This window comes from Tripterygium wilfordii, chromosome 17 (genome assembly GCF_013401445.1).
Source record: "Tripterygium wilfordii isolate XIE 37 chromosome 17, ASM1340144v1, whole genome shotgun sequence".
In the NCBI taxonomy this organism is placed as follows: domain Eukaryota; kingdom Viridiplantae; phylum Streptophyta; class Magnoliopsida; order Celastrales; family Celastraceae; genus Tripterygium; species Tripterygium wilfordii.
In genome coordinates, this window is record NC_052248.1 from 3,593,744 (window position 1) to 3,699,950 (window position 106,207).

At 36.8% G+C, this 106,207-nt stretch overlaps 12 protein-coding genes and 2 pseudogenes across 21 annotated transcripts; 7 read left to right on the forward strand and 7 right to left on the reverse strand.

Moving 5' to 3' along the window:
• Nucleotides 1-6,355: 6,355 nt before the first annotated feature.
• On the reverse strand, nucleotides 6,356-14,110 carry LOC119981984 (lysophospholipid acyltransferase LPEAT2-like). The gene is made up of 14 exons (XM_038825122.1): nucleotides 13,626-14,110; nucleotides 12,963-13,143; nucleotides 12,800-12,859; nucleotides 12,078-12,241; nucleotides 11,922-11,985; nucleotides 11,749-11,817; nucleotides 11,515-11,610; nucleotides 10,618-10,662; nucleotides 9,098-9,168; nucleotides 8,158-8,224; nucleotides 7,605-7,655; nucleotides 7,007-7,117; nucleotides 6,862-6,909; nucleotides 6,356-6,704 (listed from the first exon to the last, which is right to left on the reverse strand). Exons 1-14 carry the CDS (start codon nucleotides 14,108-14,110, stop codon nucleotides 6,534-6,536), a joined length of 1,683 nt encoding a protein of 560 aa, XP_038681050.1. The 3' UTR covers nucleotides 6,356-6,533.
• Nucleotides 14,111-17,266: 3,156 nt separating this feature from the next.
• On the forward strand, nucleotides 17,267-20,119 carry LOC119981979 (subtilisin-like protease SBT1.1). Of its 2 annotated transcripts, none has more exons than XM_038825118.1 (2): nucleotides 17,267-17,414; nucleotides 17,548-20,119. In XM_038825118.1, the coding sequence occupies exon 2, from the start codon at nucleotides 17,556-17,558 to the stop codon at nucleotides 19,845-19,847; it is 2,292 nt and encodes a 763-aa protein (XP_038681046.1). In that variant the 5' UTR covers nucleotides 17,267-17,414; nucleotides 17,548-17,555; the 3' UTR covers nucleotides 19,848-20,119. The 2 variants fall into 2 exon arrangements, with proteins under 2 accessions (XP_038681046.1, XP_038681045.1); XM_038825117.1 differs by having other exon boundaries at nucleotides 17,342-17,460.
• A 1,583-nt stretch (nucleotides 20,120-21,702) lies between these two features.
• Nucleotides 21,703-31,799, forward strand: LOC119982174 (phospholipase D beta 1-like). The gene is made up of 11 exons (XM_038825408.1): nucleotides 21,703-21,851; nucleotides 21,947-23,879; nucleotides 24,362-24,478; nucleotides 25,359-25,553; nucleotides 26,650-26,898; nucleotides 27,078-27,146; nucleotides 27,246-27,393; nucleotides 28,074-28,222; nucleotides 29,462-29,638; nucleotides 30,217-30,414; nucleotides 31,211-31,799. Exons 2-11 carry the CDS (start codon nucleotides 22,146-22,148, stop codon nucleotides 31,502-31,504), a joined length of 3,330 nt encoding a protein of 1,109 aa, XP_038681336.1. The 5' UTR covers nucleotides 21,703-21,851; nucleotides 21,947-22,145; the 3' UTR covers nucleotides 31,505-31,799.
• Nucleotides 31,800-34,234: 2,435 nt separating this feature from the next.
• Nucleotides 34,235-36,316, reverse strand: LOC119983167 (transcription factor TCP9-like). The gene has a single exon (XM_038826862.1). It carries the CDS (start codon nucleotides 36,056-36,058, stop codon nucleotides 34,991-34,993), a length of 1,068 nt encoding a protein of 355 aa, XP_038682790.1. The 5' UTR covers nucleotides 36,059-36,316; the 3' UTR covers nucleotides 34,235-34,990.
• Nucleotides 36,317-38,071: 1,755 nt separating this feature from the next.
• On the reverse strand, nucleotides 38,072-41,951 carry LOC119982612 (peroxisome biogenesis protein 16-like). 5 transcript variants are annotated; one of them, XM_038826086.1, is made up of 9 exons: nucleotides 41,404-41,736; nucleotides 40,593-40,650; nucleotides 39,875-40,091; nucleotides 39,460-39,764; nucleotides 39,106-39,374; nucleotides 38,874-38,941; nucleotides 38,727-38,788; nucleotides 38,501-38,603; nucleotides 38,072-38,168 (listed from the first exon to the last, which is right to left on the reverse strand). In XM_038826086.1, exons 1-8 carry the CDS (start codon nucleotides 41,470-41,472, stop codon nucleotides 38,542-38,544), a joined length of 1,110 nt encoding a protein of 369 aa, XP_038682014.1. In that variant the 5' UTR covers nucleotides 41,473-41,736; the 3' UTR covers nucleotides 38,072-38,168; nucleotides 38,501-38,541. The 5 variants fall into 5 exon arrangements, with proteins under 5 accessions (XP_038682014.1, XP_038682015.1, XP_038682013.1 ...); XM_038826087.1 differs by lacking the exon at nucleotides 38,072-38,168 and adding an exon at nucleotides 38,175-38,375; XM_038826085.1 differs by lacking the exon at nucleotides 38,072-38,168 and having other exon boundaries at nucleotides 38,390-38,603; nucleotides 41,404-41,735.
• LOC119982610 (pentatricopeptide repeat-containing protein At2g03880, mitochondrial-like) lies at nucleotides 41,853-45,965 on the forward strand. Its single transcript, XM_038826082.1, has 4 exons — nucleotides 41,853-41,962; nucleotides 42,486-42,700; nucleotides 42,884-45,495; nucleotides 45,826-45,965. The coding sequence occupies exon 3, from the start codon at nucleotides 42,960-42,962 to the stop codon at nucleotides 45,393-45,395; it is 2,436 nt and encodes an 811-aa protein (XP_038682010.1). The 5' UTR covers nucleotides 41,853-41,962; nucleotides 42,486-42,700; nucleotides 42,884-42,959; the 3' UTR covers nucleotides 45,396-45,495; nucleotides 45,826-45,965.
• Nucleotides 41,878-56,055, forward strand: LOC119982613 (ubiquitin-related modifier 1 homolog 2). Of its 3 annotated transcripts, none has more exons than XM_038826090.1 (5): nucleotides 41,878-41,962; nucleotides 54,641-54,697; nucleotides 55,082-55,157; nucleotides 55,249-55,331; nucleotides 55,565-55,935. In XM_038826090.1, exons 2-5 carry the CDS (start codon nucleotides 54,675-54,677, stop codon nucleotides 55,680-55,682), a joined length of 300 nt encoding a protein of 99 aa, XP_038682018.1. In that variant the 5' UTR covers nucleotides 41,878-41,962; nucleotides 54,641-54,674; the 3' UTR covers nucleotides 55,683-55,935. The 3 variants fall into 3 exon arrangements, with proteins under 3 accessions (XP_038682018.1, XP_038682019.1, XP_038682020.1); XM_038826091.1 differs by lacking the exon at nucleotides 41,878-41,962 and adding an exon at nucleotides 54,088-54,218 and having other exon boundaries at nucleotides 55,565-56,055; XM_038826092.1 differs by lacking the exon at nucleotides 41,878-41,962 and adding an exon at nucleotides 54,138-54,218 and having other exon boundaries at nucleotides 54,628-54,697; nucleotides 55,565-56,055.
• LOC119981824 lies at nucleotides 45,445-51,746 on the forward strand (annotated as a pseudogene).
• LOC119981825 lies at nucleotides 51,995-53,669 on the reverse strand (annotated as a pseudogene).
• Nucleotides 56,056-56,298: 243 nt separating the features above from the next.
• LOC119981786 (ATPase ARSA2) lies at nucleotides 56,299-62,670 on the reverse strand. The gene is made up of 7 exons (XM_038824919.1): nucleotides 62,246-62,670; nucleotides 61,126-61,253; nucleotides 60,277-60,427; nucleotides 58,861-58,971; nucleotides 57,422-57,560; nucleotides 57,212-57,327; nucleotides 56,299-56,794 (listed from the first exon to the last, which is right to left on the reverse strand). The coding sequence occupies exons 1-7, from the start codon at nucleotides 62,507-62,509 to the stop codon at nucleotides 56,618-56,620; spliced, it is 1,086 nt and encodes a 361-aa protein (XP_038680847.1). The 5' UTR covers nucleotides 62,510-62,670; the 3' UTR covers nucleotides 56,299-56,617.
• Nucleotides 62,671-65,822: 3,152 nt separating this feature from the next.
• On the reverse strand, nucleotides 65,823-66,416 carry LOC119981615. Its single transcript, XM_038824687.1, has one exon. The coding sequence runs from the start codon at nucleotides 66,308-66,310 to the stop codon at nucleotides 65,945-65,947; it is 366 nt and encodes a 121-aa protein (XP_038680615.1). The 5' UTR covers nucleotides 66,311-66,416; the 3' UTR covers nucleotides 65,823-65,944.
• A 6,604-nt stretch (nucleotides 66,417-73,020) lies between these two features.
• On the reverse strand, nucleotides 73,021-75,103 carry LOC119983151. Its single transcript, XM_038826835.1, has 3 exons — nucleotides 74,355-75,103; nucleotides 73,795-73,915; nucleotides 73,021-73,686 (listed from the first exon to the last, which is right to left on the reverse strand). Exons 1-3 carry the CDS (start codon nucleotides 75,003-75,005, stop codon nucleotides 73,109-73,111), a joined length of 1,350 nt encoding a protein of 449 aa, XP_038682763.1. The 5' UTR covers nucleotides 75,006-75,103; the 3' UTR covers nucleotides 73,021-73,108.
• Nucleotides 75,104-76,404: 1,301 nt separating this feature from the next.
• Nucleotides 76,405-82,734, forward strand: LOC119982501 (flap endonuclease GEN-like 1). The gene is made up of 8 exons (XM_038825925.1): nucleotides 76,405-76,753; nucleotides 77,380-77,556; nucleotides 77,711-77,881; nucleotides 79,735-79,916; nucleotides 80,018-80,258; nucleotides 80,453-80,588; nucleotides 80,840-81,312; nucleotides 82,175-82,734. Exons 1-8 carry the CDS (start codon nucleotides 76,559-76,561, stop codon nucleotides 82,424-82,426), a joined length of 1,827 nt encoding a protein of 608 aa, XP_038681853.1. The 5' UTR covers nucleotides 76,405-76,558; the 3' UTR covers nucleotides 82,427-82,734.
• Nucleotides 82,735-83,647: 913 nt separating this feature from the next.
• On the forward strand, nucleotides 83,648-96,848 carry LOC119982502 (two-component response regulator ARR14-like). 3 transcript variants are annotated; one of them, XM_038825927.1, is made up of 13 exons: nucleotides 83,648-84,986; nucleotides 86,199-86,342; nucleotides 86,459-86,610; nucleotides 87,118-87,230; nucleotides 87,344-88,487; nucleotides 89,304-89,834; nucleotides 89,957-90,017; nucleotides 91,424-91,601; nucleotides 93,644-93,838; nucleotides 94,580-94,732; nucleotides 94,856-95,233; nucleotides 95,349-95,425; nucleotides 95,638-96,847. In XM_038825927.1, the coding sequence occupies exons 9-13, from the start codon at nucleotides 93,697-93,699 to the stop codon at nucleotides 96,283-96,285; spliced, it is 1,398 nt and encodes a 465-aa protein (XP_038681855.1). In that variant the 5' UTR covers nucleotides 83,648-84,986; nucleotides 86,199-86,342; nucleotides 86,459-86,610; nucleotides 87,118-87,230; nucleotides 87,344-88,487; nucleotides 89,304-89,834; nucleotides 89,957-90,017; nucleotides 91,424-91,601; nucleotides 93,644-93,696; the 3' UTR covers nucleotides 96,286-96,847. The 3 variants fall into 3 exon arrangements, with proteins under 3 accessions (XP_038681855.1, XP_038681856.1, XP_038681854.1); XM_038825926.1 differs by lacking the exons at nucleotides 83,648-84,986; nucleotides 86,199-86,342; nucleotides 86,459-86,610 and having other exon boundaries at nucleotides 86,648-87,230; XM_038825928.1 differs by lacking the exons at nucleotides 83,648-84,986; nucleotides 86,199-86,342; nucleotides 86,459-86,610; nucleotides 91,424-91,601 and having other exon boundaries at nucleotides 86,647-87,230; nucleotides 95,638-96,848.
• Nucleotides 96,849-106,207: the final 9,359 nt, after the last annotated feature.

Here is a 106,207-nt window from a genome sequence, read left to right on the forward strand (position 1 = left end):
ATTATTTTATTTTATATTAATGTATAATATAAATATTAAGTGATTTTATATTAATATTATTAATTATCTAATATAATCCTAATTTAAATATGTCAAACATATCGCACCACAATTTTAAAAATGATGCGTCAAATAGCTTCACGTTTAAACTAACCTCACAGCATCACAGTTTTAGAACTCACAGCACCGCATACCAGTTCACAGCATGTCCAAACGGACACGCTGAATTGTCTCACGTAATCAAATTAGGTCAATTATTTTATTTTAGATTAATGTACAATGTAAACGTTAAGTGATTTTATATTAATATTATTAGTCATCTAATATAACCATAATTTAGATACGTCAAACGCACCTCACAGCACCGCACCATAATTTTAAAAGTGATGTGCCAAACAGCTTTTGCGTTCCAACTCATCTCACACCACCATAATTTTATAACTCATAACATAGCACAATCACAACAGTTAATAGCACTCTCAAACAGTACCTAGTCCCTACGGTCGAATATTTTTAAAATAACATAATATTGTATTAAATATTAATATATGTTGTATAAAATGTTGTGACTGTTTGGTATAATTCTTATTTGATATCATTTATGCCGTTCAAAATAGTTTGACAAATTACATACATTGGTTTTTTTTTTATCAAATTATTACATACATTGTTATTATGCAATTTATCATAATAAAATAGAAAAAATTCATTATCAAATAATTACACATTTCAAGGGATTTACGAACATGTTCAATTAAGAGATATGTTCAACACTAAAAAAAATTGTTACATATTTGAAAAGGTAAACAAAATATCTTCTGCTTACATTGAAAAATTCTCCGATAATTGAATCTCGAAAAATGTGGGTTATTGTTAGGAAATATTTGGAATATTCTTGAAAAATATGGGGTATTTTATATACTTGAAGGTCAAAATTATAAAATAATACAATCAAGTAGCATTTCAAAACACTCCAAAAATATTATTTTATGCTACTCTTTAAATGAGGCATTCGAAGTACATCAACCAAAAGGACGAAAGCTTACAAGAGCCTATATATGATGAAATGAAACAAAGATGGCATATTGGAATGTTTCACAGCAACAACCATGGGAGGATACAAGGGGGAGATAAGGTGGTTTGGAGAGACAAGATCGTTGTTCCTCAAGTGACATCTATATGAATAGTGAGTCTGGTACTCATCAAGTCATTCACGGGTAATAGATCTCCATCATTTTGTTGATGAGATAAAGTCTACTCATTCATTAACTTAGTTAGGTGGTTAAGCACGTCTCTATATAAAGTATTGTAGTCACGATTATTTGAATTACTCAAGATCATTAATACAAAGTTATCTTATTTCAATCAATCATGTTAGAATCATGTATTGTCTAGTTGATGTACTTGAAATGCTCAACCAAACAAAGCCTACATGATGTACATCAGCCAAGAGAAATAAAGCTTTAAAGAGATTGTTGTGTTGTGGTGCGAATTGACTCCAACATATGGTGCCTGTTTGGTGGGGGGCCAATGGCACTGCTCCACCAAACAAGAGATATAAGCCAACGATGTTGTTGGTGAAAAAATTTTCAATATGAAGCTTTTTTTGCATTAATCCAGCAAAATTTGTATTTTTTTTTTATTTTACATTTTTTCTTTCATTTTGGTTTATTAAATTGGTTCTACGAAAGACCCTTCTTGCGAACAAACTTGTTCGTAAGAGGTTGAGACATTGAGATTGTAGAGTAGTTTTTTAATCCTAAATATGTAAACAATATATTAATGTGTGATATTTAAATTGAACTATGACCATTTACATTTATTTATATTAAACAAAATTTTGAACTCATTTATTTGTTGATTTACCTTACACTACACAATTTATTCAACAGCTTATAAGCTAATAATTGATTTTAGTTCGTCAAACACCTCATAACTCATTACACAGCTTTTAAACTAGCGTTGAAAATCAATACAACTGCTCTATCAAACGGAGTCTATAGTTTGTTAGCAGGTTGGGTTTTGGATTAAGACTCGAACCAATTAATACTAGTAATGTTCAATCACATAAATTTGAATCAACACATTGTTGATAAATATGAGGCTATGGCCTATTCTCACTCTCCTAAACTTTTCCTGAAAAAATAAATTTTCATTAGTTGATGAAGAATTCATTTTATTTTATTTTTTTACAGTTTTGATGCAGCGAGGGCAACAACCAGACCCAGCAACAAGTTAGGCCCTAACTACCCACTAGGAAACCGGTTTAACTAGTGTTAGGATTGACCCACTTATATACTTCAACTCTGGGTCAGTCACCACCGATGTGGGATATTCTTCCTGCATCATTCCCTCCTGCCAACAGAGAGCACATCCTCGTGCTCCAACCCCCCCAAAAGAAAGTACACATAGGCAGGCCCCCACGGACTCCGATACCAAACTGATGCAGCGAGGGCAACAACCAGGCCCAGCAACAAGTTAGGCCCTAACTACCCATTAAAAAACCGGTTAACTAGTGTTAGGATTGACCCACTTATATACTGCAACTCTGGGTCAGTCACCATCGATGTGGGATATTCTTCTTGCATCAAGTTTCCAAGTTTTGAGGTTTTTCACATATGGGGAACCAGACACTTGTCAGTCAGTCAGTAGTAGTCTTTGGAGTTTTAGTTAATGCCAATTTTGTACATTTGCATAGGTTTCTTGGGAGAGGGTTTAAATTCACTGCTAAGAGCATCCACAATGGCTCTTCTAAATAGATTCTCTAAAATACAGTAAAATTAGTCATTTTACAGCTTTACAGAATCAGAATTCAACAGCTCTCCACAGCAGCTCCTCTAAACCATCCTCTATAACTTAAAGAGATTATACGTGCATTTGGAGTGCTATAATCTCGATCGCAATTGTACGTAAAGAGATTATACGTGCATTTGAAGTGCTATAATCTCGATCGCAATTGTACGTGGACCTGCTCGTTATTTTGAGACTGAAACACTTAAAGAGATTATGCTTGCATGTGTCATATTGCATAACATGATCGTTAAAGATGAGCGACATCTATACCTTCAACCAAATATGTTCTTTATATATGATCAAATTGATGAAAGTCCTCCACAAATAGAAGTGGCAGAAGACCATGAATATGAACTTAAGGATTTCATAAATCAATATTTTCAAATCAGAGATAGACAAGTTCATTCTCAGCTCCAAAGTGATCTTATCGAGCATTTATGAAATATTTATAGTGAATCGTAGATTGTACTCTTTGCATTGTATTTTAATTATCTTATTAGAAAAGTGTAACTTTTAATAATTTTAAGTTAATCTAATAAAAAGTTTTATTTGTTTTAAGGTTTATCCGGTTAAATAGGAAATATAAAAAAAATGTTGTTTATTAGACTAAAAACAAGTTTATTTATCGAACCAAGCTTGATAAACAAAGAAAAATTTGGATAACTATCAAAAAATAATTGGATAGAATATAATTGGGTGGGTCATAACTCTTATTATTTTATCTTAAAAAATTGTTTAGAGATCTACAGTGCTCCGCTACCTTTAGCGAAACACTATAGCATCATAGTATTAGAGCATCCACAATGACAAGCGTTTGGAGTGCTTGAATCATAACTTTATGGTGATATGTAGTGTTAGTTGCTCATAATAGGTAACATTTGACACTCAAAAACATGTAGAAAATTAACTCACACTTCATATTTGGTGTGTGTCTAAATAGACGAATAGTGATAAACACAACCAATCAAAGAATGTCACATGTTTTTCTTTCTCTTCTATTTTTCTCTTTTTTTTGTTCTCCTTTCTCTCTCCCCGATCAAACACTCTCTCCGGCTCAAGAGTCTCACCATTATGGGTGTATAATAATTTAGCACTTAATAATGACAAATATTAAGAGATTTGGAGTGATTGTTCAAGAGCCACCATTGTGGATGCTATTATAAAGGTCTGTGTCTTGTTAAAGAGAGGGAGTGTTGTGGGTTTTTTTTTTGAACTTTTTGATGAATGCTCCGTTAAAATGGGATAGAGTATGGCTTTAGCGTAACCGCTGGAGCTGCTCTAATAATGCATCTCAGTTCCGACTTTTCAAAAGGGCGTGTTTAGATTTCATCGACGGTCCATAAATGGAACTTTATGTGCCTGGGCCACAGTTTATATCATGGGCCCCAACGGACGCTCTTCTCCAATTGGTGGGACCTTGCTGACATCATCCCATGTGACCTTGCTGACGTCATCCCATGTGTGTCAATAAGGTATCTTCGGCATGAATCCATGAAATTAAATGAGAAGTATCTTGTGCCATTAAAAAAAAAAAAGTTCTTCACTCCCGAGAAAAAAAAATAAAATATATATATATATGGATTAATTTTCTATCAATTTTACGGAAAAAAGTGAACATCATATATTTATTGTGGGATCTATCATTTCTATGATTAAAAAATTAAATGAGAAGTCAGTTGTGTCATTAAAAAGAAGTTCTTCACTCCCGAGAAAAAAAGAAAGAAAGATTAGATCTCCCTTTAGAAGAAAAATAATATATATATATATGGAGTAGTTTTCTATCAATTTTACGCAAAAAAGTGAGCATCATATATTTATTTATTGTGCGATCCATCATTTCTATGATTAAAAAGTTATGTGTATATGAGAATATATATATATATATAAAAGAAGTTCTTTGTGCCATTAAGAAAAAAGAAGTTCTTCACTCCCGAGAAAAAAAAGAAAGACTAGATCTCCCTCTAGAAAAAGAATAAAAAATGTATATATGGAGTAATTTTCTATCAATTTTACGCAAATGAGCATCATATATTTGTTGTGAGACCCATAATTTCTATGATTGAAAAATTAATGCATAGAATTGATGTGCATAAATGAGTGTGTGTATACATATATATATAACGGGGCTCTAATGCACGCCCGTTGTTCTAAATATATATGGGCTTTGCATATTATCCGTTGGATCAATCCAACGGATGAGATGTAAACAACATTTCCTCCTTCGCGAAGTCTCTACGCGACGGCCGATTCCGACGAAAAATCTGTGATTTCAATCGTCTCTGCCTCATTTGATTCAGTCCCATTTACTTTGGTTCAATCTGTAAGTTCGATCGTCGAATAAAAGCTTCTGCCTCATTCGATTTGGTTCAATATGTAAGTTCTCTTATGTTCTTTCCTTTCGTTTTCTGTGCGTACACGAAAATCCTTTCGGCTTCTCTTCTGTTCTACGATCCTTCTTCCTTTCTGTGGGTACACGACAATCTCATACAAAGTTGATTTTGGCTGATGAAAGAGATATTTAGATTAGGGTTGTTTTGTTTCTCTGATTTGTCATAAACTCTTATTATCTCATTTCTTTTTCTGCAATAATTTTTGTGGGAATTTTTTGCAGATTTTTTAATGCATTTTTTGAAGGCAGATTGTTTGCAGATTTTTGGGGGTTATCATATTTTTGAAGGCAGATTTTTGCGGATTAATCTGGTCTGGGACTGCACCAGGAGTGAGGATGAAGTTCGGTTTTCGTGTCTTACAGGAGTGAAGATGGAGCTCCGAGAAGAGAAAGGAGGATCTATCGATTTTATGAATCTACTTTTCAATCATAGATATGACGGGTTCCACATAACATAAAATTTATAGTTCCCATTTTTGTCTTGTGTTATTACAATCTTTAGATTTGAAGTTCATAAAATTGATTCACACTTTTGGTTTATATAAGAAATTTTTTATATTTATATAAAAAATTCTCCTATGTTAATTAAAAAATGTGAACCAATTTTCAATAATAAATGCGACCGGTTTCACAAAAAATTTATGGTCTCCATTTTTGTTTTGTTTTAAAGTTTGAGACCCCAGTGTGTGTGAAACACATGTGTCTAACCATTAAATCACAATATCTGTTGTCCACTTTTATTTTGTTCTATTATAATTTTTGAATTTGAAGTTGACAGGTTCACATTTTTTGTTTACATTACACCTGTGAGAATTCATATGTGTATATATATATAAAATATCTTCAACAATCAAGTGATCAACACAGCCATTTCTATAATTAGGGAATGTGGGCCTCTAGGCCATCTGACAAAGGGTACTATATTCTGCATTAAATGCAAATGGGCCATAGAGATTTTGCTTATGGGCTTTTGGTTTTGGGCCAGCTAACAACGGCCATACTGTGGTCAACTGTCAAACAATGTTCTTTGTAAACTCCAATTTTTCATGGCAAGAAGGCTCCACTCCATTATGGCTATCAAACAGTGTTCTTTCTTGAAAGCATTCCCTTCACCAAATGATGTGAATGGCAGTAACAAGAAATACATGGATTCTCAAAATTATTGCCAAATTCTTTTTCAGATAATCAAATAAGTACCATATTAATAGCCAAAGCAATCTTGAAAAAGTATTACAAAGGCAAGGTTCAAAATACACTTCCCCCTTCAACCCCACTTGATCTCTCCACCCAATCCCCCACATAAAAGAACCCAATCATGAGAGGTACTCATGGTACACAAGTCTTTAACCTGTCACACAATCTCTTCCAGCAAGTCATCGCCGGTTCTCCATGAGTTTCCCGCCAGTAAAGAAGCCGAAAACAATGCTATCAGCAATGGATTCTTTCTTAGGCAAGTATTAAATTCATCTCTGCTGACACTCTCATCACCATCCACATCAAACAACTTGAAGAGCTCATGTATCTGCAAGTAACAAGGGTGACTTAGTTATATGACCGAGCTGAAATGAACTGGTGGAAGTCTGGCTCAAAAATCAGAACAAACATTTTCCTTGGTAACATATTTTGAGCTGGATCGTACGTCATATTCTGGTCAGTTAAAGAATGCAGAGATTTGTTACCTCATGCTCGTTCAAGTTTGGTATTGCTAGTTGCAGAGAATCTCCCAACTGATCCAAATGAAACCAGAACCAAGAAAGTCAAAAAAAATTACTGCTAACTATTTTAAACATGACAACAAAATTAAAAAGAGAAAAATGTGTCTACTTCTTTCGCTGAAATGCACTCATTTCTGCCAACATCACATTCAGCAAATGCTAGTTCACATGCTTGCCGAAATAATGGCTGCTTCCTAACATGACCTGATGCATATAAAAACTGCCAGCAACAAATATGACGACGTCACGCTCAGTATCATAAATATAGCACACTGAAAAATGAAATTCAACTGGAAATTCCAGTTAGATATGAGCCAACCGAGTATAGGTTGCTTAAATTTCAATCTTTGGGAAAGGTACACCAGGTCACAAGGAGCTATTCAGTAGTGAGTATCCACACAAATATTTGAATCATAAAATAATTTTCTAACAATATCTTTGCCTAGAATTATGAGTTTATGACTATAACTTCATATGTGAAATCTGAAAAGTGCAAAGCTATGACAGTAGCAGCTGTCCACATTTAGCCAATGCACTTTTTCTCTTTTTGTTGAATGACCAATGCACAATAAGAAAAACAGTGCATGCATAAATGAAATTTGAGCAGCCAAGCACACATACATATGGGTTGATGTAGGATATGATGATGAATGATCATCAAGAACACAATCATGGACGCAAATGCAGCAGAAAAAGGAGAAGCTCACCTGCTTGAATGTAATTGATCCATTCTTCTCCAGATTAATGAACCCAAATACCTGCAAACCATCGACACTCTCAGACAAGCAATACAGACATGTTGGATAGGCATGATAGACACAACTGTTAACTCATCTAGAGTTCTCTGTAATTTAAATTGGTCCACTGGAAGTAAGATTTACAGAATTTTCTTAAAAAACAAAGAACCAAAGGAATTGATGCAAGACTATTTTTAGCAAGTTCTATTTCCTTGTACAATCAAAAACAGAAAGCTATCATTCTCCCCATGCTCATATAAACTAATAAACCTAATGGTTTCTAGACTACCTTATATGTACAAAAACAGAAACATTTCATTCAGTGCTTGGCTTCCCACCACCCTTCTCCAATGTGAGGGGGTTGAATACCAGGTTTAATGCCGAAAAAGAGAACTTTTCTGACACTATTGAAACAAGTTTTGTAAGGTAACAATTTGCTGAAAGACGGGACAAATACTAGTAAGGTAAAACTGTTTCAGACACCCGAATAGTACAGAAAAAATGCAATTTTGCAGTAACTGACCTCTTTTGAAAGAGTACAATCCCTCAGTCTTAGAGCTTTCAAGAAATTGTGATATACAACACAACCACTGCAAATAGGACAAAGGAGAAATATAATTTAATTTAAAGTTTTTGGATGGGAAAAGCATCTTAGAAGCATCATCAACACACTACCAAAGTAATGAGTGCAATAAACAAGGCAGAAGTGGTGTAGGTGCTTATAGTTTGAAGAACCTAATACATGTACAGCTAATAAGACATAATTTTATCATGCCCTCAAAAAAGACAAAGAAACCCAATAGCTGAATAAGTCAGAGAATATGACTGGAAGGATTGCCCCATATAATAATGTCCTAGTGCAACAGACATTCTTCATTAAGGAGACTTCAATATTATTGAAAGCCATTTTCAACAACCAAGCTACATACTTTCAACTGATTTTTTTTCTAAAAAAATGCATCCCAACAAAATTTCTTATGACCAAATGAAAGTATCAATTAAAATGAAAATAAGTTGGGAAGAACGTATACAAACGCATTGGCAAGGCCACCCGAATACAAAAACTGTGCTTGTTGAAGAGAACACTACACTGGCAGAATTAAGTACAGTGGAAAAAGGGGATTATGTTCAATGGTGAAAAGAACAACATAATCAGATAAACAATTGAATAGGGGTGGAGGCAGTAACAGTTAACGCAACTGATAGAACCTAAAATAATATTTAGAAAGTGAAGCAACAAGCTGCCTCAATGGGCAGTTCCATCGGGAAGGCTTGTGCTCATTGCACAAAAGGAGTTACTTTTATTCAAGCAAACTATAAAAGAATAAACTAGCCATATTATCTTACAACCTGATACTAAGTCCATCCAATAATTAAATTACAACCTAAACAGTTATCAAGTGGAACACGTAAAGAACATAACTAACTATTAGTTCTACCACCAATAATAACCAAGAAAGTACCTGCTGTCTGGATTCATCGACAGGAACCTATGCAGAAACTCCAAAGCCTCCATGCTGCTTATATGGAATAACTGGGTAAAAAATATATATGAATTATTATTCAAGTAAAAAGAAGGGAAAATGGCCTCGAGAATCTTTGGTGTTAATTACTGAGAAAATACAGAAACATTGAATTATTTACACGTAAACTTTCTGCATGGTAGAAGTGAATCAGAATGAAAAAGAAAAAGTAAAAAGGTAATATAATATTGCTGTGAGCTCATGATGATTTGATTTGGGACTCAGAATCCCACATGGGATATTTAGTTGAAACCCTAAACATAGGGATTGGACATCCTACAAGGGGCGTTTAATTTGAAATGGAAGAGGCCAATGGAGAAACTCAATATTCGAATTTATGACCCAGTGCTGTGATAAGATTCTCCCAATAGCATAAGTTGTTGGGATGGCATACATTGAATCAATGAGTGGCAAAACCAAACAAACCAAAGGAGAAAGAATAAAAAAAATAAAGAAGATCAATCACTATAGCTTCATCAAATTGTATGAACTTGAGAGAGAGAGAGAGAGAGAGAGAGAGAGAAGCGACATCCATACTCCATAGTTCTTCAATGGAAATCGCATGCTTAAATGTGTGTGCGTGTGAGAAAGAAAGAGATTGAGAGACAGAGACTGATTAGACTATGATCTAAGTAAAATTGTAATCTGAAATGTCCTCAACAAAAGCTGTTTCTAAAAAACGATGCATGCATCTTCAATTATCAATGCCCCCAAGGAATGACAAGAAATAACCCCAGATGGCTCAAATTGCTAGAGGAATGTGAAAAACTAGCTTTGAACCTAAAAGTATAGAATGGGTTGAATTCGGACCAAAAATGGCTGGAGCAAGACTTGGACCTGGACCTTGAACTTAATGGATACCTAAACTCCTAAGTGAATCCAAATCCATTTATAATAGGGCATCGGATCCGATTAACCAACCCACAAAACCCCCACCCTTTGAGATGTTACTCTTTTGGCAACTAAAGAAAACTAAGTTAAACTATGATAATGTTAATAAGCTAAAATATAAAATGTAAACCATAATTTAACCCATGTGACCCGATTTTTAACGCATGTGACTGAAAGATCGACGATTGGTTAATTGCAAAGATTGACGACTAGTTAATTGCAAAGAATTGACGACTGAAAGATATCTCAAGAATCGACGACTGGTTTGCACAGGAGGAAAGAATCGCAGAAGAAATGGGTCATCTATGAAAAAATCGGGTCACATGGGTTAAATTGGGTATCATCGATCTGACCATTCGATATATCGAACGGTCAGAAGCGGGATCCCGCACGTTGCTGAAAAACATGAAAACATAAGGATAAAATTGAAACAACTTTTTTGGAGAAGAGGATGAAAAAAGAAATTAGATTCTACCAATGAAAAGTTGCAAGACAATCATATCTATTCAGAGTAAGATTTATAGTTCCCTAGATTACCGCAGAGTAATTTAAGACATGTAAAGACTCACTGATTCCACCCTTGCCATTTCAACCATGTAACTTGCGGGCTTATCCTGAAAAATAAACACGATAAAATAAGATAGAGAAAACAAGCGGCAACTTTATGAGTTGCAAGAAGTAATATATCCAAACCATTAAAAGAATAAGGACTAACCAAGTGCAAATTTTTTAGTTCATTTTTTCTTTTCAAAATTTTAGTTTTTTAGCGTAAAATTATTCAGACATGCTTAGACTTCCAAGTTCCAACGATTAAGGGATATATGTCCAGGTGTCATATACATCTCTGATAATGTTCCAATTTCATAAAAATGTATCATTCTTCTTACAAACTTTTGAATTTCTCATAAAACCTCCCCACATACTCCGATAAAAAGCATGGAAGAGGATACATGTTTATTTACATCCTCTCAGGGTAGATTCATGGAACATGCATGTAATCCATGCTTTACGTTAAAAAGAATGAAGAGAGCCCTTTTCTACCATATCTTTCATGAATACAAAGTATTAAAAATATATTTAAAAAGGGATTAAAATGAGATAATAAATTAGTAACCAATTCTTTTGCCACCAAACCAAAAAAAAGATAAAAGAAATACAATAACCATTTGCAAAAAGAGATCAATTAAAAAACAAGGAGACAAGGGCTTAAGCCACGTACTTCGAAATTTATGAGTGTCAGTGATGCAATGTAAATACGGTAAAAAAATTCAGTATTTCTGAATGAAATCAAGACAATATCACCGAGGAAAATCATTATCCATTGGTAAAATGTGTCTCATTTTGAAAGTTTTTCAGAAATTAATAATATAACAAATAATTGAAACAGAATCGAGAAGATTGTAAAGGGGCCAGAAAGATTTAAAAAAAAGAGATAAAGACACAAGATAGACCGCATATAGCAATACCTGGTTTGAAGAAGATGCTTCCATGCGAAGTAATACGTCCCCAAAGGAATAAGATGTCTGTACAACATTTAAAGCTGTTGCGATGGCATGACCAGTCTGGAGAAGTTCCCATCATCGCTTTCATTATCCGTAATAAATAGACATCACAAAAGAAAGACTTGTACAAGGAATCAAACAAACAGCAAACAAGTCCAATCAAGCAGTGAAAGTGATTAGTTACAACCACATACTTACCCGTTCAGAAAAACGAGAAACGTTTTCTTTTTGATTTTCAAGGGGCAAAACAACAGGAAGGTACTCTACCTGCTCAGTTAAGAGTAAGAAACATCATTTTTTAATTTAAATGAAAACACAGTCTAAAGAATAACGAGAGTAAAAGAAGTGTACTGAAAGTTAGGAGAGTTTACCTCCATGAAATTGTGAAACTGAGTGAACATTCTAAACATAAGCTTTGCCAAAGATATGTCTCCCCTGTGTATAATGGCGCACCACATCAAGCAAGCCTTATAAAATAACATGCAAGAGAGCCCAAAAAGACATTTTGACTAGAGAAAGTGGCATACCAAGATTGATCAAAGTGTACATGGGGGTAACGAACAATTACTGGTTGGACTGGGTAGCCAGGAATGAATGCACCAAGCTGGAATGATAAAAGGGCCTTTCCACTGGAAGTTGTTCCCTCAGGAAATAGGAGCACTCTAGGAAATCTATCGCAAGCAGCCTTTCTCTGTATTCAGATCCTTGAAAGCACATTTCTGTATCAAATAGCTAATAATTGATATAAATCATTTAAATTTTTGTTTCTTAAGTCCAAGAAACCTATAGATAATCCTTTAATATGTGATCCCAAAAATTGGCAAGCACTAAAGAATGGCATCAAAGTGGGTAATAATGAAATGACTTAGACTACATATCTTTACCTATAGGAAGAGTTCCACTGAATTCAACAATAAAAAAGAAAACCCAGTCAAGCTGTTTTTGCTGTTTCGTGCACTTCAGGGTTAAATTGGAAATTCAATATTTGATATCCAAACTCATCAAACAGAACATCAATCATGGCAATCACAGTTGTCTACAAAATTATAATGTTATCTTCAAGCTATTAACTTGAATGATTATTCATCATTATTTCTCACTTGTAATCCCAATTCTTTTTTAACAAGAAATTAGATTTAACAGAAGCCTCAAAATTGGTTTGTTTTCTTAAGATATATCTTGAGAAGAGAATGATAAAATATAAATGCATCAACAACTATAAATCCAAGCAATACAAGATGTTCCCTACCTTTATTTCATTAACAGCTTGCTTCCTTGATGGAGGATAGAATCTATTAACATAAATCACCTGAGAACATCAGAAAAAAGAGAGAAACCATAACTAAAATAGAACATAAGAAACTAGGACAAAATGAAACTAGATTTTGAAGGGTGAACACTGAACAGTTTACCTGCATTGCCCTGACTATAGTTCCAACAAACGGTAGGGCATCATGGGACTCGGATGCAACAATCGTGGGGAATAATTCATAAAAATAAAAGATAGGGTCAATATATGATACATGATTAGAAACAACTATTGGTGCAGTCTCCCGAGGAGCAGGTTTTCCTTTTCTTCTTATCCATTGGTAACTGCAGGTTAAATAAAAGAAACAGTTAGAAGCCAGACTAAACCAAATTTGACATACTGATAGAATAACACAGATGCGTCCCTAATCCATTATGTAACTTGGTTGGGTTTCACATTTTTCAACCCCACCCCTATAATAAAAAGGCATGAAGAAGACATCAAGAAAGGGAGAACAACTGCAACCTGACTCAGATTTTCATTCATCCTAAGCCCATAACGTCTTTGGGTAGACATGAACAAATCATGGAAACCCGTTTTGTGAGACGAATTATACTCCCACAAGAAAGACTAAAATAGAAGAACATTTATTAGTCAACCTCTTGCGGTTAAGCTGATGGAAAATATACTCTCTTTTCACTTATAGTTTTTTCAAAATACATAAGCCTGCCAATATTATCATTAATTGATTTCAATACCCTACGGGCCTATACACGCATGAAAGTAGAATGAGAATTAGAATGAATTAAAGCGACCATAAACATACCCGAAAGAGAAGAGAATGCAGCGAGCGGAAATCCGAGTGATCCACATGAGCCTGCACCGCCATCTTGGCATCGGATTCTCCTTATCCTTCCACCCTTGAAGCGCCAGCTTCGTCGCGATATACCCCACCGCTAAACACAACCCGAACAACACCAGCCTCACCGCAGCTATCGGTAAACAAACCACAATTTTAATCACCTCGTAAACACCATCAATCGCGTGCGTGTGATTGCGAAAGGGATCCACCGTCGTTGGTGGAGGGACTTCCAGCCTGCCCGATCCAAGGAACTCGAACGGATTACGAAGATTACTGGAACAACGAGTCTCATTGTAAAAGTGGTGATTTTGATTGCCATGGTGGATTCCGTTCGGAGACTGTTGCTGTCGGTGATGAGCGGAATTACTTTCGTGGACGGTGAGAATGACGTGAGGTGGATCAGACGGTTGGGAGGATATGAGAGGCGAGGTTAGATCAGGTTTCGCCATTTGCGGGATTTGAAGAACAAATGGAGGGGAAAGTGGTTGTAGGGGCTCTGCAGGAATACCGAAAATTTATTAGGCATTTATTTTCTTTTCTTTGAATTAATATTTAATAAAAAATAATATTAACGATCCCTCATCTTGTGGTGCACGTGCTATCGTGCACTGCAGAAACGCCTGTGCATTTTATTATTTTTTTGTAGAAAAATATTTAAATAAATAAATATTAATGCTGGTTGAAATGTTGAATAGTTGTAGCAAAAAAAAAAATATTGTGTTGTAAGATCCAATGTAGCAGAATATTTAATTTCACAAATTTTATAGTCATCAAGTTGATGATTTCCATAAAAAAACACAGAATGAAAATCACATAAGCATCAAGATCTTGAATGTGGCCATGTCAGAATGTCACAATGTAAGCATTTAATATTAAAAATATTTCTTTTAGAGAATAAAAGAAAAAATAATTAAATCTTTAAATTACAAAATAATATTTTAAAATATAATAACAAATAACATTTTAATTTTTGGCATGGGAGCCACGTCCAAAAAATGTCGATAAAATATTAGAGGTAAAAGGTGTGAGACTCGCATCAAAATAAATTAGGAAAAAAAGTTGCAATTTTTTAACATGGGAATCACGATAAAAAGTTACAAAACACTGCAACACTCTCAAAACAAGCTCCAAAATGGAATTTAATTTATGTTTTTTGGCGGTAACCCCCACTTAATTAAGTCGTTTAGTCGGACAGATTGAGAAAGCGGATTTTCTGAGAAAGTGGGTCCGTCCTAGAAAATGACCCACCAAACGGACAATAAACGCAAATGTGACCGATATATTGTCTACGCTTTGAGTGCATACACCACTGGAATATTCGAACATCATAAATAAGGTAAGTTCCAATACTAGTTTAAATTCAAATTTTGAGTCTATAAACAAGATATTTACTAAATATGTTCGTCTATTGCATGCCTTGATTATTTAATAGTAATTATGGCGTAGAAAAAAGAAGAAGAAGAAATGATAGATAATAAAGTTCTTAAAAAGTATTGCAGCAATGGAATCTAATAAAAGTCACCAACCCAAATGGAATTAATGAATTATGATTATGATTGTAATAAAATATATAGTACACATAAGAAAAACATGTATTAGAATTATGAAAATAAAATGAACCCAATATGTGAATGCATGGAGGAGGTTAGCTGTATAGTGATGGAGTGTAAAGTGTAGCTATTATTGTTGTATGCGTCTAATCATACTTAAAAAAGTTATCTTTGTTGTCACTAATTAAAATATTAATTAAACATCATTAGATATGGTTTCTTTAATTATCTGTCCCAAATAAAAAGTAAAATCCGGAATACAAATATACGTGATTGTAATACACCTTTTGATCACGGAAATAGTGGATAGGGGACTCCAATTCCGAGCTTTTGATTTATGTCATCTTATTCACACAAGCTGAACTAAACACATAGTACTGTCAGGTGATTTTTCACCACTGTAGTTCCCAAACCAAACAAATGTTGTAATAATCAACCGATTTGAAGCATACCAAGATGCATATCTGAAAGATGTTTCAACAGTCTTGTTAATTTGGTCATTAGATTTGCGTATTGGAGAGCCCAAGCGTTGACTGAAGATAAGATCATCAAGGATTGAGATTAGAAGATGGATGGATGGCCAAGATTAAGGAGTACATTTGATCTGATGGTCAAGATTGAAAGAGAAAGATTGTCTTAGAGTTTGTCTCCCTCAGTCTCACTTGGAAAATTTGGATAAGCTTTGTGAAAAATCAAGAGAGAATCCTTTGAAGTTCATCATCAAGCATTCAAGCTATTCTTTGTCTCTGTTAATTCAAGCTTCAAGCCATTATTTGCTGCTGAATTTTAAGCTTCACCCAAGCCTACTTCAAAGAGCTTTGCCATTTATTTGCTTAGTGCAAAGGTTGAAGTCTCACCATCTTTAGGATTCCATCGTTGGTAAAATCTCGAAACGCCTCTTGTTCTTCAAATCCTATCATATTTGTGAGGTTGCGTTGATTGTATTTAAGAGAGTTTCACACCAAATAGCCGTGAGTTAGCTTGTGAGAACCATATTATTAAATCTTTGTAAAAGTCCTTTGAGAAGGCATTTTGTACTAGGAAGTTTGAGCGAGTTCTTTAATACCCTTGTGTAAGGAGTTTTGTGGGGCTTTTAAAGCCACACCTTAATGGAGTTGGGAAAGTCCTAAGTTGGAGAACCTAGGTAGTGGATGTCACATAGGAGAAGGGCCTCCTAACGACTCTAAAGTCATCGTGTTGATTTTCTTGCTTGTTGGTGCGATTACTTGATGTTTTGATTATCCTAGTGTTTAAAGCTTTCAAACTTGATTTTGGTCCTAGAAGACCTTTTATTAAAACACATTTTCTGCCCTTGTGTTGATCACTTGCTTGAGATTGTTAATTGCATTAGTGGAGGTTTCTCTAAACCATTAGGACAAGTGTTTTGATTGCTCAATATTCTAGACCCCCAATCTGTCCGTGCATTTCAGCCATAGTTAGAGTTTGAATTTTGATATGAATTTTGGATATAGTGTTCATTACAGTGTTGTGATATTGCATATCAAATTTCGTTTCATTCCGACTCGATTTGCCAAGTCAAATTCTCTATATCAAATTGGTGCGCAAATTGGTGTTTTTGATATTATATTTGTGATTCTTAATTGTTTGGTGAATTGGCATTCACTACATATTGCACTTAGTGATTATTATTTGAAATTATCAAAGGGTATTTCAATTGGAATTTGGGGACACAATTCACCCCTATCGTGTTAAGTACGATCCCTCATGTTCAGCATACTAGTGCTTGTTCAATTAGGGAGAATGAATATGGAATGATATTGAAATGGGGACCAGATGAGATAATGACCTGCTTATAGAGTACATGGTTCTGTCCCACACGATTAAACTTCCACTGTTGTCATCCCAGCTTGCAATTTGGTCCTAACATGTGTTTCATTAATATTGAAACCCTTAAAGGTCAAGAAATGGACTGTTAATTCTTTGTCTTCTTTCTAACTAGGATAGTCTTAGCTGATTCATGATTTGTGACCAGATTGTGTAGCGCCCACAGAGATCATCTTGTAGGTTACACTGTCCATATTTTCCTACAAACTAGTCATGATCTGACTATTCAACTTCATTGAGGTGCATGAACTATACCAGTCAAGATAAACACAAAGTCTTTCTGTTGTAAATGGCCATCTGTCCAAGTACTTGTCAAGCCATCTTCTTTGCTTATATGGCTATATAGTTACGTCTCCAGGTTGGTGTGTTCTACATTTCCTTTACTTTGATTGAATTTGAAAGAGGTAAGGCAAGTAAAACTCTGAATTCTATTTCTATCCATATCTGAACATGTTTAATATTGTGTTCCTTGTCTTCTTCTTTTTTTACAGATACCGTGATGTTTAGAGCTTTAATCTGTCTGTTGCTAGCCATGGTGGCTGCAACATCATTTGGTCTAGTGGAGAAGCAAACATACATAGTTCACATGGACAAGACAAAGTTAATGGCATCAAATCCTTCTTTTGGCAATACAAAACAGAGGTATGAAGAGTTGATGGATTCCGTCTATAATTTATCAATTGAGGAAGAGGGAGAGGAAGAAACAACACCACCACATCTACTTTACACCTACGAGAATGCCTTTTCGGGTTTCGCAGCAAAGCTTTCGGCCAAGCAACTTGAATCCTTGAAAAGAATGGATGGTTTTCTATTTGCCACTGCTGACAAAATGCTAAGCCTCCACACCACCCGCACGCCTCAGTTCCTTGGCCTACAGTTAGGCAAAGGACTGTGGAGTACTCCCAGTTTGGCTTCGGATGCAATTGTTGGAGTCATCGATACTGGAATTTGGCCGGAACACGACAGTTTCAAAGACTTAGGCATGCCTCCGGTGCCCTCTAAATGGAAAGGCGTTTGTGAGAACGGGACAAGGTTTTCGCCATCAACTTGCAATAAGAAGTTGGTTGGTGCAAGGAGTTTCTTTCACGGGTATGAAGCAATAGTTGGAAGAATCAATGAAACAATTGAGTACAAATCTCCTCGGGATGCAATCGGGCATGGAACACACACGGGCTCAATAGCTGCAGGCAATGTGGTAGACAATGCTCGTTTATTTGGCTTCGCCAAAGGCACTGCAATTGGCATGGGCAACGCAGTAAGAATTGCTGCTTATAAAGTGTGCTGGCCAGGTTGTGTTAGTTCTGATGTACTAGCCGCAATCGATCAAGGTGTTGCAGATGGTGTTGATGTACTATCAATATCACTCACTTTGCAAGCTGGAAATGGACCTGTACCTTATTACATGGACGTTGTCGCGATAGCCTCGTTCGGGGCATTCCAAAAGGGGGTTTCTGTTGTATGCTCTGGAGGTAATTTTGGTCCATCTTTCTCCACAGTTGACAATACCGCGCCATGGATCTTTACAATCGCTGCTAGCTATCTAGACAGGAGCTTCCCGACGACTGTCAAGCTTGGAAATGGACTAACTTTAGAAGGGTCATCTGTTTATCCAGGAAAAGCAACGAAGCAATTGCCTTTAGTGTATGGAAAGACTGCTGGTGGCAGAGGAGCTGAGTATTGTATTCGCAGCTCACTCAATAGAAACCTTGTCAAAGGTAAAATTGTAGTCTGCCAAAGAGACAGTAACTATACAAGAACTGAGCAAGGAGAGCACGTTCAATTCGTGGGAGGAGCCGGAATGATACTGATTAATGAACTCTTTGCTGATGCACATGTTTTACCGGCAACTGCTGTAAGTCCGCAGACAGGTGAGGCCATAATTGAGCATGTAAAATCATCTAAAAATGCAACAGCTTCCATTGTCTTCCATGGGACAATATATGGCACCCGTGCACCAAAGATGGCAGCTTTTTCAGCAAGAGGGCCTAATAAGGTTGGACCTGATGTGATCAAGCCAGACATAACCGCGCCAGGGATGAACGTCTTGGCAGCATGGCCACCCGAAACAAGCCCATCCAATATCTATAGTGATCAGAGACGCGTTCTGTTCAATGTTGTTTCAGGCACCTCAATGTCATGTCCTCACATAAGCGGCCTAGTCGCGCTACTCAAGTCCGTCCATAAAGATTGGTCGCCCGCGGCAATTAAATCAGCCTTGATGACTACTGCTTACACTAATGACAACAGGAGGAAACCAATCGTCGATGCTGCGTCTAATGAACCTGCAACACCTTTCCACTTTGGCTCCGGCCATGTTAATCCCGAAGCTGCTAATGATCCCGGGCTTATCTATGATATTACCTACGACGATTATCTAAACTACCTATGTAGCCTGAATTACAACTCTTCTCAGGTTTTTGCAGTCTCAAGAAGCAACTTCACATGTCAAAAAAATTTAGCCCTCCAGCCTGGTGACCTGAATTACCCTTCTTTTGCTGTGAACTTCAGAGGCAAGGCAAACAATATCAGTGTGACATACACGAGGACTGTGACGAATGTTGGGATCCCAAATAGCAGTTATGTACTGCAATTGGAGGAACCCAATGGAGTAGCTGTTAGGGTACAGCCAAAGGTGTTGAAGTTTGAAAAGTTGGGTCAGAAACTAAGCTACGAAGTGGGTTTTGTTGGATATGAAAGAAAGACTACAATAGCTAATGCTTCCTTTGGATCTCTAGTCTGGGTGTCTGGAAAATATGCAGTTAGAAGCCCTATTGCCGTAAGCTGGTGGTGAATTCCAGTATTGTGGGACTTGATTAGAAGGAAAAAAATATCAGCTTGGTAATAAATATGGTTTAATAGGAGTGTGCTTGAGAGTGACAAATAAAGCCAAACATACTCTGGTTCTCATCTTTTGTTTACACTTACGTTAAGTAAATGAAATATCAAACTCTATATATATGTGGAAAGGGAGCCTAAAGCGCCAATGTCATTGGACGTTTTGCTTTAATACTCCTATATAGTAAGATTTACTTAACAGCTTAAATGAAATTATTGCTCACTCTATGGCTCACTCTCTGGCCCGTATGGCTAGGAATGGTAATAGAAGGACCATTTGGCAGAATGGGTGTCCGTTAGAAATTGAGTCCATTGATCTAGCAAGCGATCGCAATCAGGCTATGTAATCGTTTTCTCTTAATGCAATCTTTGTCTTCACAAAAAAAAAATAATGAAATTATTGATCCCTTTTTATGGAAAATTGACATATAAGAATTCAAAAAAAAAAAAAGAAAATTGAAATGTAGAGAAGATTAGTAGATTACGTGTCCAAATCACAAAAATAATTCTTCTAGAAACGGAACCTAATTAAAGACTTAATCCCAACATGAGACTGGACTAAACCATTATTATTGCGATGCCGTGTGTTGACAATTTTAGAAGTCATTAAGCTTACACAGTCCAATGAGAACATTCCACGTGTAGTAATTAAGTAAAGTCTACCCATTGATAGTGATCACCCCACTTCTCCAATTCGTAGAAGATACGAAAGGTAGTTGTGACCCCGAAATGCCGGTTTTTTTTTTTTTTTTTTAGAATAAAAAACACTTATATTAAGATAACCGAGCTCAAATTACATAATACAGATAGGAGGATTCTCCTCCAAAAATAGTGCAAGAAAATCCAGTATTAAGAACAAAGAGAATATCCAAAATAATAACGTGAACAAAGAAATATAACTCGTTTTCGAAATTAGATAGCGGTCTTGAAGCAGCAATCATGGCACTAGGGTGAGCCACATTGAAGGCTTCCCAAATAACGAGATTTGGAGAGAGGGGCCAAAACACCAGATCGGTGTAGGAAACCACCCTGACAATGGAGAAAAACAATATATCTTGAAAAAAAATAAAACCAACAAAACTAAAAGAAACACGTTGAAAATAGATAAGTAGAGGTAGGGGTGGAGGAGGAGGAGGAGGAGGAAGGCGGAGAAGAAGGGTCCTATCCTCCTTAAAGCGGTGTAATTGAGGGGAGGTTTGCGAAAGAATTTTAGAGAGAGAGGGAGATGAGAGAGGGAAATACTTCGACTCGACCTCGAAATGCCTGTTATGGTATGGTTGGGATGAGACTATCATAAAATTTATTTCAATTCCTTTCTAAATTATGGTTTAAAATGTGTTATTGAGATTACAATTTTTCGCTAAAATTCCATCTTATGACATGGTGAATTGGGTTAAAATCGACCACACGGGTATTATTTTCAATGTGAATCAAATTTAAGACCTTCCGAGTCTTTATAATTTGTCCTAAGTATATGCGATTGGCCTCCAGAGAGGCTATCACCATACAAATACATATCCCAAATAATATATATTAAACATTAAATTCTAACTCAAAAAATCCTAATATGCCATTTGTAATTTTTTTTATTTAACTTAATTTTAAGGAGAAATTGTAGCCGTTCCTAAAAGTAAAAGCATTGTTAAGCTGGTTGCCTGGTTATAGTCATTAAGCATATACTAGTCCAATGAGAACGTTCCACTTGTAGTAATTAAGTAACGGCTACCCGATATTAACCCCATATTCTCCAATTCTAAGAAAGATACGAAAGGTGGTTGTGACCGGGAAATGCCGGTTATAGGTTGAACACGTCATCAACACCAAGAAGGATTATTTCACCTGGTACGTTATCAGAGTCTTGCAGGGAAAACGAAAAACCTCCCTCGCTTTCTTCGTCTTCGTCCTCCACGTTGAAGCTTCCAAGAAAGTTCATCTTCTCGTGTCATCGAAACCCAATAAGGTAATCTCCCTGAATTTCAACAGAGAAGAATCAATCTCGTAACTTGTATCTTTTTATTTTTTTCCAGCTCCTCCAATAAACATTGTTTCTTGCAGTTGCTCTGTTTGTAAAAAAGTTCACAAGAATCGTTGGAAAAAATTTCCTTTGTTTATAGGGGGATTGGGTTTCTTCCGGATCATTTTATTTTTATGTCTCCATCGAAGCTGATGAAATTGATAGGTGGTTGACTGGTTGTATTTATGATCGATCTTTGTTTGAATTTCATCTCAAATTCTCCGTCTCTGTTGTTGATTAATGGATAATTATGATCCATATAGACAACCGAACCCTTACCCTTACCACTATCCTTACCCACCTCCTCCAAATCATGGATACCCACCCCCCAGTGCAGATCCATACCAAACCCACCCATATCTATATCAATATCATTCACCACCAGCTTACCCCTATTCACCACCCCCATACGCATCAGCACCACCACCACCAACAGCCTCTCATTCGGGCCCTTTAGACTACCAGCACCGTCCACCATCTCCATCAACAAGCTCCCATTCAGGCCCTTTAGAGTATCACCACCATCAATCACCACCTCATTCAGGGCCCATTCCCTATCAGTATCCATACCCACCTGCCACGGTACCTTCACCGACCCTTCAACACCATGACAGTTTCCATTACGGATCGCCCCATCACCCATATCAACAAGACTCTGGCATATACCCACCTCCTGACAGCAATTCGCAAGTGCCTGCTAGGGTTGATAGTCTATCTGGTCATTATCGCCACGAAAGTTGGAGTTATGTAGCATCTGGGTCACCCAATTCACAGTCTACTTTATATCCACCTATCGATGAGCTTTTGAGTAATGTGCATATATCTGGAGATAAACCCACCGTCCCTGCATCGCCCCCTACGCCTTCTGCAGCACAATTGCAGCATTCACCTCAAGTTAACCACAGTTCTAGTCTGAGTCTTGATGGTGGAAGGAATTTTTATGGGTATTCCAATGACTCATTTTCAAGTAATTGTGAAGGACCTTTCTTGGGTCGGCCTGCTTCATCCAATCACTCTGCATATGCCCATTCAGGCTCCTTTAGTGGATCACAACATAGCCAGAGTACGCAGATTGTGCCATTTCAGAATAATAAGGGGTCTCTGAAGGTCTTGCTGTTACATGGAAATTTAGATATTTGGGTTTATGATGCAAAAAATCTTCCAAACATGGATATGTTTCATAAGACTTTGGGAGACATGTTTAATAAATTGCCAGTGAATGTGAGCTCCAAAATTGAAGGGCACGTGATCAAGATTACCAGCGATCCATATGTTTCGATTTCAGTTGCAGGCGCTGTTGTTGGTAGGACTTTTGTGATTAGCAATGATGAAAATCCTATTTGGACACAGCACTTCCATGTTCCTGTTGCACATTATGCTCCTGAAGTGCATTTTGTTGTTAAAGACAGTGATGTTGTGGGATCGCAGTTGATAGGAGTAGTTGCAATCCCAGTTGAACAGATATATTCAGGGTCAAAAATTGAGGGAATTTACCCTATCCTGAACAATAGTGGAAAGCCCTGTAAGCCTGGAGCTGTCTTGAGGCTTTCAATTCAGTACATACCAATGGAGAATTTGAGCATTTACCATGAAGGAGTAGGGGCAGGTCCTGACTATTTTGGAGTTCCTGGCACATATTTCCCTCTTAGAAAAGGTGGAATGGTGACTCTTTATCAAGATGCCCATGTTCCTGATGGCTTTCTTCCAAATCTGAAACTCGATCATGGGATGCCTTATGTGCATGGGAAGTGCTGGCATGATATTTTTGATGCAATTCGCCAGGCCAAGCGTTTAATCTACATTACAGGGTGGTCTGTGTGGCACAAAGTTAGACTTGTTAGGGATGCTGATGCTGGTTATGCAACAGATTGCACCTTAGGGGATCTACTGCGGTCGAAGTCCCAGGAAGGAGTAAGAGTGCTACTTCTTGTTTGGGATGACCCTACTTCAAGGAGCATTTTGGGACTTAAGACGGTAAAGAAAGTTACCTGTATCTTGTTATTGCATTTCCAATTGGATGTTGTCACTTGAGGGACTGTAGTTTGATGTACGTGTGTGCATTTATAATCTACAATCATTTTTGCTTCTATTTTATAAAATTTAATCAGTTCAAAAGATTTGAAGAACACATGTTTTTCTTCTTGTCCTTTGGAACTATGCATTGAAAAGAAATGTGAAGTTAGTGACTGACAATTCTTGGTGTTGAAATTATTCCATTTTTACTTGAAGTGGTAGTGGAGCTTGACAACATTCATATCTTTGAAATTATCAATATGTAAGATTTCTTTTATGAGTAAGATTTTGCCCTTTCTTTTCTTTCTCTTTAATTAATGAATGTAAGGTTTCCTTTTTTTTTTTTTGTTCGTTGTCATTTTTCCTTTTATTGCCTTTTAAAGTATTTTAGAGGGTTGTTGATGATTTATTATATTGAAGCTCTTTTAAACTAACTAATGCAGGATGGAATCATGGCAACCCATGACGAGGAAACACGCCGCTTTTTCAAACACTCATCTGTTCAAGTGCTGCTTTGTCCCCGTATTGCTGGAAAACGACATAGCTGGGTCAAGCAAAGGGTTAGTTGTACCTCTGGCTAAAAATGCCCAACACCATACAATCTTCATTACTCTCATTGTTGGAAGTATAAATATAATTTCATCTTGCATTTTACATTCTTTTCTTCTTCTTCTTTTTTTGTAAATATTGTTGCTGCTTTGGCATTTTCACCCCCAAACATTCGCTGAGAGGTTTAGAGGTGATTGGAATGGGTGTGAGGCACTTTATACTATTTTCTTGTCGTAATTTCTCTGCAGGATATGTTGATGTTGAAAGAGTTGCTTCTATGCTATGGGCTGTTGTGAACTTACGCCCCATGCAGGATACTTGCATGCTCTAGTTAACTGCTATAAATGTTTAAAAAACATTTTATTAATCTTTTTAACAGACTAAAATTTATAGGGATAAGCCTTCATTTTATTTAGTTAGATATTGTTTTTCTTGTTAGATAATGATGCAGTTATAAGCTGCAGTTAGGTTATATAACAATGATTGCAACTGTGTTAATTTTAAACCCTTGCTTTACTAAATAGTTAATAAGAGAAATAGTATGTATTGGAGCAATGAAGCTAAATGTGATATGGAGTCAGAGATAGAGTATGTGATCAAGTAAGATGTTTTGTTTTTCTTGTCTTACAGAAGATCAAAAATAAATCTTCCAATCACGTTTCGCTATATTTTTGCTGAAACTTTCTAAGAATTTTTTCATGTTTTATTACATTATATTTCTTATCCACAAAAATCAGTTTACGGAAAAATCTTTATTTTATGCAAGAGTTGCAAGTTTTTATCATTGTTTTGCATGTTAAGAAAATTTTGCATTTATTGAATATTGGTTTTGCCATTTTGTGTGTGAACTTTTCCCTAATTTTTTTTATTTTGAATTTTCTTATTTATCAGGAAGTTGGAACTATCTATACACACCATCAGAAAACTGTGATTGTTGATGCTGATGCCGGGAATAATCAACGAAGAATCATAGCTTTTGTTGGTGGACTTGATTTATGTGATGGACGGTATGATACTCCACAGCATCCTATATTAAGGACGCTGCAAACAGTACATAAGGACGACTATCATAACCCTACTTACCAGGTATTTTAAATGATAAAATATTAGACTTGTTCTTTTATGTTCAGAACAATTTTAGGTTAGAATTCTCCATCACTGATGGAGGGGGAGGGGGGAATATTGGAATATTTACATATTACATGCAACATATTAGACTTTATCAAAATTTGATTTCTTCTTTTGTCCAATCCTAGTCGACACTTGTTATTTTGTCATGGATTGGATTGACAAGCACAGAGCGAGATTAGACAAACTTTTCTCTCGCATTGGATGTTAGATAATAAAAGGAAGCCAAGTAGACCATACTGGCCTGACATCAGACACACAGAAGTTTGAAGCAGTAAAAGGGAATGGCAACGTCTTCAAATAATAAAGTCCAAGACAGTTGTTAGAATAAATGTTCCAACTCAACAAGTTAACCTTTTGGGTTGAATGACAAAGTAACTAATTTTAACTTGGTATCCATTCGAGAGGTTTTGGGTTCAAACCTTAGCTTCCGCAATTTAAAACCTTAATTTGTTGTTGCCCCAAGTGTGGGCATTTGTGTGTTTGTCATTGTCCCAATTGGGTCTCGTTTGTTGTGCACGTGTTGGGCCATCGGATTGTGCAGCCCACACGTGAGCGGGAGTGTTAGAATATGTATAAATGATGTGAAATGCTCTACACCAACGAGTTAACTTATTGGTTGAATGGAAAGGTAACTAATATTAACAACAACAAACATATTTTGATGGCAAAATTGAATTATTCTCTGAGATTTGCTCAACAGATCTGGCTGTTCTTCCTTCATTATTGTGTTTGATGTTGTAAAAAACACATACTTTGTCCAGTGTACACGAAAATATATATCACTTGAAAAAGTGAGCTAGCTACTAGAAAATTGGTCAGTTGTACAATGCATCATATATGTTTACTTGTCTGCTTTTTTGGTTTTAAAATGTTGGAAATTCTTGATGGAATGCACTGCAATGTTAATTTGGTTTTGCTCCTTGAGGAAGCACTGATAATTGCATGGCTAGTTATTTAACTGAAGAACCTGAGCCTTTAAGTTTTAATATTTATGATCTATTTCTCTTAGGACCCTAACTAATAATATTTTGTTTATTTGTTACTTGAGCAGGGTAACACCAATGGTTGTCCTAGAGAACCTTGGCATGACTTGCACTGCAAAATCGATGGTCCTGCAGCTTATGATGTTCTCACAAACTTTCAGGATCGCTGGTTGAAAGCTGCAAAACCTAAAGGGATCAAAAAACTGAAAATGTCATATGATGATTCATTGCTTAGGATAGAAAGAATACCAGACATTTTGGGTGTATCCGATGTTCCCTGTGTCAGTGAGAATGAACCTGAAGCTTGGCATGTCCAGGTAATTGGCAGTTAGAACAGATATTCTCTTTGGATTTTGCCTTGCTAGCGAAGATACTACAAAGAAGTTTTCTTTTTCTTATAGAAGGTTAATTATATATTAGATATGTCTTGTGTTTTTCTTTTGATCCACTTACAGGTTGCTATAAATTATTACTAATGAAGTATGCTCAAATGCAGATCTTTCGTTCTATTGATTCAAACTCTGTTAAAGGGTTCCCAAAGGATCCAAGAGAAGCAACATATAAGGTACAAAAAAGTTTAGCTATTGGTTTGTCTTTTCTCTTTTTTGGCCTCTTTCTCTTTGTTTTTGCTTGTGGATGTCAATTGTTGCTGTGCTGTAAACAGAACCTTGTTTGTGGGAAGAATGTACTGATAGACATGAGCATACATACAGCATATGTGAAAGCCATTCGCGCTGCCCAGCACTTCATTTACATTGAGAACCAGTATTTCATTGGGTCCTCATACAATTGGAGTTCTTATAAAGACTTAGGTAAACAATTTTATTTTCCCCATAAATATGTCAAGTTGATAATTATTATACTTATCCATAAGAATTTTTTCTATCTTACTGTAAAAGTGTGTTGTTTTGTTACTTTTATTAACTTTGGGGCTCAAGATTGAGCTTTGCAACTTGTGCAGCATAGAAGGGCATAATAGAATGCGCATGCATGTGTGTGTGTGATAGGATTGTCCCACATCGAAAGATGTGGGAGCTAAGATGTTGTTTATAGGGGGAGGTATGGGCCTCCCTTAGTACCCAAGGTTTTCTAGTATGGGCTGGGAGGCCTTGGGTACAGCCGGCCCATATGGGTGGGTGTCGGTTGGGCCTTGGGTGCTGAGCATGTATGGGCGCGACTCTATCAATGGTATCGAAGCATGATCCTGTTGTGCCTTCAACTTGGGACCGTGCCTGCGGAGTGGCCGGCCATGGTGCTCGACCAACGGGGGTGCGCCTGCCGGAGTGGTTACAGCCGGCCCATATGGGTGGGTGTCGGTTGGGCCTTGGGTGCTGAGCGTGTATGGGCGCGACTCTATCAGTGTGTGTGTGTTTGCGCGTTTTTTCCCATTATCTTCAGGATTGGAGAGGGTATGACTTAGAAAGGTGTTTTCCATACTTGAATAATTTCAGTCTGCTAAATCATCGAGTATTATCATGATGCTCTTGTGCAGGTGCTAATAATTTGATTCCAATGGAAATCGCTCTTAAAATAGCTGAGAAGATTAGAGCGAATGAGAGATTTGCTGCATATATTGTTGTCCCAATGTGGCCCGAAGGTGCTCCAACTGGTGCTGCAACACAAAGGATTCTATTTTGGCAGGTGGGCTTCAACAGTAAAATTTGCAGTCTAACCATGTTTATTCAGGATTGATTGCTGATTATATATATACCTTGGGAATAGCATATATGTGTTTTTGAAAGCAGTTTTAAGAAAAGAGAACGTCAACCGCTGACCAAAACATTTAGGGTCTGTATGATTCCCACGAAAACTTTCTTAAAGCTTTTGACTCTTTTACAAATAGGTTTGACATATTGCATTAACTTAGAACATGATATATACGTTCAGTAGTTTATGTTTATTTATGAGATTCATGTTTATTTTCTGGTAATGCATTTTGATTTCTATGAGGTTCTTATGTGTAATATTATATATAAAATGTAAATTTAGTAAGAACAAACAAGGGAACGATGAAACAATTCAATTAGATGGGAGAGATAACAAAATGTAAGGTTCTTAAAAATCTTGGCTTGATTTTCCATGAAGGTGGAGGCATTAGTGAAGATATTGTTAATATGATTAAAAAAAGGGGGGATTAAGTGTAGTGCATTCAAAGTTTTATGTAACCGAAGGATTCCGTTATGGTTAAAGGAAAAATTCTATAGGTTGGTTATACGATTCTCGATGATTTATGGTTCTGAGTGTTGGGCTATTAGGAAACAAAATATACAAAATGCATGTAGCATGAATGTGAATGCCGCCACACGAGGGAGGATAGGATAAAAAATGAGATTATTATATCTAAGTTAGAAGTAGCATCCATTGAAAATAAGTTACGAGAAAACCGTTTAAGATGTATAGGCATACACAACATAGAGATAGATGTGCGGTGGTGAGGAAAATCGGCAGAATTTGTATAGGAGAGAGTATGAAGTAAAGAGAAAGACCTAACCAGATATGGTTTGAAGTAGTAAGAAATGATATGGATTCAATAGGAGTTGGTGGAAACAGATACACGTACTGGATTCCGTTTGATTTTCTCATATACTCGTGTAGCCAACCCTGGGATTAAGGCTTGGATGATGATGATATGATCTTGATTCAGCTGTTAATGTCATCCAATAGGTTATTTCAATGGAAGCACAACAATTAGCAACAAAGATTAGGAATTCTGTTGAATGGTGATCAACCAACTTGAATCTCATTTGGCCTATTTTTTTAATTAACTCGGTTTCTAGGCATAAGAACTGAAGAGTCATGTAGACATTAAATTATATTTACAGGACAATGGGCTGCCTCTGGATCAGGTTTGTTAACATTGACTTGTACAACTTTCTGCAGCACAAAACTATGCAAATGATGTATGAGACCATTTACAAGGCTTTAGTGGAGGTCGGGCTTGAGGGTGCTTTCTCGCCACAAGATTATTTAAACTTCTTCTGTCTTGGTAATCGTGAGGGTGTGGATGGATATGATGCTTCATCTGTGGGAAGTCCTCCAGCTGCAAATACTCCTCAGGTATTCATGCTTTGCTCCCAAAAATATATTTTTCTCTCTCTTTTCGTTCGTCTGCTGATTTTGGCACCAGTTCTGGTGAGCATTGGAATCCTCCTGGTCCAAAAGACACTTTTTCCTAATATCTTTTACTTTTCTGAATCTTTATGATGCCTATAATATAGTAGAGACAGGTTACCAATCATAAGAGTTTTGCTTAATCAGTTATTTGCTTAACTTGTACCTTTTTTCCCTATAAACCTTTTTTTCTTTTCTTTTACCCCTTCTTGTGTGCTTGGTTTTGACTCAAGCTGTTCTGATGAGCACTGGAAACTACCTAGTCCGACTTTTCTAATATTTTGTACTTTGTATGAAACATTCAGCTTTACAATATCTATGATATATTATTAGAGGCAGCTTTTTGACCAGAAGAGTTTTGCTTAGTCAGCTAGTTTTCCCAACTTCTTTGCTTTTCTTCCCCTGCAATAGATGAATAATTTTTTTTTGACTTTGGGAACCATCTTTCTTTTTCTTATTTAATTCCCCATATTCTCTTCTGTGGAATGTATGCATATGAATGTGCCATATCTTGGTGGTTCCAGGCACTCGGTCGAAAAAACCGACGATTCATGATTTATGTTCACTCAAAGGGGATGATAGTTGATGATGAGTACGTAATATTGGGGTCTGCAAACATCAATCAGCGTTCCATGGAGGGCACGAGAGATACTGAAATTGCAATGGGAGCTTACCAACCTCACCATACCTGGGCACGGAAACAATCCAATCCTCATGGACAGGTAATATTTAATTGTATCATATCATATTCGTTGATGATGTTGATCTTTTCTCTTTTATGAATGGATCCATTCAGCTCTGGAAATAGTGATGTGTTCATTTAGGCCTGAAAAGATCTCTCCCCGCAAAGCGTAGCATATGGAGTGATTGGGCTATTGTATGTGTGAAATTGCCTAGGATAGGGAAACTTGGAAACCATCATCAGCATCGTCATCATCTTATTATTATTATTCTTTCTTCGTAAAGAAATTATAAAGCATATTATCACATTTGGTTATTGATCCCCCTGCTGAAGATACTACAAATGAGTATATATCAGACATTAATGAAAATATTAAAGAATGACACATAGATAGGAGAGTTTGCAGCTTTACATGGGATTGAGTTCTCAACTTTTGCACCAGAGCCTCAAAATATCTACCTTGTTCATATCCAAACCATCTTAGCTTGCTTTTCTCTCGTCTCTTTTTGTGGGTTTGGAAAAGTTATCTCTGCATAAATATTGCGAGAGCATCAAGACGTGTGGTTCCAAGGCAGAGAAGTGTTCAACATTTTGTTTTCTGTTGCAGTTAAGGTAGCAGGGTACAGGTGAGGTTTTTTGTAAGGAAACACTACTGTTACCTTGCTTTCCAAGATTGTTCTGGAGAATTTGTGCCTTGAAATCTACAAATATGGCAATAAATTTGATGATTCGCTTTAATTTTCTATGCACTAAGAACTTTTCCTAGTTATCAATTGAGCTAAGGAGAAACATCAAGAACCTGATAGGCTGTTATGTAATGGTTATGCGCGTCACAGATCTATGGCTATAGGATGTCACTTTGGGCAGAGCATGTGGGAACTATTGAGGACTGCTTCACTCAACCTGAGAGCATTGAATGTGTAAGAAGAGTGAGAACAATCGGCGAAATGAACTGGAAACAATTTGCAGCTGATGAGGTGGCTGAACTGAGGGGACACATGCTGAAGTACCCCGTTGAAGTTGATCGAAAGGGGAAGGTGAGACCTCTTCCTGGATGTGAAACATTTCCGGATGTGGGAGGAAATATAATAGGGTCATTCCTTGCCATTCAGGAGAATCTAACCATCTGAAAATTCACAATCCAATTTTGTTGTCTTTTCAATTCAAGTGGAGGAAATACAATTGTGTGTTCTGTACAGTTATGGAAAGTCTTGGCCCACGGGAATGTGTAATCTTGTTCTTGGGCATTGTACATTGTCATGAGCCCCTAATATTTATAGATTTTTCATCATGCATATCTATCTGACCACAGGTGTATTTATATCTTCTACCATACCTGGAACAAAAGCATTGTGCTTATATTATAGAAGAACAGATACAGGTTGATGACTTTAGTGTAATGCCATGCTTTTCCTTTATCATTTACAACTTTGAGATTTCAACTGAAAAATAGGAGATTACTCGGGATTAAAACAGTTCTGCTACTCGAGGATTCTCAGTTGCTGGGGTGTATGAATCATATTTAAAGAGCATGTGGAGTCCATCACACACTCTTTAAATTTGGTCCATATATCTCGACAAGTGGGATGACTGGGACAAATAAATCTTGCAATTCTAATACTTCCTCCGTTCCGTAAAGATAGTCCTACTTTCTTTATTCGTCTGTCTCAAATTATAGTCTTGTTTCATTTTTTAGAATGTAATTAGTTCATTATTTTCCTAAAAGACCCTTATTTAATGTGCTTGTTATCACAGTATTAATTGAGGGTGTATTAAGAAATATGTGAGTAAAATTGAATGTTGTTACTATATTAATTAAATTTTCTTACTCTGTGAAAAAAAAAGTATCACTATCTTTACGGAACGGAGGGGGTATTAGTTTTCTTAAATCGGGGTTCTTCTCGAGCCCGGCTCATTATACTTGTGGTTATGATGTGGTTTGCCTGGACCTGGCCCAGTATGGCAGTATGCAACTATTGAAGATTAAATTACACTAAAGAAAACAAAGAATCCCTTCAACCCACCACCAAAAGCCCAGTGGACCAAACTTTAGTCGTTTCGCTGACATAATTTGGTCCTTGAAGTTTTTTTTTAAAGAAAATCTTGAAATTTCTAAATAAGAAAAAACCGAAAACAGATAAATGAAGAAAAAGGTAATTGTAATATTGATTAAACAATTGATAGTATACAATGAAGTGGATAAGAACCACAAGGGTGCAGTGGTGTGGGCCAGTGGGGGCCTATTTTCAAATTTCCAACATCTAAAGCGACTTTTAAGTGGACCCCAGAGTCCATCTAATTTACCAAGTGGGGTCTGACCATTAGAATGGGCCAACAGAAAAGAGGCCCACAATCCAGCACAAAAGCTGGGTAAGACCATTAGAATATCATTGAATTCACGACTCAGATCATCTGATCCGTCGATATCATCTTTTTGTCTAATGGTCAGTCAGTGGTCCATCTCCAGGACCCACACTTGTTTTAGCTGGCCGGGTGTGGTTGTAGTGGACCTAGTGGAGGTGATTAAATTTGGTATAGGTGGTTACTGGTGGGGGTGGGAACCCACCCCCTAATCCAAATTCAGGTAAGAAGCATTTCTTTTTGCACGTAATTGTCCTTCACAGTAAAAACCTAAAAATTATGCCTTTTGTCCCATATTTAAAAAATATTTTTTTTATTTTGTCTTTAATTACTTGCATTGTTTTCTCCAATACATTTTACAACCAAAAAAAATTGTTTCTAAACATCCAAGTCACCAGTTGAAATGATAAGAATGATGTATATCACTATGATATGATAATGAAGATTTGAATCTACCTCTTCGTTTTAACCAAAAAAAGAAAAAAAATTGTTCCAAAATTGACGGTTATCGAAGAATAGGCATATGTATGCAGCTGCATGTCGTGTGATAGAGACTAGCGGTAACCTTTTCATATCATGCCTAGAGTACCAATACCATACACGCCGAACACGTGGTCCAATAACACTTGGTAGATTTTTAAAAGTCAAAATTAGACGGGATGCTCAAAGCAAAGCAAACAATAATATCTCAAATTAATTTGGTCAAAATCTTTCTCATTTTCTATCTTCTTTCATGCTACAAACGCTTTATCTGTTTTGGATTAGTTCATACTCCCCTACACATATTTATCTTTTCATATCCAATACCAATTCATATTAGTTTTGAGTCTAGAAAAATCGTTTGTTACTGATTAGGAAATTAGTTTATTATATATTTATACTTTACATCTTTCTTTGGACGATGTGGAACAAAAGATTTAACTCTTTCACCACTTCATAACTCGCTCAACACTCTCAAACTTGCACTGCAGAAATTTGTGACCCCGATTTGAGTCGAGTCTTACACATCTCTTTCGAATTCTCAATTTTTATCCATATCTTTATCATAACCTTTTTACGGGCCAATATTTAAAAAAGCATCAGAGTAAAATCTTCAAGGCAACTTGAAATTTGACCTTAATCTCTAGTGTATTTTTTTTTAGTTTGCTGGAGCCATGAAGTTTACAGGGGTGAGTTGTGGTCTCGAGATAACCAATTAATTGGGATTAGCATAGTTTTAGGAGCCATTTGGCTCATAATTGATAAGCGTGACATGAGTATGAAGTGAGTATAGGATGAACATAATTATGTTTTGTATAAAATAAAGAATGAACATGAGTGTGAAAATAACATTTTATAACGAAGATAAAAATATTTTTTTATACATTAAAATTCATTCTCCCTCGTGGAGAATAGATCCCTCTTGGAGAGTATATGGTGAAATAACTTTGACATTTCATTCCACCAAAAATCAATCAAACAAGATAATATATTAATCTCACCCTCATTCCCCCTCTAAATACCAATCAAATGCCGCCAGCTTAACTCTTAAACTTAAAAGCGATGACAAGAAAGATAGTAGTTAAATTTTGACAACAAAAGTAAGTCAGAGAAGGTCTTCCATGCAACAGGGTACATTACAATAACTTGCATATGGATTGAAAGATTAAATGAGCAAGAGGCATCCGATTCTGATGCCACTAATCATCTTTCTCACCATCACGTTTTTATTTTTATTTTTTAAGCAACTAAAAGGTTTGGCGTGTCTCATAAAGACCCCACGTGTCAGCTCCCAAAAAGTGCTGGTCCCACCATGTACAGCAAAGCAAAGACCACGAGTCGACGACCCACGCAACGCACCACTCGTCACCTTCGGAGAACCAACCAATGAGACCCACCACGGCACCACCGAACCTACTTGGGATACAACGCTGAAACGGTCCCCATGGACCCACCCATCCGTGACCTGCCTCTCCTCTATAGGGTCCCGCGCCAGAATCACATGAGGGCGGCCCCACACCTTTTAATTTTTTATTTTCCTTCCTTCTTTTTGCACAGTCCAGGGGGGCCGAGTTGCGGACCCCCTCATTGCTTTCGATTTCATGGAAAGGAGTTGACCCACTGCCACATGTGGTCCCCACTTGGCCTACTCTGACCCCACCATACACGTGAGGAAACTTCAAAGTTTTCTTCCTCTCGTGACCACGTGCTCTTCTTCTCTATCGCTCTTGCAGCTCGTTCATGGCGGATGCACCGTTTGTTGATCAGTTCAGTCATCAGTGTTTTGTAGAACGAGACATGAACTGAAGCTCCTTCTTATCATAAATTTCTAGAGAGAAGTCTCTGAGCATCTGAGTGCCTTTAGTGTCGCTACTTGGAGAAGAGCTCGAACATGGTGCCATAACTGACGTCGTTGCTTTACCTGGCTTTGAACTTGACATTGTTGAGCTTGAAACCGGCGTCGTTGCAGTGGCTATATTGGCTGCTAAAAAGGACGATATAGGCGTGGCTGATAAATTGATCGGAGTCGTAGTCGTAGCCGGAAAAGCGAATATATGAGGCTGGTTTGAAGGTCCTGCAATGGAGGCCGTCATAGATGGGACCACGAAGAAAGCGCCCGGAACGACGGCGTTTGATGGTATGGCCCACATGGGAACAAGTCCTTGTGGAAAAAACGCCGTTTGCTGTTGTTGTTGCTGTTGGTGGGGTTGGGTACTAGTTGACACCGGGGCAAGACATGTGGATGCCGACCCGGCTGACCCGGGAACGTCGTTAACATCGGCATACTCAATATTAGCTGGTCGTTTACGCTTTTTATTGACAGCTTGGTCTGTTGGATCGGAGCTAGCGTTAGTGGTGGTCGGAATTTTAAGAGTGCCATTGACGGACATGGCTATGGCGGGGACGGTCCCGGTACCCGTCGCAGCAATGATGGCCGGCTCCGCATGTTCTAATAACCACTGGATAGTTTCACCGTCCGATTTGTGACCAAGTTCTCGGGTCAATTGGAAGACTCGGGCGGCACACGTGGCGGGCATTCGGATCCTCCTCCCCCGACCTTCAACCTTCGTATGCCGGTCCTTCGTTGACGATCTCTTTTGAGGAGGGGACGAATTCAACGGCATCGGCATCGGCATCGGCATCTCCCCAGGCACGCGCACCGCCACCGGCATCACCCTCAAAGCCGGTGGAGAGTTGTCCCCCGAGTCTGGTTCTTCCTTCAGCGCAACCACATGCCTTTGATTTGGTGATTCTGTGTGATCTCCTCCTCCGCCGTTGATACTGAGATCAACCAATCGCATGCCTTTGACGCCTACAGCTTCTTGTTTCCTAATCGCAGCCATCTAAAGTGAAAATGTAACGTACGTACGGCTGCCGGACTTTTGTACTCGCTTATGAGTCAAGACACGTTCCAAGCGAGAAACTAAAGTCCATATATATAAGCAATGATGAGTGTTCGTTTTTGCAAAGGCGTACTGTTCGATGATGTAAATCTACGGGGCTCTGTCGGTTGCAATGCTTCATGGGCCCGCTGGATGATGACACGTGGAGGACCCCCTCCCCCAAAGGATTATGCGATTATTTTGTTCGGTGGGGTCAACTTGAGGAGTTAAGCAGCCCTGCGTTAGAAGTCATTGCAGTGACCTGTAGTGAGCATTAGAAGTCATTGTGTTTAACATTGTAGAGTTCAGTCTCTTCTTATATTTTAATAAAAAATATTGGAAGGCATTGATTTAAATTAGGGGTGGGAAAAAAGCAATTTTGGATTAAACAATAGTACGTGTTTATGAAATATTTGAACGTATTTAATTGATCATATCCAAATTAGTTTAAATCTAGACAAGTAAATTGGACAATAACTTAATATGGGTTAGAGTCCGGAGAAGTAAATCGGACAAGATTTCCGTGTTTGAACTTAGGCCCAATTTTAAACTGGACAAAATTTTTATGTTTGGACCCATATTTCAGACGTATAACTTATGTCCAAACTTGATTTAATCCGGATCGAACAAATTCAGTCATCCAGACCGGACGAAATTTTGCCATTCCTCCATATTGTTTTAAACAAATATGAGAAATAAAAACTAAAAATGTTAATTGAAATTTTGGTTCAAGGAAATGAAGAGATCACTATTCGCTATATATTTCTAAACGTATTCACTAAGGTTTTGTCTTGTTTTTTTATTTTATTTCCTCTCTTTCTTGAAATTGATAGAGGAGATGCTTACAATTTTTACACAAGAAGTGAAGATTAATGCATAATAGAGTTCAGAAAAAGCAACCACCATTAACTAAATGAGCTGGAAGTATTAATGTGGTTGATGACTTTATGTGGCCTACTATAACAGTAGTAGGACATGCCTCAAAAATAACTTTTATGGTTGGGAAAACTTGGCATGTGTTTGGGTATATGAATGAGAGTATGGTGTATCCGTGTATGGGTTCAAAGAAATACTTCCTATACACGCCATTTTTAAAGGTAAGGATGTACATGAAGCTTGTGGTCCGTCGGACCCCAATCCAACTCCAATTCATGGTGGGCCTAAACCACCAAGCCCTCACACCTCTCTCTCTCTCTCTCTCTCTATATATATATATATATATATATATATATATATATATATATATATATATATATATATATATATATATATATATATATATATATATATTAGTAATAATAGTGTAATACTTCTCCATATGGAAGGGTTAGATTCTTGGGGAAAAAAAGGAGGGACCAAGAGTTGCAAAATGTGGTGGACCAAGTGGAGTTGGAACCCACTAGGGCTCGTGAAGGAGAGCACGAACCCGAATCCACGCTGATGCCCATGGATGGCCTCATCATCTCTTGGGTGGGGATGGGGCCCCCACAAACAGGTGGTAGGCCACGATGGGGTATGGCAGTCAGACACAAACCCACTTGCCCAAAAGTGGTCCCCTTTCCAGTTTTTTCTTGGATGGTTGATTGGTTGGGGACCCTCGGTGGGTAGGCCCCCCATTTGTGCTTTCTTTTGTGTCATATAGAATGGGCCCCGCCACACATGATCTAACACCTCTTATACCAATCACCATCCACTTGACCTCATACAACACGTCATTGATTCACGTATATTGCAATGGGCCTGTGGCTGTGGGCAAGTGATGGGCCTAAAAGCACTTGTATATAGAAATGGTAGAGGCCCAGAGGGATTAGTTTAAGCTTTATGAGTGCTACTAGCCTACTACCTGAACCTTGATGGGCCTCGGCCCGACAAGACCCAAATAGAGAGACTTATTTTTGGGCCACTCTACCAGCTTGATCCTGCTTTGCTTTCATTGTTCTTCCAAAGCATTAAAAACAGACTGAACAAAAAACCTAGCTCAAAAGAAATTGCAAGATATATAATTAAATTCAGTTGATCAATTAGGGCAACTCTCCGCCGGAACAGTAACAGGATTGACAGCAATGGTTTCCTAGTCGAGAAACAGTAATACACAGGTAAGACCCTGATACCATAATCAGCTCTATTTTCTGTGCAGATATGTCAAGAAAAAGCTATACTGTAACATGCTGAACCTTGCTTGTAAAGCATTCTCTTAAATGAAGAATATATAACAAGGGCATGTAAGCATCTCTCGTATCGAACTTCTCATAGCATCCTTTATTGAACAAATGGAAATCTGAAAATGACATAGCTGTAATATACTAGCAATTTTAAATTTATCTCTGCATTTGCAGCTAAGAAAAATGCTGAGGAAACAAAACTCGAAGACAATATCCTAGAGTCTGAAGGATTGTTTTTCACCTGAACATAGAATGTCAGCAGCACGGCTTGTGGCTTCTATTTTACGATCCACTCATATAAGTATATCGTGTCTGAGCTCCAATCACAAGCTCAACAATTTTAGCTTCGCATCAAAGAAGAAGAGAAGGGAAGGAGAGGGAGGAGTAAGTGAGTGAGAGGAAAGAAAATATAATAGTTTAGATATAAACATGAGATGGCAAGAGATAAAAAATGAAAAGGATCATACATGTCAGAAATCCGACTACAGGAACTGGCTCCAGCAGTTTTTCAGTGCTTTCAAGTCGTTGACTGAAACATTAAGTGATTTTTATTCTACCATGTGTAAACAAATGAGGAACTGCAAAAATCGTAAAACAAGTTAAGACATAAATACCGTGTATACTTGCTAAAGAATGGATCTCGCATCAGGTAAAGTGCCCATAAAAGTTTCCTTCTTTTCAACTAAATCAAACGCAAAATATCAGCAACACTTTAAAATCAAATCTAGCAAACAAGGGATAAATATTGTGATAAAAGGTTGCTTCAAAAATAGCAAGTAGCGTTGTTCATGCCTAGCTTAATCGAGGCAATATGATCATAAGATTTGAAAGGTAAAATTTTCTAACCTCGTTATTTTCAGCAGGGGAGAAACAAAACTCCTGCTCTTTTCCACCACCTACACTTCTTGCTACTCGCGTGATAAATCCTATGCCGATAAAGTCCACAACCAGGGAAAGAAACCAAGGGATCCATGACCTAATCCCATATTTTCTGATAAATAAAACATAAAAAAGAGGTCTTGTTATAAAAAGCATCTCCCCTATCACAAACAGTGCCCCATAAACACCTTTCTCGCACAATATTGTTGCTAGGGTTGGCCTCTGAACCACCGCCACTGTAAAGACAGAATATCAAACATTAATAAAACCATACTTTGATTATTCATCCTCGCTCCTTAAAGATCATAAATTAACAATTACTTCGAGGTTCCATAATTGCGTGCCGATTTTGGATCCTACGCAATGAGACTGGCTCAGAAATCATGCTAGCATTTTCTCCGAATCTGCTCAATCCAGATAATGCCCTACTTTCTGGTTTCCACGGGTTTTGTCCATTCCCATTTCTCAAAAAATTAGGACCATGATTCTGCCCAGGTTTTGGGAAACCCCCATCTCCATGCTGATCACTCAAATCATTAGGACTATTTTCAACATTTGGTGTTTCCCCTCCATGCAGAAGCATCTTGTATCCACTATTTCTGAACAAAGCTAACCGAACTAACACCCTGACTTACATGGATAAAGAATATCCAAATCATCAGTAGATCTAAATGTGAAATACATAAGAATGTGCCAATCAAATGGAGATATAAGCTTAATTGCATATGTCGCTTACTTAATTGCTTCAGTAACCGCAATGAAGTTCCATTTCTTATCATCACCATAATACTGTTGCCCCGCAACTTCGACCAAGGTCTCCAAGTCTTTTATTGCAGATATGCATAATGAGAAAGGGAATGAATGAGGCTCTTGAAAGCTTGCTTGCCTCTGGACTGGAGTTGTATCGATTATATGTTCATTGATAGCAGTGATTATGCCCAACATAGCAGTTACTGCAAAGGCAAGGAAATTCTGTTGGCAATCACAACTTAGAAACCAATAGGAACAAATAGTCAAAAATTATGCCTTCATTATTTAATAAATATCTTCAAGACAAAGAAAAGAGAATTGCACTGCAGGGCACCAAGAAGTGCGCTACCCAATACAAAAGAGATTGTATCAATCTCATCAAGCACAGTATTTTCAACAATGTCACGAGAACTACTGCACCATAAAAAAAAAGGAGAGAATCATCTACCCTTAAAAACATCAGAATGAATCTCTAACTCTTCATTGTATGGAACCCATGTAAACTAAGAAATCCAGTCAAAAGAATGAAAAAGAGATTAGTTTGTTCACTTTAGTTTCTCATTGTTAATGAAAGTAAGGTCCAACTTCTAAGTCCATATGACATATTGATCTCCTTTTAGATGACTACATAAAAGGACGAAGAAGGTCCCAGATACATCAAAGCCAACAAGAAGTAGCCAAATGTTACCAAAATTTCACAAAACCTGCTTCTGGTCCTATCTCTGAGGCAGAAAAGCGTTCAGGAAGAAGCCATGTCAATCCCTGCACCAGGAATTTCATTACCCACTTAAAATAACCATACATTATAGCACCGATTTACTAAATAGTCGCACACATTTGAAGGCCAAGCCATCAGAATTGGACTTAGCTAGCTACATCAAATCGCATTGAAAAGCTACAAAATTGAACAGTACAATCCATCAAAGAATCTGTAAGCCTTATACAGACATATAAATTGAAAGACATGCTTTTCTCAAAATTATCCGTAGACTCGATCTTATTGGGCATCGTATCCATAACTGCTTAAATATTTTCAAAAATATCACATCTCTCAGTATATCATGGATACTATTGACCAATATAAGGAAGACCCACAATGAAAAATGGTCCAATTGTTCAGAAAAAATGTGCAGAACTGCAAACCAAGTTATTGTACTTTGACGAGAGAAACAGTGAAGTCATCTCAGAAAATTAAAGAACCAGTAGAAGGAAGACAAAGGAAAATGGACCTAATAGTTAGTTAAGCAAACTAAGTAGACTACTTAACTAAAAGATTTATTATTAAGAAAACATGTTGTAATGATCACAGTAGATGAGAGAACGCAAACTAAGTATGAGTTCAAAGGTAAATTTTATCCTAATCATAAGCTAACAGAGTCTGAGGATCATTTTCCTTCTCCAATTTTCGTACTTCTGTCTATCCATGCAGTAAAGCAGATGTCTGAAGAAACATATATGTGGTTGCAAAAATAAAAATCTGAAACTTGAATAACTCATAAAGCTATGTAATCTTACATTGGCAAGAGACTCCAATGAGTGCACGTATTCTTTATTCCTTCTGACCCATGTTTTATAAACCTCCATAGCTTCACAAACTTGACGAGAGAGATTGAAAATAGAGAAACTCCGGTGGCACTACGTCTCAATCCCAAACCCTAACTAGACAAGTAAATGCAAGAACAGCGAATCCCTTTTAATTGCTGTTTCGAACTTGTGATGTGATGATTCGAACAGAGAAACTCGACAAAAGAGTTGCAGAGGATGGCCGTAAACGGTAAAATTGCAGAGGGAGATGCGGTGTGAATTTTCTAGACAGCTTAATCAAGACGAAACTTGAGTTGTCGTCATCCTACGGTGGAAAATGATTAAGTTTTTCATCAGTAACGATCAACGGTTCAGATATAGTTCTTGGAGTGGTACCTAAATATCTGCGTAGCAGATAATTAATATTGCAAAAGAGAATAAACCGGAACACCGAAAGTCGCGACTTCCACACTCTCTCCCCGTGACCTTATCGGAAACCTACCATTGACGGTGCTTTGCGAGCTCTAATCGTCCCGGACAAGCCAACAGTGTAAGTGAGATTAGATGTTCGCTATTTTTCTTTACTTCTGGTTTAATTTGAGCTTCAATTTACTCTCTCTGTTGTCTTCTTAGGAGATTTAGTAGCACTTAAAGGTACAGAGAACAGATTTTCAAGTTTCACAGTTCTGTCTGTTATAATTCCTGTCATTTGTGTCAGAATTATTTTCTGAAGTGTAGATTATAAAGCTATGGCACAGCCAATCCTTTTCTCTCTCACCATAGCTCAAAGAACACCACCACCACACTCTTCTTGTACCGATTATCGATTAACTGGTCTTGAGACTCAGCTTCCAAGTTGCTCTCCGATTCCCTCAACCATGGCAGATTCGGATCCTCAACCCGTGACCATCGATGGCTTGCTTTTCACCATTTTCGTTGTTCTGACTTCCCATACTTGCTTTTCCATTACATCTGTTCAAGAGTCCTAAATACCCAACATTCAAGATCTTTCTTTGTGAGCCTCCATTGATGGATAAAGGATTCTGGTTTTCTTTGTGCAAAATGGGTTGCAGGCTTTTACATAGACCCAGTTGCAAATGGCGCTTTTTGGTCACTATTGTTGTGGTGGGTATTTCAGAAAGGAGGTTAGATGTTCTCCTCCGTTGGAATAAATCAGAAGGCCATTGTCAGGCAATCTGAACCTGATCGGAAGCGACAGCGTGTTGGTGAAATCAAGAAACCGCAGCCACTGCCGGAGGCAAGAACCAGCTGGTGGAGAAATTGCGAGGTAAAGTACCAAATCCCTAACCCTAATGCCACATCAGAAACCACATCAGCACCTGCTGAGTTGGACGCCACGTAATCACACACACATCTAATGTTAGAATATTTGACCAAATGCCAAATCAGCTTTATCCTGACCGTTACTGTAGTATTTTTGACCGAGTGATGATGTGGCAATTATTTATAGGTTGGTTCGAGGTTGTATTAGCTTCAGAGTAGTTAAGTTTGGACGACACCGCGCTCTCTAGGGAAAGGAGGAGGTTATGAACAAATTAAACCCACGAAAATTGAACTACTCTCCTTATCCATTCAAGTGCATAAAACCAGTCCGATACGCGCACCTCGTTGCGGTTTCCGCGCTCAGAATACATTCGAGGTTCGAGCACAATCGCCTCTTGAAGGATGCGGCAAACTCTGGTCGTATTGACTATGCCCGCGAGCTGTTTGATGAAATGCCTGATCGAGATGAGTTTACATGGAACACCATGATTGCTTCTTATGCCAATGCAAGGAGATTTGGTGAAGCTAGAAAACTGTTCAATGAGACTCCACTGAAAAGCTCAATTACTTGGTCATCTCTTTTGTCTGGGTATTGTCAACATGTGTGTGAAAACGAAGCTTTTGAATTGTTTTGGAAAATGCAGATTCAGGGGCAAAGACCAACCCAATACACTTTAGGCAGTGTTCTCAGGATGTGTTCCAAATTGGGTTTGCTTCAAATGGGGCAACTGATTCATGGTTATTCTAAGAAGACCCAGTTTGATACTAATGTTTTTGTTGTAACAGGTCTTATTGACATGTATGCAAAGTGCAATTGCATTTTCGCAGCTGAATATCTTTTCGAGATGATGCCTCATAGTAATAATCATGTAACATGGACTGCCATGATTACTGGGTATGCGCAGAATGGAGATGGATTTAAAGCCATTAAGTGCTTTCGAGATATGCATGCTGAAAGGGTAGAGCCCAACCAGTTTACTTTCCCTAGCATATTAAATGCCTGTGCAGCTGTTTTAGCAAGTGAATTTGGGTTGCAGGTGCATGTTTGTATAGTTAAGGGTGGGTTTGAAGCCAACATATTTGTTCAAAGTGCATTAGTTGATATGTATGTGAAATGTGGGGACGTGGATACTGCTATGAGGGTCTTAAAGAATATGGAAGTAAATGATGTGGTGTCTTGGAACTCCATGATTGTAGGGTGCGTGAGGCAGGGTTTCATGGACCAAGCTCTGTCTTTGTTTCACAAAATGCATTCCACAAATATGAAGGTTGATGACTATACCTACCCCTCTATTTTGAACTCTTTGGCTTCCTCAAGTGATAAGCAAAATGCGATGTCTGTCCATGGTCTCATTGTAAAAACTGGATACGAGGCGTACAAGCTTGTGAACAATGCTCTTGTTGACATGTATGCTAAACAGGGGAAATTAGATTGTGCATTCAACGTATTTAAGCAGATGGAAGAGAAGGATATAATCTCATGGACTTCCCTGGTTACAGGATACGCTCATAATGGCTCTTATGAAAAGGCTTTTAAGCTATTCTGTGACATGAGAACTTTTGGCATATATCCTGACCAAATTGTTGTTGCTAGCATCTTAAGCTCATGTGCCAAATTGACAGTTTTAAAATTTGGGCAGCAAGTTCATGCAATTTTAATCAATTCTGGTCTTGGATCTTCCTTATCTGTGGATAATTCACTCCTGACAATGTATGCAGAGTGTGGGTGTATAGAAGACGCCAATCGTGTCTTTGACTCCATGAAAGCTCAAAATGTAATTACTTGGACAGCTCTAATAGTTGGCTATGCACAGAATGGTAGAGGAAAGGATTCCTTACAATTTTATGACAAAATGATTGCCAGTGGCACAAAGCCAGACTTCATAACTTTCATTGGCTTACTATTTGCTTGCAGTCACGCAGGCCTTGTTGACAATGGTCTTGAATACTTTGAAACAATGCATAAAGTGTATGGAATCATTCCAGGTCCTGAGCACTATGCTTGTATGATTGACCTCGTTGGGCGTTTAGGAAACTTTGTTGAAGCCAAAAAATTGCTGAATCGTATGACTACGGAACCAGATGCAGCCGTATGGAAGGCCCTGCTTTCTGCATGTAGAGTACATGGAAACCTGGAATTGGGAGAGAGAGCAGCAAAAAACCTCTTTGAATTGGAACCCAGAAATGCTGTGCCTTATATTCTTTTATCTAATATGTATTCTACAGCTGGAAGGTGGGAAGATGCTGCAAGAATCAGAAGATTGATGAAATCAAAGGCGATTAACAAGGAACCTGGTTGCAGTTGGATGGAGGTGAAGAGTAAGGTGCACACTTTTATGTCTGAAGACAAAGGCCGTCCAAGAACCGCTGAGATTTATAAAAAGATTGAAGAGATTATGATATTGATCAAGGAAGCTGGATATGTGCCAGACCTGAAATTCGCACTTCATGACACAAATGAAGAGGGTAAGGAGATTGGTTTAGCTTATCACGGTGAAAAGTTGGCTATTGCTTTTGCCCTCCTGACAATTTCAGAAGGTGCAACAATACGGATTTTCAAGAATCTCAGGATTTGTGGTGATTGTCATGCTGCAATGAAATACATATCAAAAATTTATTGTCGGAGTATTGTCTTGAGGGATCCAAAATGTTTTCATCATTTCACAGAGGGGAAATGTTCCTGTGGGGACTACTGGTAGAGGTTTATCTTCAACATTTCCCATTGAGGAACATGAAATCAAGACTGAAATGGAAACTTGCATTCTTGCAAGCTATTCCTGCAGCCACAGTGCTTTTGAGGTTGGAACTCTCAAGCTCCTTTATCCTTTGCACTAATATATAGAATTAGAGATTTGTGTTGCTTTGCATAAAAAATCAAATGTGTTACTAATAACAAATACATCTTTCATTGCAAGATCATGTTCTTAACTTGTGGTTGTCTGATAAGCACATGGATGCAATAAACAGGCTTTATTGATAAATTTCAATTTGCAACATTGATGATGGAATTGCGATGGAGTATTTTGATATTTTCCATGTAGCCAATCACTTATTTTGGTTTTGTTACTGATAATGTGGAACTAGTTGTCTTGCAGTGAATATTTTTTTTGATAAATGGTTATTTTGCAGTGGTTGAAAATGGTCTATGTAAGAGTTTCTGTCTCAGACTGTTTTCCTCAATTATCTAGAGTTGGTTGTGTCATCAAAAGCTGTTTTGAAGAGAAGCCTGTAGAATTTGGATGTAGCAGTAGCAGACATGTGGAAAGGGAATTTTTGGAGAAGGAACATAAAGATTATTTGTTTTTGGCTCGAGGTGTTACGTCATTTGCTATAAGGGGGTGCATTTCAGATACAATCAGTGCTTCTAGTATTGATAATTTTCCGGCCGAAAGCATTAATAATACTCTGGATTCAAGAGATAAAATTGGGGAGAGAGCTTCGTACTGGTCCAGCAAAGGACAAAAGAATCCTGAAGTACCTGAAAGACTGACTTATAAGTTGGTTTCCAACATTTCTGTCATTAATGAAATAAGCATACATCCTTTTGAAGGTAAATATGTGTCTGGAACTGCCTCTCTGCACATCTGAGGGTGACCCCGTCCACTGCAGGGGCCTTGTGCACGGGTTTTTATTGTCCCCGACGTAGAGTATTAGTCTTTCAATTTGTTCGCATATTTTTGCTGTGAGTGACTGAGGGTATGTTTTTTGTCCAGCTTATTTTCAACTGGGCCACCCCATTTATTCTGCCAAATCTGTACGATTTCAGATGGGTCATTCCAAAATCCCCATAGATGATCATATGGGTGAGACGCATTGGGATTTTATTGATGACCAGCTTGTGTGGACTTACACTTCACAGGAATTTCCAATGGCTCAGGTAAGCTATTTTAACCATTTTTTCCTGCTCTACTTTCTCGGACATGGATTACATCGTTGCCTTCCTGCCTTAAATGGGCTTAATCATTTTGAAAGTGCATTCAAAAAAAAAAAGTAGTGAATTCTCATTGATTTTCTCAAAAACTCTTATAGCTGACCCCAAACTTATGGGATAAAAGCTCTGTTGATAAGTCATTTCAACTAGTAGTTTTATTACATTAAAAACCATTAGAGCATTTGCATTAGTTTTACATTCTAAAATACCTCTTTTTTTTTTCTTCTCAATTTATGGACTCTATCCAATAATGTCTTTATCCTAATATCCATAGATTAAACATTAGTTTCCACTTCTTTTATTATTCATTGTTTAACTTTTACTGTTCCAATTTAAAGTGAATTTATTTAATGATCACATTAGTATTAATTATTATTACTTTTAGAAAGAAAATAAATAAATTAATATTAACTTGTCATAAATTAATAGAATATACTAATTAATAATAAACCGTATGTTTCAAATATAAACAAAAAAAAAATATTAATAATAAGCAATAGACATGACGAGGGAAATATTCGATAAAATATATGTATATTATATTTTTTTTTTTATTTGGGAGGCTCTACAAGTAGAGACTTGTTTTGTTGTGTCTCTACTTTTGCTACTAGCATCAGATATGGATGCATTACTCATCTCTATTTTAGAGACTCTACTTTACATATTCTAATGTGAGTGCTTGTAGTTTTATATGATTTTAGCGTGAACTTTATTTAGTTGTTGGGGAAAATTTTTCCTTTTCGGACTAGAAGGCTTTTGTTTCTATACTGTTCTCGTCCTCTAGGTAAAGAAGTGGTGTATAAGCAATTATCCAATGAAGAAATTATCTAAATAATATTTCTTTATGAAACTTTTACTTTTAGTGATGATACCCTGTCAAAATGTTTTTTTGGCTAAAGCGCCTAAAATAACTGAACAAGTATATGAGATTTATTTATGCATTTCCTAATTTTTTTTTGTCTATATTTAGTAAGTTTTTGCGAGCATAGCTGTCATATCATGTATCACAGACTATTTCAACTTTCTAATTTTTTCCGTGGTCGTATTTCCTTAGATTTTTATATAGTAAGGAAATTACATTGAAAAACTTGATTCCTTCAAGAAACGCATCCACACATCTTTCTTAAGGGTAACAACATCCATGCACAAGGCCCTCATAGTGGGCGGTGTCAGGACATGCAAAATATACACATACCTTACCTCACATAATATGTGGAGTGGTTGTTTTCAGGAATTTAGGCTATTTATGGCAACGCATTTATCTTTCTTCTAAACAAAATATTTAGAGGGTTATTCTTTTTGCATTTGATTAAGGCATGCTGTTATCTTAAATTTACAGTAATTGGAATAATGTGTGAAGCTAAGGTTCTTGTCCTGATTTGGTAATTGGGCATTTTGAAGTTATAAAGGACATCAGACTTGAAATGTTGCTGATGACGTGTTTTTGCTCGCAATTGCATTAATGTTAGACCCTGATTATTATTGATGTGTTTACTTTCTCTCTGAAGGTTTGACAGGAAGTGAGTTAGCCTCTTGTAGCTCTCCCCCCAAACCACCCCCACTAAAACACAAAAGCGAAAAGGAGTATTCCTGCATAGACTTTGTGTCTGATTTTCTTATGCATTGGTTTGCCTTTTTTTGGGTGATCTGAACCATAATGCGGAATCATGTTCCACTCTTCTTCACTCCCTTTGGATACTGTAGTGTTTTGCACTTGAATTCTTTCCATGAAAACCTTTCATTAGGATAGCCTTGAGCTATTGTCAGACATAAGAAGCAGTTTTCCAGACTAGAAAGAGGAGGAGGAGGATAAGTTATAAACAAAATCATGAGGATTTGTGTATCCTTCTTGAGCACTAACCCAAACCATTTCCTCATTATTTTGGTTCACATCCTTAGAGGAGTTGCTAGTATAGGAGAATTCCAAATCTCAGGACTAGAACTCCAATGTTACATATTGTGTTCTGTGCATTTTTTAACAACTAGAAGAATTGTCTTATAAACTATCTAAGGCGTTTTAGGAATGTCTCCTAGAAAAGAACTTGATGGAGTCTCACCACCAAAGTTAATCAACTCTTGCAAAATGCAAAGGGAACTAATCAATAATTTGTTTGTGATTTCTGTCCTTGCTTGCTATTACACGGCTCCTTTATATGGAGAACCAAATCCATAAATCCATATGGAAAAGTAAAAGCTTTCTAATTCTTATTAGAAATGAAACAGTCGTACCAATCCTGATAGGAAAAGCTAGTAATGTGAACTAAAATCAAAATTAAAATTCTTCAGTACTCAGGGAGATTGTTGCGGGATTATTAACAATACCTTTTTTGGAGAGAGTTAATAAATTTCAAAATGCCTTTCGTCGTCTAGTAGCAGCAACAGTCTTCTTAATTGGTACTGTACCGTAGTGGCCCGTTATAAATTTATAACTGTTTTAAAAGGCGCTCAGGGCGTACGCCCTGAGGCGCCTTCGAGCTGCCTCCGGGCGTACGCCCTTGATAGAGGCCTGTGAGGCATATGCCTAAGGCGTACGCCTCGGAACGGTGCACACCAAGGCGTATGAGGCATAGGCCTCACAGAGTGTATTTCAATAGGTTAAAATTTAAGTTTAGAAAAACATAACCTAAATCGCGAAAGACCACTGAATCGCGCCCCCCTTCAAATCGCGACCTCTTCTCCAGCAGTCGCCCCTTCAAATCGCGACCTCATCTGCGGCAGTCGCGACCTCAGCCTCTTCTCTCCTGCCACACGCGGCCTCAGCCTTCAGGTATGCGACTTCTCTTCTGTCGTTTTATGTCTTCAAATTTATTTTTTTTAATAATCGTGCTTCGGTTCTGCCTCTATCCCGAGTGCTTTAATATATATTTTTTAAAGATACACAAACAATGACTCCATTTACCTCATCTCTAAGTTTTTCCCATGTCTGGCTTCAATTTTTTTGTGGTGGTTGATATTATTGTGCTTCTGCCTCAAATTGCGAGTGTTTCATCGTCTGTGCAGGTCCTTTTTTGGTTAATATGATGTGGGTTTTTGATGATATTATTATTGTTATTTAGAGACTTGAATTGATGATGGATGGAGTTATGTCAAAAAATTGATAAATTGATATGATTATATTATTTGAATGTGTACATGTACATTTTAGGTTAAGCATATAGCTTTTTTGCTGATTCTTTCCGAGGCTTACGCATTGCTACGCCTCGAGGCTTACGCCTCGCCTCAAATAAGGTGAGTACCTCGGTTCCCGAACCTGACTTTTAAAACACTGAAATTTATAATTACTAATTAACTCGAATTATTAGAATTACATTAGTATCCATTAGGAAGATGATTACATATATTAGTTGTAGAATTAGAATATTGGAAGCCCAATCAAATGAATCGAAATTAGTTTTGGAAATCCTTCCTATTGCCTCCTACATCATAAGCTTAATCCCGATTACTATTACTGTGTACTGGAGTGGTTTTCTTAAACCTTAGAATCTATTTCCCTGTTTCGTCTCCAATACTAATCGATTCTAGACTTCTTTAAGTCGGATTTATGTGTTTTAGTGATGTGTTTGCCTCCGATCACAAGTTCTTTTAGCTTTGTTATCTTCCTCACATGTGACAGATATTACTTTTTGGGCATTTGAGAAATTTTTTGTTTCTTTATGCTCTTGCATTTAAATACTCATTGATGATCCTAATTTCCAGATAACTTCCTTATGAACAGGAAAACCATTTGCAGACTTTCAAGCTTCCACAGCTTGTTCTTTGCATTGGTGGAATTTTCCAGATTGAGCTGTTGGGTAGAGTTTGGAAACAAGAAATGGATGGCTTGTTCTATATATGGTTTGTACCAAACACATGCTTGTCTGGTTTAGTTTCAGAAGAGAAATCTCCGACGATATTTCTTTCCCCTTTTAGGTTCTAAGTCCTACATTCCTATTTTTACCATTTATTTAACTAACATAGTTAAATATGGAATGAAGTGGGGGTTTTATGGTCATTAATTTTTTCCCGATGCTGTATATAGGTGCATCTCTTTCCATTGTTAGGGTACATGTGTGAATGGGATGCTCAAATCCTTCCAAACTATTCTCTCTCTCTTTTTTTTTCAATTCTTTGAACATTGAGGATTTTTTTTGGGGAAAGTTTCCGATCCTTCTCTGTTTTCCTTTTCTTCTGTGTTTCGTTTTTCCCAAAAAAAAAAAGAGCGCTATGATTTCTTTGTTCATTTTATGGTTTAGTGGTAAGCAATTTGATTTTATAGTTTCTCTTTCTATACTGAACCGAGTGAAACCCTCTACATTTTCCATTGTATAGTAGAATATCTAAATGAAGGATGGGGTAGCTATTTCCTTTGTTATATTCTTGTCGTTCCTTTTTCATGTTCTATTTGATTATTTGGTAACTGTATTGAAGTGATGAGTTTGCCTAAGCTTTTTGATATTATATTAACTCCTGTCACTATTCGTCTCCCCCCTCTGTCCTTTGTTTTTGAACTTCAACCTGAACAGAGATTATTGCAAGAATTTTGTTCACACACATTTGATGTTGAAATTCTCAAACCTTCTGGAGAGTTTGCACTGAAGGCTCTGAGTTACACCCAACCAAATCCCCCCGAAGACAGTCCAGCTACTACTGCTTCTAGTGAATATTTGCTGAGGTGTGTACGGGATTTGGAGCAGATAGTTAACATGTTGCAAGGAGAAATTGGAGTACTTGAAGACTATGAATGGGAGGAAGAGGATGTTGAAACAGACGACGAATTTCCTCTGTAAAAACTGCCCTTTCTTTTTTGATTCTTTTTTTTTTTGAACTAAATAATGGTTTGCACCAACCAACTCCCCTCTTAAGATGGTGCCATTCTGCCTGACACTTTTCTTCTGTGTTGTTTTTGTACAAGTGGATATGTTACTGGTTCTCTTCCTTCTCCCATCCCCCAAAATTCCTTTAGGTGATAAAAGTACATAAGAAAACACCAGACGTCTTGTTTCAGTTCCCAGATGCGGGGCAATTCCTTCTTGGACGATTTATGTGCTTGTGGTTGGGAGGCAGCTGTATGATCTTCAGTTTGCCGTCAATTTGTTTTCTAAAACTTTCTTGCATATGACGGACATTACATTGAACATGTATTTATTTATCCTCGGCAAGTAAGATACTAAAGTACAGCATACACAAATTTAAATATAAATGAAAGACGTCCAATGTTGCAGCGATGAGCACTATTTGCATTCCTCACTTAACTAAGTTTGAGCACAAATCAATATAAATAAATCTTAGTTAAAAATATAACAATTGTGGGTACATCTTTATTTGTGTTTTTTTACAAAAACACCATATGCACCTCTTAGAATTCTAATTCACAATCCCTTTTCTACACCACCATCAAAAACCCTAACTTCTCTCTATTGGATGATTTTCGACAATATGACTGACCATGTAAAAGAACTTCACCTTGGTAGTCTTCTTAATTTTAATTCCAGATTTAAGCACATGAGTCAGGCTAGGAAGGAAGCCGAGAGAAACCAACATTTCCATAGAAACTGAGCCAACCAAGTTCCTCAATGCCCCAACTGCGGATTCTTGGGGCAACGCACCATCAAGGTATGCCAATAGGCTCCGAATACCACCTTCCGAAATAATAGACCTTCTAAGGTTCTCATTGCTTGCAGTGAGATTCCACAAGCACTCTGCTACATATTCTTTAGATCCCAAAAGAATTCCATAATCGAGGAGATTGATCATGACCTTTACAATTCCTTCTTCAGCTAGAGTTTGTCGAACCTCAGGGACAGCTGATATATTCTTCAAAGAACAAGCAGTAGCCGCCTGTGAAACAGAATTACCAGTTCGACATAGCTCAATTAGTGGCCGAACCCCACCATGCCCAACAATTTCCCTAGCAGTCTTTGCAGACATTGACAACCTTTGAAGTGAAATAGTAGCCTTCTCTTTCCCCACTGCAATGCCATACTCAACAAGCCTTATGAGGGGAGGTAAAGCGCCTTCAGAAACAAGCCAATTCTCACAACTTCCTGATTCTACAAGCGAACAGATTACAGTTACAGTCTTCTCGCGCAGACAGGGAGAAGTTTCTAACAACAATTGAACTAAAACAGCAATATTACTCCGCCCCAAAACAGCCAAACATTCTTTTCATCCTCTTTCATGACTTCAACTAAACTGTCAAGAGCTTTGTGCTTCGACTCCAAGTGCCCAATTTGAAGCCTGGCAAGCAATTCCTTTAAATACTGTTATGCATCGCAGCCTCTGGCTCTTGATGAGAACCAGCCACTGTCAAAAGCAAAGTAGCCTTTCCGTGCAAGGGTGGAGCCACGTTTGGGCTTGGGTGGGCTCTAGTCCGAGTGAATTTTTTGACAAATATTTAATACTTATATATCTTCAAATAGCCCAACTCAATATTGAAAACATAATACTTAAATAATCCAATAAACAGAAAGCCCAAATGGACAAATGGTATGTCCACGATCCATCAGCTTCAATTGTTGCAAGTTGCAGCGCCTCGTCCAACTCCAATTGTTGCAAGTCCTCCAGCCGTCCAGCGGATCAACTCGGCAGCTCCAACTCTTGGAACTTGGAAGCAAGGCTCGTCGATGACACCGAGAGTGGATCATTTGAAGGTAATTTCTTAACTTTACTTTACTTTTACGTTTTGAGAATTGCAATTTGAAGATAATTTTTAAACTTTTAGGTTTTGAACTTTACTATTATATATGATTTTGAATTAATAATTGATCTTGGTGGGCTAATTTTTTGTGTATATGGTTGGTACTTGGTAGCCCAGGGAAAAAATTCTTGGCTCCGTCCTTGTTTCCGAGGATACCAGTCTTGATCAAAAGCCCACAATCTCGCAAATTCAAATCTAGCTTCCCTGACAAAGCATCAAGATCAGTTTGCATATCTGAAGAAACATATCTGTTTATCCAATTTTCGTACTTCTGTCTATCCATGCAGTAAAGCAGATGTCTGAAGAAACATATCTGTTGTTGCAAAATAAAAATCAGAAACTTGAATAACTCATAAAGCTATGTAATCTTACATCGGCAAGAGACTCCAATGAGTGCACGTATTCTTTATTCCTTCTGACCCATGTTTTATAAACCTCCATAGCTTCACAAACTCGACGAGAAAGATTGAAAATAGAGAAACTCCGGTGGCACTACGTCTCAATCCCAAACCCTAACTCGACAAGTAACTGCAAGAACAGCGAATCCCTTCTAATTGATGTTTCGAACTTGTGATGTGATGATTCGAACAGAGAAACTCGACAAAAGAGTTGCAGAGGATGGCCGTAAACGGTAAAATTGCAGAGGGAGATGCGGTGTGAATTTTCTAGACAGCTTAATCAGGACAAAACTTGAGTTGTCGTTATCCTACGGTGGAAAATGATTTAAGTTTTTCATCAGTAACAATCAACGGTTCAGATATAGTTCTTGGAGTGGAACACCGAATAAACGCCCCGTGATAACAAAAATAAACTAAACCCTAAAGTCGCGACTTCCACACTCTCTCCCCAACCTCATCGGAAATTTACCATTGACGGTGCTTTGCGAGCTCTAATCGCCCCGGAGAAGCCAACAGTGTAAGTGAGACTAGATGTTCGCTATTTTTCTTTCTTTTTTCCTGGTTTAATTTGAGCTTCAATTTACTCTCTCTGTTGTCTTCTTAGGAGATTTAGTTGCACTTAAAGGTACAGAGAACAGATTCGATACACAGTCTATATGTTATTATAGATCAATTTTCAAGTTTCACAGTTCTTTCTGTTATAATTCCTGTGATTTTTGTCAGAATTATTTTCTGAAGTGTAGATTATAAAGCTATGGCACAGCAAATCTTTGATTCCTTTATTTTTCTATAGAAACTTTAATACAGGCAGTGTCCTAGTGGAATTGTTGCTATGCGGAATTCATTGATTTTGGATCGATGTTGCTTTGCAAGTAGTGTCAATTTTGATTCTCGTTCAGCCCTTTTAATTGTTAACAAGCCTTCAGTTCCTTACTCCAGCTAGGGTTTCGAATTTCGACTAAATTCAGTGGATATGCAGCTCACCCTTGAATTCGGGTAATTCTTTCTCCATTTACTTTCTGTTGTTTCATCTGATTTTCTTATGCCCTGCAAATGCATCAGCTTTGTTGTTTTGTTAATGAACGATGACAGATAAGTTGAAGAATAAAGAAAACGATTCTCCTAAATTTGCATGAAGAACTGCGTTAAAACTTTTCTTGCATTCAAAAGCAAACAGAATGCATTTTACTCAATTGCTTAGTTCTTGCCATGATTCCTTGATTGACTTGAATTACTACGAGATGTTTCCCAAGTATTGTTGATGTTCTCATAATTTCTCAAGTCTTATTTAGGTTTCTGATGAACTGTTATGTTATAGCTCTCCACTCAGTACCCCTTTTTTTGTTGATGTGGGCATGCCTTGTTTCTCTTCTGATGCAGTGGTGGTTTAGAGCTTCTTTGTGATTCTGTGAAGATACATAACATAAATGTTGCTCTTCAAAATGGGATTGAGAAGGTAGATTCTTTTCGAAAAAGGATACCCAAATAGGATATAACATGAATAAGCTTTGCTCTGTTTAAGCTTACTTATTTCTGCACTCGGACAGTTAACCATGAAAGATTTGCTCTCTTGGGTCCGTACCAATTTGATCAAGGAGAGACCTGAAATGTTCATGAAGGGAGATTCCGTGTAAGCCTAAATATTTTCTTGAAATTACTTGTATTTCAACTGAGGCATTCACTTATTACCCGCTATATTAATTTAATGGAACCTCAGCCATTTGTACCCCAAAAGAGGTTTTAAAAAAATACAAACAGAAGTGTAGCCTGCAACGCTCGGAATGAAACTTCAAAAATACTAATGCAGCCTTTTAATTTGTTACTTCTGTATGTTAGTTGATGAGGCTATGGTTTGTTTTGCAGGAGGCCTGGTGTTTTAGTCCTCGTTAATGATTGTGACTGGGAGCTGAGTGGCCAACTTGATACAACTCTGGAAGAGAAGGATGTGGTTGTCTTTATTTCTACCTTGCATGGTGGATAATACCTAAACAATTAGTATACTTTTCCTTGGCTACTAGTCATTGCTGTCACAAGGTTGACCATACCATAAAACAAACCCTGCCTTATCGTTACATGCATCAGATGGAGAGTTTTTGTGTTTCAGTACTCATTAGTTTCTACATGTCTTTGCTCGATGATTCTGTGCTTTTTTTTATACCACAGACCATAAGTACGAGTTAAATGCAAAGTCAAGTACGAGTTAAATGCAAAGTCAAGAGAGTACATCTTTGTAACTTTTAGAGTGTGTTTGGATTAATGTATAACTAGGAACTGCTTGGTATTGTGTTGTGTTGCTGGTGAGGAAACTGAAACTGTTGGGAGTTTGGACTTTAACAGAATTCATACCTTGTGGACCCTTTGAGTACATCGTCGTAAACTTTAAGAACAAAGTGCCACAAACTTTTAAGAACTTGATTCGAATTCCATATCACAGTTTTCCACAAAATAAATTAGATTAGAGGGCATTCTCTTTGGAACGACATTTATCAGTTTCCCATCTATCACTAGAGAGGAAATAATCAATATTGAACCTACTTAGTTGCTCACAAACAACCAATGCCAATCTTAGCTAGCGCACGAGGCAGAGATGAGAAATATGGTCACAAACATGATGCAGATAAAAGTTAGAAGACCTCAAAATATACAGTTTCATCGCACAAGGCAACGAAGAATAAATAGGCATCACCACTTCAACGAAAACGTTTGAAATGCCTGAGTATCAATACTCCAAAAAATAACTAAAATATCCTCTCTACATTCAAATAGTGCGATCCAATTATTCCAATTGGTGTACATATACTACCCGAAAAGTGAAAAATATTGGCAGCTCAATGTTGGAGGATGCCACCTGATAGTATTGGTAGCAAAGAATGGGAAAAAAGAGGGGCCACCAAAAAGTGGTGCATGAGGAAAAATTTAGATTTTTTGCTTTCCTTTTCGGAGTTTCTCTAGTTCTGTTTCAGTATCTTTCAACTGTTGCCTTAGTGTGGATACCTTTCTCTCCAGCTCTTCCACCGTGTTTCTATGGGTTGAAGGTTCATATGGTCTCACAAAATGATGCGAAAATGATTTCAAAGCTTCGACCCCAGTAACCTATGACATCCACAACAACCATGTCAAAGGGCTGAGAGTTAAAAGGAAAATTCTAAAGCTATATATTCACTGATAAAAGATCAGGAAAGAGACCAGAATTTTTAAAAAAAGAATTAAAGAACTCAGCAGGGTTTACAAACTAATGGTGAAGCTCTAAGACAAAGTAAAGCTCCAATAAATATAAACAGATGCTAGAATCAACCATGTAAGCAAACTAGCCCTCCAGGAAGTAGAATTCCACGTTGGTTCTATTCAGAGAACCATAACGAACGGCAGGAAAAAATAAATTTTAACTTGAAATTTGTTGATGAATGTCTTGGCACTGTTTCATGCATGCTCAATGTTATACATAATTACATACTAGCACACAAATTCAAAATTCTCTTTAGTTTCTTCAGTATGGCAATGGAGAGTTACCTCTTCTGGCAACAATGGTAGCTTAGTGATGTTAAAGTCATCATACAACATGTAAAACTGATCAAGGTACTTTTGCTGCATCTGCATTCTGGCTTTCAGCAACTTTGATTCAACATCTATAATGACAGTACGGATCAGTAAGGTCCATTTCTTATTCAATGTGAGTATCAAAGGTAAAAATAAGCAGAATGACAAAGACGGCAATCACACCTTCTTCATCAAAAAGAACTTGGTTAATGATGATGTTGTGAGTGTCTATCTCAAACTTCGTGAGTTCCTGCACCAGTCTCTCTGTTTCATATAGAGAGAGGAACTCCGGAATGCAAACACAGACAAAGGTTGTCAAATCCTGTCGAAGAAAACTGTGAGTGCAATAGGAAAAAGAAAATGATAACGAAGAAATTATATATTATAAAGAAATTAAACCGAAACAGTAAAAGGTGGGCTGAATACCAAGGACATGTCTAGAAACTAACGAGGACCAACACCAATATTTAAAGAAAATGATTTCTTATCCAAATAAAATACATTACAAACTTGTAATGTTTCATAACCATAAAAAAAAAAAAAAAAACTCGAATGGCTAGTCTAAACATGATAACACTTTCCAAAATAACAACATGCTATAAGATTTAACTCCAAGAATAGAAGAAACCCTTGTTCTTGTTTGCTAGTGCTATTCCATCATTTGCTTTCATGGAATCTAAGGTACTGAAGAATGTAGTAAGTGGTGAGGGATTAGTTGGGAGCAAGGAGTCGAGACACTGTTTCAGCAATAGTAGGGCCATCAAAAGGAAACAGTAGGGAACATCTCGCATCTCAAGAATCGATAGATGGTGGGCAGGGAGGGCTTTTTCAGTAGGGCCTCTTCTTTTGGTTAAGAGGCATCACTACCTTATTTGCAGGTTCGAATGAGCTAGCTTTATCTGCTTTCTGATCTGCGTTTTTTAGCAAGGTATGGAATGTAATGTCAAATAGACGACCATCCAGAAAAAGTGCACACAGCAGTTACTGCCAACTGCTTTGTGCCTCAAGTACAGCAAAGTTTGCATCACAATAAGAAGGAAGTCACATTTCAGAAATTTCAGGGAACAGAGGTTTTAATACATATACTAGTAGTCTACTTTATAGTTCCTGGAGTTGTTTGTGAATATATTGAAACCTTCTAGTGTGCTTTAAATACTATACTAAGGTTTATACTGTCATTGCTTCACAATTAATCCAGGTTACCTACTTTGGTCACTTTTTCTTTTTGAATGAAAAAGAATTTTTATTCAAGGCCACCATATTTTTTCCTGGTCATTAAGGTACAAATAAGCAAATTTGGCACCGGAACGATTAAGAATAAAGAAATCAAGAAAGATTCCAATTCACCAACGAAATCAAGCAACATATATATGATTCTCTCTCTCTATATATATATAAGAATATATAATACAATATATTAAGAGATAAATGTCCCACATCGTCTAGTTTGAGTGAATTGTATGTGCACATATGTGATACCCTCTCCTCTATCTAATAGGTCCTTTTAGAGAGTATATGCCACTTATGAGCCATATATATATATATAAACAACATTAAGATCTGACATCAATGAATTTCAAAATGATAATACTTGTAATGAGCTTGTCAAAGTGAGATCTTACTGGGTCTTTAAACTGCTTATTTACTTGTTCAATGACATCTTTCATGCCTTCGAGCCGTCCCATAATTGCATCCTCACCAAACTCATCTCCCATACCAAAGATACGGGTCATCTGCCACAAAACTTTCAGAACTTATGAATTGCATCATAACACATGCAGCAAGATGCCAAGAACAAATAAGTAACTGGAAAAATTACAGTTTTGAGGGGGAATAAAAATATCGAGGACCAAAGGCAGGGTTTTGAGTCAATTTTTTGCATATAGGAAAATAAGAAAATTGGAATTTCACCCTCACATCAGCATTGTCAAAGCGAAAGTAACAAAATATGCTTTTTAAGTCCAAAAGGTGAAGCAGTGGAGTACAGAGAACAGTAACATAACCATTTGCAGCACTAAAGAGAGAACAAAAATAAGGAAAAGCTCAAATGCAACCTAGATATGGGGTCTTGCTACAAGGAAACCATAAATATCTGGTTCCAAACTTGAAGTTTTGGTCTTCTGCAGATTGTAATCATAATAATTCTAACTTCCTAGAAGAGGATAATCGTACTTCCTCTTGACATACTTGGGAGGTATCTCCAGTTGCCATTCTCCAATAAATTTTCTTGTATTCAAAAAGGAATTGGGTTGAAGCTATGATGAGTTGGGGTCTCGTACTTATGAAAAAGGCTATAATGATGTTTGAACTCCTGGATGAAAGCAAGAACTATCAAGGAAGAGGTGTGGGCACTGGGCATGAGAGTTCCTTCCAAAACAAAGATCTGATCAGTATAATCCCATTGGCCATCAGCGGGCTGACCTGGAAAGGGAGAAACAAAAGAGATTTTGAAGGAAAAAAATGAGCTTTAGTGATTTTGAAAAGGATTAGTTAGATTGTATTTCTTTTTGGCCTAGTGGGCCTCTAAGAAGTATTAGCATCAACACTTCTCCGGCATCTGATGCTTTGTCAGGTGCCTAGGTTGTATTCTGGAGACACCTTCTTGGTGCCTTAATGAATTCATTCCATCATTCGAAAAATAATATAGGGCTAAAGCAGGGTTAGTGTGGGACCAAAGCCCATAATTGAAAATGAAAAATCACTGGGGGAAATCTTGAGATAAAAAGGTTTTTCAAGAGGAATGTTTCCTACAATCAACCCGAATACAGATAATTTGCTGGTGATACTAATTTAAAAAGTACACTAAATCAGGATTTAGGCAAAATGACTACCTGCGAGTGAGTAAGGAAATCAGCATTATTCACTAACCCAAATGCATGATGATTAAACAGTACCAGCCGTTTGAAAGTGTTAGGCCACAAAAATATCAATTATGACATAAATGGAGTTGAGCAAAAAATAAAGGTTCCAACTTGATAGTGATAACTATCGAAGGCTTAAAGCAGATCATCACACACAATAGAACTTGAAGGACATACCTGGCTCAATAAGCCACCAAATTTATTTTTCAAGGACATCATTTTCCCAAGCCCTTTCTCTAAGGTTGAAGGAAACTGTAATAGCCTTAGTGTATGGCCTGTAGGAGCTGTATCAAATACTATAACAGAATAATCCATTGTTTGCACCAATCTGCAGGAGATAATTTATGCAGATAGCATTAGATTAATAGATACAAGAAGGATTCTCATGCTGGCATATGAAACAAAGTCTACAAACAATCTAAAACCCTAAAGGACTGATAAACAAGTTACTTTCAGAAATATACGTGAAAAGAAATGAATGCATAAATGCGATTAAAGTTCTGAGTACTATAAAACAGAGCAACTATGTGGATGACTAGGCACAACACTGGAAAAAATGTGTGATAGATGAATCCTTGACCCATTACAGGCATAATTTTACAGTATTGTGCTAGCAAAAATTAAACTTAGTTGTGCTTTACAGCAATTGACATGAAAATAATGTATTTTGCTGCAAATTATCAAACAATGTTGGATTTAACGGCGAGAATCATGAAAATGATTTAGCCTCTATAAGACTAATCAAACAGCAAAAATGCTCAGAAGTCACAAGTGACTTCAGTCATGAAATCTGGTACTCATTGTGGTTCGTCAATCAACTATGGCTAGAGCATGCATACGTGCGACAATAGGTCTGCCTATCATTAGTATAAATTGGACTCTTTCTTTTTTTGACTGATGGTACATGGAGTAGCAGTCAACAGAGCCCACAAATTTAAAATCCCAACTCCATAAGATTATCTTAACTAAGAATTGTTTGATCACGATGGTTTTAATCCACTTAGTAAAAATGGCTTTGGTTCTTACTTCAACATCTCAGCAAAGCTCATGGCCTCGTCGATTCCAGGTATTGCATTGGAAAGCTCAGAAAACAAACTATCCATCCCATCATTATTATTCCCCATGTCTTCATTCTCGACAGTAGGATCCACCTCCTGTGAAGAAAACACCCAAAGTGTCAAAATCATATAATACCTGAAACAACGAATAAACCATTAGGAGCTAGAACATCAACTCAGAACTAGAAAAAGAAAATAGAAAAATGCACACACTGGAAAACTAACATACCTACAAATAGAAATACACAAGGAGTGCCCTACTTATTCTGTCTTAATGGAAAATACGAAAGAATCCAAACAAGACCGTCAAAAATCCCAACCCTACTCACATCCATGATATTGTTCGCTTTGAGTTTGCTGGTTCCTGTGGGTATATCGGGCCAGCACGACTTTGTTTCTCCCTAGCTAGTAAGTGGGCCAAGGCCCAACTCACTTAACTAAGGAAAAGGCTTCAGACATGTGAGAGGGGGCTCACTCTTATAAACCCACATCTCTTGGCATTGCCAATAGATGTGGGACTTACAAATAGTCATAACAAAGACTAAACAAAAATGGGTATGATGCTCACGACTCACGAGTCTCAGGACTTTGGTCAACAAATTGCAGTCGTAGAAAAGTTCTGCACATGCGAGTGAACAACAAGGATACATTGTATCCTCCTGAAATCATCCTTCTAAATTGCACAAAACCGAGAACCATTGCACAGGATGTCCCCAATTGACAAAGGCACCATTCCTTCCTTTCACATGTATTGGTTCTCACTTCTCAAGGAAAGAATAAAAGAAATCAATCCCATACACTCAGCTGTTCGATAACCATTCCGAAAAAAACCATTCAGTCCAAACCCAAAACAATTTTCATTTCAATACAAAGCCAAGACATCAATTAAAATTAAGAAAGCACAACTAACTTCGCCAATTTTGCACTAATCAACCAATTACGGTATTCCATATTGTTTAGGACAGTCCTAAAAACAATTTACAAAAACAACTAACCTAACAGTAAGAAAATTCCAAAATAAGGCACACCCACAAAACCCAAATCCCCCCCCAAAACGGAGAATTCCACAGAAAAGGCAAAGGCCGTACCATTGCATATAGATTGGTGAAGCCAGTGACCAAAGTTGGGGACTTGGTGAATCGCTGTTGAAACGCATCGCTCAAATTGTGAGCCGGATCGGTGGAGATGATCAACACGGAGGATCGAACACTAGCGAGCAGGATTGAGAGAATCGAGCTACAGGTCGTTTTGCCGACACCACCTTTGCCTCCGACGAAGACCCACTTGAGGCTTTCTTGCTCCAGTATGTTCTGTACATTTCCCTCCGGTATATCTTGGTTTTCTGAAGCCATTCTTGCAACCACTTCTGATAATTTGTATTTCCACCACAACCCAGAAATCTAGAGAGGCAAGGCGGAGTTTTCACTCGATTTTGGTCTCCAATCAGTGTACAAATCGAACTCAAAGTTATGTATGTTGGTAGGTTCTTAGAGAGGATTGTTCGAAGTCACGGCACGGGGACCGTCTTACGTCCACCCGATTGTCAGTCCACCCTCAATCCACCCTTCTTAAAAACCGTTCGATTTAAAATATAAGTTTTGGAAAAGACCATCATAACCTTCACATATAATTTTAACACTCTTATTCTAATGGGGTGGACCATCCACTCTTTTGAAGGAGGTGGACCTTAGTAAAATCCCACGGCACGGGAGAAGAATTGGCGAGTGCATATATACTTTCGGTGTGTATTTATTTTTTTTTTTTTTTTTTTTTAACGGGGAGAGAATTCCAATTCACGTAACGTCGTCACTAGGACCATACACGTCATTTTTACCCCTCTTAAGTAATGGATACTAATTAGAGGTGATTTGATTGATAATTGTTTGGATTAGGTATATGAATACCCAAAATTTACTTTTTCATGATAGGATTATTAGTAAAGAAGTGATAGCTAAGAACTTTAAAGAGATCTGACACATAAGTGACCATGCATCTTTTGTGAATTTATGACCTAATATGTTTGTAATCGGCCCATCTAGACCAAATTACCCTTGTTTCAAGGTGAAACCGTGACTTTTAAGGAGCCTTGATTCATATTTCTCTAATTTAATATGTAAAAGTTATTTATTTAATTTTTTAATTTAAGTGTTAATATATCATTTTATACAATGATATTTTTATAAATTAAAAAAATTAAAAAACGATGTAAAGATAGTATATTAGTGATGTGTAAATAAAATTTCTCTTTATTGAATGCTCTCAAGGGACAACACTTTTATTATCTAATGATCATTTTCAATAAAATGTGAATATGTGAAAATGATTTTTGGCTATGAAGTTTTTGTAAATATCATTCTTAATTTCAAATTATTCCTTTTGCCTATAATTTGCTCGACTGTGACAAAGAAAATTTAAAGTAAGTAAACAAAACTATTTACAACAATCTCTCTCAAATAACATATTACTATACAATATTAGAGAATTAAATTTTTTTTGATGCATTGGATGGGGAGGGAGATCGAAACTTAGACACAATATATAGGTGTGAGAATACATTACCAACTAAGCTGCAAGTCGTTCCCATATTAGAGAATTAAGATGGATATAATATACAATATTTTAAGTGTGCATTGGATAATCCTACGAATTTTGTATAATAATCTGTAAACCATGTATCCTATACAATATTGTACGAGCTCGAAATTTATTGGACTTGAACCTACAAGATTCTTCCAGAAGTTGATTCCTATTGATGTTGTGTGTTGATTTTCATGTCCCAATTAGGTCCATTTATTCACATTAATTTCTATGTTAAGTATATATGAACTTATACATAGTTTCCCCCGCTAGTAATGGACCTGAAAAAAGTAGGCTTTAAATTAGTTATATTCATTGCTTAATAATTATATTTCATGCTAAGATCAAACCTCTATATATACTTACTAAAATATTTAAGAGTTGATCATATCATTCGATTATTTAAGAATTCTGAAAATTTTACGATCAAAATTTGATTATATTTAAGAGTTTTGAATCTATTTAATGATAATTTCAAATTAAAATATAAAACGCAAAACCTCAAAAAATCATGTGTCAATGGTATCCAATAAAATACCACGTCCCAATACGAGAGGTGGTTCGATTGACAATCAACTGGATTAGGCATATGTGTGTCCAATGTTTGATTTCTCATCCCACCAGATGCCCTCTTGTATTTCCTTTTGTTGTCTATATATCTCTGTTGCTTATCAAAAAAGATTCGATTTCCAATGAGAAACATATTTCTCAGTGGTATTTCAAAAACAATAAAATAAAATATCACATGAGTACCCTACTTAATTTATATACATGTTATATGATATAGAAAAATTGGGTTTAGAATTTAAAAGTGATACCTTTAGTGAAAAAAGGGGTTTATTCTCCTTGTAAACTTAGGTAGGATTATACTAAAACCACACAAATATTGTGCTATAACTCATGCTACAATATATATATATATATATATATATATATATATATATATACACACACACACTGTGATGGGAAGTTGCTATTTCATTATGCTTAAATAAATTGGATGCACTAGCAACTTTGTATGCCGACTAATGATTATAAATGTATAATCTAACTCAGAAGATAAGATATTTAGCTTCAACAACCAAATCATTAGACTTTGATCAATTAAACAAGTTTTAACCAATCAAAACATGTTATTATAGCTAGTGGTTCCTAATTAATCAAGTTGAACTAGTATCAATTGAGAGTGACAAAATGTTGAATATAAACCCACCACTTGTGTTATTACTTCAACTATTAATTAAGCTAATTCCATTATATATGTCATCTCATCTTTGATTTTTTATCTTTGCAGAATTGATAGCTTTGCCTCTTTTGTTCTATTCCAAGCTTGAATTAAGTATCTTGTGTTTACATATGTATGTATATATATCAATTAAGATGACCAAGAAGAAAGAGAACATGGGTATGAATCCTTTAATGTTGTATTGCAAATTATATTATTATAATTTAAAAAGTGAATTATATCAATCCATTTTGGTAACACAATACAGATGCAATTTTTATTGTTTTTGGTTCACACATAAATATAAAAGATTATCAACTCAACAAGGCTAATTGGAACCTTAATGTGGATAGACTAGTTCAATATACGATTAATAAACAAAATTTTAAGATAATATCTTAAGAATATCTATTCTTTTACCACATATCACCTAAAAACAAGATTAATATTTGATTTTCGAATATAAATCTTTACCTTTTGTTTTTAATTTAAATTTTAAAATGTTTTTTTTTCTTGAGAAGAAATTTTTGAAGTGGTCAATTCATACACAAACTCATAATTACATTTCTATATTAATTAAGGTGGTACATTTATTGAAGAGTTCAATTCACATTTATATATAATGGATTTGACAAATCATGTTTTATCATTATAATAATCATCATCATCATCATCATTATTTATTATTCAAATTATAAGAAGTAGGCTATATATATATATATATATATATGACTAGTATATTTAAAATTCTAAAATGAATATCATTTCACTAGCACCTTTAACGTTTATCTTTTTATTACCTCTCACCATATATAAACACACACAGAAAAAACTAGATATATCTTCTGTATGTATGCATATATCTACTAACTTGCAAAACAACACAAGTAAATTAATTCTTGCATCCATAAAAATAACCAAAAAAGAGAAAATGGAACCTTTTTCATGAACAAATTAAATAAGTGATTGAACATTGAACCACCACTTAATTGGCCTTTTTGCTGGTCTTTGAAGGAGTAATCTTGATGACAAGGCCAGGAAAAACATCATCCGGATCATGAATATGAGGATTCTCTTCAACAATGAAAGGATCACCACACTTATCACTAATACTATTAAGAGTCTCCCCTTCTTGAACAACATAGATTTCGTCGCACGGACGGCCCGAAAATTGATCACCTCTAACAACAACCTCCTCATCACCATAACCACAGTCATCCTCTCCCAAAGAGCTCAGCAATATGAATAATACAATCACAAGGGCAATGAACCAAGAAGCTGTACCGGCTATGAACGATACCGATGTGAATAGCTCATGAGTTTTGTTCTTTGAATGAAGCTTAGAAGCCATGAAATTAAAAGAGATGGATCAAAGAGGAAGAGAGAAAGACGGTTTGAAATGTTTGTAGAGAAGGGAAATGGGGGGAGCACGAGTGAGGTGTGAATGAAGAAAGAAAGGAAGGTTGGTTTCTTTGACGGTTATTAATATAATGGAGTTTGTGTGTGTGTTGAGAGAGAGAGAGAGAGAGAGAGAGAGAGAGGTTGGTGGGCTACACGGCTACTACTGGTGTGTTAAGTGAGGTGAGTCACCTTCTTCTTTCTAATCCTAGAAAGGTTGCATGTAGAACTACTCCATTAAGGACTTCTTTATAAATATCCCTTCTGAAATTTATCCATTTATTGTTGGAGATTAATCAAAGTTAAGAGGAATGAAACTAGTTTACAATACACTAATTAATTGGATCCTAGCTAGCTCATGAGCCATTGGCTTTTGAGCAAATATGGGTTACCATGTCTTTTGCATTATGAACTCATGTTGAAGGTCCATTAACATAGGCTAACCATAAGGTGCAAATTCCAAGAGTGGTATTATTAGACCCTAAAGCCTAAACCCAATTAATGGATTGTGATTTGTTTGTGGTCTAAAGAGAGATCCAAATGTTTGCTATAAGCCCAATAGAAGCTACATAGGCTTGGCAAAGACCCAAAGTTGGTCATGTTTGATGCGAGCCCACAATAGGCCATAGATATATTAAAATAAATAAAAATTAAAGATCCAAAGTGGTCATGTTTGGGGATTTTGTCATTCTTGTAACCTCGATGACAACACCCCCGCTACGTACCTCAACGTCGACATCCTCGTAATGTCTTCACCGACTCTCACTCCCTCATCGTTTCGACCTTAGGTCTTATAATCAACACTTTTAGATTGACCCCGACAATCACTTAATTTTGCAATCAATTAATCTTTTATTGAAGTGGGAAACACCTATATAGCTATTACATTAGTTTACAATCAATGATCTACGTAATTACAATCTCTATCAAAGTCACTATCAAAGTCAACAATTGAGGCATCAATTATGAACTTAGACAAATCAATATTGATTGCCGAATCTTCAATTAAGGAAAGTCTTCAATCAATATTGAGTTTGTCAATAAAGTCTTCAATCAATATTGAGTTTGTCAATAAAGTCTTCAATCAATAAAGTAAATCTTGGGTAAATCTTTGACTCTATTCAACACTCCCCCTCAAGGTGGTGCATAGACATCGTACATGCCCAGCTTGACAAGTGAATCAGCAAACACTGAATTTGACACTCCCTTGGTTAACATATCAGCCAACTGATCTTCGGTCTTCATATACGGAACTTCAATTATTTTTTCTTCTAGCTTTTCATACACGAAATTCCTATCAATTTCCACATGTTTAGTCCGATCATGTTGCACTGGGATCTCAGCAATTTTAATTGCTGACTGATTATCACAATACAATTTCATTGGTCTTTTAATGGACAAACTCAGTTCCCCCATAAGCCGTTTGAGCCATAACAACTCACAAATACCTTTCACCATTGCTCTGTATTCGGCTTCTGCACTAGCAATGAGACAACTTTTTGCTTTTTACTTCTCCAAGTAACCAGATTTCCTCCAACAAAAGTTAAATACCCAGTGGTTGATCTTCTTCGGTCTCCTTTACCTGCCCAATCTGAGTCGGTATAGCCCCATACGTCTGCATGCCCATTCTTAGAAAAGAGTAAGCCTTTTCCCGGTGCAGATTTTAAATATCTCAGAATTCTAATAACTGCATCCATATGTTGTTTACCAGGATTGTGCATAAATCTACTCACAACACTGACCGCATATGCAATATCTGGCCTCGTATGAGACAAATAGATTAAACGCCCAACTAACCTTTGATATCGTAATTTGTCTATTGAAGTTTGATTCGAAGACTCTTCCAATCCATGATTTTGTTCCATAGGAGATCCAATTGGCTGACATCCAAGCATACCAGTTTCTGTTAATAAGTCAAGCACATACTTTCGTTGGGACAAAAATATGCCTTGCTCAGAACGAACAACTTCAATGCCCAAAAAATATTTTAATCCTCCCAAATCCTTCATATCAAATTCAGTTGACAAATAGTCTCTCAGTTTACGCATTTCTTCAGAATCATTGCCTGTTACTACCATGTCGTCAACATAAATAATGAGAGCCGTTAATTTATCACCAACTCTTTTCAAAAATAAAGTGTGATCTGCATTACTTTGCTTATAGCCGAATCTTCTCATAGCAAGTCGGAATCGACCAAACCAAGCTCGAGGAGATTGTTTCAACCCGTATAAGGCTTTCTTCAGTTTACACACGACACTTTGATCACCTGGAGCTTCATATCCTGGGGGCAGAGACATATAAACTTCTTCTTGTAGCTCACCATGTAAAAAAGCATTTTTTACATCATATTGTTGTAGAGGCCAATCAAAATTTACAGCTAGGGATATTAGGACTCGAACCGTATTAATTTTTGCAACAGGAGCAAACGTTTCCTGATAATCAACCCCATACGTCTGGGTGAATCCTTTAGCCACAAGCCTAGCTTTATACCTATCAACCGAACCATCAGGCTTGCACTTGACGGTGTACACCCACCTACAACCAACAGCTTTTTTTCCTTTCGGCAACTCCACCAATTCCCAAGTTTGATTTTTCTCAAGTGCTGTCATCTCCTCAGTCATTGCAGTTGCCCATTTTGGATCCAACAACGCCTCTTGCACTTTAGTAGGAATATCTATGACAGTCATATTACTGACAAAGCTTCGGCATTCCTTTGACAGTCGGTGAGTGGATGCATACTGAGCAATAGGATATTTCACTTTTCGCACAACCTCTGGTGAAAATCTATCTGGTGGAACACCACGAGTACTTCTTGGTGGGAGTACGTATCTGTCAGTTTCAATTGAGACACAAGTATTATCACAAATATTGTTAGTATTAACATCAGACTCAATGCTTACCTCAGGAGGATCTGTACGAGGAGTATCAGGAGTGGGTACTAGCGAAGATGAGAGAGAGGGAGCTTCAGCAACAGTATCGGCAACACACAGTGGATCAGGAAACAACTCCATCCAATTTGGAGCTTCAACAACAGTATCACCACTCGGGCCTGGAAGCGTGGAATTGGGTGAAGAAAAAAACATTTCATGTTCAGAAAAGGTGACATCCATAGTAACATAGAACTTACTTGTAGGAGGATGAAAACAACGGTAACCTTTTTGTGAAGGATGATAACCGACAAATACACACTTGAGGGCACAAGGATCAAGTTTCGTGCGGAGATGTTTCTGTAAATGTACAAACACAACACAACCAAACACCCGGGGAGGAAGTGTGAGGTGCGATGGCAGTGTTACATAGGATGCCAATTTATCAAGTGGTGTCTGAAATTGTAGAACACGAGTGGGTACCCTATTCAAAAGATATACAGCTGTGGTAACAGCTTCTTCCCAAAAACGTGGTGCCATGTGGGCTCCAATAAGGGCAGCACGTGTAATCTCCAAAATTTGTCTGTTTCGGCGCTCAGCAACACCATTCTGTTGTGGTGTATAAGGACAAGTGGTTTCATGCAAAATTCCATGAGTCTGAAAATAAGCTTGTAACTCCTGATTTACAAATTCACCACCATTATCAGATCGAAGAACTTGTAAATTACCAGAGAATTGTGTTTTGATCATGGTATGAAACGTGCGGAAGCAAGCAGCCACATCACTCTTATGACGCATAAGGTAAAACCAAGTCATACGAGTGCAATCGTCAATAAATAATACAAACCATCTAAAGCCAGTAGAAGTAGTAACAGGGGCAGGTCCCCAAACATCCGAATGAACCAACGCAAAAGGCACAACTCTTTTATTAGAACTATCAGAATAAGTAGCACGATGACTCTTGGCCAAAACAGATGTATCACACTGAAAATTGGAAGGTTCACATGTAGAAAATAAAGTAGGAAATAAATATTTCAAGTAACCAAAGGAGACATGACCCAAACGATGATGCCATAACCGAATCTGATCTTCTGATGCCCTAGATGACCCTTTTGCTGATAGAGATCATCCCATACTAACATCTTCCACATAATATAATCCCTCTCTCTTAGTACCACGCCCAATTATCTCCCCGCTGCAGAGATCCTGAAGGAAACAAAAAGTAGGATATATTAATACTAAACAATTTAGTTGTGTAGTAACTTGTGGCACAGATAAAAGATTATTGGAAAGAGCAGGAATCAATAAAGTGTGCTCCAAGGATAATGAAGGAGTTAAGTTAACCCTTCCAGCGCCCGTAACCGGATATGAAACACCATTGACATTGGTGACAGTAGAGCAATTTGGTAAACAAGCATCACGTAATAAGGACGCATCAAAGGTCATATGATTAGTCGCACCAGAGTCAAGAATCCAACCGGGATCTTTTTCAGAATTTGTTGCAAGAAGGGCTAGACCAACACTACCTGACTGTTGGAGAAGAGTAGGATCTACCACAGAGTGAGTGATATCAACTGGAGTAGTGGAAGCCATGGTATCCATTGAAGAAGGAGTCGGTGCCATTGGGACTGTAGGTGAGGTGCATAGCGCAACTTTACCACCTTTTCGAGCTTGTAATCGCTCTTTGTGAGCCTGCCACCACTCGGGATATCCATGCTTTTTGAAGCAAGTAACTACAATATGTTTGGTGCTGTCGCAATGAGTACATTTACCACCAGTAGGTACTGAAAGTGACAAAGAACTTGTTGGAGTTCCATATTTTCGAACTGCCATAGCCATCTGAGGAACTTCTGAAGACATCATTGTATTCCGGCGAAGTTCTTCACGTCTCACAGTTGAGAAAGCATTATCAGGTCCAGGTAGAGGATTAGTACGAAGAATATCTCCCCGAACAGAATCATATATATCATCAAGCCCAGCCAAAAAAGAATAGACTCGATCTTCATCAATTTCAGCCATTCGAGTCTTAATCACATCTGGCTGAGTAAAGGTAATTGGACGACGATGATCAAGCTCCTGCCAAATAACCTTAAGATCGGAATAGTATGCAGCCACAGGTCGCCCTGCCTGCTTAGTTGCCATAGCTTTTCGAGACAGATCATACAAAATAGATTTATCAGCACCCTCAAAATATGTTTGAGACACAGCATCCCAAACATCATTCGCAGTGGGTAAACGAATAAAGAGACTCATTATATCGGCCTTCATAGAGCCAATAAGCCAGCCTTTTACAGTAGCATCCTCCATCATCCACTTATTATATGTAGAGTCACTAACAGTAGGTTTCGAGGTCGTACCTTTGAGATATTCCATCTTTCCTCGTCCAGCAACGAACATAGTAACCACCTGAGACCAAAGAGTGAAATTTGAGCCATTCAGTTTGATCCCATAAGGAATAGAGGTTGGTTCTTGAGTTGGCGTCACCACAGGTGGAACTATAAGAGCACCGGATTCAGCCATGAGTTGTTTGTAATTTCTGGATGAGATTCTGGTTCAATGGTGCAATCGGCACCTGTTATGGACGAAGCAATCGGCTTCTGTCGGATGGTTGGAGCAGTCGGCCCCTAGTAGCTACGGTGATGGAGAGGTAGTATGTTAAGAGAACCTTGCTCCGATACCAACTTAATTTTGCAATCAATTAATTTTTATTGAAGTGGGAAACACCTATATAGCTATTACATTGGTTTACAATCAATGATCTACGTAATTACAATCTCTATCAAAGTCACTATCAAAGTCAACAATTGAGGCATCAATTATGAACTTAGACAAATCAATATTGATTGCCGAATCTTCAATTAAGGAAAGTCTTCAATCAATATTGAGTTTGTCAATAAAGTCTTCAATCAATATTGAGTTTGTCAATAAAGTCTTCAATCAATAAAGTAAATCTTGGGTAAATCTTTGACTCTATTCAACACAATCATACTACCTGATACTTCCTTAAAAGCGATCTCGATCTTTAAACCCATCCTTCTCTTGACAAAAAAACCTTTATTCGGATATCCTTCCGCCAAACCCGTTGTATCAGACCTTACTATTGACGCATGAAACTTGCTAAGTGACTAGTCCCAGGATTGAGACATCTCTGTCACATATGACATTTTCTCTAACGTTAACATGAATCAAAGCCTCCTATAATCAAAAGGACTATTTAAGCTAAAATCCTTTTTTAATAGTTAAAAGGATTTTCTTATTCCTCCTCCCAGCACCTTATGAGCTCTATCTTTTCTGGATAAACTGATCCCAAAGCTCTTCCGAAAATATTAACCATAGACTCTCAAACATTGAACATTCATAGACCAGCTCTATTTTAATATCCTTTTTGTCATCTTGATTGTCTCTAACTTGATCGTCAAAGACCTTGATTGGCATCCCACTGGTGTCCAAGGTCTGATTCAATCATCATCCTTTGCTCGTTTTTGCAATTGTTAGTTATCCCTTTTAAATATTCTTTAATTGTAGATTTCAACACCCTATAAGTTTATAATTCACCGTTGGAAGCGGAGGGATCTTAATTAATCCATTTTTCGATTCCGAAAAAGTATAGTTTGTATAGCTAACCCTTTAATATATAGCCCAATGAGGTAGTTAACCCTTTAATAGCCCAAGGGGACGCCGCCATAGGAGCGGCATGCAAAGACTCCGGAACCTGAACTTAATATGCGATGAAAAAAAAAAAAAAAAACACCAACCGCAAGAAAAGTATAAGATTACAAAGCTAGCCAAGACTTATTATTTTTCTTCATTTTCCAAATTTATTTCCCAATCTACAAAAATTGTAATGGGGCATGAGCTATGCCTTTTCTTCATTATGTTCATCATCATAACAAGATTTCAAGCAAGAGTTGATCCACTAAATCACCCAACAAACCATTCTCAACTTCCATAGCTAACTCATTCCCCTCTTCCTCAAATCCACTACTACTCCACCTTCTTCGTCGTCCTTCCATATAGAGGTCATTAACCAAAGCCTCCCTCCTTTCTTGTTCGTCATTGTCATCAACTCCCAAATCCAACAATGTACTGTGTTCCCCTCTCAACCAAACTCTTGCTTTCCTAGTAAGGGTCTCATTTTCCAGCCCTGGATGTCCGATTTGGTCATTTGTGTCTGCACCTAATTCATCTCTAAAGAAATCTAACAATACTAGTTGCTCCACAGTGTCCAGTGAAGTTGTTGTCTTCACTTGTTCCAATAGGTGCCATGCAGTTACAGTATTCTTCTCTTCAATCTCCTCATCTCTTAATTCTTCTTGTTCCTCTTCTTCTTCTTCTTCTTGCTCAATGTCAGTACTGCTGTTAGTTTCTTCGTCCATTGACATCCATTTTTCGAGGTTGACGGGGTCCACTTTGGCTAGACTCTCGAACCGTCTGATCTTTTGCATCAGCTTTTCTTTGGTCCCTGTTAATTAATCCAATTAAATCTCAAGCTATCAGCATAAATATTTATTTATATATATATATATCATTCAAATTATATAATAGAATTAAGAAGAAAACATTTACATACTTTCAATGTTGACGAGGCTTTGATCCAAAGATGACAAGGACTCTTCATCCTCTTCGAATTCATGATGAAGCACTGAAATTGGACTCTGCTCATGTCTTTCCTCCTCACATGGTGCCTCTCCCTGTTCATGATTTTCGAATCAATATGTATTAATATGTGAAATGCTATCCAACATCTTTAGGGCATTAGATAAATATGATAAATTTGTTATCCAGTATCATCACACGGCATGCTATAATGAATCCTTAATCATTTTTCTTAGAACACTCATTAGGAAGACCTTCTTCTTTTTTTTTTTTTATCAATGAAGAGTGCATAAACTAAATTAACTTCTAAGCCGATATAAATTAATAATTGGGTGTTAGACAAATTGGGCCCACAAAAAGAAGCAACATATTTAAGACTACAAGGTACCGTACAGTCAACGTAGCTTAACTATAAGACAAAACGCCACCGTTTAGCACCATAAACTAGACTATTATATCACCCTCAGTCCCTCACCCGCAGACACTACAAAATATTTTAAGAAATGCGATTCACCAACCAAAATAATTGCTCACCTTGGGCTCCACCGTGTTTACATCCTCGCAGTTGTTGGGGACAACCGGTTTATCCGCGACATCATTTTCACCGACATCTTCTTCACAGTTACCGCCCCATGACTGTAAATCCTCCTCGGTGAAATCACTGTCGCACCAACTCGAGCCGCTACTGCTACACGTGCAAGAGCTAGTTGTTGTGGTCGTAGTGGTAGTTGAGATCGTGGTGTTGGTGCAGTGATGATCTGGCGAGGGAGCGGACTCAAAGGGTTCAGAATGGTTGACGACATTAATGTCCCGGAACGATGTCCACCGCATGATGTCCTTGACTGTAATTTTGACTTGACGGACATTGAGATTGTGTTCACGGTTCTTGTTCTTGGTGGAATTCCGTCTGGACAGAGTCCGTGAGAGGCTTCTTGGCAAGATAACTGACGGAGACTTGAGGAACTGGATGTTCTTCTTGACGGCGTTGATCATTGCCTGAAATGCGGAGATTGTAGTTGAAGCCGCCTTAGTCGATGGGATTCTGCTGGGCCTGGGACGTCGTGCAGCATAATCAGATAGTGGTGGGTTTCTGGGAAACGATTTGAATCCAGTCGAAGAGCAGGAATTCAAATCCTCCAGAAGATAATCTTTGAGCATTCTCGGCATTGTGGTGTTTGGACACATGTTTCGGAAAACCAAACAAGATTTTAAGGAAGAGAAAAAATGAGATTGATCAGAAGATTGAAATGGAGGGAGAGGGAGTGTGTTAATATAAAGGGTATGTGTGAAGAAGGTGAGAGGTAAGTTCTTGGGGGAGATCTCCAGACAACATGTGGATAATATATATGGAGCTAGGCAGCTGGAGGTGGCGAACACGAGAGAAGACAAATAAGCGTAAGAGCGTGGATGCTTCACTTAATTTGTTATTTAAAAATGGGGGACATAGCTAGTTGACTCTCTAAGACTCAGATTTGGGGTCTTTGAGACAAAGAAGAACGGCTTTGACTCGTTTAATAATACGATTTTTGGTATCTTCTTCTTGTGTTGGTCACATGCAGTGCGTACTAGCACGAGTGATCTCGTGATCTGTTTTACCATATCAGATCTCGTAATTTTAAGGCATAATTGAATTACACAGAAACCAACACATATATACGAATAATTCTCATATGCGTACAAACTTCACGCACTCGAAATCCAATAATTAATTGTACTTCATATCATATATATGTTTGAAGTGCAGTTACTTTCATGTGTCTTTTTGACGATATTGCTAGTCTGCTACTACTTAAGCTCAATGTTTTTGCTTCAAATTAAGCTCACACATAATATGTTTGGTTAAGTTGGAACTTTAATTTAGACCAAGTGAAAGAATCTGGGTTGATTTTAGTGTAGGGAAGAAGGGCAGATTGTTAGTATCCCACATCGTTGGGTCTTACTCAACCGAGTGATTTATAAAGCCAGGTGCATCCCTTACTTGACAACAAGACTTTTTCCTAAACATAGTGAGTTGCATTTTGATCTATAGTAGAAGGACTTGTTTAGTGAGTTGTGTTTCGGTTATTCAGGAGAATTAGATAACAACCGTGTATGGTGTTAAAATTTGTGAACAATATTGTTGATATATATAATATTTGGGGGGGGGGGGGGGGGGGGGGGAATTTATGCCAAAACGTTCCAAAATTTGTGAAGATGGTGTGGCGGTGCAAAAACTAAGCTAGAATGGCTGCTGACAGGAAAATGTGATTGTTGAATTGATTGCGGAGAGATTCTGTGCATCTGCAGCTGCTTTGTCTAATATTGTCCACAATCAGCCAGTCTGGCAGGTCAACGAGCCAGTCCAAATGCCCACTTTGTTTTTAGTAAGTAATCCACACGATTGTAAACTTTGATACGTAAGTGGGTCCCCGCTCCCCGGATCCGATGTTTGTGTCTTTTTCAAGGGCACGCAAATGCCACGTCATTGCAATTTTTAAAAGATATATATGAAGAGACTTCTTGGGCCTATTAACAAGCACCCATGGTTTGTTTATCTACAAAGGCCCGGCCCATGAAGTCTCATCACATAACGGGAAAAAAATATGATCGAGCCTCGACGTTCCTAATTCTGGCTCTTCTACTTCTTCTTCTTCTTCTTTTCGAAAGGATTTGAAACGAAGCGAGAAAGTTAATGTATAAGGGACTCGGTTCGCTTGATAATTTCTTCTTTTGTCTGTATTGATAAGTAGAAGGAAGTGATGGGGGTGGGAGGAGGATTCTGGGATTTGCTTAAACCCTATGCGCGACCTGAAGGACCCGATTTTCTGAGGAATAAACGCGTTGCCGTCGATCTCTCATACTGGATTGTTCAGCACGAGACCGCTATCAAGAACTACATTCGCAACCCGCATCTCAGGCTCACCTTCTTTCGTACAATCAACCTCTTCTCCAAGGTTTCCCACTACTATTATGCTCTTTTTTTTTAGAAAAAAATTGTTGTTATTATTTTATGTTTACTCGTCTGTTTGGCTGCAGATCAGAACGGAAGTGAACAATGTATTGGCTTGTCTCTAGTGAATGATTACCCACTTCAGTTTTCTTATTTTATTAATCCTTTTTGTTCGTTTTACCTCTCTATTTATTTTATTAGCTTATGAGAAGCATGATTGTCTGATACGGAGGAGAAGTATGAATTTCTGATACGGGTTTCTGCTTTCGTGAAAATATTGGAGAATAAGTTATCGAATATTTTAAAAGCTTTGTTTTCTTCCCTAAATCAGGACACAAATTTGGGTCTCCGTGCTTGGTTTCTGGAATTTAAAATTATCTTCTTTTTTATTGGGTTTATTTTAAATATTGGCGTCTCTTGCTTTCTTGCATTTTCTATGGAACCAGTATATTGGTCTAGTTATCTTGGCCTCTTTTGGGCTGCCATTAGGGGGCTTCCAAAGAATGAATCAGAGTCGAGAGAAATTTATTATTTGCGTTTTGTATTTCTTTCAATTCCTTTGCAAGCATACATAGAATTTACTTTTGGGGTGAAAAAGTGTATGTTGATAATTCTCTGTAAATTTTACAGTTTGGGGCATTTCCAATCTTTGTTCTTGATGGAACCCCATCACCGCTGAAATCTCAGGCAAGGGTAGCTCGGTTTTTCCAGTTTTCGGGCATTGATATGTCAAGTTCGGTGGCCACTAAAGAAGGTTTCTCAGTTCAGAGAAACCGTGCATTTCAGAAATTTGTTCATCAGTGTGTGGTCAGTTACTGGTCAATAAATCATTTCAATTCTCAAAACCGAAAATTCTTTTCGACTTATGCCTGCAGCCTGCTATTATTTTCCCCAATTTTCTTTGGATAGTGCGGCTTTCTTTTGGGGTACTCATTCAGTATTTAGTAACATTGGTTTCCAGGAACTGCTTGAACTATTTGGGATGCCTGTTCTAAAAGCTAAAGGGGAGGCTGAAGCATTATGTGCTCAATTAAATAGTGAAGGTCATGTAGATGCTTGCATCACAGCTGACAGTGACGCTTTCCTTTTCGGGGCCACATGTGTGATTAAATGCATCAGGCCTTATTCCAAGGTAAATATATTTTTGCTAGGATCTCATTCACCAATTTCAGCAATATTGTTTTCAAGTTTTCTGCCATTGGACATATCAATTATCATCTACTCAAGATGGCAGACAGGCAGAGTCTACCTATTTTGATCAGTGTATTATTATAGACTAATTTTTTCTTATCTTCTTCATTTCGTTGGAATAATTAAATTTGATAACTATTTTACAATTGTATGATATAAAAAAAAGGGTCATTTGGAAATAAATGGCACTCTGGGCTTGAAATTTTTGCTTATCTAAATGAATCTGTTTTTCTTGAAAACACATATTGGTAAGACACTAAGACTTATCAGCGAGTTAAGTTGTTGTAGTGAGCCACTGAGCCCATGAAACCGGCAATGCATTTTCAGATGAATGTAGGCATGGAAACACTCTTTTTATGGTGTAATTGCAGTGTTATGAAAGTATATGATGAATATCGTTGCAATTGACTGCATTTAAGGAAGAGTTATTATGTGTGATTCTTCTAGCAAACAATTGTGTCTGTGAATCAAATAGGAGCCATTATTTGTTATTCAAGTGATTCAGTGAGGTCAAGGAACACATTTGGGAGGAATGAAACTTGGTAGATTTATCATTTATGGAAAGATGCATTTATTAAAAGTTAGTAGGTTAGACCAACTGTAGAATGGAATACAATGAAAGAAAGTAAGCTAAGATGGTCTTATTATTTGCTAATACCATCAGTATAATGGACATGTTGAACAATTGGTGCTTTTGTGATCATTCTTATATAAGAATCTGCATGGCAATATGGTGGCACTTCTTTATTTTCTTGTGGTCTTTAAAAATGAATGGGCATCTGGGAGGTCCTAACCCTTGACTTATTACATGAAAAAACTCTATGGAATTTAGTTTCTTATGGCTCACCTTCAAAGTATGCTCTTTTAACCAAAAGAGGAGTACTAACCTTCTATTTTTGAGGGTTTGGTTGGAAGTTTTTAGTGAAGGAAGGGAAGGGATGGAAATTAGCCTTTCCGTTAATGGGAGTTTCATTAGCGGGAAGGAACGAAGAGAAAGAGCTTTAGAACGTTGTAAGCGGTCTGTGGGTTCCAAATTCCTCATTAGCTGGAGATCAATTTTTCAGGAACAAAGATCAGAGGAGGATACCTCAATTGATCCTCATGTCCATAATTTGGATGATATCGATTGAGAGGAACAATTGGAGTCTTCAACAACAATGAGCCTTCTTTTGAGGTTTTCTTAGAATAGCTAGTTTTTAACTTTCTCAAGTTTTGGTTTCCTTTTTCTTCTGGGAATGTGCTTGATGATATACATCTTTCCTCCTTGTATCCTCACCTCAGGTCACACCCCCTTGGTGGCTTAATAAGTTTTTTTCATATTAAAAAGAAGTAAGCGATCAACTGCCTTCTACTCCTTCCCTCATCCTTGCATTATCCTGGATCTCCTCCTTCAAACAAAGTGTAAGATTTGAAGGTGCTAAAATGCTCATATTCTTCTACACTAGCTAAAAAGGGTTAGAGGGATCTGAAACATTTTTCTTTCTGATGACTTCTGTGCACACACAGTGGTGTAAATGAAGAGATCTGCTGCTGTTTTTTGCTGAGCAATTGTTTCACTAGCTGTCTACTGACAGATAACCGTCATTTTATTAAGATTTGCATTAGTAATATGACGAGATACAAAGAATGTTAATATGTGAATGTAAGTCAATGTAAAGCATTCACCTACTCTGCAAATATGTAAGATTCTATTATCATTGACTTTTGTCCTTCTCTTTATTTCAAATACAACTCTTCAATTTGACGCTCTTGTCATATATCTGAGAGAATTATGTGATCCTTTCACTTGTCTAGGAAGCATTTGAATGCTACCATATATCAGATATCAAAATTGGTTTAGGGTTGAAGAGGGAACACTTGATAGCCATCTCTCTTTTGGTCGGGAATGACCATGATCTAAATGGAGTGCAGGGAATTGGGGTTGAGACGGCTCTTCTTTTTGTCCAAACTTACAGTGCAGATGAGATACTAAATAGGTTTGTTTTTCATTTTTCTGTGTTCGTAACGCATTTGTAAGATTGTGTTTTTTTTTATTGAAAATCTTAACCATATGAATTTAATGAGATAATTGAAACAGGTTGCATGAAATAGGCAATAGTGAGGATCCCCAATTTTTGAGTGTCCTAAAATCTGGAGATGATTCAAAACCCAGTTCAGATGCGAGCTCACCGAATACAAAATCTTTACATTGTTCATTTTGTGGACATCCAGGCAGTAAAAAGAATCATTTGAAGTTTTCTTGTAAATACTGTGGTACTAGCGATGGTTGCATGCAAAAGCCAGTGGGGTATAAATGTAATTGCGTGGCCTGTGATAAGGTATCTTGACTTTTATCGTAAAACGCTCGTATCTATAGTCCTCACTATCTTATGAAAAGGGAAAAGTGTCTTAAGCTCCAAACTGGGATATAAATTTAGGATGTTGTGAATCACCCCTTTCTCTCATTCTCCCCTCCCTCTGCAACATTCATTTCTCCTCTCATTGAACTATTTGTGTGGAAAATTAATGGCAGAGTCGGGAAGAAAAGGAGAAGAAAAGGCGTGCAACTTGGCAGATCAAAGTTTGCAACAAGATTGCAATGGAGCCAGGCTTTCCAAATGATGAGATTCTTAAAATTTATTTGTGTAACAACAATGGAGAATATTGTGGTACATTTGTTTAAGCTTCTCAGACTAATTTCCTTTTCTATATGATGCATTTCAAAATAATTTTTTAAGGTGCTTGTTTGGAAAAAGAAAGAATTTGAGTATGTGTTGATTTAACATTACAATAGCTTTGGATAAGAATTGACCTCAATCCCGTTTTCTCCTTGTATATATATTTTTTAAGAAATACATCAGAATATGTAAAAGTTCCTTGATTTTATCCTGGTCTAAAATAATTCTCAAAATTTTTACAGCTAATGATGGCCCTTCTATATCATGGGGAAGTCCAAATACTGAGATGCTAGTTGATTTCTTGGTTTTCCATCAGCACTGGGAGCCAGCTTATATTCGGCAGAGAATGCTTCCTATGTTGTCCACAATATATTTGAGAGAAATCGAAACAATGCCTGATAGAACTTTGCTATGTGGTCAATACGAGTTCGATTCTATTTTACGTGTGAAAATGAGATATGGGCATCAAGTGTACGTGGTCAAATGGAAGAAAGCTACCCCCATTATGGGCAGTGCTCTTTATCCTATTCCTGTCGAAGATTCTTATATAGATGAAGGAGTGTCTATAGAATCTGATGAATCCACCGATCTATTGGAGGATGATGCCCCCCAGATTCATGTGGATGCTGGGCACTGCTTTTTGTTGACAGATGAAAATATGGAGCTTGTTAGTGCTGCTTTTCCAGTAGAAGTTGACAGATTTTTGAAGGATAAGGTATTATTTTGTCCTTTTTCCAATCCTTTTCACTACATTTTCTCTGTGTGTTTGTACTTTCTCTTCCCTCCCTCCCATCCTCAAACACACAGTTGCACACATCATTACATGGTGTGAACTAATATGTCAGGAAAAGAGAGGTTCACTCGTGCAAGATATCCAAGAGTATAGTCAAAATTCCTTTCCCCCAGATTGAATGTTTGCTTTTTGTTAAAAATTTCTTTCCCCCTGTGCTTGTGAAAATTTTGATGCTAGGATGAGTATAGTCGAAATGGATGGCCAACATAGAGGTGGTCATTCCTATAATGTTTGATAAAGCTTCAAGGAGGAGCTGGGGAAAGTGGGTTAAGATGAAGTTTGGAGTGTTACTCATTCTATGCATTTCAATTAATTTTCAATGATTAGAGATTTTCATCAAATGGTTCCATGTTACTGATGATTTAGCAGTTTTACAGTGCAAAATGTTAAGGTAATTTATGGTATAAAGTGAGTATGTTGGTGATATGATGTGAAATGATCTGACCAGAAGTGGATGCATTAAGAAGTTGGTTATATTAGAGTGTTTAAAATATTTTTGATACAAAATGTTTAATTGTAAAGAGAGTTGGTAGCATGTCAAAGTTTGATATTGGTTTAGGAGCTTGGAAATCGTAAAAATCAATGGAGGCATGAGGTGGCCATACTTTCCATAGAGATGCATCATCTGTCTTGAGGAGTTAGTTTATTTCACGTGCTCCGTAAATATCTACAAATGAATTAAATATATGTCTTGGGATGTTGTTGGATTAAGAGGAAAGTGGAAATGAAGTAGCTTATGGAGGCGTTGCAGAATTATAATGTTTTCTTGTTTGCAAACTGGCAGGAACTTAGAGAATCAAAAAGAAGGAAGAGTTCAACCTCACCATTTGAAGGGTCTAGTAGATCACCAAAGTCTAAAGGTGTTCAACTTAATATTACTGAATTTTACCGCTCTACCAAATTACAACTTCATGCAAACGCTGGAGAAGGTTTATCCAAGAGTTGTGAAATTGGGGATGACAGGACGTCAAAAGAAAAAATAAAGGTCTCAAGTAAAAACATTTCAAAGTCTGTAAGGCGACGCCTTTTGTTTTAGACTTTAGTACATGCATTTTTATATTTTGGAACATGTGCCTTTTTGTTGGCGAAATCAATGGTTAAGATGTAAAAGTCTACTTGATTCTGGTTTTCAAATCCTTAGTTGTATTCTCTAGGTGTTATGTAATTAAATGACTTTTATGCATGGCACCACCCATTCTTGAAGCAACGCAACCCTTTCTGGGTTTCTGGGTTCTATGATAAAGCCAGCATTTCTCTTCCTGTTAGTTGCATCACATTGTATCGGATATATCAATGTGGTTATTGAGTTTTATGAACTTGGTTGTCAGGTCTTCATTTGGAGAAGTTAGTGCGTGGTTATTAATTGCCTGCTCTCAATTAAGTTGTTTATGCCAACTTGTCTTTTATGAACTTGGTTATCAGGTCTTCACTTGAAGAAGTTTGTGTTTGGTGCTTGGTTAGTAATTGCCTGCTCTCAATTAAGTTGCTTATGCTAACTTGTCTGAGAATCTCATTTAGTAAACACGTGCCCTAGTTTCCCCGCTCCACGGTTTTTAGTCATTATGTTGGTGGATGAATCCTTCTTACTAGGAGATGGAGTATCACTTGCTCAACTTGTCTGACCTTTTTGTGTGCGTGTGTGTGTTGGGGGGACTTAAATTGTCATGATCATAAACCAATTTCACAAAATAATACCATGTACTAATATTTTGCATATGTTTGCGCCTTCTAAGTGAATTCCTACCATGGCAGACTGGCGGTAAAATTCATTAGGACACCTCCTTTTGTTTTAGTGACCGCACTTTGAAAATATTTGGATCTGGTGATTTGCTTCTGTTTTTGAAATCCTTAGTTCGATACAATCTTCTGGGCATTCGGGCTTAAATATTATTTATCTGCAGGATAACACATTCTTGAAGCAATGGAATTTTTTTGCAGTTTCGAAATCTAGTATAAAGCCAGTGTTTCTCTTTCTGCTATTCACTTGTGAAGTATTTACTTAGTGCTTGAAGTTAATTTCCTGCTTTTGTACTTGCCTATTAAGTTAAATATGCTACACTGCCGCGAAATCTCACTGCCAGTGAAATGACCATACGACGTCACAAAGAATCTGCAGATTGCAGAAAGCAAACAAGTTGTGGAGATTCTGTGTTGTAAGTTAATCTATAATTATGAGTCACTATTATATTTATTTAATGATGACGTAATATAATGATGAGATAATCTTGAACTTTTGCATCTAAGGTCCTAGATCCAGGGGTTGTATCTGTTTTATCTGCATAGAATTTGTTGGTTCTGGCTTCGTTTTTGTCGAGGATACAAGACTTGACTTTTGGAAAAAACAACACAAACATTCTCATCTCTATGTTTGTTCAATTATTCGGATTGATGAGTGCATTTTATGTGCATCTTTTATACGCAGTTCAGTCAAATTTCTAGTTAGTTACTTGCAATTATTCTACTGAGATGTTTTGTTTAATTATGGATATCTTGTGTTCCTACAAGTTGGATCACATTTATGATTGTATTTTGTGGCATTGCTTGATGATTTTTTGGCGCAAAGACTTTAGACGCTGTCATGCTGCTTTAAAATTACACCAATTGCCATTCAAAGAAGGTTTAAAGTTCTTTTTAAAGTAAGGACCTCTAGCAGTAGGTGTGTGTATATATATATTTATATTTTTTTTCCTTTGAAAATACCGTCACAAATACATGTGATGGATTCCCGGTGATGTTCTCATAGACTCATGTAGCCGACTCCAAACTTTTGGGATAAAGGCTCGGATGATGATGATGAAAATACCATCAGTGTTATGTAGGTTAAAAACTAAGATGTTCACTGTCCCATGTTTTTAAGGAAGTTGAGCAAAATCTTAGAAAGGCACCTTATTGAAGGAATTTATACACATTCCATATGACAGATTTTACAATCTTCTTCATAGGGAAACTCATTATCCATTGACTTATGCTCTTCTTATTGAAGGAGTTTATATACATTCCATATGACAGGATTTTACGATCTTCTTCATATGGAAACTCACTATCCAATTGACTTGTACTTTTCTTTTACTAATACATTTTTATATGGTAGTCTTTATTGGGATACCTAACATCCAAACCATGGTATTCGCTTTCAAACGGAAGAAATCATTGAAAGTGTATAATTTTCTTTGGAGATACCGAGAAGTGCGGGCGCCAGAATTGTTGAACTTTCTAACAAGTTATTTTGTTTATCATTTTGATTTTTAGAAATTGTTTCTGGTTCTGTCCTGTTGGTTAACAATGAGATCCCCATTTTGGCTTTTATATGCTTACATTATTGTCCAAACTGCAAATGTAGTGTGCATGTAGTGAATATTTTCATTGGTAAGTTTCTATATGCGTGCATTCAAAAAGTTTCAATATGCATGCATTTTATACATACCATTTTGGCATCCCAAGGGTGTATAAATATGTGAACAGTGAGGGGTCCATTGTGGTTGATCTTACTGCAAATGATGCTCGATCATCTACTACTGTTAGCGTCTTGGTAGTGGATTCTGATACTGAACGTCTTACAATTGTCTCAGATATGCTTTGCAGACTTGAATATACAGGTATGTATTTTCTTTTTGTGTCTTCACTTCTTTCGGATGCTTAATATGTTAGTGAAACTATCAATAGTTTTTTTGCAATTACTGTTGATCCTGTTTGTGATATTAACAGCATCGATTTAGAGACATAGGTGAAAGTCAGTGGAGGCGTAGAGTGGGCAATTGCCCCACTGGAATATTTTTATATCTAGTAATTATAGGAATTTTTTTGTCACTGATTGTCAACCACTGATATAGAAAAAAGTTATCCTTGATTTGTGGTATATATTTGAAATAGGTTTTAGCTTTCCAAGTCAATTGTTAGATGCAGCCCTATAATGAAATTATCTAACATCTTAAACCTGGAAACTTTAAACCTATCAATTCAGATTTTGGCCTTTTATTTATGTTTAGTAATTGGTTGCTCTAATCATAATATCTTTTTGTACGAATTATTATCATCATATACTATCTAGCTAAGTAGCTAGTATATATTTGTTTTTTTTTTATTGTTTGTCATTTGATCAAATTTCTTGTCCCCCACCCTTGCATTGGGAATCTTCACTCTGTCACTGTTTATTGATGGTTCACATAGTTGTTCTGGTGTGTGATGAGTGATGTAAATAAATGAATGTAAAATCTTTGTGCTCTATGTTTTCTTTCAAAGTTACATGCATAATGAATGAGAGGGTTGCATGTGATTGCAGTTCAATGCTCACTAGTCACTAGTGTTTTTATCCTCTAAACGATGGAACCCAATTCTGATATTGTAACTGTTCTGAGATTTAGAAATTCAATTATTTCTTCTGTAAAGAATTGTGACTGTTCTTACATCCACATTTCCTGTTTTTCTTATTTAGAAAAAGTTTATGAGAAAAGCCCCAGATGAAAGCTCAACCGTTTTACGTCATAGTTCTATGTTAGTATTTTCATCATTTCGTTATATGGGTCTCAGGATGGGAGCAGGTGTGATCAACATTCCAACATTCACACAGTGCACTTGCAAGAAAACATTCTTTCCAGATTAGCATAATAGACCAATAACATTGGAAAATTAATATGTCCCATGGACACTGTGTACCGTTTAGTCTAACAATACTTTAACTGTTACTACCAAATATGCTGAGCATTTATTTTGCTGTTATTGTCTTTCTCTTGTCGTCTTAGCAACTAATCAGTTAACTACCATTGATTATAGGCATAACTGAAAAATTCCGCCACCGCTTTCACTTGCAGTTATAACTTCTAAACGTTGCTGACGCATTGTGCGAGAGACAGAAAATGAGCTTGATCTTATTCTGTGGGAGACTTTCTTACCTAATGTGGAAATATATGTATTCTTTGAGACACTAGAACAAACGTCCAATCTGCCAATAGTAGGTAAGTCTCCTCTCTTTGGCCCTTTATAGCCACCATTTCTTTCTAAAATGTTCTTCATGAACGTAAAAGACTTTTTAAAGGCATTTGCTTTGGGTTTGTCTCTTATTGTCTTGCAGTTATGCCAGCAGAGAATGATAGCAAAAGCATACGAAGAAGATACCATAAAGGGGCAGTGTTTTATCTTGTGAAACCACTCATGATGAATGATGTGAAGAACCTCTGTCAGTTTGCATATCAATACTATACATAATGACGGAGACCTCGCATGGTAAAATCTGAATTCTCATGTTGCCACGTCATCAACTAATATTGCTCTTATTAGCGTTACACTTGGTTTAACAAAACAATAAACCATCCCTGGGCATCGAAACTCGAAAGGCCCCGCGTTAGAAACCCACGACGGTTCGCAAAGAAACTTCACGACGTTTCCCAACCCAGGGCAAGTTCGTCCGTCTAGGTTCATGATCGTCGATTCATTTACTTTCCTCGATTCATTTACGATGATATCAGCCTAGGTTCGACGAATGTGATTGAATGCTTCTTCTCTCCACTGTACACATTCATCTCCCCCGGTTCATTAGGGTTTCTTGCAAGACCCCCCTTCAATTGTTTTTCTTGGGCAAAGAACAGCCGCCCCTTCAATTGATTTAGTTTATTTAAGCCCTTATTTCATTTCAATCAATTCTTCTCTTATGTGGTTCAACCCAGCAAGAGCATCACAAATCCAACAACATCTAGTCTCAGATTTGTGATCTTTGGTAGTTCCGGTGATTAGGTAATCGATTACATGAAGAACCGATCCCCACTCTCAAAACAGGGGTATAATGGATGGTCGTGGATTCTTCGCGATCCATGTAATTGTGCTCTCAATTTATTCATTGTTATTGGGTGAGTGTGCCTCTGATTTGTCAAATCTTCCATGGTCTTTTGCAATTCTCCTGGTGATTATGACTCTGATTTTATTATTGTATCTCTTCTCTGTCCATGCATCTGTTTATCAGGTATGGTTATTTGGAGGCGCTACTACAGAGGCACGTTGAAATGACTGCCGATGATTTCATATTCCTCTATAGCTTGCTGTCTATTTTCCTCTCTCGAAGAGGCTCTTCATCTGAGATCTGCTTTAGATAGGTATTATTAGATTTCTTCTTAAGGTTGTTAATTTCCTCAATTTTGTTTTTCAAAAAAAATGTCACTGTCGATCACCTGGTGAATTATGTTGAACAGCTTCAGTTCCTTATGGTTATTGTGTTGTGTTTGGTTTTAGGGTATTTTTTTATATTGAATTATGTTGTTGCCTGTTGGTTTATACTATTTTGGAGAGATGAACTAGAGAGTGACCCGAATTCTCCAAGCACTATCAAGAATTCCGGGGTGGGATAAAATTTCTAATTAGTTTTTTTACCACTCACAAATCCAATTACAAGTTTTGACAACTAACGAAGACATTTGCTTGCAATTTTTCCAAAATTATCTGGCTTATGCTTGTCCACTTTTATAGCACAAGTGTTGAAGAATGTGGAGTGGCCAGGCTAGAACAATTTCCTTTCAAGGTCGAGGACTTCCACCGGTTTGATGAGTAAAGGCTCAGTTTTAACTTTTTCTTTATTGCATTCGATTTTGTTTTATATCAGACATGAACTGGCCTCAAGAAACCATCAAAAAATTATTTTTCGAAATGCTAATGTATTTAGATTTGCTCTTGGGTTCCGAGTTTAGTCTGATCAGGACCTTCAGGTTGGGACTTGGAGCCTTATGTAGCTTGGGAAAAGCTTCTTCAACAACAGATATCGTTGACAAATGGACTTCAATCTTTTGAGGTAATTGTTTAAAAAATAATGAGACTCTTGCGTAGTGTAGATACTAGATACTTCTCCTTGCATCTTACTGCTGGCAATCTGAGTTAAGCAGACAGATCATCCGAGCAGGTATTATTTTAGATTTTTATCTTTTCTTTCATCTGGTTTATATCACTTATTGAGTCGTATGATCATAATAATGATTCTTGATTCAAGAAATTCAAAATTGGAGATTTGGAGTGTTATGTGGGGAAAAACAAAGCTTATCCAAAGAGAGACAGAAGTCATGGTTTCAGACGGTGATTTCATAACCTCTCCTGAAGTGAGCCCAATGATACTTGGAGAGGTATGGGCCCTTTAGTTCTGAGTTGATCATGCCTCCTCTATTAAAATTGAGCCGATCAAAATCGAACATACAAACATGGCACTTTTTATTTCTATTTTGTTTTATGTTTTTCATTCAAAGATATATAATTGCCCCAAACCAAAATATATTGATAATAAAACTTGATTTGCCTAGTATAATTTAGTAGATCTGCTTTAGTATGTTGGTTATAGAGTTCAATTTTTGAACACCCATAATTTAAGGTTGATGATGAAGAACACTAACCTTCTTGCTTCTAGGAAGAATTTGCCCAACTTCTTTGCGGCTCTTCAATGGAGATTTCAGGGGAAGATAAAGCATGAGCCATGGAAATTAAAAACCATCTTCAATGTTATTTGTTAAATTATTACTTTATAAGATGTAATTTTAATTTTCTTGCTCGGAACTTGCTTTAAGTGTAAAATGATAGGTTTTACAAGACACTGCTCGATTGGAATATATTTAGAACCTCTAACTTCCGCTACATTTTGTAGTACAAATACTTGATACATAGTTACATTCCGCTTTATTGGAATAGAATCCTTTGGTGACCCTACTCACAAATTAACAATAGTATGTCATGTTCTTAGTCTCAATTGGCCATTCTAAAAGGGGTAGGTTGGGGTTCTTTTAATCAGATGGCATTGTGATTGCTTTGTACCCTTACCATGTCTCTGATCATATAACACAACGTTTGGCCAACATGTAAGCTCAAACTCCAAATCACTACCAATAACATTGATATTGAACTACTTCATAAATATGTCTTCATTGGCTAATCGACCACGAAATGGCCAGGGAAGGAGAGGTCGGCGGCGTAGGGACTTCCAAAGAGACATTCTTCTAGGTATTGCTTCCCTATCAAGGCATGAGGTTACACATGACCTTTTTCATCATAGTTTTCAATTTCCATTACATGTACATGGTCAAGAGTCTCAATAATGTCATATATATTACTATAAAATAAAATATCTCCTTAACGTTATAAGAATCGTCACCTTGAGTTTTATTATTCATTATTCATACGCGACGTGCGGAGCGCGGGTATACATCTAGGATCAGTAAAACGGAAAGAATGATGCCTATGGAATAACTATGCTGCTTCACTGAGGGGTCACAACATTGTGAGTCCGAGGCTCAAGAGTCTGTTGTGACAATGGAGAAGCAGGTTTTTGCAGCAAAAGTTTTGCTATGTGACAGAGGAAATGAGCAGGAAGAGATGGATAAAGAAGGTTGAGAGACAATTTGGAGGTTGTGAATCGAGTATAATTTGGACAGATGAGCTGCATGAGAAGTTCCTGCAAGCTCTAGAAGAACAGGGCATCCAAAGTAAGTGTTTTGGTTTAAATTTATCAAGAGTGTACATGACTCTAATTTGTTGCCTTTGTCTTCTTTGTTTTGGGGAAGCTTTTCTAATTTCTTCTTTTGTCTATACACATGCTCATCCAAAGAACATTCTTGAGCATATGAATGTCCAAGACTGAAGAAAGAAAAGGTTTCAGCCATTTACAGGTTCGTTCTGCATAAAGACTTGTAATTTTTAAATTATTTGTCATTCATTGAGTGGTAGGTATCTCCAGAACATGTAAAGCTTTCTTTTGAAGTTAATAATACTTGAAACCCAAGTCACCAAATGACAATGGTGTACACCATTTGCACTTAAATGGAGATGAAAAGCATAAAACAGGTCAAACAACTTCAATGTGTTAAATTACCCAGTTTTGAAATTTTTTTGAAAAGTTTTTAAAAATGAAATTATTGTAATAGTGACCTTTTCAGTGTCTGATCAACGGATTTTGTATTTTTTTTTTATGTCAACTCATGTCTCAATTTCAAATTTGCAAACAAATGTTGTAGTTTAGAATAATATATAAGAGCCTAACATCAGGCCTGAAAAAGTGAATGGAAAACCTGGAGGGTGATAATGAGAGAGTTAATTTTTAAGCTGATTCTACATCAGACGTTGTAACAAAACAAGAAAACAGAAATAACAGAACAAAACATCCCTCTAAGACTGAAACTAGACCTAGCTCATCCTCTGTGTGGCTTCCTTGGCAAGAAGTCTCCCTTTGGCCTTGCTCTTGGCTTGTGATTTGGAGCCCACAATGCCACCTCCCCACTTCTTTCTGTACTCATCGTACTTGTCGTTGAAGTTTGCCTTGATGGCCTCAAGTATTTTGCTGAACTCAAACTTATCCTCGTTCTTAACTGTGCTCAAACACAACGCATCTACAGAAATTTTGTATTGTATTGAGAAAAGAACAAGAGTCTGCCCAAACCACCTTGAGGAAATATTACCCCACATCTATGAATACAGTGCATCAACCAGAATTCAAAAGTTACTTTCAGGAAAATCTCAACGGTCCTATGTATATGGGGTTAATACCACTTTTGCACACCGAAAGATAGTTAGTGTTTCAATTTGTACACCGTTGTTTAAAATGTTTCAATTTGGTCATCTAATGATAAAATCGTTTCTCGGGCAGATTTTTCCACTTTGGGGCAGTCAAACTAAACATGTGGCAATCAATATTTGGATAGTCAAAGTGCCACATGTGCAGTTTGACTGTCCCAGAGTGAGAAAATCTGCCCGAGAGACCAAGTTGAAACAGTTTTATCATTGGGCCACCAAATTGAAACTTTTTAAACAACAGTGTGCAAATTGAAACACTGATTATATTTCGGTGTGCAAAAGTGGTATTAACCCTATGTATATGCCTTATCTTGGCTCCATCTATCCAACCAATCGTGTGGACACAAGTCCTAGTGGGGTGCCAAATTTTATGCATTGACAGTCCACTCTATGGAACAGTTTTCCTGATTTTTCCCATCCTGATTCTAGCCAATTTAATTTGGAAATTTCGTTACTGGGGAGTTACCTCACTCTAATGAGATGAAAAATCATGTTTTTGAAGTAGCTCTCAAAGGAACAAAGACTGTCTAATGTGGGAGATTCCGGCTTTAGTGTGACCTATCACCCAAAATTGTTCAACGATACGATATGAGGACAACATTAGGAACACTTTCTGATGCCGCAGCTATCATCAGTGCTTCCACCAGCATGACAGGAGCAAGAGGAGTTTGTTGGTAAAAGAGGTGATAATGATGAGTTTTTTGAGAATGCAATGAAATCTTCCTATTTTTGCTGAGAATTTAAATGATCTCTGGTTGATTGATGACTCTTCATGAGAGGCTTGAAAGCAACTCTGAAAGATTGCCTCTGTTTCTACATATTGACTACTGGAGTTTGCATGTTAATTTTGATAGTTTGTGTTTTATTAACAATGCTTAATTTTGAATATTGTGTTGTTCTTGTATGCATGAACATGACTGATTTGGTGTCATGATGTGTAATAAAACTGTCTTAGGCCGATATGCCGCATGTTTTTCATAAATATATTGTCATAAATTTTTTATTATGTATGAAATAGTGCTGATTTGGTCTGGAAACTACAGAACTAGTCATTCTTGCAACTGATTCACCAAGGAAAAATGATTTTTACCAAGGAGTTCTATGAGAGCTTTTTTCTTTTTTTTTGACATCCGAGGGAACCTCAACTTGCCAATTTGTGACTGCTGGGCTAGATCCAAACCTCGGGTCATCATCCCACTTTGGCAACAGGCCTGACTGGGCTTACCTACCGTTTTCGTGGTAGCCCTTGTGAGAATATACCGCCTAGGGAGCACCTGGTGGGAGTAGAACTTGTGACCTCTACCTCTGGTAGAGTTACACACCTTGCCACTCAACCAACTGAGGTACACCTATGAGAGCTTATGAAACACTTTGTTTGGGATAAGAAGATTTTCATCTGGTTTTTAAATTATAAAGATGCAATGCTCGCAGAGGAAAAAAATCTGTTAACACAAGTAATGCTTGCTCAGGTTACTAAGTTGTATTCCATTGCCGGGGGTCTCTTTCCAGCTCTTAGTGTGAAATGGACTAAAGTGAATGGAGTAGGTTGTGGAGTGTTGCAGTGTTTAGGTTTTCTTGTTTAAATTGACAGGAGATTAAAGAATCAAAAAAAGAAGGAAGAGTTCAAACTCACAAATGTAAGAGTCTACTATGTCACCTAAACCTAAGAGTGTTTGACTTAGTATTCAGTGAATTCATATTATGGTACATAAAAAAACTTCATGTGAGACCAGGTAAAGCTTTGATTTGAACATACGACTGGACGCCAAATGAGAAATAAAAGTTTCACACAAAATCAGTAAGGCTATGCTTTGCAAGACTGTTCATGAGTGTTCAACACTGTTGGGTTCGAAAAGGTTCGCTCCCAACGCTTGTTTAACATTTTTTAATATGCGATACCATCTGTTCTATGGTCTTAGTTGCATGCAATCTCCTGGATATCACATAATTAAATATAACAATATATGGTACATTCCATTCTTCAAGCGTAGGAATTTCTTTGGGTTCAAAAATCTATTATGAAGTCGGCATTTAATTTTCTGTTTGTTGCGTAGCATCACATTGTTCATAAATCATTGCATCTACTGCCAGGTTTTATGCATTAAAAGATGGCTATGAACTGGCATTCAAATGTTGAGCTGATTTTGAGTTGACATGACTGTGACTTCTTTGATAGTATATAGATGGAACTGCATTTACATATGCTCGTACATATTTTCTGCATCTAATAACATCATAGTAAGACGCAATGATGTCATTATGAACTTTAGATTCATTGGTCATGATTATCCTTCATGCTGACAAAGTGTGGCATTAGCGAGGTCTTACTCAATGTGAGATGTTTGCAAATCTTCAATATTTAAAGAAAATCGTGACATACTCAAGAAATGAATTTTGGTGTGCGTGGTCTTACTTCATATGACTGTCCTCATTTAGAAAGATCCTCATTGTTACAATACTTTAAAAGGATGAGATTCATTGTCAAAAATTTGACAACGTGAGTCAAATCTCAAAAAGGTATTTTATATAAGGTATTCATGCATATGCCATATAAAATATTTACAATCTTCATGATATAGAAAGTGTTTATTTGTTGACTTGGCCTCTCCCTTGACTAATATGTGCATTTATGACAATATTTTTGGGGTAAGTAATATACAAATATGCTGTTGACTTTCCACGTGTGAAAACGGTTACGGGCGTATTAAATTCGTCAATGATACAGGAGTGTGGACACTGAATGAAAACTGAGTGAGCCAAAACTCAGTATTCACCAACATGAAATATGAGGAGCCCTTTCCTGATGAAAATACTGACGATGACGCCCCATCACCCGTGGGTGTAAGGGTTTTGCTTGTGGATGGTGATTTTACATGTCTCGCAATTACGTCAGAAATGCTTCACACACTGGGATATAAGGGTATGTATCGTGAAGACCTAGCATACGCATAAGGCATTCTCACTTCCATTGGATGCTTCATATGTTATGCAAATGTACACTTGCAACTTCTGTTTGTTCGTTCGTGATATTAGCTGTATTGATTTACAATTGCTTCACAAATTTGCTTTAGCATTTCATGACTGTCATGTAAATAAATGAATGTCACATCACATCCCTAAATTTGTCTGTCAAATTCTTTTGCATAGTGAAGGAAAGATTTGCATGTAATCCTAGGTCAATTCTTGGTATTATTTTTATGCTGTTGAAGATGAAATTCGATTATGCTTTGCTGACTGGTATCAGAATCTTTTGAGTCTTGGCTATTTTTAGATTTTTAAATTCAATGATTACTTCTGGGGAGGTATGTGGCTGTTCTTAGATCTTTATTCTCTGTTCCTTATTCGGGAAAGGGATGTAAATTGAAGCACTAGCTGAAAGATTCTTGACATTGAACTTCAAGGGTCTATTTTAATATTTGCATCATTTTGTTGATGTGGTTGATGCGGATCTCAAGATCGGAGCAGTTTTGAATTGTTATGAACATGCAGGAGTTTTCTATAATACACTTGAACAGGATAGAATAATTAAATTGAGAGAATTATACATACCCTATATGGCACAGCCTCTCCTCATTCTTTTGGTTTTTTTTTGTTTTTTTTTCTGAAGTATAACCAGTGATAGTTCTTGATTAGAAATTTCCTGTACTGCCTTTACTTGCAGTAATAACTGCCAAACGAGCTGCTGATGCTTTGTGCATCGTGCGAGCAAAGGAAAATGAGCTCGACCTCATTCTCACTGAGAGTAAATTGCCTGATATGGATAAGTATAAGTTTCTTGAGACAATTGAACAGATCTCCAATTTGCCAATTGTCAGTAAGTATCCCCTTCTCAACATGTCAGCATCAGTTATATTTCTCTACAAAAAGGCTCTTTATTCACTTAAAAAGTCTTTCTTTAAAAATATTTACTTTTGTTTTTTTTTTAATTGTATCCCAGTTATGTCAGCTGATAGTGGTAACAATGCCATATTAGGAGGCTTCTTGAAAGGGGCAGCCTTTTATCTTGTGAAACCACTTGTGATGAAAGATGTAAAAAACATCTGGCAGTTTGCATATATGAGTAAAAGAGAAAAGAAGATGATGGTAAAAGAAGTTGGCAGCTTCAAGTATGACGATGAATCAGGTGACGATCTTGAATGTGTCAGGAATACAGAAAATCAGGATTCTCTATTGGGCAAACGAAAAGAGCCTGAAGAGATGAATAAAGAGGATGTAGAAGATGATTCGGGTTTTGAGAAGAAGAAGAGGAAGTTAGTTTGGACACATGAGCTACATGAAAAATTCTTGCAAGCTGTCAAAGTACTAGGTGTTGATTGTAAGTGTTACAAGGATAATTCATCAAAAGTGTATTCATACTCTAATATAGTGCTGCTTTCCTTACTCTTGGTTTTAATGGGAGTTGTTCTTATTTTGATCTGTCTCCTCTACAGATGCTCATCCAAAGAAAATTGTGGAGCTTATGAATGTCCAAGGACTAAAGAAAGAACAAGTATCAAGCCATTTACAGGTTTGTTCTCCCTAATGGCGTGATTTTTGAATAAGTTGTCGTTCTTTAAGTGATAGGTATCCTCAACGTGAGCAAGATTTGAACCAAAAATACCAATTTAAAATGCTATTTAAGTTTTGGAAGTTTGATGTGTTAAGTTATTGAGTTTCGAATGTTTTGGAAGATCATGTGCAATTTCTGACCTAAGGAGTTTTTACACAAATGTTTTGCAGAAATATCGGCTCTCATTGAAAAAATGGCATCATGCTAAACAAAACACCATGAGGGTTGATTCTGCTGAATCAAGTTCATCGCGTTATCCTTTATCAACAAGCAATCTTCAAGGTGGATTCTTAAAATTATTTAAGCCACAATGCAGGACACCAACATATCAACCAGAATTCAGAAGTTATTTTCAGGAGAATATCAAAGCTCCAATGTCTATACCTTCTCATGGTTCCATCTGTCTCTCCAACCGTGTGGGCCCAAACCCTAATTGGGTGTCAAATTTTATTTATGGACAGTCAACTCTACAAAACCGTCAACCACATATTTCTCGTCCCCATCAGTTTGAATTTGAGATTGCTGCTACAGGGGAGTCATCTGGCTTTGACCAAATGGGAAATTATATTTCTGAAGAATTTCTCAAGGGATCAATGCCACTATGTAACGTGGGCAGTTTCTCAAGTGCTACCGATCGCCCGACATTGTTTAACAATCAACAGGGACAATTTCTCTCGCAACAATCATCATCAGTGCTGCCACCACAACCACAGGAACAAGAGGAATTCAAGGGTCATAGAAGGGAAGTTGATGAGTTGCTAGGGCTAGTGAACGAGTCTTCCTTATTTTCACTTGATGGGGATTTAATTAATCTCTAGTAAAGGGTGGAGTAAAGTCTTATTTTGCTCACTAAATGAGAAGCCTCTTTTCAACTCAAAATGGTCACTCACAGATGGAAAAATTTTCAAGGTCACTCCGACACCGGAGTAATCCATGTAACACCAGAGTGATGACGTGACATTTTTTATTATTTATTGTGCATATGAGATGGGATCTTTAAAACAGGGGATGATTGTAAAAAATGCACAATAAATAATAAAAATGCCACGTCATCAATCTGGTGTCATGTATTACTCTGGTGTCGGAGTGACCATTTTTGAGAAATTTGAAACAATAGTGATTGAGTAGAAAAGAGGCTCATCTTCCAGGGGGACCAAAATAAGACTTTACTCGTAAATGGTGAATCCGCATATTGGTAGTGAAGTCACCAATTCAGGTCTTAAAAATTGTATTATCTGCTGTTGTTTCTTTTTCACCAATTCAGGTCTTAAAAATTATATCATCTGTGGTTTTTTTGTATGCATGGAAGGACTCATTTGGTTGCATTCACCATTGGTTGATAATTTACTATATATATTTGCTTTTAATTTTTATATTGTGTTGTCAATAACTGATACAAATTTGTGGAGTTATATATGTATGTGGTTGTCTCTCACTTTTATTTTTTAGGTTTGTCAATGAATACGCACATTATATTAACTATTATTTGTTAGTTACATGTACTCTTTGTTTCACTTTTTTCTTTTTTTTTTGGGTTTGTTAGTGCATATGCACATTAGTTTAACTTTGATTTCTTTTTCTTTTCTTTTTGTTCTTTTGGCATGGATTAGGATTTGTTGCAATTGTTTAAATTAGGGTTTCATTAAATTGTGAATTTTCGTAAATTAGGGTTTACATTTTTGGGTTTTTCTTTTGAATTTCTTGCAGTAGTTTGTATTAGGGTTTCATCAAATTGGGAATTTTTGGAGATTAGGGTTTAGTATTTCACAAGGATTGGGATTTTTTTTTTAAAATGTTGCGGGGGAAATTAGGGTTTAGCATTTCAAAAGTACTGGGTTTTGTTTTTGTTTTTGTTTTTTTTTTTGCCTTGGCTTGTTCATATGCTGGAAACTCCCAGAGGAGGTGCGATAAACCCACCAAAAATTTATGTTGATAATTGTGTCTACCATGGCTGATTATAATTGATGATGATATTCTTTTTGATGTTTGGGTTGTAACTTCTTTTAGTAAGTCACCCATCCAAAATGAAACTTAGGTTTCTAAGCCATTTGACTCTGCTTGGGCTTGCAGTTGATCGCAAACTTGAATAAAAGAGGAGGGTTATGAATCACACTTGAATAAATCAATGTAAAATTTTATCAAACCTATGAATACGTGTTAAAATGAGAAGTGTTAAAATGAGAAATTCGTTGGGACATTCCCTATTTGTGACGTGTTGCTTCAAAACTCGGGTTCATCAAGAAATGGGTGAGGCTGGCACGAGCATATTCCAACAGCAACATGATGCATTGATGCATGGATGCAGTGAAACATAGGCAAGTGTTCCCCCGATATGAATAGGTGAAGATAAAAAGCTAGTTAGTTCATGATTATAGGATTATGATAGACATTTAGAATATAGGGAACTGAACTAGTTGACACCATGATTAAAAGTAGGGTTAATATAATGTGTCTAGAGAAGAATCTAAAGAAATAAAAAGATAAGTTATAAATGATGGTGCACTAGAATGGATGGTAATAGAAATGATGTAGCTATAGTAATAGATAATCAACTAAAAGAAAATGTTCTAGTGATAAAAATAAAAGGCAATAGCATCTAAATTGATGATAAAGAATGAGATAATTAATATTGGACAAAATATACATTTGGTCCCTCAACTATACAATTGATTTCATTTTTGTCCTTAAACTTTTTTTTGCTCTTAAAATCGTTCCTCAACTATTCAAAGGTACCCTGTTCGTCCCTTAAATGATTTCGACATTAGAAAAATTATATGTGGCATTCCAGTTGGTGTAATTTTTACACGTTATCCTACTTGGCTTACATTTTACACCTGTCATCTCACAAACTCCCCAAAATACTTGATTATTCAAAACCCTGAAACTATTTTGTTGTATAGTTTAAGCACTAAAAGTGCTAGACATTAATAATTTATGGATAATATTGTTCACATTTGTCGAAGTTTACCAACTAGGATTACTCCAATATGCAAAATAGATGTCATGTTGGATTTTTTTGGCCACTCTCTCACTTGAAGGACAAAATAAATACCTTTCAATAATTGAAGGACGAAGTTAAGAACAAAAAAAGTTTAAGGACGAAAGTGAAACTCGGGGTATAATTGAGTGATCAACTGTTATATTTTAGCCAATTAATATCATAAGTGCGTACACCATGTAAATTGGATTAAATGAAAATACCAAAAAATAATTTCAGGATAATCTCGATGAGATTGTTCAGGACATACCAAGAAGAGAGAAAATATTTTTGGGAGGATACTTAAATAGACATGTAGGGAGAGATAGTGGAAACCTTGATAGTGTACATGGAGGGTATGACGTATGAGTTTGATAATAAAAATGAGACTGGAGAAACTATTTTAGAGTTTGTTGTGTCATATGAAGATCTAGTTTAAAAAGATATAATCATGCGAAAGAGAGATGTAAGACTCTTTAAGGACTATAAAGTGATTCCGAGAAAGAGTCTAAGCACAAAACATAAAATGTAGTGGTGCACATAAGCTTTAAGAAATGACCTACAAAAAGTAGAGTAGTGCGAAAGCATAAAACTAGGTGGTGGAATCTAAAACGGGATAAGTATATAGCTTTCAGGGAGAAATTACTTAATAATGCGAATTGATATTTTGTTGGGGAAGCAAACCTTATACGAGGAGAGATGTCGTCTTATATCAAATATGTAGCAAAAGAGATATTTGGTAAGTCGAAAGGTCCTATACCTAAGACAAAGAAACATGATGGTGGAATGAGTATGTTAAAAAAGCAATTAGGATTAAGAGATAATACTATAGGAAGTTACATAATGGTAGAGACGGAAATAATTATAAAATAATCAAAGTGTATATCTAGAAAATAAGTTAAGAATATTAATATAGGAGAGACACATTACAAAGTATATATTAAGTTAATCTCATAATGACATAGTCAATTGTTATTATTTTTCTTGTGTATAGGTAGGGTTCTTGCAAAGGCAGTTAGCTGTGGAAGAACATGGTACAATTATGTGTTGCATCAGCATAGTTTTTATGTATTTTGTTTCAATTTTTTTTAAGTTTGGGAAAAGCAATCAGAACATCCTTAACTCTACCAAATACATTTGTCAGTGAATTTCAGGCATTATGATGAAAGTAATTTTCTAGCTAGTTCATTATAAGTAGGCAATCTATTCGGTGTTCGGCAAGTTATCGAGTGACGAGAGAGTCTAGTACCCTAAATCTCACATCACTAAAGGAGAAATTGAAATACATAATATAATATGCCAAGCCTCTTAAACTAATAGACGCATTTTCTAAGCCAAATGATTCAAGAGAACAAATATCTACGAGTCGGTATAGGTTAATCCAAAACGGATAATATCTACTAGGCCAAGGGAGGGACAAACTCTTACATATTCCTTCAGATATATCCTTATAATTACAATGACTAAAAAAAATGACATTTGTTGTCCAAAAAATCTGAAAAAAATAAAAACTTGTCTAAAAGTTTTACAATTTTTCTTGAGTTGGAAATTGTTTATCCTTTGACTGGTCCTCTTCGTTGACTGATACGTATATTTATGGCGGCATTCAAACCATGCTGTTGACTTTTCACACGGGAAAAGAGTGTATTAACTTATTCAGAGACTGAAAGTAAATATAATTAGTGTTATTTGTCATAACTATTTTAAATGTTGAGTGGACGTAAACCATTCTCGTTCATATGAATCATGTGGGGTGCATGATTTTATATGGATTATATGCGTCAATCTCAACCTTTCAAATAACTGAGACAAAAATACCGAGATACTTAGAATCTTCGTATTTTGTTTGGAATTTAATTTTTAGTAATTATTTACCACTATTACCCTGGTGCACAGATCTAGACTTCTAGTCATGGCGTTGACCAAGTCACAATTATGGTGTATTAGTTACATACTATATTAGCATCTCATTTTAGTGTATATATATATATATATATATATATATATATATATATATATATATATATATATTCCTCAAGTTTTGACTCTACAGTAAACCTGAGTGAGCCAAAAAAACTTTTAACAATATTTTTCTTTCTGAAACATGAAACGTGAGGAGCCCATCTCTGTTGAAATTACCGAAGAAGATGATGCCTCCTCACCTGTAGGTGTAAGAGTTTTGCTCGTGGAAAGTAATTTTACATGTCTTGCAATTTTATCGAAAATTCTTCGTGCATTTGGATACAAGGGTATGTATATTTGACGATCTGCCATTCTCTTAATCTATTTTCACTTCTGTTGATAATTGGATTTGGATGCTTCATATGTTAATTATGTCAATTTACATTTGCAAAACCCATATGTCTGTTTGCGATAAAACTCTCTATTGATTTGTGGCTGCTTTTGCATGTAATGATTGCCATGTAAAAAATTTTCATCTCATCTAGGGACGGAGCCAGGAAGTGATAATTGGATGGGTTAATACATTTTGATTTGTTCGAAAAAGTTTTTCGGAAATTCAGGGGCGGCGCCACAGAAATTGTTTTAGGGTTTTTTTTCACAATAGTAAAAATTATTGAATGATATTATCGATGAATATTTATTTTGATGCTTGGTCTCATAAAATAACCCAAAATATTAACATAAATACATATTAAAATTGACGAAAACTTATTGAAAATCATGTGAGATGAAATAATATATAAATGTATAATTAGAACACATAATTATTGTTATGTGTTGTTGTTTATTAAAATTAATTGAATGTATTTCTCAGTGGTATTTAAAAAAAACAATAATAGAATGTATAATTTTAAGGTTACTATTGTTAGGTATTGTTCATTATTATTAGGTAAAAAGTAAATGGAAAATTTTCAAACATAATAGTCCAAATATACAAACATATATATACTAATATACGCACAAAAAAATACACATAAATTATAGTGTATGAAAAAGATATACATATATATGTAGTAGTATTTAAAAAAATTCTGGGGTTGGGGGTTCTGATCTCATCCCTACATTCTGTTGGGAAAATATCAAGAACCTCTTTTCTGAATAATAAAAAAAAAACACAATTATAACAAAAAAAAATTACGTGAAAAATTTCAAAAATCGAAAAAAAAACTACGATATTGTCAAAGACAAAAATTATTACAACCACACTCTCAATTACACCCACGTGTAACTCTTTTGCTCACTTTATCTCAAACTTTTCTCTCTGACTTTTTTGTGAGTTCTATGTCTTGAATAAAAAATGATATCTCTATTTATAGAGTTCCTTAGCCGAAATAGCAATAGTATTTACATTGGTTTTTACTACTCAGGAAATGGCTACACATCTTGTCAAATCTTGATCATGCATTTCATACAAACTTTTGACTGATGCTCGCAACAACTGCCCATGCTTTTCATATCTTATTTTTATCGACACTAACAATCTCCACATTGATCAAAAACTTCATAGCTTTTGCTATCAACACTTTATTCCCCAAAAGCCATAATTATCAGCACAAAGAATTATCATATCCCACCATAAAGACTTAAAGATTATACACACTTAGAATTAACCATTCTAATAATTTCACTTCGGCTCATGTTGAATAACTTGTTGAAAAAGTTATGTTACAACCTGTGTTTGACTTTCCAGGGTATTCATCAGCCATCGACATACACTTCTACCACACCACTTGTATCAATGTCAAACTAATGATCGTGTGTAAATTTATGGACTTCTAGCAGTAATACATCTCCTTTTATGACAACTTTGAAGACTAACGGCATGCCATGAGGATGTACACGCCTCTCGAACAACATTGTCAACATAGTCTCCCCAAAGAGGCACACTATTAGCATCACCATTGGTATTTGACTTGGAGCTACTTGTTGAATCAGCTTCACCTTTAAGATAATTTCTTTTGAGGTGCCCAAATTATCCACACCTCTCAGCCTTTTTCCTTTAGAAAAAATTTTGTTGGTAACTTTTGAAAAAATTATTTTCTCCTCCCCATGAATCAATATAGGTTTCATGTGTTTCGTAAGAAGATGGAAGAGACTAGATAAGCCTTAAAGTTATATCTTCATCATTTATCTCGACTCCAATAGCCTTCATTTATCTTGACTCCGATAGCCTCCAAATTCGAAATGATCCCATTGAGAATACTCAAATGATCTGAGATTGTAGTACCTTCATTCATGTGCAATATATGTATGAAATCGCTCCTTCAAGTATAAACAACTTGATATACCTTTTAACTGATAAAATTCTTCAAGTTTTTCCTAAAATTCCTTGGCCGTAGATAGTCCATGCACATATGCAATAGTATTTTTGACTAAACAAAGCCAAATTGTACTTGCTGCTCTTAGATTAAGATCTTCCCAAGCTCTATATATAGCTCATTCCGGCCTTACCAGAATTTTTCACGTCAGATTCTCCAGCATCAATATTGAAAGCATGGGCTAGTTTCCCCTTCAATGCTTTGTGTAACGCGGATTGAATAAACACATATTTGACTTGTACTTGCGACATGAAAAATTGATTCTCCCATCAAATTTCTCAATGTCGTATTGATCGCCTGACATTTCTGCTTCGAGGAACCTTAGCTCCCATACCACTTGTTTGATAAATATCAAGACCCTCCTTTAGAAATATCAAGAAACAAAAGAGAAATAGAAATGAAGAATAAAATCACAATATAAGAAGGTATTGCATGTAATCAGGCCACTCCTAACCATTTTGATGCTTGAAGTGGCACGGTAAAGTGGTGATCTACTGTCAAAAAAAATTCCTGCAAAGTGAGACGGTACGCATGTATCATGTGCATAAGTGTTGAGGCCTAAGGGAGAGGAGAGGAAGGAGAGAACTAGTTATAATTTTTTTTGACTAATTTTTGGTTAGATTTTAAGCTGGGTTACAAGTATAATGAGTTAGGTGTAAAAAATTGGGGTGCACTGGGTCGACTTGGTGTCTAAAACCCTAACTTGGGCTACTTTGGGTAAGGGTATAATCGACAATCATAGGTCAATTCTGCATCTTTGAAAGGGGACTGAGAGTCATAACTGTTCTTTGAATTTTATATTCAATAATAATATGGAGAGGTGTGTGGCTGCGCTTAGATCTTTCTTCCCTATTTCATATTTGGAAAAGATATGATACAATAATTTTTTTTGAACTACTACTGAGAAATATATTTCACATTGAAATCGAAATTTGAGCATACATATGCCTAACTCAACCGATTACCAACCGACCACCTCTTGTTGATAAAGAATACAGTAATTAGTATCACAAAGTTAATATTTTTCAGAGGCCCTAAATGGAGATTGCCTTTTCTTTTTCTTTTTCTGTCTTTTGAAGAACTGAACTAATTTTGATCAATGCCCACATGTTATGTTATAATCGTGATTGAAAACTTCTTATACTGTTTTTGGTTGCAGTCATAACTGCTAGACGAGCTGCTGACGCTTTGAGCATTGTGCGGGCAAAGGAAAATGAGCTTGACCTTATTCTCACCGAGACTCAATTGCCTGACATGGACAAGTATCATCTTCTTGAGACGCTTGGACAAATCTCCAATTTGCCAATTGTCAGTAAGTTTTCCTTTCTCAGACGTTTTAGCATCATTTCTTTGTCAAAGGCTCTTCATGCACTTAAATGTCTCGAAAATGATAAAGATCTAGTAATTAGTATCCCAATAATCCCAATTGTTGAGTTGGTCCATTGGACGTATTGGCATGGCTAGTCATGGTGCACTTGGAGTGGGCACCCAAGAGGGGTCAAACCACTCCAAGGAGGGGTTCATGGCAGTTGGGATTTGAACCAATGGGGAGTTGTAACTCTCCAATGCAAGTTACAACCCCAAATAGGCACCATTGTCACATACACTTGGAACATGAACGAAAAACACGAAGAATTCTCTGAATCTCTGGTATCTCCTTCTCAAAATACTTTCAATATTTCGCAAAAATCAAGGTATACTTTTATAGTATGTCTTAAACCATGAATATATACTTTGGCCATGAAAATTCGTTTTCCATGATAATGTGAATGTGTTGCCATCCTTTAGGACGCAGATACAACTTAACAGTCGGAATACTTTTTGCTTGAATCCCTCTAAAGCATTTGACTTTGGTTGGTCTTTTTTGTTGTATTGCAGTTATGTCAGCTGACAATGGTAACAATGCTATACTAGGAGGTTTCTTTAAAGAAGCAGCATTTTATCTAGTCAAGCCACTTGCCATGAATGATGTGAAAAACATCTGGCAGTTTGCATATATGAGTAAGAGAGAAAAGAAGATAACAGTAAAAGAAGTCAGCAGCAGCTTTCATGGGGAGTCATTGCTTGATGATGCATCAGGTGATGATATAAATAAATGTGTCATGAGAACAGGAAAGCACGGTTCTCTACTGGGCAAAAGAAAGGAGAAGGAATACATGGATAAGGAGAATGTAGAAGAAAATGATTCAGGCGTTGTGATGAAGAAGAAGAAGAAGGTACTAGTTTGGAAAAATGAGCTACAAGACAAATTCTTGCAAGCTGTCAGAGTACTGGGCATTGATGGTAACTGTTTCTATATGTACTTCTTTCCTTCCTCAGGATTTTAATGGAAGTTGCTCTTATCTTGGTATGTCTCCTATACAGATGCTCATCCAAAGAAAATTCTAGAGCTTATGAATGTCCCAGGACTAAAGAAAGAACAAGTATCAAGCCATTTACAGGTTGGTTCTCCCCAATGATGTAATTTTTGAATACAATAGTCTCTTACGTACGAATCCTAGTATTTTTTGTCCCAACTATCCCAACTAATGAGATGGAAGAACACAATTTCATATGGATCATGCGGAGTGACCGACACCAAAGTGTGTGTGTGTACTTACCCCAAGTGTAGGGTATCGTCAAGTAATAAACCGGTGAGTCCGGTATCGATCCACGAGGAAGCAATGCAAATTTGAAGTGAATGATATGCAAATGACTAGCTAACACTAATAAACACAATGAATATCAAATAAAAGCAAGTAAAAGAAATGGGCCGAATGACTCTGTAGCATGAGCGATTTTGTAATCAAAGTAAGCACAAATTGGATTTAAAACAATTAATTAAAAACCTAGTCTCTAATCCGTCCCGGTGGTTACTCGGTTCTCATACTCAAGGAATCATTGCAAACACACACAACCATACACAATGCATTGTGTGATACTATCAATCATGCATATGCAAAGAGAATTGGGATATAAGACTTCAATTCATACATGTAGGCCATGGGTCTCTTAATCTACGATGAACGCAAAGGGATAAGCACCTAATATTATGGATTAATGTTCCCCCTTGGGGCTCGGCTTGGCTAACACCCTAGTTTCACACTCAAAGATCAATTAACCATAACTCTCCCATGCACATTCCTAAATTAACCCAAAACCCCATCATCAATACACATAATTAATAGCTATGCAATGGAAAACTCAATTAATTAAGGAAATCATGCAATGGGTTTAACAATTCTCAATCTAACACATTAGATGCAATCCCTAGACTAGACAATCCAAGAATACAATCAAATATGTCATTCTCATATATCCAATCACACAACTATCACGAAATTAAAAGAGAAGGATCGAAACTACGACCCTTTGAGCATACCTTGAGTAATCGAAACCTTGCATCCACCTTTCGGGATTAGAAACTAGAGAAGAGAACTACCCACTCATGATTGTTGCAATAAACATCCAATCTATTGTCATCTAAATCAGAGTTTATACAAA

Coding starts and splice junctions, on each gene's coding strand:
- LOC119981979 (XM_038825118.1), top strand. CDS start 17,556: ATGTTTAGAGCTTTAATCTGTCTGTTGCTAGCCATGGTGGCTGCAACA.
- LOC119982502 (XM_038825927.1), top strand. CDS start 93,697: ATGAAATATGAGGAGCCCTTTCCTGATGAAAATACTGACGATGACGCC. Junction 94,733..94,855: donor CTCCAATTTGCCAATTGTCA/GTAAGTATCCCC, acceptor ATTGTATCCCAG/TTATGTCAGCTGATAGTGGT. Junction 95,426..95,637: donor AAGTATCAAGCCATTTACAG/GTTTGTTCTCCC, acceptor AATGTTTTGCAG/AAATATCGGCTCTCATTGAA.
- LOC119981786 (XM_038824919.1), bottom strand. CDS start 62,509: ATGGCTTCAGAAAACCAAGATATACCGGAGGGAAATGTACAGAACATA. Junction 60,428..61,125: donor AGCTTTGCTGAGATGTTGAA/GTAAGAACCAAA, acceptor TATCTCCTGCAG/ATTGGTGCAAACAATGGATT. Junction 57,328..57,421: donor AGTTCTTTTTGATGAAGAAG/GTGTGATTGCCG, acceptor CTGTCATTATAG/ATGTTGAATCAAAGTTGCTG.
- LOC119981984 (XM_038825122.1), bottom strand. CDS start 14,110: ATGGCGAAACCTGATCTAACCTCGCCTCTCATATCCTCCCAACCGTCT. Junction 12,242..12,799: donor AAGCTGTTAATGAAATAAAG/GTAGGGAACATC, acceptor ATCTGAATACAG/AGAAAGGCTGCTTGCGATAG. Junction 10,663..11,514: donor AAGCATCTTCTTCAAACCAG/GTATTGCTATAT, acceptor TTTATTTTTCAG/GATAAGCCCGCAAGTTACAT.
- LOC119982612 (XM_038826086.1), bottom strand. CDS start 41,472: ATGGAGGTTTATAAAACATGGGTCAGAAGGAATAAAGAATACGTGCAC. Junction 39,765..39,874: donor GCGGTTACTGAAGCAATTAA/GTAAGCGACATA, acceptor CATGTAAGTCAG/GGTGTTAGTTCGGTTAGCTT. Junction 39,375..39,459: donor CGCAATTATGGAACCTCGAA/GTAATTGTTAAT, acceptor CTGTCTTTACAG/TGGCGGTGGTTCAGAGGCCA.
- LOC119982174 (XM_038825408.1), top strand. CDS start 22,146: ATGGATAATTATGATCCATATAGACAACCGAACCCTTACCCTTACCAC. Junction 25,554..26,649: donor ATCATAACCCTACTTACCAG/GTATTTTAAATG, acceptor TTACTTGAGCAG/GGTAACACCAATGGTTGTCC. Junction 30,415..31,210: donor AATCCAATCCTCATGGACAG/GTAATATTTAAT, acceptor TGCGCGTCACAG/ATCTATGGCTATAGGATGTC.
- LOC119982613 (XM_038826090.1), top strand. CDS start 54,675: ATGCAGCTCACCCTTGAATTCGG. Junction 54,698..55,081: donor CAGCTCACCCTTGAATTCGG/GTAATTCTTTCT, acceptor CTTCTGATGCAG/TGGTGGTTTAGAGCTTCTTT. Junction 55,332..55,564: donor TTCATGAAGGGAGATTCCGT/GTAAGCCTAAAT, acceptor TTTGTTTTGCAG/GAGGCCTGGTGTTTTAGTCC.
- LOC119982610 (XM_038826082.1), top strand. CDS start 42,960: ATGAACAAATTAAACCCACGAAAATTGAACTACTCTCCTTATCCATTC.
- LOC119982501 (XM_038825925.1), top strand. CDS start 76,559: ATGGGGGTGGGAGGAGGATTCTGGGATTTGCTTAAACCCTATGCGCGA. Junction 76,754..77,379: donor CAATCAACCTCTTCTCCAAG/GTTTCCCACTAC, acceptor TAAATTTTACAG/TTTGGGGCATTTCCAATCTT. Junction 81,313..82,174: donor ACAGATTTTTGAAGGATAAG/GTATTATTTTGT, acceptor GCAAACTGGCAG/GAACTTAGAGAATCAAAAAG.
- LOC119983151 (XM_038826835.1), bottom strand. CDS start 75,005: ATGTGTCCAAACACCACAATGCCGAGAATGCTCAAAGATTATCTTCTG. Junction 73,916..74,354: donor TAAACACGGTGGAGCCCAAG/GTGAGCAATTAT, acceptor AATCATGAACAG/GGAGAGGCACCATGTGAGGA. Junction 73,687..73,794: donor AAGCCTCGTCAACATTGAAA/GTATGTAAATGT, acceptor ATTAATTAACAG/GGACCAAAGAAAAGCTGATG.
- LOC119981615 (XM_038824687.1), bottom strand. CDS start 66,310: ATGGCTTCTAAGCTTCATTCAAAGAACAAAACTCATGAGCTATTCACA.
- LOC119983167 (XM_038826862.1), bottom strand. CDS start 36,058: ATGGCTGCGATTAGGAAACAAGAAGCTGTAGGCGTCAAAGGCATGCGA.